Source organism: Eretmochelys imbricata, unplaced genomic scaffold, assembly GCF_965152235.1.
Source record: "Eretmochelys imbricata isolate rEreImb1 unplaced genomic scaffold, rEreImb1.hap1 Scaffold_34, whole genome shotgun sequence".
NCBI lineage: Eukaryota > Metazoa > Chordata > Testudines > Cheloniidae > Eretmochelys > Eretmochelys imbricata.
In genome coordinates this window covers 420,984-539,772 of record NW_027554346.1, presented here as the reverse complement: position 1 = coordinate 539,772, position 118,789 = coordinate 420,984, and the positions used below count along the sequence as shown (strand labels likewise).

The window sequence follows — 118,789 nt, the reverse complement described above, 5'->3', positions numbered from 1 at the left end:
CCCAACCAACACAGCGCTCCCCCTCCCTCCGAGGCAGAGGGGTTATGAGAAGCCAGCCAGCCAGCCAGCCAGAGCCCTGGGCTGCAATTCAGGCCCCCAGTCCCCACCCAGCCTTCTCCCATGGCCAGAAGAAAACCCCAGGAGCCCTTTAGCCTCAAGCTGGCTGGCAGGGCCCTGGGAAGCTGCTTCCCCAGTGACATCCACCCAGCTGCCAAGGATGCAAAATCATCCTCAATTGCCCTGATGCCTGCATGGGTCAAAGAGGTCCAGGAACCTGGGTGTAGCCAGTGGCCATGCCCCCACCCAAGAATGCTGGCTCCATGCCCCATCCCTGCAGTGCTGTCAGCTCTCATCCTGTTTGAGGGTTTCCACTGAGCCCCAGCTTCTGGAATCCTGTGATTGCAGCAGGATCTTGGCGTCCCTAAGTCAGATTCTTGCCCTTTGCAGTCAGTGAGACAAGTTGTGGGGACGCAACCCCACGAAAGCTGCAGAGGCAGCAGGCGAATAAGCAGCCTCCGGCATTTTGCATGGTGAAAAACCTGGTTTTCAAGCTGATCTCAGTTGATGAACACTTGAGGTGGGATGGCGATGGCTGCGCTGACGCGACACCCATTGAGAGGGATGCTCTGAGGCAGTCTGGCCCAGCAGCAAGCACTTACTTGCGTGGGTGTGGGGTGAGTGAGCAGGAGCTTCCCCAGTTGCTCAAACTGTTTATTTGGTTCCAAAACCAACCCAACGTACCGCTGTATTTGTACAGCACCAGGCTCCTGCCCCAGGACTGCAGCTCGAGGGTGCTCCTGTAAGACACATAAACACATACCACGAATTGGAAGCCCACATGAAAAAGCACTCTGGCTTCGTGTCAGCAATTCCTGTTTTCACTAGGGTTACTTTTTCCTGTGAAAAAAATCCATAAGGCAAAAGTCCCATTTTCCCAGCTCCTCTAGGAACTGATGCTTTGGACCAACGTGGCTTTGGGGACTGGATTCTCTGCCGTTCCTGGCATCGCTCACTCTGAACACTCAGCACCGATCATGGGGCTCCCTGCAGGAGGCCTCTGGGCTGGGCCCTTCCTGCCCTAGCAGCCCTGAATCTAGCTGAGCTGCTGGAGGGGGCCACCTGGCTGGTCTTATTTGGGGGTCTGTGGCAAGGTGCGAGGCCCCAAGGAAAGGTCGGACATGCACTAAGGCCTCTCATGAGGCCAGAGTCCCAAATGATGGGCTAACCCTGCCTGCGCCCCACCTCCAGCCCCCCACCCAGGGGCCTTCCCTCCTCCTTCACCCACCCCGTTTAATGTGGCAATCAGTTTTCCAAGGGATCCCTGATGAGGTTGGCTGGTTCTTGCCCCCACCCCCGCCGACCCCCGCACCTGGCCCTGTCTGTCTCCACAGGGCCAGGTGGCTGCTGGGAACAAGGTCACACAGAGCAGGCTCGGGCAGGGTGCTCTGGGGAGCAAAGCTGGGGCTTCCACAGCCCCCGAAACAAGTAAAGTCTCCATACCCCATTCATGTGGGGGAGGGGCAGGAGCAGGCTTCCCCACAGAACTGGACTGAGGGCCCCCCCCAGTGGATCCAGCTGGGGACCAAGGGCTTTGGCTCAGTCTCCCCAGGCAGTACGTCTTGCAGGGGAACCCCAGCAATTCAGTACCAGACCCAAGAGGCATCAGGACCCGTGAGCCCCTGTGCCAGGGCATTGCTCCAACCTGGACCTGGGAGCCGGTACTGCCCCACACTGGGTGAAGAGCGGAGCCTATGGGACAAATGCCAGCCCCTCCCATTCCAGCTGCCATCCCTTCCCTGCATCACTGCTCTCCCCTCAGCCCCCACACACCCGCCTCTCCACAGACCTCTCCGAATCACAGCCCCCACAACCAGACAACAAGGGCAGCTGCTGTCTGATCTGGGCACAGAAGCCCAATGAGGCAACCACAAGCTCTGCTGATGCCCTTCAACCACCTACTAGCCCAGTCCTGGACTCCTGCCCACCTCCCCTGATCAGCTGGTGCCCCTCACTCCCGACTCGCAGTCCCTGTCAGCCCAGCCCTGCCCCCCCAGCTCTGCCGGTGCCCCTCACTCCCAACCCACAGCCCCCTGCAAGCCCAGCCCTGCCCCCCCCAGCTCTGGCAGTGCCCCTCCTGACCCCCACTTCTGATCTCCCATCTGCAGCGATTCTGGTTTATTGGCTCTCGGCTCTGTGGTGGTGGTGGTGGGGGGGCGATGGGGGGGGACGGACACACCAGCTCCCAGGAGAGGAGGTGAAAAGCTCGGCCCAGGGGCTCTGTAGGAAATCACAGGGACCAGCACCTCCCCCTGGTGGCTCGATCAGCTCCCAGCACCCACCTCCCAGGTCAGCCTGGTCCTCCCTGGCCCCGGGGGACTCAGGTCCATTGTACCTGGAGCCAGTGCAGGGACAGAGGGGCTGCAGCTAGGAGCCAGCAGGGGCCTGCCCCCAATGTGAGCTGCGCAGCCCAGGGTGCGGGGGGGAGTTCTCCTTCACCTCCCCCATGGTAGCGCTAGGGGGCAGGCCCCACTGCGCCAGTCTGGGGCAGGGGGTATCCCATGCTGTCCCCACAGGCATCCCAGCTGTGGCGGGGGGGGTCTCCCCACTGAGCTAAGCAACCAGCCCAGCTCTGGCCAGGGGTCAGCGCCACAGATTTGCACTGACCTTGCAGCACCCGCAGCAGGCACCCCCACAGCCAGGCTGCGGTGCCAAGCGGGCGGGACAAGGCCAGGTCCCCGGCCAGGGCAGAGGGGACTGCACACCGTCAGCAGCACCATGGGCTCTGGAGGCCGTGGGGAGGGGAGGACTGAGGGGTTACCCCCTTGCCTGTACTGCCATCATCCCCAGTGTGGCCCTGGCCCCATAGCAGCTGGGGCTCAGCAGGTATCTATCCTGTAACCTCATGGTCAGCGAGCTGGGGACTCTGGCCTGGGGGAGAGGTCTTAGCCCTCTCCCTTCCCAGCGCTGGCCCCGCTCCCTGCGGCCTCTGTCCTGGGAGGCACAGGGGAGTATTTATCCCCCAGGATCCCACTCCCATGCTGGATGCAGGGGGTGTCCCTTTAGCCTCTCCATGCCCCCTGTGGCTGCAACTCCCCCAGCAGTGGGGAGGTATTTACTCTTCCATGGTCACCCCACTCCTTTGCCAGCACCGTCCCCAGAGCCGGGGGGGGGGTGCCTCACACTCCCTTGGCGCTGGGGTGGCCGTTCCTGGGGGCGAGGCCAGTGCGGGCTGTGACGTTCCAGCCCCAGGGCACAGAAGAGACGGAGACACTGCCATTGCAGTCAAGCTTTTCTTTCCCTCTTTTTCTTTAAAAGGTGAACGAGGTTCGTACAAACGCCCAAAAAATTAACAAAAAACCAACAAACGGACCCCGGCCAACTAAAAACCAGGCAGGGTGGAGTCAGGGGGCTGGGGTGGGCGGGGTGAGGGGCTGGGTCAGGGGAAGAGAGTCTAACTACTCCACAGTAGAAAAATAATTTTGAAAGGGGGTGAGGAGGGCGCGCCGTGGGGGGCGAGGGGCACTCTGTGCAGGGTGAGATCGGGAGGGGAGGAGAGAACAGATGGGGGCAGTGCACAGGCTGGGGGACATACGAGGGGACAGACATATATAGTATCTTCTCTTTAATTTACTGGGGGTCCGTAAGGTGCGGCCAGTCGAATGCGGGGTGTCAGGGCCTGGCCTGTAGCCCTAGGCTGGCTCCGGGAGGTGTATAAATATGTTGCTTTGGGGTGGGAGGAGGACAGGGCCAGAAGGGGGCTGAACCCCCTGGGGTCAGAGGGAACACTGGGGGATGCATGAGGATACATTCGGAAACTCGATACATTCAGTGACAGCGTGTGAAGCCATAGGGGGAGGGACAGGCCCTCCTGGCCTGGAGAAGACCAGCCCCTTACACCCCTTAGCACTCTAGAGGCCCTGACCTAGAGGGCTCTGTTGTAGTGTTTCAGTGCCCAGCCCCTCTGCCAGTGGGGGGTGACGTACCTTCCTGCCCCAATGGGCTCTGTACCGCTGAGGCCAACCTTGTGGGGAGGGGAGAGGCTCAATGATCACATGTAAGGTGGGGGGTTGGGAAGCTGGATTCAAGGGGGCTGGCCCCCCTCTCACGAGGTCTGGGGGTGTACAGTGGGGCTGGGGCACCCCTGCCACAGGGCCTCGGGGGAGCTCAATGGGGCTGCCCCATCCCCAACATGGCTCAGACAAAGGAGTACTGGTTGTTGATGGCCCGGGCATGCCCCGTGTCTCCCTCTGGCTCCTCAGCCTGGAGCTGCAGGAGCCTCCCTGTGGCCCCATCTTCCAGGTCCCCTGTGCTGCCCCCTTCCTCTTCCTCCTGCGGCAGGGAGGGGTTGCCGGGGACTGGGGCTTCGGGGATGAGCCAGGGGGGCTGCAGGGGCCCCCCCTCTGGAGCTGCGTGCCAGGATGGGGGTTGGGGGGGCAGGCTATGGGAGGTGCTCGGCTCTGTGGAGAGAGACAGACAGACAGACAGACAGGGTCAGGTGTTAGCTGATGCACTTGACACTGAAACCCCAGCCCCCACTCCCTGAGCAATAACAGGGTGACAGCCCCCCTTCCTCGCTCCCCCCCCCCCCCCCAACATCAGGGCCAGGGTCACAGGCTGCCATGGCCCAGTGGGCCACCGGGAGGCCAGAAGCACCAGCCTGACAGACCTGGGACCCCTCTCCCCCAGCAGCTGCTGCCCCGCCACATCTGTAACGGCCCCCGCCCGCAGGAGCTCTGGGGAATGGGGGTGAGCAGCGGCAGCTCACAGACACGCCCCCCTCCCATCCCCATGGATGGCATGATGGGCCATGGCGCACACAACAGACACTCACTCCCTCGGGGCCATGCCCCCCGGCGCGGCTCACACTTACAAACAGTCATTCGCGCCGATGGAGACGAGGCCGGGCGAGTCAGGGCTGCGCTGGGTCGGCTCACAGGCGGCGGCTCGGCTGCCCGCCCTGTCCCTGCCTGCAGGGGTTGGGGGCACGAAGGGGGGGAAGACAGAGACGCCCGTCAGATACGGGGACAGACAGACGGATGTGGGGGGGGAAAAACGGGGACAGTCGCCCGGCCTGGGGGGACAGACAAAGCACGGACGGATGGACAGACACAGGACAGGACAACTGCCAGATAGGGCTTGGACGACCCTCTCCCCCAACACATCTGCCCACTTCCCCCCACCCCCAAGACAGACCCATGCCCGCCTCCCGTCCGAACCATACACACACCGCACCTGCCTCCCTCCCCCCACAAGCCATACATGCGCCACCCCCATCCCCAGCCATATGCACGCCGCACCCACCTCCCCCACCCCCACCTGGACCCACGCACTCCCACCTCCCCCCGAGCCAGACGCATGAGCCCACCTCCCTCTGCCCCCCCACCCACGACACGTGCACCTGCCTCCCTGAGCCAGACACATGTGGTACCCATCCCCCCCGGACACACGCCGCCCCCCCACCCCCGCTGAGCCAGACCCACGCCCGCCTCCCTCCACACATTCCCCCAGCCCCAGATAGACACATGCCCTCCGCTCCAACCACAGGAGTGTTCTTCCTCACCCAGGCAGCAAGACACATGGGGAACACCCTTCCCCCGACAGACACTCTCCAGACAGCCAGATGGGAACCCCACGGCAGGGAGACGCAGCCACGCAGACAGACAGGCAGACAGACTGCTCCCCTCCCCACCAGATCCCACGGGGGAGCAGGCAGAGAGGGAGCCTCCAGCCACGCCTCCTCCAGCCAGTTATGAATGAGCCTCCGATGGAACTGCAGCTGCTGTGCCCTCCTGGGCGCCCAGCGCCACCCCCGCAGAGCCCTGGGCTGCCGCCTCCGCCTCCCCCCCGCGCAGCAGGGCCCCCCACTCTCACCATGCAGCCGCCGTGAGGCCACCACGTAGCTGACCAGGGTGACGTCACTGGAGCCGCCCGACTCCAGAGGGATGGGGTGCACTCGGAAGTGCTCCAGCATGTCAAAGATGGTCTGGAACCAGAGGTGCTGCACACGGCACTGCCCGTCCTCGTTCAGTGACAGGCGCAGGTGCTGGCGGGGGGAAGGGAGAAGCGGGTGAGACCATGGCCACAGGCTCTGCAGCCCCAGGGCTCCTGGCCCTTCTCTGGGGACGGGTCCATGGGCTGGGGCGCTCACCTTGGCCTTGCCCTGGAAGTTGAAGGTCAGCACGTACTCCCCCCGCCGGGTCTCACTCTGCCGCACCAGGAAGACACCATGGCTGCTGGGGCCGCCAGCCAGGACCAGCTGGGCGGCCTTCAGCCGGGACAAGGTGCCATGGAACCAGGGGTACTCGGAGAGGGGATGCTCTGGGTCACCTCCCCCGGGGTCCGGCTCCCCCTGGAACAGGAACGAGCCTGACACAGGAAAGGGGAGTGAAACAGCACATGGGGGGCACGCCTCTGGCACGCCCCCCCCCCCAGCCTGCTCCCCACTCGGACCCTGTCCCCAGGACGCCCCCCCCCACCTTCTCCCCACTCGGCCCCGTCCCCCTCCCCAACCTCCTCCCCACTTGGCCATCGTCCCTAGCATGTCCCCCTGACCTGCTCCCCACTCGGCCCCATCCCTGGCACGTCACCCCGACCTCCTCCCCACTTGGCCACCGTCCCTGGCACATCCCCCTGACCTGCTCCCCACTCGGCCACCGTCCCTGGCACATCCCCCTGACCTGCTCCCCACTCGGCCCCATCCCCGGTACGTCCCCCGCAACCTGTTCCCCACTTGACCCTGTCCCGTCCCCCCGACCTCCTCCCCACTTGGCCCCCGTCCCCAGCAGGGCCCCCCAGACCCATTCTCCCCTCCCCTGAACACACCCCCACCAGACCCAGTACACGCCCCCAGCATGCCCCTCCTACAGACCCGGTTATCCCCAGCCCCCCAAGCACACCCCCCACCAGAGACCTCCCCCACACCCCTTTCCCAATTACACCTTTGCTTCCCACAAAATCTCTTTTCCACTCTGGGTCCCGCTCTTGCCACACAGCACCTGGAAACACCCCCATCTCTGGCTACATGGTCCCCCTGAACTCCCCATTCCTCCTCCCCCAGTGCCACCCCCACAAACTCCTCTGCTCCGTACCTGTGGCGTCGGGAGTGTCGGGGAAGGGCGTGTGCAGCAGGCCAGGGGGGTAGGGACCCTGCAGCCGCTCAGCTGCCTCATCGATGGGGACCCGGGGGGGCAGCTCGGGAGGCAGCAGCTCCATGGAGTTGAAGTGGGAAGCAGCGATGGAGACAGAGCTGGGGGAGATGGAAGCTGAGGGGCGCTCGGACAGACCCCCATATGCACCTGGTGGGATAGATACCAGATGAAGTTACCAATCTCCACAGAGCTGGGGGCGCTGGGACAGACCCAGTTTAGGGTTGGCTCATGCTGAGGCCATCCCACGCTGTGTGGCTCATGCTCCCTCCTCAGCAGGTCCAGCTGGTCTGGTTTTCTCTGGAAGCATCCAATTTCTGAATGCAGTGGGATCCAGTGGCAGGCAGTTCCACTGGCCCAGGGCAGCACATTCCCTGGATCCACCACTCCCCATGTACCCATCTCAGTTCCCTCTTCTCTCCAACTGTTATTGTCTACCCTGTCTCCTCTCTATAGTCACTGCCATCCCTGCAAACCCTGCCCCTGAATAAGACACTTTCAGCCCATGGCTGCTTCAAGATCCCCTGGGCCCACAGCTTTGGCTGTGCTGGGGTCACTGCACTCAGCAAAACAGCTGTAAACAAGAGAAGCAGGGGATGGAAGAGGAGTCAGGAGCCAAGTGTGAGGAGGAAGAACCAGCACAGGGGAGAAGGGAGCTGGATATGGAGAGAGGGACTACGTAGCTAGCGTGGCAGGTGTAGGGGAGAAGACGGCTGAGGGAGTTGGTCTAGAGGAAGGGCTGGGGAGACCAGCTGTGGGGTGCTGGTATCCGGGGGGGAAGCAGCTACAGGGCACTGGTACCTGGGGGCAGGGCGGGAAGCAGGGTTTGGGGGCCAGCTATGGGGTGCTGGTATGGCAGGTTGTCACAAAGTGACAATTTTTTGTAATATTTTTATAAACGCTGTGTGTGCCTGAGTTTCCCTCCTGTGCTGCATTGTCGCTCAGTGGGGAGAACAGGTCGGTGTGCTCTTGCCAGGCTAGGACACAGGTATGAATGTCGCCTAGCTGTCTGGACTCTTAGGTCCCATATCAATGGAGCTCTTCAGAAGACAATGACAAATCCAATACCTAGCAACCAATGACCCAGAGACATACCGACTTCCCTGCTGTGACTCCCTGTGCCCCATGGTCACCACTTTTATATGGTTGTGATATATTTGGTACAAAGTGTGCCTTCTGAGGTGTCATTTGAAAACTCACAATCTGCTGAACATCATTGCCCTGTTGAAATGTGTGTAACAATGCTTCATGTCAAATCATGAGGTTTTACTGTATGATTGTTAGTGAAATAGGTTGTGATTCTGGGTAACCCCCATAAGCCAATTTCTCAGAGACAAAGGCAGACTGGCATGCCAGCTACGTGCTAAAAGATCATTGCCTGCTTAAGCAGAGATTCACCAGCAGGGAACTTGTAAACAGGAAATTTACAATTGTACGCCATGGAACTGCCTGCCCCCATGACCCAGCAAGGGCTTGTCCAGCACAGAAGGGCTGGGGCATCAAAGGGGGAGAAATGCCACTAGCCACCTCACCTCTCCTCTCCTCCTTACAGCTCTCTGCTCATAACATCAATGAATACCTGAGGGATACTGAACTAAGGGGAGTGGTCCCAGGCTGAAAGGAGAGAGAGCCTGTACACTGAGAATTGCCTGCAGCATCTGGCGTGGAGAGAATGATGTTTGCTTCAAATCTTATTGAGCTAAGTAAAGTTTAGGAATTAGCTAATGGTTTTATCTTTTTTTTTTTGGTACCCAATTCTGACTGTTATGCCTTTTCCCTTATCATCACTTAACCGGGTCTTTCTCCAGTTAATAAACTCGGTTTATTATTTTCTCTAAACCAGCTGGTTTGATTGAAGTGTTTAAGAAATCTCTACTTAAGATAACAAAGACTGGTGCATAAACAGGTTTCAGAGTAGCAGCTGTGTTAGTCTGTATCCGCAAAAAGAAAAGGAGTATTTGTGGCACCTTAGAGACTCGATTACAGACCTAAAAGTGGCAAGTCTTCAACAACGAAAACTTCAAAAACAGACTCCAACGAGAGACTGCTGAATTGGAATTAATTTGCAAACTGGATACAATTAACTTAGGCTTGAATAGAGACTGGGAGTGGATGGGTCATTACACAAAGTAAAACTATTTCCCCTTGTTTATTCCCCCGCCCCCATTCTTGTCAACTGCTGGAAATGGCCCACCTTGATCATCACTACAAAAGGTCCCGTCCCCGCACCCAGCTCTCCTGCTGGTAATAGCTCACCTTACCTGATCACTCTCATTACAGTCTGTATGGTAACACCCCTTGTTTCATGTTCTCTGTGTATATAAATCTCCCCACTATTCAGTATTTTCCACTGAATGCATCCGATGAAGTGAGCTGTAGCTCAAGAAGGCTTATGCTCAAATTCATTTGTTAGTCTCTAAGATGCCACAAGTCCTCCTTCTCTTTTGGTGCATAAACGTTACCCTTTGTTGGGATGTCCAACTATCTATGAGCTTGTACTGTCCAGTGGGCTACTGAGCAGTGTAAGACGCACATTTATGGGGGAGCCAGAGCTGGGACAGGGGATATGTGGGTGCCGCCCTGTATCGACTCATGGCTGGCTGGAAGAGCATTCACGTAAGCAGCTGGGATTGGTTTTCCATGCTAGTAGCTGCAGGTCAGCAGGCTGCTCCAACAGTACAGCGGTGTCCAAGGCACCCCAGGCTGGAGAGCTAAGGGGACACAGCAATCCGGTCCAGGGAATGCCAAACCCACCTCTTAGCAGGGGGCTGAGCTGCATTTCCCCAGCTGGAGAACAAAGGACTGAGGGGAGAGGGGGGAAGGGAGGCTAAGTACCCTGACTGCCTCTAGCAGACCACACCCTGGGAGCCTGACAAAGAAGATCAGAAAGATGGGGAGAGAGCCTGACCCAAGGGGTTCCCCACAGCCTGGCAGGGCTCTGGGCTGAGCAGAATGGACTGGGCTGTAACCTGCACCCCTCTGCGCGACCCTAAGGGCTCCCTGTGCCGTGCCCAGCTGACTAACACACCTGACTGTGCGCCAGTGTTGAGGGACTGTCCCTGCCATGCTGGGCGAGGGCACCGTCCCGGCAGCGTGGGCGCGTCTCTGCCAGGGTCTGGCTCAGCGGGACTCACTGGGCAGAGCTCACGGGGGAAGCAGGAGGCTGCAGCCCAGAGGTCAAGTCTAAGCAGGCGGTGAAGCCACATGGCTTATCCAGGAAGGAGAGAGACCCCAGGGGTCTGGCTCACTGAAGAAGTCCTCCGAGAGACTGTTCCAAAGCTGGGGCCATAGCACCAATCCTGTGGATCTGTGACAGAGCCAGAGAGGGCTGGGAGCATGCCATCCACCTATGGGGTGCTGGTATGGAAGGAGGCAGGGCTCAGGAGGGTACAGGGTAAACAAGTGTTGGGCGGCTGGCTACAGACCTCTGGTAAAGGGGGATGCAGGGCAGGGGGGGCCAGCTACGGGGTGCTGGTTGGTGGGGGAGATGAGGCACGGCTGGGGAGGGCATGGGGTAGAGAGGTTGGGGATTTGGTTATGGGGGAAGATGGCTTAGGGGGTGGTACGGGGAGCTGGCAGGACTGGCACATGAGGGGGGGCAGTGGCAGGGCAGGTCTCTGCTGACACTCACCCTGGGAGAGCTGCTCGCTGCTCTCACTGGGCACCATGGGCAGCTCCCGACTCGGCATGCTCTCCGAGTGGTTGAGACAGGGCAGGTCCGTGCTGTCCGCGTTCTCCCTGCAGGGACACTGGCATGATTCACAGGTAAAGGACACCCCCACCCCCACCCTGGGGGATGCTGCCTGGCTCCCCCTCCTAGGAATGGGAATCTGGACCTTGCACTGAGCGCAGTCCCGGGGCAGGGAGCCAGGGCAATGCAGGGGGCGGAGGAGTTGGCGGCACAGGGGGGTCCCACAGCAAGGCGAAGGGGAGCCGGAGCCCTGGTGCCATGAGGGGGAGATGTCAGAGCTGGGGTCGGGGCCGGACGCTGGCTCACTCACCCCAGGCTCATGCAGTCCTGGATGTCGGCCAGCCACGACCTCATCTGCAGCGAATCGACCGTCTCCAGGATGTACTCAAGAGAGTTCTCCATCTGCCAGGTACACCGGGTCAGCACCAGTGCACCAGGCACCCCTTTCCCTACCCCTCGTGGTGCTCCTCCCTCCACCCTTCCAGCATCCGAATCCCCCAGCCCCATGGCACCCCTCTTCTGCCGCTCCAGCCTCAGATGCTCCCACCCCACTCTTCCCCTCCCCCACCAGTATGGCACCCCCAAGACATCTTCCAAACTGCCCCTGTATATGCCTGTGGGGCCACCCCCAACCTCCTTACACCCCTCCCCCACAGAACATCTCCACAGCCTGGCCCCACAGCTGGGGCTTCCTGCTCAGACCCTCATCACTGGGGGATGGTCCCCTGCGACCCCACTGCGGGGGCGGGGGGGCACAGCCCTCAGACGGCTCCACCTGCTCCGCCCCAGCCCTGTGCCTAACTCACAACAGCAGCAGCAGTGCAAAGAAGGGGTGTGCGCTGATTCTCTCCCCCCCACACCTGTGAGCAATTCCCCCCCACAGCCCCTCCCAGTCCCCCGCACCCACCTTTAAGACAAAGGTGTTTTCCTTGTCAGGCATCTCCAGCGGTGTGGTGGTGCGCACGTCTGTCACAGCTGAGCAGAGGATGCTGACCCGGGCCTTGGTGGACTGAGGGCAGGTGAGAGACAGCGAGGTGAGATGGGACCCACAATCAACCCAGCCCTGGGCCAGGCCATTCGTCCCCTCCCCACACAAGGCTGCGACAGGCCAAGTGCGATGGGACGGGGGTCATTACTGATCTGTTACACTGAGGGTGCAGCCCAGGGAAGGGACTTTGCCAAGACTGCACAGCCAGATCAGGAACCCAGGAGTCCAACCTGACTCTCCTACCCCCACTCTACCCCAGTGGTTCTCAAACAGGGGTGTGTGTACCTCTGGGGATACACAGAGATCTTCCAGGGGCACATCAACTCATCTAGACATTCGCCTAGTTTTACAACAGGCTACATAAAAAGCACTAGCGAAGTCAGTACAAACTAGGGGTGTCAATTAATTGCACTTAATTCAAGCAATTAATGCAAAATAAATTAATTAAAACAATTAATTGTGATTAATCACAGTTTTAATTGCATTGTTAAAGAATAACAGATTATTATTAAACGAATATTTATTATAAATATTTTGGATATTTTTCTACCTTTTCAAATAAATTGATTTCAATTACAACACAGAACACAAAGTGTGCACTGCTCACTTTATATATTTTAGTACAAATATTTGCACTGTAAAAAACCAAAGAGTATTTTTAATTCATCTCATACAAGTACTGTAGTGCAATCTCTAACGTGAAAGTGCAACTGACAAATGTAGATTGTTACATAACTGCACTCAAAAACAAAACGAGTTCAATCCTTAAGGGGGCCATTTAGGCATCATGGGGCAAAAATTGGGGATTGGTCCTGCTTGGAGCAGGAGGTTGGACTAGATGACCTCCTGAGGTCCCTTCCAACCCTGATATTCTATGATTCAGAGCCTACAAGTCCACTCAGTCCTACTTCTTGTTCAGCCAATTGCTAAGACAAACAAGTTTGTTTACATTTACAGGAGATAATGCTGCCCTCTTCTTATTTACAGTGTCACCAGACAGCAAGAACAGGCATTCACATGGCACTTTTGTAGCTGGTATTGCAAGGTATTTACGTGCCAGATATGCTAGACGTTCGTATTCCCCTTCATGCTTTGGTCACCATTCCAGAGGACATGGTTCCATACTGACGATGCTCGTTCAAAAAATAATGCATTAATTAAATTTCACTGAACTCCTTGGGGGAGAATTGTATGTCTCCTGCTCTGTGGTTTTACCTGTGTTCTGCCATATATTTAATGTTATAGCAGTCTTGGATGATGACCCAGCACATGTTGTTCATTTTAAGAACACTTTCACGGAAGATGTGACAAAACGCAAAGAAGGTACCAATGTGAGATTTCTAAAGATAGCTGCAGCACTTGATACAAGATTTAAGAACCTGAAGTGCCTTCCAAAATCTTAGAGGGACGAGGCATGGAGCATGCTTTCGGAAGCCTTAAAAGAGCAACACTCCGATTTGGAAACTACGGAACCTGAACTATTCCCCCCCCGCCAAAAATCATCCTTCTGTTGGTGGCATCTGACTCAGATGATGAAAATGAACGTGCGTTGGTCTGCACTGCTTTGGATCGTTATCAAGGAGAACCCATCATCAGCATGGAAGCGTGCTCTTTAGAATGGTGGCCGAAGCATGAAGGGGCATACACATGTTTAGCATACATAGCATGTAAATACCTTGCAACACCAGCAACAACAGTGCCATGTGAACGCGTTCTCACTTTCACGACACTGTACATAAGAAGTGGGCAAAATTATCTCCCGTAAATGTAAACAAACTTGTTTCTCTTAGCGATTGGCTGAACAAGAAGTAGTGGACTTGTAGGTGCTAAAGTTTTACATTGCTTTATTTTTGAGTGCACTTATGTACCAAAAAACCAAAACAAAACCATTCTACATTTATAAGTCGTCCCTCTGCGATAAAGAGATTGCACAAGACTTGTATGAAGTGAATTAAAAAATACTCTCTTTTGTTTATCTTTTTTTACAGTGCAAATATTTGCAATAAAAATAATATATCAAGTGAACACTGTCCATTTTGTATTCTATGTTGTAACTGAAGTCAATGTATTTGAAAATGTAGAAAACATCCCAAGATATTTAAATGGTATTTTATTATTGTTTAGCAGTGCGATTAAAATGGCAATTAGTCATGATTAATTTTTAAACTCACGATTAATTGCAATTTTAAAAATCATTTGACAGCCCTAGTACAAACTAAAATTTCATACACCCAATTATGTGTTTATACTGCTCTATGCACTATACACTGAAATGTAAGTACAATATTTATATTCCAACTGATTTATTTTATAATTACATTGTAAAAATGAGAAAATCAGCCATTGTCCAGTACTAGTGTGCTGGGGGACACTCGTATTTTTATGTCTGATTTTGGAACCCGGTAGTTTTTACGAGAGATAAAACTTGGGGTACACAAGACAAATCAGACTCCTGAAAGGGGTACAGTAGTCTGGAAAGGTTAAGAGCCACTGCTGTACCTTGTTAAACCCCCACTCTCCTCCCAAAGCCAGGCAAGGTACCCAGAAGCCCTGACTCCAGAACACCTTTCATTCCACCTTGTCTCTCACAGCACGCACAGCTCTAGCAATGGTCCTCAATCCTGAACCGCAGCTCTCTGCCACCCCAGACCTGAGGGTCTTCCCCCTGCAGGCAATCCTTACCAGCAGCCCCCCATGAGGAATCCCATCAGGTGGGTGGCTGCCCCCAGGATGGGGCACAACTCCCACTGCCCCCTCACCTTGGGGGGGATGTAGAACTCCAGCAGGTAGCCCTCGCCCTCTCCCTTGCCTGCCTTCCGCAGCAGCAGCCGGCATTTCTGCCATCGGGCCCGGCTGCCACCCCCCCCTCCGCTGTCATCGGCCACAATATAATTGAGCAGCCCCTCCCGGCGCACACTGGACAGTTCCACTTTGGGGGCAGGCGCCTTGCTGAGCCGCAGCCTCTCAAACTTGTGTGTCCAGCGCTCGGTGGGCAAGGAGTCCGCTGCCCCACCCCCTGAGGAGTTGGAATTGGTGTTGGCCCCGCCAGCCTCCTCCTCAGTGGGGGACTCGGCTGAGCTCTTCCACTGCAGAATGCCTCGCATGCTGCCCCGCACGCTGCGGCTGACGTTGCGCAGGGAGAAACGCTTTTTGAGCTTAGGCTTTGTGCTGGCAGTCGCGGCAGAGGCGGAGACGTCCTCGGAGCTACGAGACTGGCTGCTGGACAGCCCCGAGGCCAGGCCGGGCTGCGGCTCCACTGGAGAGGCCACCGAGGAGTCGCTGCAGGTCTCTGAGAGGTCACGGGTGGAGGAGGAGGAAGCGCCCCCAGGGCAATGGTGCGCTCCAGTGAAGGGAGCGATGTCGCAGCGGGGGGGTGAGTCGCCGGCACAGGCCCGGCTCACCTCGGCCTCAAAGTGCTCCACGAAGTGCTCCGCGAAGCGGCGGGAGAAGGCAGCCTCGGCCCCCGGTGCTGCAAACTGGGGGTTCTCGCTCAGGAAGGCGCGGAAGCGCCGTGCAAAGTCCAAGGCGGCTGCCCGGGCATGGGCCTCGCAGAAATCCCGCCAGCCGGGCGAGGGCAGCGGTGCCGCCGCCTCCACCACCCCCGGTGGTGCCACGCTGCCGTTCATGCTGCTGCCGCTGTCCAGGAGACAGGAGCCCCAGGAGGGGCTGGGCGCCAGGATCCTGACCACCAGGAGGCTGCTGCTGCTGCTGCTACTGTCGTGCTCACCTGGGAGAGTGGGGGAGACAGAGAGTGAGAAGACAAGCAGGGAAGAAACCCAGGGAATGCAGCACTGTGGGATGAACCCAGAGGCCAGGGGATCAGAGCTCCAGACGGGACTTTGGGGGTGCGCCAGGAAGCGCTGGGTAAAGGGGGCACAGCTGCAGAGAGAGAGAAGAAATAGCACCAGGACACACCACATGGCCAGGAAACTGAGCAAAGATGACAGAAGATCCTCTGGGGGTGGAACTCTAGGGTGGGAAGAGGGCCCAGCACAGAGACCTTGAGATGGGGGATGGGAAGGGGCTGGGGAGAGCCCCTAGAGACACCCTGGGGAGCATAGTGCTGGGCTATGGGAGTACGTGGGAGGGCACTGCACCCAGACCACTGCACCAAGGGGACATGAACCCCAGGAGGGGAAGATGGGCTGGGGGATTCCCCTGGGAAGAAGGTGCAATGAAAGGAGAAGCCAAGGGCAAGGAGGTGCCTAGGGGAGTTGGTGAGGAGATGCCCAGGTGGCAAGAGGGAGAAGGTGGCCACAGGGTGTAATACTGGAGAGTATTGGGAGGCACAGCGCCATGGGAAGGAAAAGGGCTGTGGAGAGGGGTAGAATCATTCTGTCTCCCCCTTTCCCCTTATGCCGAGGTTTAGCCTCCCTCTCAGCACCCCTCAGTTGCCCCAAATCTCCTTCCTTCAAGCTCCTGCCCCAGCCAGGCCCTCACCCCCAAACCTCCCTCCTCTGGGCTCCTGTCCCAGCCAGGCCCCCAGCTCCAGAGTTTTTCCTGGAAATTGAAATTAGGTGAGGGCGTTCGAATTTACAGGGGAGTGAGGGCTGACGAGAGGTGAGACCATGCAGGTGAAGGTGGGTTGTATGGCACCACAGTAAAAACTGAAAATGTTTCACAACTATTTTATTTATCATGATACAAATTAAAGTTGGCTACTCAAGCCTACTATGAAGCATGACTTCTACATCCTTCTTGGTTTCGTCTTGTAACTTTGCACAACTCTGTTAATGAGCTTCTCAAATGCACTGCGTTCACTTTCGGTGGCTTCTCATGTGTCCGGTACTTCCAGTCCTTCAGGATATGTTCATGATCATGCAGAAGGCGACTCCTTTCAGAACACAAAATTCTATTCAATGAGGAAAAAGAACACTCAACTGTAGCTGTTGAGACTGGGAGTAGCAAGAGATGTATTCCTACTTTTTTCATCCCAGGAAACATAGCACAAATATTGGGTCGAACCACTAGTGATGATAAAGAAAAAGCTGAAGTCAAATTTTTGTTCGTTTATCGTATGATATTCCACTCTGTGTTCAAATTCTCTACTCTGTCATGATCACATGGCAGCCCCATTGCTGGTAGTGTCTCACTTCACTCAACGGTCGGTGTTTTATAAGACAGGCATCTGTAAAAGCTACATGGAGGTTGAGTAGAATCCAGAAGTTGCTGTTGCAGATTTGTAAGAATCAAGTCTGTGTACTTTTTCAGCTGTCTTAACAAACGTTTCTTATATTGAATCCTTAAGTGAAGAAGACAAGTGCCTTCATTAGTCAACTTCTGGACGGAAGTCTTTGCTTCTTCCAGTACATTTTCAATGGCTCTCTTTTTGATTGATCCAAGTGTAGCATCTAGTGCTGGATGAAGATTTACTACTGTTGCAACAGATGCCTGGATGGCATTGTTTAATGACCCAAGTGGTTTCAACAGTAGACTTACAAGACAGAAAATGATGATATTCTTCTGTAAACTTAGTAGCAAAAGTTGTCCACCAGCCTCACTACTTAGATCTGTCCCACCTCGGTAGATACTTTCCAAAGCCAGTAACAACGGTTGCAGTAATTTTAAGACAACAGCCAAGGATCGCTCATGAGAAAGCCAGCGGGTTTTCCCAGGTTGGACTAATTTTAACTTCAGTCCCATTGTATCGTCTATATTTTTTCCAAGACATTTAGTCCTTTTGGACTCTTGCTGAAAAAAAAAAGAGTATACTAAAGACATTAAATTGATGGCTTTTTAAAATCTTTTGAAGATTCTGCAGCTCATACTAGTGCTAGTTGGAAAAGATGGTCTCTGCAGCATGTCTAGGAGAGATTAGGGTTATACTTCTCTCTGAGCAAAGCTTGTACTCTGCTATGCCTTCCAGAGAAGTTTGCAGTTCCATCAAATGCACAAGCAGCCATCTCCTTGGGGTTCAATTTACAAGCAATTAACTCTTCTGCAATGTGGGTTGTCAGAGACACAGCTGATGTGTCCTCTATAACCTGAACATCTAAAAATGCATTTATTGGCCTACTACTGACATGAAGATAATCACAATGACTTAATACTTCATGCCCACATGCATCGGTTCATTCACCAGCCATCAATCCACATTTTCTGAATGCAGTGAGAGTTCTTCACTTTTTCAGCTGCTGAACCTTTCACTGCTCCATCACATGCGTCTAACCAGTTAGTTGAGTTTCTTGCAGAAAGATAGCAAACATTTGCTGGTCTTGTTCGGAACCAGTGTCCAACTTCAAGATTAACAACAGAAAATGAACTTAACATTGGTCTCCTGTTTGCAGGGTGTGGTATCTCTTGCTTAAATAGAAAGTATGATTGTTGCGACAGCCACATTTGTTCTCAAAACTGTGTTGTGTCTCCAGCATTCTTAAAAGCATCATTAAGTTCTTCTAAAATTGGCTTTGATAGTGACTGGCTTACAAGGCTTTCTGCACGTCGATGCATTCCAGAGGCTTGGTGTTTTGCAGCCTTTTCATGTAGATTGTCAGCACTGGCTTTGCTGATCGGTTTGGCAAACCAAGCTCCTCCACTTTCAGTATATAAATGCACGGTATGCTCACATCTTGAATAGTGCGTGCAGTTCTGGTCGCCCCATGTCAAAAAAGATATCTTGGAATTGGAAAAGGTACAGAGAAGAACTGAAATAATTAGGGGTATGGAATAGATTCCATATGAGGAGAGATTAATAAGACTGGGACTTTTCAGCTTGGAAAAGAGATGACAAAGTGGATATGATAGAGGTCTACAAAATCTTGACTGGTGTGGAGAAAGTGAACAAGAAAATGTTATTTACTCCTTCACATAACACAAGACCTAGGGGTCACCCAATTACATTAATAGGCATCAGGTTTAAAACCAAACAAACACAAGGAAGTATTTCTTCACACAACGCACAGTCAACCTTTCAAACTCTTCGCCAGAGGAAGGTCAAAACGATAATGGGGTTCAAAAAAGAACTAGATAAGTTCCTAGAGAACAAGTCAATCAATAGCTATTAGCCAGGATGGGCAGGAATGCAACACCATGCTCTGAGTGTCCCCAGTCTATGCATGCCAGAAGCTGGGAGTGGATGACAGGGGATGGATCACTGGATGATTACTTGTTCAGTTCATTCCCTCTGGGGCACCTGACATCGGTGACTGTCAGAAGACAGGATACTGGGCTAGACGGACAATTGGTCTGACCCAGTATGACTGTTCTTATGTAAAAACTAATTATAACATAACAATACAAATGTTTAGTACTGAAACTCTCCAATATAGTAATCTCTCGAGATAGCAACAATGTGAGATAATTACCCTGGCAAATAATGCACTTTAAAAATCTTGGCCTACTAGGAAACGTATATTTATATTAGTTTCCCAGTCACAAATCTAGCATTTGGGAGCAAAGTCACTAAAACGTAGTTCAACAAACAAATGTTCCTTTAATGTACCCCTCCCTTCACCACACCCCATTCATAGCTGTTGTCCTTGGTCAGTGGAGACCCAGAGTTCAGAGGTGCTTTCGTGTGAGTTCACCTCCCACCCTGCGAGGAGGTGAGAACGCACCGTGCTCGTTCCTCCAGCCACTGCCAATGGCCCTGTGCCTTCACCTTCTGCTGCCACCTGCCACTGTGACCTCTGCAAATCGGTCTCTTGAGGTTCCGCAGTTCTCAGTGGGGAACCTCACTGCTAGTGCAGGCTGGGCACGGTCTTCCACAGAAATGCTGTCCTGCAGCAAGTCTAAGCCCTTAGGCCTGATTATCAGTGACTTCAGCTCTAGTGGTCACTTAAAAGAACAAAAGACTACAGAGCCTAATCTGATCTATTCTTAAACCAGGGAGACGGACAGGTCAAATGGCACCTGTGACTCTTAGGCAGAATTGACACCACCAAGCAAAACACCTGTCCCCCACCCTTTCTCTACACTAGGATCCGGCATCCAAACCCCCTGCTTACCGACTGCAGTTCAGTTGATGGTGAGCAATGCTTAATTTGTAATGAACCAGGTGCTGGGGTTCCAACAATTAAGTGCCAGGGCTCCAGCAAGTTTTTTACATTAATCATTGATGTGGCAAGCCCAGAGGTCCTGAGGCTATGAACTGCCAAGTCTAGAGGTGCCAGGGCTCAGCCCTGGCACAAAATTAAGCACTGAGGGTAACCCCCTCAATCAGGACAGGCTAAGCACAGTTCTGCTGCCCTTTACTCCTGCAGTAACAAAATTTAATGACTCCTGCATTCAATACTTAAGTGATTTGTAACCCAACACCAGACAAACTTGATCACTTGGGCAGCACAGCTCTGTCTGCTGGATACCTAGGCAGGGTGTGTTCATGTAAATACAATTTGGGCCTGAAGTCTTTTCCTCTCACCAGCTCATCACCAGCTATCGGAGAGGAGCTCGCTCACACCTTACTTACAAATCACAATTGAAAATTATTAGGTTGGCCAACGTTGCGCCAACACTGCTGTAGCAAACCGCCGCCAGGTGAGGGAGCTGCTCTTTATCCCCACCTGTCAGGCTGTCGCCCCGCGCGCGGCTGTTCCCATTTCAACCCAAGGCGCCAGGCGGGGACGGATCGGGCCGCGCGGCGCGGAGGGAGCTGAGCGCGCGGGGGGGGGAGGGGGTGTCTCTGTCCAGCTCCAGCCGCACCAAGCCGGGGGGAGTGCGGGGCGTGGCCTAACGGGAGCCCGGGCGGGGCTGCGGGGGCGGGGCCGATTCTCACCATCCCGCCCGGCGGCTCCGGCTCCGGCTCCTCCCGGGTCTCGGCAACGGCAGCTTCCCAGTCAGTCTCCGTTACAGCGAAGAGGGGGACAGGGCCTGGTATCGTCACTTCCGCTTCCGGGAGCTCCGTCCCGTCGTCGCACGCCTAGGCTTCCGCTTCCGGGAAGTAACCGGAAACCCCATCCCACAGGGAGCGGGACCAGAGCAGCTGCTCAACAAGAGCACCATAGAGAGGAGGAGGTTAAGGGCTAGAGCGACTCATGCTGCAGGCATAAACCATAGACGGTAGTTGGACTGAGGCTAGAGCGGCGTCCGCTAGCCCCGATACCACAGCGGGGCTGAGTCCGCCTGCCTAGAATGACTCCAGCGGGGCAGTTACCATAGAGAGGAGACTCGTTCGCTAGAGCGACAACCGCGGGTGGCAAATATAGAGCGGTAGCGGGGCTACGCCAGAGCGCCTCCCATGGGCGATCTGTACCATAGAGATGAGTGGCTAGAGGGACGAGAACTGTCTACAATGTCACACGTGTACCATGAAGGCAGGGAAGTCGGGCTAGAAGGAATCTCACGAACAGCAAACACCATAGAGCGAACAGGGTGAGAGCGGCTGCTCCCCACAAACCTGAAGTCCTGCCGGACAGCGGGAATGGAACAGTGCCTGCCATAGAGCCTGGCCCACGCGGGGACAGAGCGCCGCGCGCTGCTAGCGCGTCCCCTGGAGGAGCGACTGCCCGCCGGGCCATGGGGGAGGGGCAGGGAACGGGCCTCAACCCAGCCCCGCCCCCTGCCTCACCACTGCCCGCCCCCATCCTCCTCTGTCTCTGTCCTAGCCCGGCTGCCTCACCCCCCTGCAGCTCCCACCCCGCTGTCCACTGGCACCTTAAAGACTAAGCCATTTATTTGGGCATCAGCTTTCGTGGGTATCTGAAGAAGGGGGGGTTACCCACGAAAGCTGATGCCCAAATAAATGGCTTAGTCTTTAAGGTGCCAGCGGACTCCTTGTTGTTTTTGTGGATACAGACTAACGTGGCTACCCCCTGATACTTCAGACCCAAAAGGCCCCCTACCCCCATTACAGTGCGGCTCCAAACAGATTAGTACGGGCCAGGGGAGTTCGCAGCTCAGAGCGATGGGCTCAGGCTCTCCGCAGACTCAGGGCAGTGGTGCTGTGTTAGTCAAGCTTGTGGCAGCTCCTCCCTCTCCCAGGGGTGGACTCAAGCAGCATTGGTTACCCTCAGATTGTTTTTGGAAGGTTATCGCTACAGCCATGAGGCTTAGCCACTTACTCTTTAAATGCAAGCTGAGGGTCAGGAGTATCTGAATACACCTGTGGGCCCCATACAAATGCCTCATGGGGCCTGCATGTTTGTCACACCTGTTGTCATTTTCAGCTGGAGAGGTGTGCTCAGTTGGTTTGCAGCTCCATGTTGCTAAAGCTTTGGATTGAGTTGGTTTTGGGGTGGCTGTCTTGATTTAGGTGTGCCGGAAACTGTGTCCGATTTGTGTCTGAATTGTAGCAGAAGCCATCCAGACTTGATTTAAATACTTCAAGGAATGGAGAATCCAGCCCATCCTTAAAAACTTGTGCCTTACTTCCCATATGAATGTGTCTCACTCCAGCTTCTAGGTGCTGGATGAAAGAGCCCTGTGCCATGAGAAATTGCCTCCTGATGTAGGCCCAACATGTCAGCAACAGCAGTGTGCAGGAGGTCAGATTAGGTAATCACAGTAGACCCTTCTGACCTTAAAGGCTGAGTCTATGTCACCTCTTAACCTTCTCTTCTATAAACTAAATAGTTTGTGCTTTTTCAGTGTCTTCCTGTGAGGCAGGTTTTCCAGACCATGAGTTGCTCTTGTGAACCCTTTTTCTGAACCCTTTCCAATTTATCAACATCCTTTTTGAAGTCTGGACACCCCAACTAGACAAGGTATTCAATAATGGTCTCACTGATGCTATTACTCCCCCTCCCTGCTCCTACTTGATACTTCCCTGTTTATATATCCACGCTCACATTTGCCCTGTTGGACACCACATCACACTGGAAGAGCCTGTTTGGTTCAGTGTACAGTAGGGTGGGCTGGATTATATTGTCAGTTGATAGATTATAAACCCAGAAAAACCCACTGTGATGATCTAGTCTGACCTCCTGTATCACATGGGCCATAGGACTCCTCTTGAGTTAATTCCTGTTTGAACTGGAATAGACGTTTTAGCAAAACATCCAATCTTGATTTAGAAATTGCTGTCACAGTCCTGGTAAATTGTTCCCTTGTAAAAACTTGCATCTTATTTCCAATCTGAATTTGTCTAATTTCAGTTTCCAGACACTGCATCATGTTACATGTCTGTCTGCTAGATTGAAAAGCCCTCTACTATCAAACCTCTGTTTCCTATGTAGATATATATAGATTGTCACCTCTTAATTTTCTCTTTGTTAAGGTAAACAGAGACTCAAGGAGCTCAATTGCTATCATCTTTCCAGCAGTTTTAGTGATGGCTTTCATTTCTCCAGGACTCTTTATGGCATGGAAGGCCCCAGAGCTTTGAGGTAAGGGAGATGTTTTGTGGGGTGGGGCGGGGCAGGGCGGGGCAGGGCAGCAGTACCTGTGCATTGTTTCCTTGCCCCCTCCGCTCCACTGTTTAAGGGAAGATGCCTCCCCATGCATTCTGTAAATATACATTGCCCTGAGAAAACAAATCAGGGATTTCTGCTCCAGACAGGAAATTGACTAGTGAAGCCCTGGCTCCTTCTACCACTCCGCTACATGGACCATATTCTGGACAGCAGTGACTCTCTGAATAGGACTTAGGGTTTGTGGTGGAAACCAACTGAACATGAGCTCCCAGTACAAGGCTGTGACTAAGAGAGCGAATATGATCCTTGGATATATAAGCAGAGGGATATTGAGTAAGAGCAAGAATGTGGTATTTCCTTCTGAATACAGCATTAGTGAGACCATCACTAGATTCTGTTTCCAGGACTGGTGTTCACACTTCAAATAGGATGGTGACAAATTAGAAAGGGTTTGGAAAAGAGCCACAAGGATGATCTGGAAAGCCTACCTTAAAATGAAAGACTAAAGGAGATTTATCTATTGAATATGTCCAAGAGAAGGCTAAGATTCCCATCTGTAGGCACCTATGTGGGGAGGGGATTTCTGATAGCAGAGGGCTCTTTAATCCATCAGACAAAGGCAGAATGAAATCCAATGGCTGGGAGCTGAAGGAAGAGAATTTAGGGTAGAAATAAGACACAGATTTTAAACGGGAGAGAACATCTCCCCTTGGGATGTGTTGGATTCTAGATTGCAGAGAGTCTGTAAATCATCCTGGAGCGTCTCCCCTGAAAAGCTATGCTCTAGCTCAGCCAGATGCAGGAATCACTGAGATTTTCTAGCCAGGATTATATAGGAAGCCAAACCGGATGGGCCCTTCTGACCTTAACATCTCTGAACAGTATAGTAGTCCCTGGAGATCGGAGCCATGCTGTGTGGGATGCTGTACAAACACAGAGCGAAGGGCAGGCCCTGCCCCAATTTAAGGCCCTGATCCTGCAAGGACTTACGCATCTGTGAGTAGTTCATTGACTTCAGTGCCTAAAATTAAGCATGCGTGTAAGTCTTTGCTGGATCAGGACCTCAAGATGAGACAGACAAAGGCTGGGTGGGGAAACAGAGACTAACAGAAGAAAAGAAACTTGCCCATGGCAGGTCAGCAGCAGAGCCAGGAAGAGAACCCAGGAGGCCTGGATTCCAACGTAGTGTTCTGTCCACTAGACCACGCTGCCTCATTTGAATGGAGCAAGGTCATTTTATGCCAGCTGAGGATCTAGCCTCTTGAAGCACACATGACGGTTTCTTCAGAGACCCTGTTTTGGGGGTTTATAGTATGCTCAGGTAGTCCATTCCATAAAGATCCATCATCTAAGAGTTAGTCACTGGAAGAGACCAGCTTTGGGGCCTGTTACAGGGCCATCATCTAGTCTTACCTCCTGTACATCACAGGCCAGACAATTTTTCCCAGTTCCACCTGTGTTGAGCCAAATCGCTTGTGTCTGGCTAAAGCATTTTCCAAAAAGGTCTCCAGCCTGGATCTGGAGACAACAAGAGATGCACAATCCACTACTTCCTTTGGGAGTCTGTTCCAGTGGGTAAGGCACACATTTATACCAGTGAGGGTGATTATTTCTTATTGGAATTCAACTGGCTTCCGCTTCCAGCCAGTGGTTCTTGTTCCAGCCAGTGGTTCTTGTTCTGCCTGTCTCTGCTAGAGTAAAGAGTCCTTTAGTACCTGCTATTTTGTCCCGTGAAGGTCCTGCTGCACCATAATCATGTAATCACTCAATCTTCTTTTTGGATGAGACTGAGTTCGTTAAGGCTCTCCCTCAAAGGCCCTCAAATAATTTTTTTCCCTGTCAAACTAACCCAATTACTTTCTTTCATGAGATTACAAGTTTGATATAAGTCTGTGTTGATTTAATATACTTAAACCTCTGTAAGGTATTTGACTAGGTACTGCAGGACACTTTGATTAAGAAACTAGAACAATACAAAATCAACATGGCACACATTAAATGGATTAAAAGTCTGCTTACTGATAGGCCTCAAAATATAATTGTATAGGGGGAAGGTGTGTTTCCAGTGGCCCCTGCAGGGATCGGTTCCTGGCCCTGCACTATAACATTTTTATCAATGACCTCGAAGAGAACATAAAAACATCACTTATAAAGTCTGCAGATGACGAGGACAGGTCACTGATGCAGAGCGATCTGGATTGCTTGGTCAGCTGGGCACAAGCAAACAATATGCATTTTAATATGGCCAGATATAAAGTCAGACATCTGGGAACAAAGAATATACGCTGTGCTTACGGGATGGGGGACTCTATCCTGAGAAACAGTGACCCTGAAAAGATTTAGGTGTCATGATGGACAATCATTCAGACATGAACTCCCAGTGCAATGCTGTGCCTAAAAGGGTTAATGTGATCCCTGAATGTATAAATGGGAATATCGAATCGGAGTAGACTGGTTATATTACCTTTGTATTTGGCACTGGTGCAACTGCTGCTGGAATCTTGTGTCCAGTCCTGGTGCCAACAATTCAGAAAGGATGTTGATAAATTAGCAAAGGTTCAGAGAAGAGCCACAAGAATGAGGAAAGGATTAGAAAACACGCCTTATAGTAACAGACTCCAGGAACTAAATCTAGTGAGCTTAACAAAGAGGGTGACTTGAACACAGTCTATAAGTCCTTAAGTGGGGAACAGAAATTTAATAACAGAGAGCTCTTCAATTTAGCAGAGAAGAGGCAATGACTGGAAACTGCAGTTAGCCTTGTCTATACTGCAGAGTTTTTGTTTGTTTTTGGCCAAAAGGCAGCTTTTGGTGATGAAACAGTACTGCAAGGCCACTTTTGGTAACAAAACTCTTCAGTTTTGGTGACAAAATAAAATCACCTAAACGAGAGTCATATGGCTTTTTATGCAAAAGTATCGTTGCCAAAGTGCCAGTGTAGACACCGCGCTTGATTTTTATCACTTTAATTGGCCTCCAGATGGTGTCCCACAATGCCCATCCTGACTGCTCCGGTCAGCAGTTCCAATTCCACTACCCTGCAGCCAGGTAAGCAACTGTCTGCCCCTCCTCCTTTAAAGCCCTGGGAAATTTTGAAATTCCACTTCCTGTTTGCTCGGTGTGGAGAGCTCATATCATATCTTCCCAGCTGACCATGGCGGTTCCATGCGGCAAACACTCTCCTGCTTGGACCAATGTGGATCTGCTGGATCTGCTCAGTATTTTGGGAGAGGAGGCTGTGCAGTCACAGCTGCATTCCAGCCATAGGAATTTCGATACCAAGTGGTGGATTTCTCAAAGCTTGTGCAAAAAGGGCTGTGCTTTTTTGGACATGCTGCTGTGCACAGCAAAGGTCAAGGAGCTGAGGCACGTGTATCAGAAAGCAAGGGAGGCAAACCATCACTCCAGTGCCGCTGTTTTGATAAGGAGTTGGACACTATCCTCGGCAGCGACCCCACTTCCCCCACCCAAGAGCCCCATGGATACTTCGATGGGGCTGGAGCTGGCAGAAAGTGGACCTAACCCAGAGAATGAAGTCATTGATGAAGAAGTGGAGGTAGCTGACAATGTGGAGCACACAGTAGGGTTGCCTGGTGGTGCGTCCAGTCAGGAGCTATTCTCCACTCCGGAGGTATCTAGCCAGTCTTGGCAGTCACACTGCAGTGAGCAAGAAGCAGGAGCAGAGACTCCGATAGGTGGTTTTGCTTTGTGAAATGCTGAGGTGGGTTGAGGGCATAGAAATGGCTATGTTTCTGTGTGCTGGACATTTCCCTGTGCAGCTATGCACATTGTGATTTCACAGGAATCCTCCAGAGAGATCTCAAGGAAACTTTCCTGGAGGTACTTGGCAATCCTCTGCTGAAGGTTTCTTGGCAGAGCTGCTTTGTTCCTTGCCCCATTGAAGGAAACTTTTCCGCGCCAGTTCTGCAATCACTTGTGCAGGGACAAAGCGGCACCCAGGTGAGCAGCATAGGGATCGGGGCAGAAGCCACAAGAGTGTAGTAGATGCACCCTTGCTTCCCTGCTTACCCTCAGGAGTGAGATATCTGGTACAACCACCACCTGTGGAAAAGGTTGGGAAAATTTAGAATATTGTTCCTAGTCGACTGTACCACGACCCTTTCATATTGATTTTCTCCCGATGTACAATGTCCCCCGCCCTGAGGTATACTCACGACGCTTGGGGTGTTGGCCGGTGTTCGCCAGCATTTGGTCAGTGAGAAAGCGATTGGTATGTTACTTAGGTGTATTTTACTGTACTGTTTCAATGCTGTGCTCATACTTAATCATGCTTCTGTGTATTGTTCCTTGTGTTTCTGCAGATGTGGCCTTCAGAGGCATCCCCTACACACCGGCAGAGTGCTTCCACCAGATAAGAAAGCATCCAAGATGGAGCAAGGAAGACATGTTCCAGCAGGTGCTGCAATACTCAGATGCAGAAAAGAGGGAACGCAGGCAGTGAAGGGAAATGGAAAGGTTGGACAGAAAAGAAAATGAGGCTTTCATTGGGGATGCAATGGAGAGGATGATTAAAGTTATGGAGAAGCAAACTGAGATGCTACAAAAAGAAAAGGAGTACTTGTGGCACCTTAGAGACTAACCAATTTATTTGAGCATAAGCTTTCGTGAGCTACAGCTCACTTCATCGGATGTATACTGTGGAAAGTACAGAAGATCTTTTTATACACACAAACCATGAAAAAATGGGTGTTTACCACTACAAAAGGTTTTCTCTCCCCCCACCCCACTCTCCTGCTGGTAATAGCTTATCTAAAGTGATCACTCTCCTTACAATGTGTATGATAATCAAGTTGGGCCATTTCCAGCACAAATCGAGGTTCCCCCCCCCACACACACAAACCCACTCTCCTGTTGGTTAATGGCTTATCTAAAGTGATCACTCCCCTTACAATGTGTATACGTTAGATAAGCTATTACCAACAGGAGAGTGGGTTTGTGCGGGGGGTGGGGAGAAAACCTGGATTTGTGCTGGAAATGGCCCAACTTGATTATCATACACATTGTAAGGAGAGTGATCACTTTAGATAAGCTATTACCAGCAGGAGAGTGGGGTGGGGAGAGAGAAAACCTTTTGTAGTGGTAAACACCCATTTTTTCATGGTTTGTGTGTATAAAAAGATCTTCTGTACTTTCCACAATATGCATCCGATGAAGTGAGCTGTAGCTCACAAAAGCTTATGCTCAAATAAATTGGTTAGTCTCTAAGGTGCCACAAGTACTCCTTTTCTTTTTGCGAATACAGACTAACACGGCTGTTACTCTGAAACCTGAGATGCTACAGTCCCTCATAATGCTCCAGACTGAGCAGATGCATGCCTGCCCTTCCCTTCAACACATTCAGAACTCTTTCCCATGCCCTGCCCAAACTCCACCCGCAAATTCCTTTCCGCTGTCTGGGACTTCTTGCTTTCCTGTTCACTCCATCTCCACGGACACCTTTAACAGCTCTGAAAGTCAGCCCTCCCCTGGAACCTCCTCTCCTCCCAAGCGCGTGTGTGTGCTGGCGTAGTTTTTTGTGCAATAAAAGCAAAGTTTTTTGAATGAGAAGCACTCTTTATTTGTTTCCTGGAAATTGTGACAGCAGATGGAAGCCACATGTAAACAAGCAATTTAATCGTTTGCTCACATTGAGTCCTAGGCCACAAAAATCACAAGTAGTTCCTTGCAAAACTTGATTTCATTAAGCATTGTAGTCCAGCGCATAGCAACATACATTACTGGTTCTCACCTTTAGTGTTGTCTCAAAGTCTCCCTGATTTCAATTGCTTCCCACTGTGCCCCTCTAATAGCCCGGGTATCTGGCTGCTCAAATGCAGCAGCCAGGTGGTCTGCCTCAGCAGTCCACCCATGAGCAAACTTTTCACCCTTACCTTCACAAATATTGTGCAATGTGCAACATGCAGCTATGATCATGGGAATATTATCTTAATTGAGCTCTAACCTGACATAAAGGCATTGCCAGCATGCCGTTAATCTGCCAAATACACATTCCATGATCATCCTGCCCCTACTCAGCCTATTGTTGAACCGCTCCTTACTGCTATCTAGGTTTCCAGTATAAGGCTTCATGAGCCATGGCATTAAGGGGTATGCTGGGTCTCCTAGGATCATTATGGGCATTTCAATATCCCCTACTGTAATCTGGCCTGGAAAGAAAGCCCTTGCTTGCAGCTCTCTGTACAGGCTGGTGTTCCTGAAGATACAAGCGTCATGGAACGCTGGGATGGAAAGCAATGGATGGAAAACAATGCATCGTTGGACAATGAGCCCGGACCCATGATGCGCTGCAATCCACTCTGCTTTCCCACAAGACCTAGCAGCGGAAGGTGGAGAGCTGAACTGTGGGATAGCTCCCCACAGTGCATTGCTTTGTCGAAGCTACTGCCCCGAGTGGGGACACGCTTTGCTGACAGAGGAAAAGAACATGAACATGAAACAAATTTCTTTTAGCACTTTTTGATCATTGACAAAACTTTTGGTGAAAAAACTCTGCCAGTGTAGACATGGCCTGAGATTGACTAGAAATAAGGTGTGAACTTTTAACAGGTTTCAGAGTAACAGCCATGTTAGTCTGTATTCGCAAAAAGAAAAGGAGTACTTGTGGCACCTTAGAGACTAACCAATTTATTTGAGCATAAGCTTTAGTCACTTTTGAAAATCTTGTCCACACTATGTTCGAATGTGTATGATAAATGCCTAATTAAAGAACGATACAACACATTTTCCGATGAAGTGAGCTGTAGCTCATGAAAGCTTATGCTCAAATAAATTGGTTAGTCTCTAAGGTGCCACAAGTCCTCCTGTTCTTTTTGCGAACTTTTAACAGTGAGCGTAATTAACCACAGGGACAATTTCCCAAGGGTCATGATGGATTCTACTCCTCTAGCAGTTTTTAAATCAAGGTTGGATATTTTTCTTAAAGATCTGATCTAGTTCAAACAGGCATTAATTCAAGGCAGTCCTGTGGCCTGTGATACAGAAGGTCAGATGAGATAATTGCAGGGTCTCTTCTGGCATGGCAATCTATGAACATCTCAAATGTCTCCTGGCACCCCCACCTGCCCCCTGCTGCAGCTCCACCCCCTACCCACCTCCCCCAAATCCACCCCACCCCCTGACCTCCTCCCCCAGCTCCACCCCCACCTGCCCCTCTCCACCACCTGTCCCCTGCTCCAACCCCTGACCTCCTCCCCTAGCTCCACCCCCTCTGCCCCCACCTGCCCTAGCTCCATTCCCACCGAGGGTACAGGGTGTGTATGTAACCAAGGTTACATGTACACGTCAAGAAGGGGTCAGGTTGCGCGGGTAGGAGCCGGGACTGAGTCTCCCGTCCGCCCTGTGAGGCGGTCCTGGCGGAGGGATCCCTCTGCGCCTGCGCTCTCAGCTTTACCTGCCCCCCCCCCCCAACTCCGGCGAGTTCCCTCCCAAGAAGGCACATGCGCAGCGTGGGAGGGAGGCGCACGCGCAGAGAGAGTGGTGTTTGCTCCCGCCCCCGGGCTACGTGACTCCCTACGCATGCGCAGAAGCTGAGGGCCGCCGGAAGGTTCCCTGAAACGCGTAGCGTGCCCAGAGACCCCGCCTCACCTCGCGCATGCGTACGGAGGCGGCGCCGTTCCGTCCCTTCCGCCCCGTGGTGCGGCGCTTGCGCAATGGCCGCGAATGGGCTTTTTACCCCGGCGGAAGGATCGAGAAGTGAGCGCTTTTGCAATCACGTGGTACGACTCTTCACTGCGGTGCGGATGTGCCCGGCTGGCGGGGCCGTCGGCGCAGGCGCACTGAGCTGGTTTCGCCGCCGCGCTGCCCCTTCTCCTCTCGGTCCACCCAGGCTCATTGTGCGGAGGGAGCCAGCGAGGAGACCGCTCCGGCCGCGTTCTGTCCGCCCGCCCCTCCCCCGCGGCCCGCGCGCGCCGCTCGCCAACGGCAGCTCCGACCGCCTCGCGCCCGCCCGCCCTCGCTCGCTCGCTCGCGCGCGCGCGCGCCGGGTGGCTGATTCGCTCGCGCCCGCCCCGCTGGGGTTGACCGGGGCCGCGCCGGCGCCGCCATGTTGAAGCAGCCGCAGCCGCTGCCCCCGCCGGGCGGCCCCGTGCCCCAGGCCGGGCCCCCGCCCGCCCGCAAGGCCCCGCCGCCGGGGGCCGCCCCCAGCCCCAACGGCAGCCTCAGCCCCAGCGGCGGGGCGGGGCGGGCGGCGGCGGCGGCCCCGGGCGGGGGAGGCGGCGGCGGCGGCCCCGGAGGAAGCGGCGGCGGCACCAGGTAACAGCGGGGCTCTGGAGGGAGGGGGTCACCCCTCCTCGTGCGCGGGCCGGGGGGCCGCCGGGAGGGTCCCGGGACTGCGCGCGCCCGGAGGGGGGGCCGCGCGAGCGTGGTGCTGATTGGCCGGTGCTGCAGCCAATCCCCGCCCGGCGGCGCGAGGGAGAGGGAGACCCCTCCCCAAAGCTCTGGCGGCGCGGGGTTGGGACCCAGGCGTCCGGGCTCCCCGCCTGGTGACCTGTGGGGCCCCTCCCGGGAGCGGGGGGCGCGGGCCAGGGCCCGGGGGCGCAGCAGTTCTGTAACTCTCTCTCCCTGTGGTTTGTTTCAGGGGGCAGAGCACAGGGAAGGGGCCTCCCCAGTCTCCAGTAAGTACCTGCGGCCCTGCCTAAAGGGGGGGGAGGGAGGGAAACCTCATGCTGGTCTTCCAGGGGGGCCAGGCTGTCTGTTGCACTGACTTCCTGATCAAGAGCCTCTTTTCCTCCGCAGCAGCCGGGGTGGCTGGGCAGGCCCTTCCTCTTTCTTGAGAACATGGCATGGGCTGGGGATGGCTTGCGCTGGCCTCCGCTAACGCCTCAGACAATATAGTCTCCATACTGCTCTTCCCACAGGCCTCCGCTGGACTTTCCTGGCATTTCTTGCTGTCTGCATTGTAGTGGCAATGCAAGTTTAGATGTTTCCCAAAAGCATGTGCTAGAGAAGAGAGGGACCTGACCTGCCACCCAGCACTCTGACCTTTAACTGCTTCCCTGTGGCCCAGATCATAATGAGTGTGTCTCTTAGTTTTTTGGTAGCACTAGCTTCCCTTGGATCTCAAGGGACACCAGTGTGACAGGGGTCTGCAGTGAGCCAGCCAGTTCCTTTGGGGCCTGGAGCAAGATGGAGCCAGACGGGTGTTATTCCTCACCCCCTGAGCCGGTCAGTCCAGATTGGAACTAGTGCCCTCTGGAGGGGGAAAGTCCCATATCTCCTGAGCCAATTTATTCCTACAACCCAGGGCCAGATTGGAACTCTAGAGGTGCAAGGTCCCATAATTGCCTTCTCAATCCCCAGGGGGTATCTGCTTTTAAATTGGTCCCTCCCCTTCACTCAAAGTATGCAGCTGAACACCTCCCCACTGGCTTCCCATCACTGGGAGGGCGGGGTGTTCGGCTCTGAAAAGCTCCTTTAGAAGAGATGTTCTGCTTCAGGTTCATGGTCATGATGCCCAAATCTAGTCTGCTCTCGTCCCAAGCCCAAGGATGTGTTCTCTGGTTCCCTGAAGTTGGATCCTCTGCCTTGTGTGTTGGCAGTACCAAATGCTGCAGCCAGAATCTACCCTCAGCAGAGCTGTTGGCTCGGTCCCTGTAGCGGAGCGGGGGGGCGGGCATGAGGCACAGCTGCATGGGAGTTGCAGTGCTTGTGGGAGTACAGAATCGCTAGTGGGACTGTGACATCCAGCTGTCTCTCTCTCAGATCCACCTTGGAGGAGGTTTCCCTGCAGTGCTGTCTCTTCCCTCTCACTGGGCCATGTGCTGGGGTTGCTGGGTGAGATTCTCTGGCTTGGGTTACGCAGGAGGCCAGACTGGATCATTCTGGCCTTAAGATCTGTGAATCCTTGGATTGGGCCCTCCTGGAGAAGAGGGGGCAGGCTCACTCTGGGCCTGCTGGTGCAGATGGGGTTGGCATGAGCTCAGGGCTCCAAAGTTTGGGGGTCGTTCAGGACCCAAGCCTGCGTCTCCACACAGCAGCATGTGGCTGGCCCTGGAGTCGTACCCCAAGCATGCCCTGTAACTAGCATCACAGAGGTGATCGCTGTTAGCACACCACTCATCCTGGTAACTGCCCTGGCTCCTAACACGGGCGCTGAGGGTGGTGCATACAGGGGAAGCCTAGGGGATGAAGGAGGTGTGTTCACTGCTCCTTGTTGATGGGTTCATCTCACTGTGTTAATGACAGGTGTTCGAAGGTGTCTATAACAATTCTCGAATGCTGCATTTCCTGACAGCTGTTGTGGTAAGTCCTGTCAGTTCCTGTTCCAGTGCTGAGGGGGATGCCTAGCATGGTCCATTCAGGAGCAGGCTGTTGCTAGGGTCTTGGGGGCGGGGAGGAGTTTCTGACTGGCGGGGTGGGTGGGGGGAGTCATACTGTCCCCTCTGTCAGAAACTCCCTGTTCCCAGCATTGGCCTTTGGGTTGGGAACCGGGGGGTGGGGGGGAGGGGTGTGTGTGTCATCTAGCAGGGCATGTCTGGGGAGTCTGGGGAGGGGGGATCTGGGGTATTTTCTGCTGGGGGGTGGGACTGGGCCTGTGGGAAGAGAGAGGAAAGGAGCAGCAGCTGTGTTGGTGGCAGGGGCAGGAGGGATAAGGAGCTGAAGGCCAGGCTGGCACTGCAGATTGGGTGATAATGCTGGCTGACCCATGCCTGCGTTCATCATCAGAGCGTCGAAGCGCAGCACACAGCATCCAGAAACGGGTATCTGTGCAGGAGGCCTGAATTCCCCCCACCTATGTGCCACTGTCCTCAGCGGGACTGGGGAGAGGTCACTGGCTGCTGTGTGTGTCCTGTTGTAGAAAGAGATGTTCTTGGGGGTGGTCTGGGAGTTTCACAGCCAAAGGTCTCACCCCATCCCAGTCTGCAAGCTGCCCCTGGGCTCTGGCAGCTCTTGCCCTCACAGTGGGTCACAGTGGTGGGCCCTCAGCTGAGTGGTGCTGCCTGGTTTAGGATAGTACGAGCCTCTGGAGTGCTGGGCATCCGGGAGCAGCCGTGAGTCTAGTAGGACCGTGTGTAACAGGTGCCCATGAGAGTGTGTGCTGTTTCCCAGCGTGATTCACTTCGGGCATCTTCTCTCTTTTCAACCGGGGGGTGAGCAGGGAGACGCTGGGAGCTGCAGTGGGAGTGGGGATGGTGTGAAGGAGAGACAGGTTGTGCTCTAGTGGAGGGGACCTTGGACCCTGTGATATGTGCTTCCCCAGCCAGTGCTAAACTCTGGCTCTGTCCCCAGGGCTCCACGTGTGATGTGAAGGTGAAAAATGGCAGCACCTTTGAGGGGATTTTTAAAACCCTCAGCTCTAAGGTAAGCATCTGGGGGGGTAGTGAAATGCTGGGGTCCTCATGGCTGGCCAGTTCTCTGGGAAGCAGGAGGCTGACTCTTGAGACAGGACACACAGTGTCAGAGTTCCGTGGTGAACATCTGGGGTTGCCCCTGGGCAGTGGCAGGGCTGACTCTTAGGACATGGCGCAGAGCATCTAAGCTCAGTGATTAACATGTTAGTCCTGGTGGAATTCTGCGCCAAAAAAAAATTAAAAATTCTGTGCACAATATTTTAAAATTCTGCATATTTTATTTGTCAAAATAACACAATATAATTAAAATACCTTTCCTGTCAACAATACAGACAACAGCAAAAAAGATTCCCCCAGGAGTAAAGAGTTAAAGAAACCTCTACAACAACCCATTTCCAGATTGGAGGGCTGGAGGGAGCTGTGTCATGCCCCCAGAGCCCAGACACCCACACCCCCTTCCCCCCAGAGCTGAGCCACGGGGCACTGCCTGGCCCAAACACCAGCATCCCCCCAGAGCCCAGGGGGCGCCCCGCAGCCCAGACACCCCTCATGCCAGAGCCCAGCCCGTGGGATACCCCCTAGGCACCCCTCCCCTCCTCCGAGCCCAGCTATGGGGTAACCCCCAGCCCAGACAGCAGTCCCTCCAGAGCCTTTAGTCCCCCACAACTTCTTTACTGTCTCACCGGGGCACATGGTGTGGTGCAGCCGTGCCCTTCCTCACACATTGCCAGAGCTGGCTGGGTCGTCCCAGGCACTCTCCAGTCCCTGCAAGAATGGGGATCAAAAAGTGTGCAGCCTCCAGCCCAGCCAGGCTGGGTGCTCCAGTCACTGCAATCTGGGCACTGCAGAGCCCAGTGGCCCGAAATTCTGTGTGGAAAACAGGAAATTCTGTATTCTGCAGTGAAGCAGAATTCCCCCAGGAGTAACCGTGGGATCCTCCATGACAGTGGGAGGCTGGCTCCTGGGACAGGGCACAGAGCATCTGAGCTCTGTGGTGAACATGTGGGGTCCCCCATGGCAGGGGAAGGCCGGTTCTTGGGGCAGGGGTGCCGTGTGCAGTAATGGTGGCTGTTTGCAGTTTGAGCTCGCTGTGGATGCGGTGCACAGGAAGACCCCGGATCAGCTGGTGGGACCTAAGCGGGAGGACATCGTGGACACCATGGTCTTCAAGCCCACGGATGTCATGCTGGTGCATTTCCGCAATGTTGATTTCAATTACGCCACCAAAGGTAATGCTGGCCCTCTGGATGGGGCCTGTCCCTGCTTGGGGCTGGGGGGTCACCCAGAGGGGGTGGCAGACCTTATGGCCCATTGTCTGCTCCTAGACAAGTTCACGGACTCTGCCATCGCCATGAACTCCAAGGTGAATGGGGAGCACAAAGAGAAGGTGCTGCAGCGCTGGGAAGGAGGGGACAGCAACAGTGATGACTATGACCTGGAGTCTGACATGGTAAGAACCTCGCTCCTCCTTGCATTCAGGGCCTGGGGTGTGGTGGGCAGGGGTTAGGTTGGGGAGAGGGCTCTGGGGTACCCAGATCCCTTCTGCTGCTTGGCGTTCAGCGCTGGGGGCTCTGCAGAGCCTGTATCTAACACTTGACCTTGTTGCAGTCTAATGGCTGGGATCCCAATGAGATGTTTAAGTTTAATGAAGAGAACTATGGAGTGAAGACAACGTACGACAGCAGTTTGTCCTCCTACACGTGAGTGTGGGCCTGGGCTCTGTGTGGGAGGCAGCTGTTGCTCATGGGGAAGAACGTGTGATTCTTGGGTCAGTGCCTTCGTATCAAGCTACAAAGGCCAAAGGGGCTGCCCCTTTCGAGAAGAACTGCAGTACCACACAGGGCTCTGTTGAAAGAACAAGGGTGTTGCTCTCAGCAGTGAGGGAATAGTCAAGCTCAGGCTGGCTTTCATTTAAAGTCACACCTCCGTTGGAAGGAGTTTGTTCACTCTTGTTCTGTGCAAAAAAAATAATCCTTTTCCAGCGTGTTTTCTTTGGGGATTTGTCTAGTCCGCCTTTCTGTTTTCCTGGGCCAATGGTTCTCAACCTATTTACCGCTGTGGGCTGTATATGCAGTTGTATGTATGTTGTGGGCCGCATCCACACAATATATATACTACCTATATGGACCTGAGGATGTGAAATGGGCCGTATTGTATACCGATTGGGCCACATGTGGCCTGCAGGCCAGGGTTTGAGAAGCACTGCCCTGGGGAGTCGGACACTCTTTCCTTTGTCCTTGTGGGCCTTTCATATAGCAGAAGGGAGAGAGAGAGATTAGAATAGGAACAGGTGGTTTTAAACCCACAAAAATGGATAGGGGCAGGGAGGTGTGTGTGGTGGGAGGGGGTGGCTCAGGTTGGAGGACCTTGGATAGGAGCGTAGGGCAGGCTGGGTGCAAACATAGAAGTTGGAACTACCTCCAACTCCTTTTCTTTAATTGTCTTCATCTGGAGGTGGTGTCCCTCTCATGTAGATTTTTTTGGTACAGAATTTCCTAAGAAAATGTCCAGATTAAAAACTGTTTGGTAAGAAAATGTGTCTGGATGCATCTGAACCACAAAAGTGACCAAGTGTTTGTGTGCACGTCCCTGCAGAGCCCAGCCTCGCTCCCTGTGCACCTGCATGTGGTTGGGGTGCAGCTCTCCAGCATCCCACACAGACAAGTGCTGTGTAGCTCTTGGTTCTGGAACTGCTCAGTGTGGTTCTGGGTGAAAGCAACTCCTTGCTCATGCTTGCTTTTCATTATCTAAAGCCTGTCAATCTTCAGTTCCGAATTGCCCCGGGGCTGGCTTCTGCTCCCAAGTATCTGCTTCCTCCCTTGTCCAGTGGCTGCACCACTGGTACTTATGCCCAGCCGGGAGGCTGCTTTTTCCACGTTGACAGCATGCAGGCTGATTTTCATCCTCCTTGTACTCAGATGGGCAAACCAATTCCAGAAACAGGCTTCCTCCAGTGGAGACCAGAGCAGCACTTGCCACCCAAAAGGGGGGGCTTCAGACAGCCCTGAGCCACAATGGCATCCTGCACTGCTGTTGGGAGGGTCAGCTGGCACTGAGGCCTGTCTCTGTCTGTCCCTGTCCTAGCGTTCCTCTAGAGAAAGATAACTCGGAGGAGTTCCGGCAGCGGGAAGCCCGGGCGGCCCAGTTGGCCCGGGAGATTGAGTCGAGCCCCCAGTACCGCCTGCGCATTGCCATGGAGAACGACGACGGACGGACGGAGGAGGAGAAGCACAGCTCTGTGCAGAGGCAGGTGTCCGGCAGGGACAGCCCCATCTTGGCCTCCAGGTGAGAGAGGTGTATGCACACATGTGGGGTGGGGTGGGGTGGGGAGGGTGTGGGAGCCTATGTAACACCTCTCCCGTCTGTGTCTGCAGGGAGGGCAAGTATGTCCCGCTGCCACAGCGCGTCAGAGAGGGCTCACGAGGAGGCGTCCGGTGCAGCAGCTCTCGGGGTGGGAGGCCAGGGGCGGGGTCCATGCCTCCTCGGGGCAGTGCGCACCATCCGGACAGCAACTCTAGTCCCGTCCCGGAGCAGCGAGGGATCAATGGAGGTGAGATCCGGGGACCTACCTGAGAGGCTTCCTGGCGTGGGCTCCAGCAATGCCTGAGGCTGGTCTCCAGTGCCCTCCAGCCCAGAGTTCGCACACCGCTCTCTGGGAAGGCCAGGGACTATGTCCAAGCTGCTGCACCTGCCCTGTAATGCCCTCCTATGCTTGCTTGCTTTCCAGGACCCTCCCGAATGTCTCCGAAGTCCCAGCGTCCCGTCCGGGGTGCCAAGACCATGTCTTCCCCGTCAAGCCGCCCTGTGGAGGTCTCGGCAGCTCCCCCTGCAGGTAGGGGATCTTTCTGCAGGGCCTCGCCTATGCTCTGATGGCTAGAGAGGGGTCTGCAGCTGGAACATTCGCCCCAGTCACTGTTAGCCTGGTGGGCAGGAGAAGCGGCTGAGGGTTAACCTGCAGGGCCCTTTTGGAGCCAAGGGTGGTGGTTTATAGAGTCTGAGAGCCCTAGTTTGTGTAGTTGTCCCTGTGTCTCTCGTTGTGTGTGTGTGGGGGATCAGGACCTATGTTCTCACCCCATCTCTAACCTTTCTTCCTGCAGTGGGCCGCATGTACCCTCCTCGCTCTCCCAAGTCTGCCTCAGCCACTCCAGTCTCTTCCCAGGATTCTTCGGTGGGATCCGCCGTGCCAGCAGCACCCGCATCCCCGTCGGAGGCCAGAACTGGCCTGGAGTCGAGTGTTTCCCCAAACCCCCCTTCTCCCAAAGTAGCAGCCCCCGTGCCAGCCACTGCTGTTGAGGGTAAGGCCCAGGGAGCAGCGTGGGGTTTCTGGGGACTGTTGTGGCAGCTGTGAGGAGATGGGCCTGGGGAGCTGTGCTGTGGAGCAGGGGTTGGGTGGGGGCAGGGTGGTGTAATGTGTTAAGGGATTTCATAGAATATCAGGGTTGGAAGGGACCTCAGGAGGTCATCTAGTCCAACCCCCTGCTCAAAGCAGGACCAATCCACAATTTTTGCCCCAATCCCTAAATGGCCCCCTCAAGGATTGAACTCACAACCCTGGGTTTAGCAGACCAATGCTCAAACCACTGAGCTATCCCTCATTTTCCCCTCCCAGGGAAAGAGGCTCCCACATCTGTGGCTAAAGATCCTGGCAGAACCTTGGAAGTGACCGGATCATGTGAGCTCAACAAGGCAACCAACAAAGGTATGTGAGTTTAGGAGTCAGCACTGACAGGGCCGGGCCCCCAGCCACCCTGTGAAGCCTCTGAACCTGGTGTGTACCCCTGAGGGAGACTGTTCCAAGCTTCCGCTTCCCAAGCGAAGGGACCTGGGGAAGGGATGCAGGGGCCTGCATCCTCCTGTTGGGGGTGTCTTCTGTGATCTGTCTCTCCCATGGAAGCATAATCCATCTGTGTTGGCAGAGCTTCAGTGATGCTGCAGGGTTGGGGTGGGGAGTGGGGGGTTGCCCTGTGCCTGGGGGCACCCTGAGGCTGCAGCAGCCCCTCAGCTCACTCTGTGCTGTTCTCCACAGCAGGGCTGCAGAATGAGCAGAAGCGGACCCAGCTGGAGGAGCTGCGCAAGTTTGGGGCCCAGTTCAAGGTAAGGCCTGGTGACCGCAGGGAGGACGGGGGGAGTTGGCGTGTCTGGGCTGGGCTTACCACCAGTATCTGGCTCCCCCACAGCTCCAGCCGAGCAGTTCCCCAGAGGCCAGCCTGGAGTCCTTCAGTGCCAGGCCCAAGGAGCCTCTGGAGGGCAAGGAGAAGGCCCTTGAGCCAGGCATCTGCGAGGGGCCCGAGCAGGCACCCGCCGTGAGCATGGTGCCAAAGCCCAGTGGGACCAGCCTGGAGCTGCTGCCGGAGAGTGGCAAAGAGGAGAAGGGGCTGTGTGAGGTGGCCGAGCAGCAGGTGGCCAGCCCCCCGGGCAAGGGCGAGCCCGAGGACAAAGAAGAGGGACCTGTGTCCGAGTGAGTCTGCAGTGGAGGGCCTGGGGGGCTCTCACTGGGGAGCGGGTAGGGGCAGGTTGGATGGGGACGCTGAGCTTTCCAGGGTTTTTAACCCTGATTTGTCCTGCATTGGTTTCAGGCAAGTGAAGAAGTCGACTCTGAATCCCAATGCCAAGGAGTTCAACCCCTCGAAAACACTGCTCTCCGTGGTGAGTGGTCTGGGCTGGGGGGAGTGGGAGCCCCATTGGCTCTAGCGGCTGCTGGTCCTCCCCATCACTGGTGGGGATCTGGCTGGGCCCCATGCTCAGCTGCTCTGTCTGCTTCCAGAACAAGTCAACGAGCACCCCCACGTCACCGGGCCCTCGCGCCCATTCCACTCCCTCCATCCCAGTGATCACAGCCGGCCAGACGGGCATGTACAGCCCCCAGTATATTTCCTACATACCTCAGATCCACATGAGCCCTGCTGTCCAGGTGAGCCCCACCCCACCGCTGTACTGGGGGGAGGAGTTGGGGAAGCTGCAGGGGTGTGGGGGGAGCAGGGCCTGTCCAGAGGGGTGCGGGGTTGGGGGGGAGCTGCAGGGATGGGGGGATGAGGGAGCAGGGTCTGTTGGGGTGGGGGCTGCAGGGATGGGGGAGCAGGGCCTGTCCAGAGCGGGGGCAACTGGGAAGGGTGTGGGGGATGGTGTGGGAGCAGGGCCTATCCAGAGTATGGGGGCGGGCTGCTGAGGGTGGGTAAATGTGTTTGGGGCTAGGGGTCCCTGTCCTCTGGGGGGAGCTCTCCTTGTTCTCAAATAATCACCCTACTGCTGCTCTCTCGTTGCAGGCGCCCCAGATGTACCCCTACCCTGTCTCCAGCTCTGTGCCTGGCCAGCAGGGCAAGTACCGAGGGGCCAAAGGTGAGCCTGGCGTTTCCCAGTGTGGCATAGCAAGTCTGGCACCAGCTGCGCTGATGGGAGGGGAGCTGGCTAAAGCATGGGCAGAGCTCCCCTCCCTGGTGGCTGGGCCAAAGGGCAAGATTGGGCTGGGTGGGGCTAGCCTGGGGCCCCTCCCAGGGCAGCAGATGCTGATCCACTGGAGTGATGATGGGATGTCTGGGGAGAGGTGGCAGCAGGGACCGTCGTGTGGGGCTGGAGGGGAGGGTCCCTCATCATGGGGTTGAGGCAGCCATATGGTCTAGGGGCTTCTGGGGTCCGTTTTGAGCAGCTGGCTCCTTTTCCCACAGGTTCCCTCCCACCCCAGCGCTCGGACCAGCATCAGCCAACATCCACCCCCCCCATTATGCAGGCGGCAGCGGCAGCAGGGCCCCCCCTGGTAGCAGCTACGCCCTACTCCTCCTACATTTCCTATAACCCCCAGCAGTTCACGGGGCAACCCACCATGATGCAGCCTATGGCGCACTACCCTTCTCAGGTAAGGGCCTCGGGGAGGGGAGGGAGGAGCATGGGCAGAGCATGGGGGTGAGCTGAGAAGGGCCCTTCTGTCCCATTGCAGCCTCGGTGGGGCCATCTCCGGGCAGAGGGGTGAGTGTGTGGGGATGGTCTGTCTAACAGCCATGGGGGCCGGCCCTTCCAGCCTTTGGGGACAGAGGGGTATGGTGAGGGGTGAGCATGCAGGGATGGTCCCTCTAACAGCCGTGAGGTATGGTTCTTCCCTTGCAGCCTGTATTCGCCCCCATGCTGCAGAGCAATCCCCGCATGATGACATCTGGCAGCCACCCCCAGGCCATTGTGTCGTCCTCCACGCCCCAGTACCCTCCCTCGGAGCAGCCCACGCCCCAGACGCTCTATGGTGAGTCTGTGGGCTGGGGCCGGGGAGCCCCGGGGGCTGGGACCAGTTCTGCTGCTCTGGGTCTGACTGGGTGTCTCTCTCCAGCTACAGTTCATCAGTCTTATCCCCACCATGCAACACAGCTGCACCCCCACCAGCCTCAGCCAGCCACCACCCCGACAGGGAACCAACAGCAGGCCCAGCATGCTGCCCCCAGCCCCGTGCAGGTGAGGGGGGACCTCCCCCAGGGCTGAGGGGGAGGGTAGTGGGGGGGGAGGGTTTGACCCCCTGACCCTGCTCACTACATTCCTGTGTCCTGGCGCAGCACCAGGCTGGGCAGCCGCCCCACCTGGCCGGTGCCCAGCAGCAGCAGAATCTGTACCACACAGCCACGCTGACGGCCACGCCACCCTCCATCACGCCAGGGCCCAGCGCCCAGTCCCCCCAGAGCAGCTTCCCCCAGCCGGCTGTCTACGCCATCCACGCCCACCAGCAGCTGCAACACAGCTACACCAACATGGCCCATGTCACCCAGGTAGGTGGTAGGGCAGCAGGGCTGCGGGCACTGCGTGGGCCCCACCCGCCCACGCTCATCCCCCTGCTCTCCCCTCCCGCAGGCCCATGTCCAGACTGGAATAACAGCAGCACCGCCCCCGCACCCCGGGGCGCCTCATCCCCCCCAGGTCATGCTGCTCCACCCCTCGCAGACCCATGGGGGGCCCCCCCAAGGCGGCGTGCCACAGAGCGGGGTGCCCACCCTCTCAGCCTCCACACCATCTCCATACACCTATATAGGACACCATCAAGGTCAGTGCTGGGGGTGGGGGGATGTCTCAGGCTCAGGACTGGTGGGTGTGTGTGATGGGCCAGGCTGGTACCAGAGTAACCCCCCACCCTCCATGCCGGCAGGGTGTCGAGGGGCTACCCTTCCTTCCCTGAGCTGGGGGGGCGGGCCTGTGGCAGCTCTGAGAGATGGAGGGTCCAACAAGTGGAACAGGCCTGCAGTGCTCATTGCCCCCAGGAGATGGGTGTGATGAAGGGCATAGATGTAGCAGTATGAGGGGAGAGGATAGGGCCTGTTTGGCTGCAGGAGGAAGGAGAGGTGTTGTGGGCTTGTTTTTCCCATCTCCCTAATCCTGGGGCAGGGCCCATGAGGGGGGCTCGGGGTGGGGTGGAATAGGCCACCTGGGTGGGTAGGTGGGCAGGCAGGTGGGCTGCTGCCCTGTCTCCCTGCTGGGGGTCCTGTCCTGCTTTGCTCACTAACAATCTCTGCTCTCTTTCTAGTTCAGTCTCACCCATCCCAGCAGCTCCCATTCCACCCCCCTGGAAATTGAAGCCTCGATTCCTGACTGTGAACTGAACTCCCAGCGCCGGCCCCTGCCCGGGATCCGGTTTGCTCCTTCTGCCCCCTTGTATGTGCCCCGGCCTGGCAGCTGGGCCCTGAGGTGGAGCCCCCAGCCTGCCCCTTACGGTGCCACAGCTGGGGGCGGGGCTTTACCAAGCACCTTTTTTGTTGGTTTGCAGAGCGCACAGCGGCAAGAGCCACCTGCCCCTGGCTTCTGGAGCCGCCACGGTTTTATTTTCTATTATTTATAACTCCAATCGGGCTGTTAAACAGAGCGTTGGGCTCCCCTCCCCTAGTAATGCGAACACAGGAGCAGACCAGACTGATGACCACCGACTTTTTATTACATAAAAATATTTAAAAAGTGGGAAAAAAAATAAAATAAAATTTTAAACTAACTCCATTGTGGGTGTTGGGGTGAGTCTCTGGGGGCTTGGGGGGGGGGGAAAGAATAGCCTGGGGGGGGTTGGAGTCCTGGCTTCTGTTCTCTTCTCTCTGTCCCTTCATTTCTGCTGTGCAGGGTGGGCCCTAGCCTGAGCCTGGCTGTGAGGCGGCTATGCCCTCACTGCTGACGATCCCTGTAAAGGAGTGGCTAAAAGTAGCGTGGGGCAGCCAGAAAGAAGCCTGTGAAGGGGGAAGTGAGATCTGCAGCTTCCACCCTGCTGCTGCCCCTCAGCTGGAGCAGGGGGTTGATGGCAGGACTCCCCCTGTTAGTGGCATCCAGCTGCTCCTGGAAGGGGTGAAGGAGCCTGGGGCTCTGCACCAACTAGGGCCCTACTATCCATACTGGGGGGAGGCTTTTCCCTCCCATCCCATCTCTGCCCTGACTTCAGCCAGGGTAGTTTGTCCCTATTTGCCCTTGTTCCACCATTCTCCTTCAGCTTCATCAGCCCCCAGCTGTGCTCCCTGGGAGCTAATCCACCCCCTTCTCCCACTGCTTTGCTTGGCAAGCACCCAAAGCTGGGTGCTGCCCCTCTGCTAGTCCACTGGGCCCTGGACAAGAGCAGGGCCCTCTAAGGAATCAGTGTTGCCTGGTCCCTGCAGGGCTAGTATCACTATCAGAGCCGAACCCATTGGGGGGATGTGAGCCTCTAGCACCAGCTCTCCCATGCCAGAAGTCCCCTCCAGCCCACCGCCCCCCCCCCCAAGAAGCAGGAAGAACCCAGCTGTGATTCGCACCTTTATTAACAAAAGAAACCAAACAGCAGGAAGCTGCCTAAGCCCTGCTAGCCCCCTGCTGGAGGGGCTCTGGGCGGGGGAGCAGTTTGATTTCTGTTGCCCCACAGCAGCAGCTTGCACCCAGCTCTGGGTGACTGCGATGCTGCCGTGATAAACAGGTTCTTGGGGCATCCCCACACAGAGCAGGACACCAGACAGAACTAGCCCCTCCCCCACTGTTTGCAGACACAGCCCTGGGGGCAGAGCTGGGTCAGCCCAGCCTTTAAGCTCCCCACTTGTCATCGTCTGGCCCCCTTTCCAGCGTCTTGGTGACCACGCCGGTGCCAATAGTGCGGTTGCCATCACGCAGCGTGAAGCGCTGACCTTCCTCCAGCACCATGGGCTGCCGCAGGGTGAGGGTCAGGGCTGTGTCCTCGCCGGGCATCACCATCTCCTGCCATGGGGGAAGAATGGGGGCAGGTCAGAGCGGCATAGGTTGGCTACTGGCCACCACTGACCAGGATGGGGAGGAAGTTTGGGGAAAAGGAGGGCTGTGGCTGGGGGCAGGATAGGGGGGCTCTGTACCTTTCCAGGGGGCAAGATGGTCCGACAGGCCATGTCCCAGGTAAGGGAGAACATGACAGGCATGTAGTTAGAGACAAAAGGCTTGTGCCGCCCACCCTCCTCCTTGCTGAGGATGTACACCTGGGGGACAGAGGGAGAGACTGTTACCACCCAGCAGCCCTCCTTCTCCCGCCCCAGCCAGCCCACTGCTGCAACTGCCCCAGCACAGGCCCCACCTGGGCCTCGATCTTCTGATGGGGCTTGATGGAGCCCGGTTTGCACATCACCATGCCACGCCGCATGTCCTCCCGCTTCAGCCCCCGCACCAGCGCGCCAAGGTTGTCCCCAGCCTCGGCCCGCTCCAGGTTCTGGTGGAACATCTCAATGCCTGTGGGGAAGTGATGGGGTGAGCCTGGGTTCCCCAGCCTGGGCAGTGGGGTCCTCCCAGCACTGGGAGGAGAGAGATGAGGGGTTCTGTTAGCTGCACCCCCTACCTGTCACCACGGAGCGCAGGTTCCGGTTGTGCCCCACAAATTCACACTCCTCCCCCTTCCTGATGATGCCACGCTCCAGTGTCCCCGTCACCACGGTCCCACGCCCTGCAAGGCAGAGGGTTCAGTGCCATGGCACCCAGGGGAGTGGGGGTGGTCCCTGGAAAGGCACGGGGCGGGGGGGACAGCAGGCATTACCTGGGATGGAGTAGATTGACTCGATGGGCAGCAAGAACGGCTTGTCCAGCTCCCTCATGGGCAGCGGGATGTGCATGTCGACTGCGTCCAGCAGCTTCAGAATGGAGTTCAGTCCCAGCTCGGGGCTGCGGTGCTGGGGAAAGGGAGGGCATTATCATGGGCAGCAGGCAGGTGAGGCACTGCTGAGAGGGTGGGGGAGAGAAGGGGGCACTCACCTCCAGGGCACAGAGGGCAGAGCCCACAATGACGGGCGTCTTCTCTCCATCGTAGCCAAACTCGGAGAGCAGCTCCCGGATCTCCAGCTCCACCAGCTCCAGCATCTCCTGGTCCTCCACCGCATCCGCCTTGTTGATGTACACCACAATGTGCCGCACCCCGATCTGAGGGGGCCACAGGGTGAGGGACAACCCAGCCAACCCCAGCCCGGTCCTTGGGGAGGGGATCCCCTGGCTCACAGCCCACACCCAGGACTTCTGGCAAACCCCTGTGACACTCTGTACCCCACAACAGCACCCTGTCAGCCCCATATTCACCACTGGGATAGGATTATGACTTGATTGGTACAAAGTCTGCCTTGTGAGGTACAGAAGAACATAAGAATGGCCCTATTGGGTCAGACCAAAGGTCTGTCTAGCCCAGCATCCTGTCTAATGACAGTGGTCCAATGCCAGGTGCTCCAGAGGAAATGAACAGAACAGGGAATCATCAAGTGATTCATCCCCAGTCGCTCATTCCCAGCTTCTGGCAAACAGAGGCTAGGAACACCATTCCTGCCCATCCTGGCTAATAGTCATTGATGGACCTATCCTCCATGAATTTATCTAGTTCTTTTTTGAACCCAGTTATGGTCTTGGCCTTCACAACATCCTCTAGCAAGGAGTTTCACAGGTTAACTGTGCGTTCTGTGAAGAAATACTTCCTTTTGTTTGTTTTAAACCTGCTGCCTATTAATTTCATTGGGTGACCCCCTAGTTCTTGTGTTATGAGAAGTAGTAAACACCACTTCCTTATCTACTTTCTCTACACCAGTCATGATTTTATAGACCTCAATCATATCTCCCCTTAGTCATCTCTTTTCCAAGCTGAAAAGTCCCAGTCTTATTAATCTCTCCTCATACAGCAACCGTTCCACAGCCCTAATCATTGCTGTTGCCTTTTGTGAACCTCTTCCATTCCAATATATCTTTTTTGAGTTGGGGCAACCACATCTGCACACAGTATTCAAGACGTGGGCGAACCAGGGATTTATATAGAGGCAACATGATATTTTCTGTCTTATCTCTTCCTTTCTTAACGATACCCAACATTCTGTTGGCTTTTTTGACTGCTGCTGCACATTGAGTGGATGTTTTCAGAGAACTCTCCACGATGACTCCAAGATCTTTCTTGAGTGGTTAGGATTATGTTTTTCAATGTGCATTACTTTGCATTTATCAACATTAAATTTCATCTGCCATTTTGTTACCCAGTCACCCAGTTTTGAAAGATCCTTTTGTAGCTCTTTGCAGTCTCCCAAAGTCTTAACTATCTTTAGTAATTTTGTATCATCTGCAAATTTTGCCACCTAATTGTTTACCCCTTTTTCCAGATCGTTTATGAATATGTTGAATAGGACTGGGCCCAGTACAGATCCCTGGGGGACCTCACTATTTACCTCTCTCCATTCTGAAAACTGACCATTTATTCCTACCCTTTGTTTCCTATCTTTTAACCAACCAGTTACCAATCCATGAGAGGATCTTCCCTTTTATCCCATGACAACTTACTTTTGCGTAAGAGCAGTGACTCTCAAACTTTTGCACTGGTGACCCCTTTCACATAGCAAGCCTCTGAGTGTGACCCCCCCTTATAAATTGAAAACACTTGTTTATATATTTAACACCATTATAAATGCTGGAGGCAAAGCAGGGTTTGGGGTGGAGGTTGACAGCTCATGACCCCCCATGTAATAACCTCATGACCCCGAGGGGTCCCGACCCGCAGTTTGAGAACCCCTGCGTAAGAGCCCTTGGTGAGGGACCTTGTCAAAGGCTTTCTGAAGATCTAAGTACACTATATCCACTGGATTCCCCTTGTCCACATGCTTGTTGACCCCCTCAAAGAATTCTAGTAGATTGGTGAGGCATAATTTCCATTTACTAAAACCATGTTGACTCTTCCTACCACAAATTATGTTCATCTATACGTTTGACAATATTGTTCTTTAGTATAGTTTCAACCAGTTTTCCCAGTACTAAAGTCAGGCTTACCGGCCTGTAATTGCCGGGATCACCTCTGGAGCCTTTTTAAAAATTGGAGTCACAGTAGCTATCCTCCAGTCATCTGGTACAGAAGCGGATTTAAATGATGGATTACAGACTACAGTTAGTAGTTCTGCAATTTCACATTTGAGTTCCTTCAGAACTCTTGGATGATACCATCTGGTCCTGGTGACTTACTGCTGTTTAATTTATCCATTTGTTCCAAAACCTCCTCTAATGATACCTCAATCTGGGACAGTTCCTCAGATCTGTCATCTAAAAAGAATGGCTCAGGTTTGGGAATCTCCCTCACATCCTCAACCTTGAAGACTGATGCAAAGAATTCATTTAGTTTTTCCACAATGGCCTTATCGTCCTTAAGTGCTCCTTTAGCACCTCGATTGTCCAGTGGTCCCACTGGTTGTTTAGCAGGCTTACTGCTTCTGATGTACTTAAGAACATTTTTGCTATTACTTTTTGAGTCTTTGGTTAGCTGTTCTTCAAATTCTTTTTTGGCCTTCCTAATTGTATTTTTATACTTTCTTTCCCAGTGTTCCTTTCTATTCTCCTCACTAGGATTTAACTTCCACTTTTTAAACAATGCCTTTTTGCCTCTCACTGCTTCTTTTACTTTGTTGTTTAGCCACAATGGCTCTTTTTTGGTTCGCTTACAATGTTTTTTAATTTGGGGGCTACATTTAAGCTGAGCCTCTATTACGGTGTCTTTAAAAAGTTTCCACGCAGCTTGCAGGGGTTTCACTTTTTGCGCTGTACCTTTTAATTTTTGTTCAACTAACTTCCTCATTTTTGTGTTGTCCCCCTTTCTGAAATTAAATGCTACAGTGTTGGGCTGCTGTGGTGTTTTTCCTGCCACAGGGATATTAAATTTATTATGGTCACTATTACCAAGCGGTCCAGCTATAGTCACCTCTTGGACCAGATCCTGTGCTCCACTTAGGTCTAAATCAAGAATTGCCTCTCCTCTAGTGAGTTCCAGGACCAGCTGCTCCAAGAAGCAGTCATTTAAGGTGTCAAGAAACTTTTATTCCTCCATCCCATTCTGAGGTGATATGTACCCAGTCAATATGGGGATAGTTGAAATCCCCTATTATTATTATTATTATTATTGAGTTTTTAATTTTAATAGCCTCTCTAATCTCCCTGATCATTTCCCAGTTGCTATCACCATCCTGGTCAGGGGGTCGGTAGTATCTCCCTACCGCTATATTCTTGTTATTAGAGCATGGAATTACTATCCATAGAGATTCTATGGTACAATTTAATTCATTTACAATTTTTACTTCATTTGATTCCATGCTTTCTTTCACATATCGTGCCATTCCCCCACCAGCATGACCTGTTCTGTCCTTCTGATACATTTTGTACTCTGGTATTACTGAGTCCCATTGATTATCCTCATTCCACCAAGTTTCTGTGATGCCTATTATATCAATATCCTCATTTAACACGAGGCACTCTAGTTCACCCATTTTATTATTTAGACTTCTAGCATTGGTATATAAGCACTTAAAAAACTCGTCTCTTTTTAGCTGTCTGCCATTACATGATGTAATTGAATGGGACTCTTATTTGATTGTTTCTGATCAGACCCTGCCTGTATTTTATCATTTCCCATCCTCTCATCCTCACTAGGACATAGAGAATCTCTATTAATAGATCCTCCCCTAAGGGATGTCTCTGTCCAAACCATGTGCTCCTCCACACCTGATGGCTTTCCCCCAGCCCCTAATTTAAAAATTGCTCTATGACCTTTTTAATGTTAAGTGCCAGCAATCTGGTTCCATTTTGGTTAGGTGGAGCCCATCCTTCCTGTATAGACTCCCCCTCTCCCAAAAGCTTCCCCAGTTCCTAATAAATCTAAACTCCTCCTCCCTACACTATTGTCTCATCCACGCATTGAGACCCTGCAGTTCTGCCTGTCTAATCGGCCCTGCAGGTGGAACTGGGAGGTATCATGTTAAAAGTCTTGAGCTGTTGAACATGTTGGATTGTAGGTGCTGTCATTGGATGGGAAGTTATGAAGTTCTGCTATGTATGTGTTTGTGAAATATGTTGTTGTGAGGTTGGGAGACAACCACAACCAGCTTTTCAGGTACAACAACAGAAGGGCCAGACAACGCTGATGGCCCATTAAGGGGAATCCACACTCCCAGGGCCTGTCCCAGGAGTGTGTACAATGGAGACGTCTCAGAGCGAGCAGGTACACAATAGAGGCTGCTTGACTCAATCATAGCAAAGGCTCTTTCCCACAAGCTGGAAGAAGCTATAAAAGGGGGAAGTGACATCATCACTGGTCCTCACCCACCACAACTCAACACCTGGAAACCCGGCTGGAAGACACGGAACTGGGAAGGGGGTCCCAGGCTGGAAAGGAGAACCCCAGCCTGCGTATTCAGAAACTCTACCATCTCCCAGGGTGAGATACGGCCTGATTCAAATCCTGCCTAGTTAATAGAACTCAGACTGCAAATGTGTTTTATTTCTTAGGTAACCAACTTTGAGCTGCATGCCTATTACTTATAATCACTTACAATCCATCTGTCTGTCGCTAACAAATCTGTTTGGTATTTTACCTACAACAGCGCATTTTGCTTGAAGTGCTTGGGGAATCTGCTCAGGGTGCAAGGGTTGGCGCACATGCACTTTCCTTTGTAGAAGGGGCAGACTGGGTAATAAACTTACACCAGCCAGGCTTCTGACCAGGGCAGGACAGTCCAGGTCTGGGATCCTCGGCTGCGGAGCTGGGGGAAATTGGCTGGAGTCTCTCTAGTGTTGGTTCATGAGTAGCTAGGAGAAGCATTCATTTAACTCAGCTGGCGGTGTCCCTGCCTGTGGATGGCTGTGTGCGTGCAGGACCTGGAGGGGTTTGCAGCTTGTCCCAGCATCACAGTGAGGGAGTGACCCCAGGCTGGTAAGCCAGAGGGCTCAGTAGTACCCCAGTTCCAGGTTGCACCTGGGGAACCCATCACCCCCCCTCACCTGTTTGGCCAGCAGCAAGTGCTCTCGGGTTTGCGGCATCTGCCCATCTGTTGCCGCCACGACAAGGATGCAGCCGTCTAGGGGAGCGGTGCCAGTGATCATGTTCTGGAAGACAGGGACGGCAGTGCTCAGGTGCCGGGACCAGGGGATGGGGGCAGGGGAGCCCATGGAGCCAGCACAGTATGGGGAGGGAACAGAACTGGGGGGCGGGAATGTGTTATTGATGCACCGAGCTTGGTGATGAAGTTGTCAGGGTGACACACACAGACCCAATCCCCAGAACAGCTGCTCGCCGCCCAGGCCCCTTGCTGCTCCCCCGCCTGTCTACCCCTGCCCTTTGCCGCTCCCCACCTGCCCACTGTTCCTCGGGGGCGAGAGAAGGAAGCGGGGGAGAGGGGGGAGAATCTTGGGGCCGGGAGGAGAAAGCAGGGTGCATGTGAGAACAGAGGAGAACAGAGGGAGGGATTGGGTGGAGGGAGGGGGCAGAGGGCTGTGTATTTGGGGACAGAGGGCTGTCTCGGGGGCCAGGAGGAGGAAGCAGGGGGTGAGTGGGGGTGTCTTGGGGGCCAGACGAAGGAACTGAGGGGGTGTGTGAGGACAGACGAAGGGATTGCAGGGGGGAATCTGTCTTTGGGAACAGAAGGATGGTGAATGTGGGGACAGGGGGGTGGACAAAGGGAGGGGCACAGAGGTGGACAAAGGTGAGTATGTTTGGGGACAGAAGGAGGGACAGGCTAGAGGGGGTGAGTTTTGGGGGTACGGAGGTGCAGAGAGACAGGCACAGGGCTGTGGGGTTAGGGATAGAGGCAGGAACAGGAGGGTGTGGGCAGGGACAGTGGGGCAATTGGGGGTGGGCACGTGAGGACAGAGGAAGAGATTGAGGGGGCACATTCGGGGACTAGGAGGCAAGGGGGGGCTTGGCCCTTTAAGACAGCAGAATTCTGGGAAATGTGGTACTACTGGGCAGCCACAACGACTCACCCACAGGCTGAAAGGGGCAGGTCCGCCCCCATCCCCCTCACCTTGACGTAGTCAGCGTGGCCAGGGCAGTCGGTGTGGGCGTAGTGCCGGTTGGCTGTGGCGTACTCCACATGGGAGGCGTTGATGGTGATACCACGAGCCTTCTCCTCCGGCGCGTTGTCAATCTCCTCGTACTTCTTGAACCTGGCACCTCCAGCCTCAGCTAGGACTGGGGGGGGGAGGGGAGGGGGGGTGCAGAAAAAGGGGGTGAGTAACCAGCTGGGGAGGAGAGGCAGGCTGGAAGCCAGGACTCCTGGGTTCAATTCCTAGCTCTGCCAGTGACCTTCTCTATGACCTTGGGCCAGTCCTTTCTCCACTTGGCTCCTGTTTCCACTCTCACCCCTTTAGCCAGGGAGCTCTTGGGGACAGGAGTTGTTCCCTTTGGGTCTCTGCAGCACCCAGCACAATGCATCGGCACGCCTGGGCAGTGGTTGCGGGCAGCACCTCGTCTCAGCAGGGGCCTCTGGCGGCTACCGTGACCCAACCAATGGGGCCAGGGGCACAGGAAACCCCAGGACGCACAACCCCTTGCTCCAGGCCCCCCAACTCACTCTTGGTGATGGCAGCTGTCAGTGTGGTCTTGCCGTGGTCCACGTGCCCGATAGTGCCCACGTTGACATGGGGCTTGTCCCGCACGTAGGTTTTCTTGGCCTCAACAGCGAAGCTGCGCACCAGGATGGGGCAGAGGCGGGAGACTGGGCTGGGCAGGGACACCTAGGGGCACAGGGAGCCTTGGCACGAGTATACCCCCCATGGCTCTCCCCACAGCTCCCCACATCCCCAACCCCATCCCCCCACCACAGCTCCCCACATCCCCATCCCCAACCCCACCCACCACAGCTCCCCACATCCCTCCACCGACCACACCCGGGCTCCACCCCCCACATCCCCATCCCCCCCGCCCCAGCTCCCCATCCATCCACGACATGCAGCATAGCTTCCATGGCCACCCCCAACCTCACCAGCCAACCAGGGTTCTCCAAGCCCGCCCCCACCCTCCAACACAGCTAGGCTCCCCACAACCCATTTTGCCAATCACACCCCATCACAGCCCCCAAACCCCCATCCTATGGCCCCCTACCCATGTCCCCCTCACCTCCCTACCCTAACTCCACAACTCCAACCCATCCCAACATAGCTGCCCCAACTCCCTCCTCACCCCCAGTTTCCCTCTTCCATGGCCAAGCCCCCAAACACCCCAGTGCACTGGGGTAGTGTGTGTGTGTACGTCTGTATGGTCATGGCAGTTTCCCCCACAGTCCATCCCAGCCAGGTGGCTTCTTACCGTCCCCAAGACGCCCAGCAGATGGTGGGAGAGGCAGCCCCGGAGGCCTGTAAGAGGGACAGGGAAAAGCTGTGATCACCCTGTCGTGCTCTTCAGTCACCGCCCTGCACACCCATCTCCTGTCAGCTTGGAGGCCCCACCCCACCCTGGTCATCAGGAGCCCCTGGTGCTTCTCGATTGGTGCCTGGATCGGAAGCTCTTTGGGGCAGGGACTGTCTCTATTGTGTTTGTGCAGCACCTTGCACACCAAGTGGTGGGGCCCTTGGCTGGACTCCTGGGTTCACTCCCCAGCTCCGGCACTGAACAAGCCCCATCTCCTTTCCATATTTCACTTTCCCTCTCCGACTCTACCTAGACTGCACATTCCTCAGCATGCCGGGGCCCATTCTCCACTGGGATCTAGCACCGCCAGCACGGACAGCTAGTCATTATCCTCACAATACAAAACCACCTCGAGAAAGTGGAGAGTTGGACTGAAATCAACAAGCCGTAAAGACAAGACAAGCACTTAAGTTAAAATCCAATGCATGGCTACAAATCAGGGACTCATTGGCTGGCAGTCACAGGAGCGAAAAGGCAGATCTCAGTCTGGGATGTATTAACAGGTGCGTTGTATGTAAGACACAGGAGGTAGTTGTTGCCCTTGGCAATGGTGAGGCCTCAGCTGGAGTGCTGGGTGCAATTCAAGGTGCCAGAGTTTAGGGGAGATGGGGACAAACTGGAGAGTCAACAGAAGAGCAACAAAACTGATCAAAGGTTTAGAAAACCTGACCTGTGAGGAAAGGTTAAGAATCTGGGCCTGTTTAGTCTAGAGAAGAGAAGACGGAGGAGGAACTCTTTAGCTTGGTTATGGGCTGTTATAGAGGGTAAGAACATAAGAGCGGCCCTACTGGGTCAGACCAGAGATCCACCTAGCCCAGTATCTTGTCTTCTGACAGTGGCCAATGCCAGGTGCCCCAGAAGGAATGAATAGAACAGGGAATCACCTAGTGACCCATCCCCTGTCACCCATTCCCAGCTTCTAGCAAAGAGAGACTAGGGACACCATCCCTGCCCAACCTGGTTAATAGCCATTGATGGACCTATCCTCCATGAACTTATCTAGTTCTTTTATGAATCATGTTATAGTCTTGGCCTTCACAACATCCTCTGGTGAGGAGTTCCACAGGTTGACTGTGTGTTGTATGAAAAAATACTTCCTTTTGTCTGTTTTTAACCTGCTGCCTATTAATTTCATTTGGTGACCCCTAGTTCTCGTGTTATGAGAAGGAGTAAATAACACTTCCTTATCTACTTTCTCTACACCAGTCATGATTTATAAACCTCTATCATATCTCTCCTTAGTCGTCTCTTTTCCAAGCTGAAAAGTCCCAGTCTTATTAATCTCTCCTCATACAGCAACCGTTCCATAGCCCTAATCATTTTTTGTTGCCCATTTCTGTACCTTTTCCAATTCCAATATATCTTTTTTGAGATGGGGTGACCACATCTGCAGGCAGTATTCAAGATGTGAGCGTATCACGGATTAGAGACAATATGATATTTTCTGTCTTATCTCTCCCTTTACGATGCCCAATATTCTGTTCGCTTTTTTGACTGCTCCTGCACATTGAGGGGATGTTTTCAAAGAACTCTCCACAGTGACTCCAATATCTCTCTTACAAGTGGTAATAGCTCATTTAGGACCCCATCGTTTTATATTATAGTTGAGATTACATTTTTCAATGTGCATTACTTTGCATTTATCAACACTGAATTTCATCTGCCATTTTGTTGCTCAGTCACCCAGTTTTGAGAGATCCGTTTGTTGCTCTTTGCAGTCTGCCTGGGACTTACCTATCTTGAGTAGTTTTGTATCATCTGCAAATTTTGCCACCCCAATGTTTACCCCTTTTTCCAGATCATTTATGAATATGCTGAATAGGACTGGTTCCAGTACAGATCCCTGGGGAACACCACTATTTACCTCTCTCCATTCTGAAAACTGACCATTTATTCCTACCCTTTGTTTCCTATCTTTTAACCAGTTACCAATTCATGAGAGGACCTTCCCCCTTAACCCATGACAGCTTACTTTGCTTAAGAGATTTTGGTGAGGAGCCTTGTCAAAAGCTTTCTGAAAATCAAAGTACACTATAGCCACCGGATCCCCCTTGTCCACATGCTTCTTGACCCCCTCAAAGAATTCTAGTAGATTGGTGAGACATAATTTCTCTTTACAAAAAACTCTGTTGACTCTTCCCCAACATATGTTCATCTACGTGTCTGACAATTTTGTTCTTTACTATAGTTTCAACCAGTTTGTCCAGTACTGAAGTCAGGCTTATCGGTCTGTAATTGCTGGGATCACCTCTGGAGCCCTTTTTAAAAATTGACACCACATTAGCTATGCTCCAGTCATTTGGTACAGAAGCCGATTTAAATGATGGGTTACAGACTACAGTTAGTAGTTCTGCAATTTCACATTTGAATTCCTTCAGAACTCTTGGGTGAAAACGAAATAGTAATAGATGGTATATCAGTTTGTTCCAAAACCTTCTCCAATGACACCACAATCTGGGACAGTTCCTCAGATCTGTCATCTAAAAAGAATGGCTCAGGTTTGGGAATCTCCCTCACATCCTCAACCTTGAAGACTGATGCAAAGAATTCATTTAGTTTTTCCACAATGGCCTTATCGTCCTTAAGTGCTCCTTTAGCACCTCGATTGTCCAGTGGTCCCACTGGTTGTTTAGCAGGCTTCCTGCTTCTGATGTACTTAAGAACATTTTTGCTATTACTTTTTGAGTCTTTGGTTAGCTGTTCTTCAAATTCTTTTTTGGCCTTCCTAATTGTATTTTTATACTTTCTTTCCCAGTGCTCCTTTCTATTCTCCTCACTAGGATTTAACTTCTACTTTTTAAATGATGCCTTTTTGCCTCTCACTGCTTCTTTTACTTTATTGTTTAGCCACAGTGGCTTTTTTTTGGTTCTCTATGTTTTTTAATTTGGGGTGTACATTTAAGTTGAGCCTCTTTTTTTAAGGACACCATAAGTTTCCATGCAGCTTGCAGGCATTTCACTTTTGACACCGTACCTTTTAATTTCTGTTTAACTAACTTCCTCATTTTTGTGTGGTTCCCCTTTTCTGAAATTAAATTATATAGTGTTGGGCTGCTGTGGTGTTTTCCCTGCCACAGGGATGTTAAATTTAATTATATTATGGTCACTATTACCAAGTGGTCCAGCTATCTTCAGCTCTTGGACCAGATCCTGTGCTCAATTTAGGACTAAATCAAGAACAGCTTCTCCTCTTATGAGTTCCAGGACTAGCTGCTCTAAGAATCACATTTAAGGTGCCAAGAAGCTTTATCTCTGCATCCCTTCCTGAGGTGATAAGTACCAAGTCAATATGGAGATAATAATAATGGGGAATTTCAACTGAGTTTTTTATTTTAATAGCTTCTCTAATCTCACTGAGCATTTCACAGTCACTAACACCATCGTGGTCAGATGGTTGGTGATATATCCCTACTGCTATATATCCTTATTCTTAGATCATGGAATTACTATCCATAAAGATTCTGTGGTACAGTTTGGTTCATTTAAGATTTTTACTTTATTTGATTCTACGCTTTCTTTCATGGGGAACAACGATCTGTGTTCACTGAAGGGGTAGTGATCAATCTCTCCATGTCTAGTTCGCAGCTGGTGTCAAGTGGAGTGCCTCAGGGGTCGGTCCTGGGGCCGGTTTTGTTCAATATCTTCATAAATGATCTGGAGGATGGTGTGGATTGCACTCTCAGCAAATTTGTGCATGATACTAAACTGGGAGGAGTTGTAGATACGCTGGACGGCAGGGATAGGATACAGAGGGACCTAGACAAATTGGAGGATTGGGCCAAAAGAAATCTGATGAGGTTCAATAAGGATAAGTGCAGGATCCTGCACTTAGGACGGAAGAACCCAATGCACAGCTACAGACTAGGGACCGAATGGCTAGGCAGCAGTTCTGCAGAAAAGGACCTAGGGGTGACAGTGGACGAGAAGCTGGATATGAGTCAGCAGTGTGCCCTTGTTGCCAAGAAGGCCAATGGCATTTTGGGATGTATAAGTAGGGGCATAGCGAGCAGATCGAGGGACGTGATCGTCCCCCTCTATTCGACATTGGTGAGGCCTCATCTGGAGTACTGTGTCCAGTTTTGGGCCCCACACTACAAGAAGGATGTGGATAAATTGGAGAGAGTCCAGCGAAGGGCAACAAAAATGATTAGGGGTCTGGAACACGTGACTTATGAGGAGAGGCTGAGGGAACTGGGATTGTTTAGTCTGCAGAAGAGAAGAATGAGGTGGGATTTGATAGCTGCTTTCAACTACCTTAGAGGTGGTTCCAGAGAGGATGGATCTAGACTATTCTCAGTGGTAGAAGAGGACAGGACAAGGAGTAATGGTCTCAAGTTGCAGTGGGGGAGGTTTAGGTTGGATATTAGGAAAAACTTTTTCACTAGGAGGGTGGTGAAACACTGGAATGCGTTGCCTAGGGAGGTGGTGGAATCTCCTTCCTTAGAAGTTTTTAAGGTCAGGCTTGACAAAGCCCTGGCTGGGATGATTTAATTGGGGATTGGTCCTGCTTTTGAGCAGGGGGTTGGACTAGATGACCTCCTGAGGTCCCTTCCAACCCTGATATTCTATGATTCTATGAAGGCAGGACAAGAAGTAACAGGCTCAATCTTGGCAAAGGAGATTTAAGTAAGATAGTAGGAAAAACTTTCTAACTAGGAAGCTAGTTCAGCTCTGGAACAGGTTATCTAGGAATGCTGTGGGGTCCCTGTCTCTGGAGGTTTTGAGAACAGACTGGACAAACCCCAGCTGGGGCTGGACTAGGGTTACTTGGCCCTGCCTCGATGCTGGTGCTGGACTAGACGACCTCTCGAGGTCCCTTCCAGCCCAGTGTCTGGTGGTACTTGTGGCGGACTGGCCACAGCTCCAGTGGGGGCAGGGACTGCGCCCTTCCATGGGGTGGAGCAGGGGGCACCCTTTTAGATCAGTGGTCGCTGGCACTGCTGGTCCAAACTCTCAGGGCTTGCAGTGCTGGGGTGAAGGCAGGGCCTGGGTTATGACGGATCTCGGTGAATGGGGCAAGAGGCAGACCAGATGGATTCAGACTCTTGGCTGTCCAGGCCAGAAGCACCCATTCTGTGACCATCCAATCTGACTTCCCACCTAGTCCTGGTGGAGAATCTCAACCAGTGTCTCCTGCTGACTGCGCGGAGGCAGCCCACCCCCAGAGCTGCAGCCCCCAGCCCCCAGCCCCAAACTCAGTCACTCTCCCGCCAAAGCCCTCATCACCCTACTGCACTCCATCCTGCAATGCCTTGCCCCCTCTCTTTCAGACTCCATGCCATGCTCCTCAGAATTTCCTTCAATAGGTGTCATCGCCCCTTAACCCTGACCACTTTGTTCCCCTCTCTCCCCTTCCCACACCCACCACTTCCTCCAACGCCCCCCAGACTACTCTGCTCCCCACCCCCACCAACCCAGACCCCATCCCTCTCCTTTCAGAATCCCTGCTCCCCTGCCACCACCACCCTGCCACCACCAAAATTCCTCCCCCCACATCACCCCATAACCCTCTTTTGTCCCACAACCTGACTCCAGCCACCCTCCAAATCCCTTCTCCCTCCTCTCACCACCAACCCCCAAACCCAGATCCCTCCTCCTCCCCATAACCCCGTAACTCCCCTCCACAGCGTAAGCTGCGTGCTGCACCACCTGCTCTCCACACAATCCCTTCTGGCCTGATCCAGAGTCATCCCTTTTCTCTCAGGATCCCAGCTCCCCCCTTAGCCCCCCTTCCACCATGATTGAGCCCTCAAACACCCCACCACTGCCACCTGCTCTCCCGAACTCACCTCCGGCCCCCAGAGCCTCCCTGCCCCCACCAACCTCTCCCTTGACCCCTGCTCCTCCCCATAATCTCCATCCACCACATAACCTGCCCCTACATTCCACCCCCAGATCCTTCTCTCCCCTCTCAGGATCCTTTCTCCCTGCAAAAATCCCCTGCCCTTCCCAGATCATCCAATTACCCAATGGTAATTAACAACTAGGACAATTTATCAAGGGTTCTGGTGGATTCAAACAGATCAGCTCTAAGATTATTGTGGGGCAGATCCCTGGCCTGTGTCCAGGAGTCAGACTAAATTATCATACTGGCCTTTCCACCCCTAAACACTGTGAAAACCAGACCTCCCCGCACCCTCAGAGACCCCCGACCTCCCCCCATATCCTTCCTGCTCCCTACCTCCTGTAACCTCCCCCTCAGAGACCCCTAACCTCTCGCCCACGTCCTTCCTGCCCCCACCCCCCAGAGACCCCCGACCTGCCCCCACGTCCTTCCTGCCCCCCATCTCCTGTAACCTCCCCCCAGAGACCCCCAACCTCCCGCCCATGTCCTTCCCGCCCCCTAACCTGCCCCACCTGCCAGAGACCCCCCGACCTGCCCCCACGTCCTTCCTGCCCCCTACCTCCTATAATCTCCCCTTAGAAACGCCCAACCTCCCGCCCACGTCCTTCCTGCCCCCTAAGCTGCCCCCACATCCTTCCTGCCCCCCACCTCCTGTAACCTCCCCCCAGAAACCCCCAACCTCCCACCCACGTCCTTCCTGCCCCCTATCTTGCCCCCACCCGCCAGAGACCCCCCGACCTGCCCCCACGTCCTTCCTGCCCCCACCTCCTGTAACCTCTCCTTAGAGACCCCCAACCTCCCACCCACAGCCTTCCTGCGCCGTAACCTGCCCCTATGTCCTTCCTGCCTCCCACCTCCTGTAACATCCCCTTAGAGACCCTCAACCTCCTGCCCACGTCCTTCCTGCCCCCACCCCCCAGAGACCCTCGACCTGCCCCCCATGTCCTTCCTGCCCTCCACCTCCTGTAACCTCCCCCCAGAGACCCTCGACCTCCCACCCACATCCTTCCTGCCCCCTAACCCGGCCCCACCCCCCAGAGACCCCCGACCTGCCCCCACATCTTTCCTGCCCCCCAGCTCCTGTAACCTCTCCTTAGAGACCCCCAACCTCCCACCCACATCCTTCCTGCGCCGTAACCTGCCCCCACCCACCAGAGACCCCCCCGACCTGCCCCCACGTCCTTCCTGCACCCCACCTCCTGTAATCTCCCCTTAGAGACCCCCAACCTCCCACCCACGTCCTTCCTACCCCCTAACCTGCCCCCATGTCCTTCCTGCCCCCCACCTCCTGTGACCTCCCCCCAGAGACCCCCAACCTCCCGCCCATGTCCTTCCTGCCCCCACCCCCCAGAGACCCTCGACCTGCCCCCCACGTCCTTCCTGCTCTCCACCTCCTGTAACCTCCCCCCAGAGACCCTCGACCTCCCACCCACATCCTTCCTGCCCCCCCACCTCCTGTAACCTCCCCTTAGAGACCCCCAACCTCCCGCTCACGTCCTTCCTGTCCATTAACCTGCCCCTACCAGCCAGAGACCCCCCGACCTGCCCCCATGTTCTTCCTGCCCCCCACCTCCTGTAACCTCCCCTTAGAAACCCCCAACCTGCCGCCCGCGTCCTTCCTGCGCCCTAACCTGCCCCCACCCACCAGAGACCCCCCCCGACCTGCCCCCACATCCTTCCTGCCCCCTACCTCTTGTAATCTCCCCTTAGAGACCCCCAACCTCCCGCCCACGTCCTTCCTGCCCCCAACCTGCCCTCACGTCCTTCCTGCCGCCAACCTCCTGTAACCTCTCCCCAGAGACCCCCAACTTCCCGCCCACGTCCTTCCTGCCCCCTAACCTGCCCCCACCCGCCAGAGACCCCCCGTCCTGACCCCACGTCCTTCGTACTCCCCAGTCACTGACCGGCGGCCCTGCTCCATCCCCCGCGGGCAAACATCGCGTGCGCCGCCATCTTTCTACAGGACCGGAAGTGACTCAAATGCGGCGGGCGCCAGAGCCAATGAATGAACCGGGAGACAGCCGCTTCCGGCAAAGTGTCGCGGGCACACCGGAAATGTGGCGCGGCCGCTCTAGCACCTCGTAAGAACTCTATGCTGTGCCGGGAGCCGCTCTCTCTACCGCCAGGGGGAGACAGTATTGCGCAGGAGGCGCTTCTCTAGCCCCGGCTGAGGGAGACTCTATGGCGCTACTGAAGCCGCTCTATCCTCCGCCAGGCGTCACCGCGTCGGCACGGGAGCGGGGACTCTATGGCGCTCGCGGCGGCGCGCTGCCCACTGACTGTCTGTGGGTGCCTGGCTAGCCATTGGAGACTCGACGATTGCCAGGGGCCATGACCCCCCAGCGAGGCTCGGGCAGAGCCGCTCTATCTCCCTGCGGGGACTCTATGGCCAAGGAGGACTCTGCCCCTCCAGAGTGGAGGATGATTCAAAGGGACCAACTCTACCCCTGCCCCCGGGTTAGACTCTATGGCCCTGGAGGACTGTGGGGGCTGCTCAACTGGGGGCGTCGCAGGTACTGCCAGACCCTGGGCCTGAACCCACCGCGTTTCGCTCTGCCCCTGGGGCGGGTTCGCGCCTCCCTCCCTCTGCCCTGGGCTGGCTCCAGGGCACCCGCCGGCTAATAGAGTCACAGACACTACGGTCACAAGGGACCGTTCTGATCATCCAGTCCGGCCTCCGGCACAACGCAGACCACCGAATCTCACCCACCCACGCCTGCGAAAAACCCCTCTCCTACGTCTGAGCCACTGACGTCCTCAAATCGCGCTTTAAAGACTTCAAGGAGCAGAGAATCCTCCAGCAAGTGACCCGTGCCCCATGCTGCAGAGGAAGGCGAAAAACCTCCAGGGCCTCTTCCAATCTGCCCTGTGGGAAAATTCCTTCCCGACCCCAAATATGTCAGTCAGCTGAACCCTGAGCACGTGGGCAAGATTCACCAGCCAGATACTACAGAAAATTCTTTCCTGGGTAACTCAGGTCCCACCCCATCTAATATCCCATCACAGGCCAGAGGGGTGGCCGCTTGTCGTGCACTCTGACCCCCCCTTCCCTTTCCCCAGGCCTCCTTTCTAGGCCGTCATTTCCCATTCTGTATGTGTGCACCTGATTGGTCCTTCCCAAATGGAGAACTTTGCATTTGTCCTTATTGAATTTCATCCTATTTACTTCAGACCATTTCTCCAGTTTGTCCAGAATTGGAGCTTCCCCACATCCAGGCTGCACTGGATAGAGGTAGGGGTGGGGGGCGAGGGGCGTCACCTGATGCAGCCCCCTCCCCACCACCCCCACTAGCCCCTAGGGGGGAGCAGGGCCACTACAACCAGCGAGATTGAGACTGGGGCTGTCCCTGGCTGAGCTCCCCAGGCAGGGAGCTGGGACACTCATGGAGCTGGCTTGTCCAGGCAGTAGGAACCAGACACAACATGAAGTGGAGCAGCACTGAGCGGGCGCTGGCCAGCCCCAGCTTCCCCTGCTCAGGACACTAGTGTGTTTCTTGAAGCCCTGGCTGCAGGAGGCGCTCAGCTCTCATTTAATACCCAGTACCTGGTTCCAGCTGTAGCAGCAGGGGAGAAAAGCTGAGGCAAAGAAAAAGAACCAGCGTCATTTTACAGGGTGGGACTAGTGATTTTAGCACAGGTTAGGCTGGCAAATGCGCAGGTGGGGGCATGGGGTTCCAGGCCCTACATCTTCGCCTGCGCTGCCTCGGTCAGTCTCATGCCATTGTCCCACTGAGGCCTCCCATTGCCCCAGGCAGCTGACTTGGAGAAAGTGGACCACTTTAACGTTAAAGCAGACAGATGGATGCAGGTCGCTCAGAGAGTATGGTCACGAAGTCACCTTTATTAACCCTGCCCCCTGTGGGCCCTCCACACAAAGGCAGGCTGGTGGATTGTTAGTGGCAGGGGAGCCAGTGGGCCCTGCTTGGCCCTGCCCCTTCCCACCCATTGTGGGAGGAGGAAGCTGGGGGAAGGGGGGAAATGGAGGATGGACACTGAGCTGGAGCTGGCCTCCCCCAGCTCCAGTCCTCAGTGTTAGTAACTGTCAGTAACATGCTGTCTCCTGTGGTGTGAGCCAGAGCTGGGGGCCACACCATGACTCCCTGCCCCATAGGCCTTGCTCTTGTGGGGGGTGAACAGCAGCTGCATTTTTGGTTAGTGTGCAGGTGGGGGGCACCATCCCTGAGCTGGGGCGGGGAGGGGGGCAGAGAGAGGCTGGGACCCGTCTCCCCAGGCTGATGGCCCTAATCCCCCACAGGTGGTTGGGGAAGGGGGTTAGTAGAGGATGGCCACTCAGAGCCTGGCCTGGGGCATGGGCAGTGTCCAAGGCCCCCCTAGTGGGGAAGGGAAGGGGTTGGAGTCTGTGCCTGCCCAGGGGAAGGGTGGGTGGCATCCATGCCCCCCCACCCAGGGGAGGGCCTCTTGCTGTCCCAGCGTCTCAGGGCTCCTTGAGCTCCGTTACATCCTTCAGCCGTGTCCCGTCCACAATGCTGCGCACCTGCTCCAGCGAGGGGGCCTGGCGGATCCGTTCCAGCTGCACCTGAGGGATGAGAGGAGAGTGAGAGAGATAGCTCGAGATCCTGGGCCACGGAGACACCCCCCTTCACCCCCGACAGGGCGCAGCTCCCCCATGACAGACAGCACCTGCTCCAAGACACCCCCCAGCCGGTACCTGCAGAGTCTGCGAGAGGCGGACAAAGTCTCTCTGCACCTGCTCACTGGTGTCCAGCTCCGCCTGCAACCGCTGCAGCTTCCCCTGCTGCTCGGACAGTGCTGCCTCCAGCCTGGCCTGGGGGAGAGACTGTCACAGCTCAGGGACCAGCCCTCCCACCTCTCCCCATTCCTCTGCAACACCCCCCGCACACATCCCGGCCTTGGGGAGAGACTGTCACAGCTCAGGGACCAGCCCCCTCCCCTGACTCCTCTGCACCCCCACTCCAGCCCAGCCTGGGAAAGAGAGACCATGAGGGCCTTGGGACCAGCTACAGTTGGTTGGTCCCTGCCTTACATGCCCCACTGGGGTGGTTGCAGAGCACTCAGGGGAGGTGTAGGGTGGAAGGAGCAACGTGGGAAATGTAACGCTTTTCTGAACCAGGTGTGGGGCTCAGTTTACACACACGCCCCTTTGTCCTGGGGGCGGAAGGATCCATCCCCCCAGGTGCACTGGCGGCGGGATTAAGGTGTCATTCGATGCCCCTTCGATCTCACACCGGCAGCCAACCTGCTGTAAGCGGGGTCCCTGGCCCATTGGGGCGGGGCAGGGCAGGCGGCTAGATGTGGTGCTGGTTGTGAGCCAGGACCAGCTAGCTCCTGGCCTGGGGAAGCGCTGCGGAGCAGGGGGCTGGAAGGCAGGGCAGGGGCTACGTGTGCATCAAGAACCGAACAGGAAGGTCCCAGGCCTGGCCGGGAGGGGGACACGTGGGAGCCAGCCGCTGGGGCTCTCAGCGAGCGGGCGCAGAGCCAGAGGATAAGCTGGCTCCCAGGCAAGATGCCCAGACCTGTCCTGGTAGGTACGTATGGCGTAGTGAGTCCAGGACAGATGAGGGGCGCCCCCCACGGCACTGCCTAACAGCCAGTGCCCCAAACCCCCAGAGACCCGTGTGGGGGCACCAAGGGTGTCTGAACAGGCAGCCTGCCCCAGTGGGGGTGAGGGGTGCTGTGCAGGGGAGGGGCTGGCTCGGCTCACTCACCTTTTCCTGCTCCCAGGCCTGGCGCTGCTGGTCACGCTGGGTCAGGTCCCCCTGAAGCCGCTGCATGTCCTGCTCCAGCCCCTGTGCCCGCTGCTCTGCCTTCAGGGGGGAAGGGGAAACCAGCGTGACCCCACCATCCCCTCTGCCCCCAGTGCCCTGCCTGGGCAGCGGTTGGGGGGGGAAATCAGTGTCCTGCCCCCCACGGCATGTCCTGCTTGTGTGGGACGAGTTCAGCATAGACCTCCCCGCCAGACACACACCTTTAGGGGGCACAGAACAGGCCCCTCCCCATTCCCAAGGACCCTCCCCCCATATCACCAGCCCCCTCACCTGTCCCAGCTGCTGCTGTAGCCTCTCCATCTCTGACCGGAGGCTGCACAGGGAGGCTGGGGAGACACAGATGGGGCAGGGGGTCACCATGAGGGGTGGGGGTGAGCGACCGACACACCCACCCCCCTCCCCTAGTCCCCACTTACCCTCCATGACCTCTGCAGGTGGGAGCGATGGAGCCGCGGGAGGGGGCCGGGGGGGAGAAGAGAGACAGTGTTACAGTGAGGGGGGGTGCTTTACCTGCCATGACACCCCCAGCCCGACCCCTTTCCCCTCCCCCACCATTGTCCCCATGCCCCCAGCCACCCCCTTACGGCTCTCTTCGCGCTGGGCCCCCAGCTGGGCCTCCAGAACCCCCTGCAGCCGGGCCCGGGCGGCCTCCTCCTCGTCCAGTTGCTCACGCAGCGTGACGATCTCAATGCGCAGCCGCTCGCTATGGTGCTCACTGGCTCGGCGCAGGGTCCCAGCCTCCTCCTGCAGCCGGCGCACCAGTGCCTGCAGTTCCTGGGGAGAGATGGGGGGGGAGAGCTGTACCCCAAAGCCAGCACCTACAGCTCCTGGGGGCGATGGGGGAGAGCCGTACGTCGGTACCCCCAATGCCAGCACCTACAGCTCCGGGGGGGAGGGGGGGTGAGATCCATACCTCGATATCCCCCCCGCATCTACAGCTCCTGGGGGGCTGGCTGGGGGTGAGACCCACACCTCAATATCCCCACCCTGCACCTACAGCACCTGGGGGACTGGGGGTGAGACCCACACCTCGATATCCCCACCCTCCACCAACGCCTACAGGTCCTGGTAGGGACTGGAGGTTTGCATGGGAGTGCACCCCCTGCCCCACCCCACACACACCCCTGGGGAGGGTCAGGGAGATGGCCTACAGACCCCCAACCCCCTGGATGTCTGGTCTCAGCCCCTGCGGTACCTGCACGGAGCTCGGCAGTGGTGGCTCCTCAGCAGGGGTCGGGGTGGGCCGGGAGCCCCGCAGCCCCTCGTTCTCCTCGTTCAGCCGCTGCACCTCGTAGCTGAGTCGCTTGTGAGATGATGCCAGGTCAGCCTGGAGGAGGGGGTGGGGTGAGCAGAGGGATTGGATCCCCCTCACCAGTGACCCCCACCATGGATCCCAGCCCCCCAGCCACCCACCCTCCATTCCCCGCACCCACCCTCTGCACCTAGTCTTCCCCGCCCTGCCGGGCACCCCCCTGCTCACAATCTGCTCCTGGGTCCGGTGCTGGGTCTGGGACACGGTCGCCTGCAGGTTCTGCAGCAGCTGCTCCGAGTTCTGGATCTGATCCAGCAGCACCAGCACCTGGGAGAGACTCAGCCATCAGCACGAAGCAACCTGGCCACAGGGAGAGGGGCTGCATGTCAGCCCTCAGGGCACTGGCAGAGCTGGGGGAAGGGCTGGGCTAGCAGGGGGCTGCGGGTTGGAAATAAGGGGCACTGACAGAGGGGGGGAGCCCAGGGCCAGGCTAGCAGGGGGCTGCAGGGCACCGGCAGAGATGCGGGCAGAAGGAGAAGCCCAGGGCCGGGCTAGCAGGGGGCTGCGGGACACCGGCAGCACTGGGGGCAGAAGGGGGAGCCCAGCGCCGGGCTAGCAGGAGGCTGCGGGGCACCGGCAGAGCTGGAGGGGCAGCGGGGAGAGCCCAGGCTGGGCTAGCAAGGGCTGCGGGGCACCAGCAGAGCTGGAGGAGGGGGAGCCCAGGGCCGGGCTAGCAGGGGGCTGCGGGGCACAGGCAGAGCTGGAGGGGCAGCGGGGAGAGCCCAGGCCGGGCTAGCAGGGGGCTGCGGGGCACCAGCAGAGCTGGAGGAGGGGGAGCTCAGGGCCGGGCTAGCAGGGGGCTGCGGGGCACCGGCAGCGCTGGGGGAGGGGGAGCCCAGGGCCGGGCTAGCAGGGGGCTGCAGGGCACCGGCAGAGCTGGAGGGGCAGCGGGGAGAGCCCAGGCCGGGCTAGCAGGGGGCTGCGGGGCACCAGCAGAGCTGGAGGAGGGGGAGCCCAGGGCCGGGCTAGCAGGGGGCTGCGGGGCACCGGCAGAGCTGGAGGGGCAGCGGGGAGAGCCCAGGCCGGGCTAGCAGGGGGCTGCGGGGCACCAGCAGAGCTGGAGGAGGGGGAGCTCAGAGCCGGGCTAGCAGGGGGCTGCGGGGCACCGGCAGCGCTGGGGGAGGGGGAGCCCAGGGCCGGGCTAGCAGGGGGCTGCAGGGCACCGGCAGAGCTGGAGGGGCAGCAGGGGAAGCCCAGGGCCGGGCTAGCAGGGGGCTGCGGGGCACCGGCAGCACTGGGGGAGGGGGAGCTGCCCATGGTACCTGCTTGGCACAATCCTCGCTGCTCCGTGTTAACGCCTCCTGCAGTCGCAGCTTCTCCTGCATCACCGCCTCCAGCTGCTCGCTCAGCTGCTGCCAGGACTCCTGGTGCTGCCTGGCCTGCGAGGAGCCGAGGTCACAGGTCACCCTATCCCAGCCACATCCCCCGCACCCCAGCTCTAGCAACCCTGCACAGCATCCTCCCATCCCCCCCAGGATCTCCGCTCCCCACGTCCCCAGCTGCCCTCCTCCCTGTTCCCCACACATCTGTCACCCTCCCAGCCCACTCCCACCTCCCGGCCCCCCACCCTGCCCACAGCTTCCCCCTCCAGTCTCACCTCCTGCTGCAGGTGCGTCCACTCCCCATCAGGCACCAGCTGGAAGCCAGGGGGCGGCAGGTAGATGCTCTCAGGCACCAGGGTGCCGGTGGACAGCAGGGAGGCCGTGTCCTCATGCTCTTGGTTGGGCCGGCGCCGGGGCCGGGGGGAGCCAGCGCTGGAGCTGGCGATGGAGACAATGGAGATGCTGTCGCAGCCGCGGGCGAAGGCCATGCCACCTCCCAGCTCCTCTTCACCCTCCGGTCCGGAGCCTTCATCCCCCTCTCCCCCAGGGTGGGCAGGGGGCACCCGGCTGGGATCCTCCGCATCAGACAGCAGGGACTCCGATGAGCAGCAGAGTGAGCCCTGGGGGGGAAGGAGTCACAGGGCAGAGCGAGCCCCCCCCACACAGTCAGAACGGCCCAAGTCCATCCACATTGGGCACCCCTTCCCTCCCCCCAAACACATTCCTGCATGGCCTGGCTCTCCGCCCCCCAGCACCCACTACCCCACTCCCCCCACACAGTTCCCCCCCTCCGGGTCTCACCTCAGGCCCCCGCAGCCCCTGGATCAGCCCCTCGGCCCGGGAGAGTTTGCTCTTGAGCTGGGCGATCTCCTCCTCCATGGGCAGGACAATGCTGCGCAGCTGCTCCGAGTCCTCCTGCGCCTGAGTGGGGAGAGACTGAGCCAGGGACCCCCAGCATCCCCTGCTCCCCAACATCCCCTGCCCCACAGCACCCGCACCACAGCCCCTGCTCCCCAACCACAGCCCCTGCCCCCAGCACGCCCTGCCCCCCAAACACAGCCCCCGCCCCACAGCACCCGCACCACAGCCCCTGCCCCCCAACCACAGCCCCTGCCCCCAGCATGCCCTGCCCCCCAAACACAGCCCCCGCCCCCAGCACCCGCACCACAACCCCTGCCCCCCAACCACAGCCCCTGCCCCCAGCACCCCCGGCCCCACAGCACCCGCACCACGGCCCCTGCCCCCAGCATGCCCTGCCCCCAGCATGCCCTGCCCCCAGCATGCCCTGCCCCCAGCACCCGCACCACAGCCCCTGCCCCCAACATCCCCTGCCCCCCAACCACAGCCCCTGCCCCCCAACATCCCCTGCCACCAGCACCCCTGGCCCCACAGCACCCGCACCACAGCCCCTGCCCCCCAACCACAGCCCCTGCCCCCAGCATGCCCTGCCCCCCAAACACAGCCCCCGCCCCCAGCACCCGCACCACAACCCCTGCCCCCCAACCACAGCCCCTGCCCCCAGCACCCCCGGCCCCACAGCACCCGCACCACGGCCCCTGCCCCCAGCATGCCCTGCCCCCAGCATGCCCTGCCCCCAGCATGCCCTGCCCCCAGCACCCGCACCACAGCCCCTGCCCCCAACATCCCCTGCCCCCCAACATCCCCTGCCACCAGCACCCCTGGCCCCACAGCACCCGCACCACAGCCCCTGCTCCCCAACCACAGCCCCTGCCCCACAGCCCCTGCCCCCCAACATCCCCCGCCCCCCAACCACAGCCCCCGCCCCCAGCACCTGCACCACAGCCCCTGCCCCCAACATCCCCTGCCCCCCAACATCCCCTGCCGCCAGCACCCCCAGCCCCACAGCACCCGCACCACAGCCCCTGCTCCCCAACCACAGCCCCTGCCCCCAGCATGCCCTGCCCCCAGCACCCACACCACAGCCCCTGCCCCCCAACCACATCCCCTGCCCCCCAACATCCCCTGCCACCAGCACCCCCGGCCCCACAGCACCCGCACCACAGCCCCTGCTCCCCAACCACAGCCCCTGCCCCCAGCATCCCCTGCCCCCAGCACCCGCACCACAGCCCCGTCCCCCAACATCCCCTGCCCCCAACCACAGCCCCTGCCCCCCAACATCCCCTGCCACCAGCACCCCCGGCCCCTCAGCACCCGCACCACAGCCCCGTCCCCCGACATCCCCCGCCCCATAGCACCCAATCACCCCCTCTGCATCCCCCAATGCCCAGCACCCCCCGCCCTTCACCCACAGGCACTCGTAGTCCTGAGGCATAAGAACATAGGAACGACCCGACTAGGTCAGACTAAAGGTCCATCTAGACCAGTCTCCTGTCTGTCGACAGTGGCCAGTGCCAGGTGCCCCAGAGGGGATGAACAGAGCAGGGCAATTATCGAGTGTCCATCCCCTGTTGTTCAGTCCCAGCTCCTGGCAGTCAGAGGTTTAGGAGTATCTGGAGCAGGGGGCTGCATCCCTGCCCATCCTGGCTAATAGCCATTGATGGACCGACCCTCCAGGAACTGAGTTACAGTGGAACCACAGAGTTACGAACACCGGAGTTATGAACTAACCACACCCCTCCTTTGGGGCTGGAAGTACACCATCAGGCAGCAGAGACCAAAACAAGCAAATCCAGGACAGTGGTGTGTTAAATGTACACTACTAAACATATAGGGAAAGTTTAAACAAAGATCTGACCAGGTAAGGAAACTTTCTGTGTTTCTTTCATTTAAATTAAGCTGGTTAAAGCAGCGCTTTTCCTCTGCACAGTAAAGCACCAAAACTGTGTTCAGTCAAGCTTCAGCTGTAAACTTTTGAAAGAACCACCACAACATCTGGTTCAGAGTGACGACCAACGTCCATTTCCAAGGGCTTCATAACTCTGAGGTTCTGCTATAACCCTTTTTTGAACCCAGTTATACTTTTTGGCCTTCATGATATCCCCCTGGCAAGGAGGTCCCCAGGCTGACTGCGCTGTGTGAAGAAATTCCTTCTGTTTGACCTGAACCTGCTGCCGACTAATGGTATTTGGTGACCCCTGGTTCTTGTGTCATGTGCCCCCTCAGTCATCTCTTCCAAGCTGAACAGCCCCAGTCTTTGTCATCTCTCCTCAAGCAGAAGCTGTTCCAACCCCTCATCACTGACGTTGCCCTTCTCTGTACTTCTTCCATTTCTAATGGACCTGTTTTGAGATGGGGCAACCACATCTGCAGGCAGTATTCGAGATGTGGGCGTACCATGGTCTTATAGAGAGGAGATATGATATTTTCCGTCTTCTTATCTAACCTTTTCCTACTGGTGCCCAGCATTCTGTTTGCTTTTGTGGCGGCCGCTGCCCATGGAGTGGATGATTTCAGAGACCTAGCCACAGTGATGCCAAGATCTCTTTCCTGAGTGATAACAGCTAATTACCACTCACAAAAAAGATCTCGGGCAGGGACATGTGCCAAGGACCCCCCAGACCTCCAACTACAGCCCCAACCCCTGAACCCACAGGGCCCTCCACCTACCCGCTCTGCGTTCCCCACGCACCCCCACCCATCAGTGCCCCCCACCCTGCACCCACTCAGAGTCTTGCTTAGTCTGGGGAGCAGGGCAAGAGCCAGGGACCCCACAACCCAAGCACCCCATATCTACCTTCTCCAGCCCCCAGCGTCCCCCACCCTTCTCCCACAGCCACTCAGACTCCTCCTGAGCCAGGGACCCACCCACCCCTCACCCTTAGCACCACCTCAGAGTTCTCCTGGGCCGGAAGATCAACCTGGGGTCCCCAACACCCCTCAAGGGCCCAGCCCCTCTCCTCACCCCCAGGGGCCCATCCTCCCCTGCCTCACCTTCTCCATCTGCCGCTCCAGCGAGTCCAGGGGGTTTCCCTGTGCCCGCTGTTGCTGCAGGCAGCTCAGCTCCCGGCCCCGCCATGAGCCGCCACCATGCTGCTCCTGCTGCAGGGCCACCAGGCGCGCCTCATAGCTGCTGATGGTGTCTGGGGAAGCAGCAGAGGGCACAGTGAGGCGACAGGAAGCACCAGGTCCCACCCAGCAAACGCTCCGGACCTCTGGGAGCAGAGGCCCATCCCCAGGCTGGGGCACAGACACTCACAGACAGGGGCAGTGTGGAGGGGTGTCTGGCTTCTCTGGACATTGGCAGCTTGCATCCAGCTCATCTGACATACATCCCCAGTGACGGGCACTGAGGAAGTGGGGCACACAGGACGGGGCGTGGGGCAGTATCCTGGGATGTAAGGGGGCTTGGCATGGGGGTCTGTATCGGGCTGGTGGCAGGTGGGGGACGGAGGTGGGGGGATGGGCAAGTGGTCAGATTGGGCACAGCGGTAGGAGTATGGAGGGCGTGTGGAATGGCGGTAGGCATGTGGGGTGCAGACGGGAGCCGTGGTAGGCATATGGAGGCAGTAGGAATACGGGGGTGTGTATACAGCGGCCGATGGCAGCAGGAGTATGGGGCAGCAGAAGGGGTAGTGGGCATATGAGGATGGTGGTAGAAGTTTGAAGGGCATGGGGGGGGGAGGCTTACGGGGGTGCGTATGGGGCAGTACCAGGTGGCTGGGGGCCGAGGCAGGCATATGAGGGTACGTATGGGGCTGTGGCAGGGAGCCATGGCAGCAGGCGTAAAAGGGGTGCGTATGGGGCTGTGGCGGGCGCACGGGGGTGCATATGGGGCAGTACCAGGTGGCTGGGGGCCATGGTAGATGTACGGAGACGGGGGGCATGTGAAGACAGCTGTAAGAGTATGGCGGGGTGTGGGGAGTGGCAGTAGGCATGGCAGGGGGTTGTATGGAGGCAGTGGGGTAGCATGGGGGGCTGCATGGGGCGGTGTGTATGGGGGCTATGGGGAAGTGGGGTAGCGTGGGGGGTGTATGGGGGCAGTGGGGAAGCACAGGGGGCAGCGGGGGGTGTATGGGGCAGTGGGGAAGCACGGGGGGGCAGTGGGGAAGCATGGGGGGCTGAGCGGGGCGATGTGTATGGGGGCTATGGGGAAGCATGGGAGGCAGCGGGGGGAAGCACGGGGGGGCTGCGTGGGGCGGTGTGTATGGGGGGCTATGGGGAAGTGGGGTAGCGTGGGGGGTGTATGGGGGCAGTGGGGGAAGCACGGGGGGGCCGTGGGGAAGCACGGGGGGGCTGAGCGGGGCGATGTCTATGGGGGCTATGGGGAAGTGGGGTAGCATGGGGGGTGTATGGGGGCAGTGGGGAAGCACAGGGGGGCCGTGGGGAAGCACGGGGGGCTGCGTGGGGCGGTGTGTATGGGGGCTATGGGGAAGTGGGGCAGTGTGGGGGGGTGTATGGGGGCAGTGGGGAAGCACAGGGGGCAGCGGGGGATGTATGGGGCAGTGGGGAAGCACGGAGGGGCAGTGGGGGGGTGTATGGGGGCTATGGGGAAGCACGGGAGGCAGCGGGGAAGCACGGGGGGGCTGCGTGGGGCGGTGTGTATGGGGGCTATGGGGAAGCACGGGAGGCAGCGGGGGGGAAGCACGGGGGGGCTGCCTGGGGCGGTGTGTATGGGGGCTATGGGGAAGCACGGGAGGCAGCGGGGGGGGGGTCTCACCTTTGAGGATGGCCTGCAGCGAGGCCACCTCCTCCTGGCACTGGCGGCGGACGGTGGCCACGGCCTCCTGCTTGGTGCCCTCGCTCACGGTGGCCACGGCTCGCAGCGTCTCGACCTCGGCCAGCGCGGCCGCCAGCTCCCCCCGCAGCGCCTGGATCCTTCCCCCGGGGTCGGGGCCCAGCTCCGCGCCCACCACTGCCCCCGGCAGACCGGGCTCCTGCAGGGCTGCGGGCCCCCCCCGCAGCCCATCCGCCCCACACGGCTCTGGGGGCAGAGATGGGGGGGTCACAGACCAGCCTGCCGGGGTCACCCCCTAACCCCCCACCCGGGACACCAGAGCCCCTCCCTCAGGGGTCACTCCCTCCCCGCACCCTGAGCCCCTCCCCCGGGGTCACTCCCCCCCCCCCGCACCCCACGCCCCTCCCCAGGGGCACTCCCCCACCAGAGCCCCTCCCCCCGGGGGCACCCCCCCACCAGAGCCCCTCCCCCCGGGGGCACTCCCCTCACCTCTGCACCCTGAGCCCCTCCCCCCGGGGTCACCCCCCCTCCGCACCCTGAGCCCCTCCACCCGGGGGTCACTCCCCCCCCCCCGCACCCTGGCCCCTCCACCCGGGGGTCACTCCCCCACCAGAGCCCCTCCCCCCCGCACCCTGAGCCCCTCCCCCCGGGGGTCACTCCCCCCCCGTACCCTGCGCCCCTCCCCCCGGGGGTCACTCCCCCCCGTACCCTGAGCCCCTCCCCCCGGGGGTCACTCCCCCCCGTACCCTGAGCCCCTCCCCCCGGGGGTCACTCCCCCCCGTACCCTGAGCCCCTCCCCCCGGGGTCACCCCCCCACCAGAGCCCCTCTCCCCGGGGGTCACTCCCCCCCCCCCCCGCACCCTGAGCCCCTCCCCCCCGGGGTCACCCCCCCCTCCGCACCCTGAGCCCCTCCCCCCGGAGGTCACTCCCCCCCCCCCGCACCCTGAGCCCCTCCACCCGGGGGTCACTCCCCCCCGTACCCTGAGACCCTCCCCCCGGGGTCACCCCCCCACCAGAGCCCCTCTCCCCGGGGGTCACTCCCCCCCCCCGCACCCTGAGCCCCTCCCCCCGGGGGCACCCCCCGCCTCGCACCCTCCATGCTCGGCTCGCGGCTCCCCCCCGCCGCAGGCTCCGCACTTCCGCGTTCGGGGCCAGCGGGGGGCGGGGCCAGCCGGGTGGTTCCGGAAACAGCCGAGCGGATCCGGAGGGAGCCGAAAGCCCGAGCCCGGCCGAGGGGTCTCGGGAGGCAGCGGAGAGGCCCGAAGGGGCGGGGCGGGGTCTGTCTGCGGGGCCGCCAGCCCAGGCCTACTGGCAACCCCGCCCCCCGCAACCGCATCGCCCCTGGCAACCGGTCCTGGCAACAGCCTCGCCCTGGCAACCACCCCCGGCAACCGCAGGCCCCTGGCAACCAGCACTTGCAACGGCCTCTCCCTGGCAACCCCCTCTCCATGGCACCCCCCCCGCGACCGCATCCCCCCAGCAACCACCCCTGGCTATCGCCTCTCCTTGGCAACCACCCCAGCAACCACCTCTCCCTAGCTACCACCCTGGCAACCGCATCTCCCCTGGCAACCACCCTGGCAACTGCCTCTCTCTCACAACCACCATTCCTCTCTGCAACCAGACCTGACAACTGCCTCTCCCTAGCTACCAACCCCAGCAACCACATACCCCTTTTCTTTTTGTAAATCTCTCTGGTAACCACCCCGGCACCTGCCCTTGGCAACTGCATCCCCCTGGCAACTGTGTACAGAGTCACTGGATCAGTGCTCTGGAACTGCTTCGAATGAAGCCAGTCAGGAGTCACCAAGGCGAGAAGCCCACATGGCTTCTGCTTCCTGGGTCTGACCTCAGAGCATTCAGCATCCTCTTCCACACAGTGCGCTTCCCGCAGGGAGTCTGCCCAGGCCGGGCCCCTGGGGAAGCCAGAGAGCCCTGCACTCCAACTCTGCAGCCAATCGGGACACTGAGCCAGCGTGTGACACAGACGGGTTATTAGTCGACAGGAACACAGCATAGGACAGAGCTTGTTAGCACAGACATCAGGAACATTCAGTAAAGTCCATTGTAGTGGGAGGGGAGCCCAGAGCCAGGGTCCTGACCCTCCCCCTGAGGCCCAAGCCAGCAGAGACTGACTGACTTCCAGCTGCCTGGCCTCTGACACCCCCATTGCCCCTCCTCTGGTCTTTGGTCTCGCTTCCCGGGCAAAGTGTGACCTGGTTGCATCCCCCTCCTGGGTCTCAGGTTATGAAGGGCACTGTCCATCACCTATGTTCAGGCAGCTGGAGCCACCTCACCTGCCCCCAAGGGTCTCAGCAAAAGTCACACACCCTTATTCTCACCACCTAGGCACTGGTGCAGTACACAGAGAAACTGAGGCACACACAGTATTCATGCAAAACAGTGAGACTCACATAGGCTCACATATAACATAATAAGGAGGAAAAAACCCACTTTGTCACAACCGCTCTTTGGTGATGAGCTCCTCTTTCTACTCACTGCCAGCAACCACATCCTCTTGGCAACCGCCCCCCACCCCCCCTGCAATCACCCCCAGCAACCAAGTTCCTCTGACAACCACTGCCTTAGGGACCCTGGCAACCACCTCCCCCGTCCGTCCCCCCCACACACACACACTAGCATCTCTCCCCCTCCTCTGTGGGGTTGGGCCTGAAAATCACAGATCAGGCCTAGGAATCACAGGCTGTTTTTAAAAAGAAAAGGAGTACTTGTGGCACCTTAGAGACTAACCAATTTATTTGAGCATAAGCTTTCGTGAGCTACAGCTCACTTCATCCAATAGTTAGTCTCTAAGGTACCACAAGTACTCCTTTTCTTTTTGCGAATACAGACTAAGACGGCTGTTACTCTAAAGGCTGTTCTTACTCCCTGCACCACACACACACACGAATGAACAATGTGGATTCGCTGCCTCCCTGAACCTTCAGCGGCATCATTTCCAGCCCCCCCCCCCCACCTGCACACACACACACCCGCCTGTCTATGCCAGTGAGAGCTGGGATTCCCCTGCCAATCCCTGACTCTAGGAGCTGAGGATTTAGGGATAACTTGGGACATGGTGAGACCATCAGGCCTGACCCCCAGGCAGAAAGCAGCCCCCTCCCTGTCCCATCCCCCCATGCTCCTAGTGCACCTGCAAGGGTGTTTACACCACCCATAGTCCCCCCAGGGGACATACCAGGAAATGTGGAGGCCGGGGTAGAGAGAGACACTCGCAGACACAGGGCCTGCACTGGGCAGACAGGGAGCATGGCGGGGATGCAGGGTGGGGAAGGACACAGGTGGGGGTTCCATGGGGTGAAGGGGACACACTAGGGAAGATGGGGTGGAGCTACCCCACGAGAAGGGACACAGGATGTGGGGCAGCAAGATAGGGTGGGTGGTCACAAGTTGGGGGATGTGTGTGGGGGGGGAGATGGGGTCAGGGGATGTGGTCTGCCCCCATCTCCTTTCCCCTTCAGTCCATGCCTTGTCACAGGCAGGAAATCCCAGGGGCGTTCAGGCCTCGTCCCTCCAAGCAGAGAACTCACCCCCAATCTATGGGGTGCACCCCCTCTTGGCACCCTTCTGCTGTGGAGCCCCATGACCCTTCTCCACCAGCTGCAGGGCCCCTGGCTGACCCCCTGGGACCCTCTGCTGAGAATGTCATGGTCCAGGGCCCCACCGCCACAACCACAAGGCCCTGCTGGAAATAGAAGCCCTAGCTCTGGGCCCGCCCACACCCCCGGGGCCCTCCACCTCGCCAGGCGCCGCGGGGCCATTGCACTGGGCACAGGGGATGGCGCCTGAGCTGCACGGCCTCCTGCTGCTGATGCTGCTGGTCTGGGTGGTAGCGGCCAGGATCGGGGGCCCCCCCCGAGGCAGGGGGAAATGGCCAGACGGGTCATCACCACAGGTGGGAGGTTCTGGGGGAAGCAGTGGCCCAGGGAGACCCTGGGGGGAGGCCAGGGTGCATGTGGGGAAGGTTGGGCCCTGGGGACTGGCAGGAGGCTAAAGGGGGAGCAGGGGAGTGCCTGGGCCAGGGCTGGGCCCGGGTGATGTCTCAGGGCTGGGGGAGCCAGGGGGCGTGTGGGAGAGGGCCGGCGAGCTGTGACAGGTGGAGGATGGGCCAGGCAGTGGCTGGACCGGGCTGGGATCGGAGGTCGTGGTGCGGAGGCTGCTCTGCGGGATCAGGCCACGGCAGGGGCTGGGGAAAGGCGGGGGGCTGTGACTGAGGGGGGAGGCTGGGAGGTCATGGCTGGGGAGGAGGCTGGTTCCCCATTTATGTGTCTCTTCTTCCACCCCTCCCCCCAGAGTTGAAGGCTGCAGTCCTGCCCTGTGGGGGGTCCGGGGCTGTGTATGGGGACCCCCCCCACTCAGTTGTCACTCTCCTGGCTGTGGAGGGGCCCGTGGGGGCCAGGAGCTGCTGAGCCTGAACGCAAGCCTGGGGGAGCCGCCCCCCCCGCACCAGGATGGGCATCGGGGTCTGGGGGTCACTGGTGCTGCCCAATGTCTCCACCTCAGACGCAGGCGTCTACAGCTGCGAGTGGGACGGGGACAGCGGGGGAAACGTGCTGCTCAATGTGCCAGGGAGCCCGTGAGTCCGGGAGGATCAAAGGGCTGATGTGGGGGGCAGGGCCGTGGGGCAAGGTCTGGATGGAGGAGATGACTGGGGGGAAGGTGGTGGTTTGGAGGGCGGGATGGGGAGTTGGGGGGCAGGCAGCAGTGGAGGGCAGGCACTGAAGGGGGTGGGGCTGGCCTGGCCCAGGGGGCTAAGCAATGGCAGGCAGTGGGGTGGGAGGCAGAGTGCAGATGTGGGTGGCTGGTCAGGAGGGTGATAGTGTTTTGGGGAATGTTAGGGGGCTGATCCAGTGAGGGGAGGGGGGCAGATCCAGGGGGCAGTGTCAGGGACTCAAAGTTCTCAGCTCTGTACGGGCCCTGGGAGGAACCCCCCTTCGGTGTGACAGCCCCCCATGAAGGTTGCACTCTCTCCCGGGGATAGGCCCTCTGCCCCCCGCTGCCTCCTGAACTGCATCTCTGGAGCTTTAAGCACATCTGTCTCTGCCCTGGGCCCCTTGGGGAGTCCACTCGCTCGGGACCCCCCGGGGCCCCACCCCCAGAGGGAGCGATGCCCCCTGATCTCTAGCCTGCAGTGACTCAGCCAGTGTAACACAGGAGGTTTATTGAGCGTCCAAACCCAGCACAGGAAACTCTCCGGCCCTCAGGCCTGGCCTCCCTCAGCACTGTACATCTAGGTCTCTGCTCCATCCAGGTGGGGCTCTGACTGCTCGCCCTCTCCAGTACAGCTGCCCCTCCTTCCAGCTGAGCACCCCAAGATCATCTCCCCCCTTGGCCCCTCCTCGACCTTTGTCTTCGGTCCCAGGTGTCACGGAGTGTGAGGGAGTCCGGGGCCTGCACCCCTCTTCCTGGGATTCACCGTAACTCTCAGCCAGCCAGTAAAACAGAAGGTTTATTGGACAATAGCAAACACAGTCTAAAACAGCTTGTGGGTACACCCAGGACCCCTCAGTCAAGTCCTTCTGGGGGGCAGGGAGCTCAGACCCCAGCCCTGGGGTTCCCTGCATTCGACCACCCAGCCCCCAGACTGAAACTCCGTCCAGCCCCTCTTCCTCTGGGCTTTGTCCATTTCCGGTCCAGTAGGGCACCAGATTCCTTTGTTCTCCCACCCTTTAGCTCTCACCTTGCAGGGGGGAAGGGCCCAGGCCATCAGCTGCCAGGAAAGATGGTGTGTCGGCCATTCTCCTGTGTCCAGACCCCTGCACACACCTGCCCTCTAGGGCTCTGCAACGATCATATGCCCTTATCCCCTAGATACTTAAGAACTGCCTAGGGGAAACTGAGGCACCCCCACAATATTCAGAGGAAACATTAAGAACAGCCCCACTTCAGCACACCAGGTAAACAGGTTGCTGGGTTCCCCTCTCTTCCGTCCTTTGTTCCCTTCTGGCTGGAACCAGTTGGTAAGGTCACTGGGGTCCTCTCTTCGCAGCCCATTGTCCTCCCATGGCCAGAACCAGCTGCCTTCCAAGGTGGGCTGAGCATCTTGGTCACCAGTCCGCTAGGGTCCCACATCTCCAGGCCTCCCCCCATCTCCAGGCTATTGTCCGGGGTCCTGGCAGGAAGGTAAGGTCACACTTGGTCCCCTGCAACAACAAACCCCATCCCACCGCCATGTGCCATAGGACCCAGCACACTGTCGCACCAGCCCCACTGCTTCCCTTGGGCCCTGGCTAGATTCTCCCTGCCAATATCCATGAGCTTCGTGAGCCTTCTGCAGAATTTTCCTTTCGTCTTCCCCTCTCCAGTTGTCCCTCATCAAGCCCTGGGAACCCCTCACTATCTTTCCAGACACCAACTCGAAAGGGTGGACCCCTGTGCATTTCTTGGGTTGTAAAAGTTGTGCAGCAGCCTTCGCCCAGTGTGCTGGCCCCCCTGATCTCTTAGAGAGAGGTACCTCGCAGCCAGGTACAACCACCGGAGATACTGCTGGTGGGACCACCAGCTGCCTCCTGATCCCCCAAAGTTTTGTTTTCCCTCTGGAAGCCCTTTCCCGGTACCGGGGTCCCTTCTCTCACATGAATCTTTCTCTGCGATCCTCCCCCAGGATCTTGCAACACCGTTGCTCTCAGCTTCTTCTGGGCAGGACCCTTCTGCTGCTAGGTCTGGAATTCAGCTGGTGGGGTTGGGGCCCAGCCCCCGTTACTGTGTCTGTTTTCCACACCAGGGGACAAAGCCCTTGGTCTCAGCCCTGTTAAGCCCTGTCCCTGGTAACTCACACCCCTGTTGGAGGTGTTACCTCCCCTGATAGGTAGTTTGCTGGTGTCAGACCAGGTCTCCGACCCATCCCCCCCATCTCACCGCCTCTGGAAGTGGATTGGGCACCCCAACCTCTTTGGGGCCCCCCATTTTAGATGTACCCTTGTTACAGGCACCTTAACCTGGAGGGTCCAACGACCCCCCTCAGGGTTAGGTTTGCACTGGGCACTACCTCATCCGGGCCCACCACATCGGCTGTTCCTGCATCACCTCAGCGCCTGGACCCCACGCCCCCAGACCTCCCTCCCATCTACTTTGATGGGGACGAGGGTGGCGACTGCCCACTGAGCTGTGCCCTGTGCTTCACTGCGGACTGAGCCCTCTCCTGGCCCCTGTCTGGAGGAGCGAGATCCGGCTCTCTCGCTTTACTCTTCTGGGGTTACGGACACCAGGTCCAGATCCTGTCTCAGAGGGACACAGTCACTTCCCAAGAGTACATCAAAGCTGATGTGCTGAAGGACCCCAGCTACCAGTCCCCCCGACCCCCTCCAAGCCTTCCTGTGTCTGCACGGGATCTGAACTATCGGCAGGTGAATGGCTTCAGCTGGGGAGCCTTCCCCCCAAATTACACAGCCCCTTGGCTGCCAGTGGGGGTTGCCCCACACCGACAAGAGTCTCTTGGTCCCCAGAATCTCTCCATCCCATGAATGCTCCCCATTGACCCCCACCTTCTGCTCCCACTGGGGGAGCCAAGATGTCTTCTTGTGCACCCCTGGGCTCAGGTATCTGCTGGGCTCGGAGTAGAAGCCCGTCTGCCTCCTCCCCTCCCCTGCCCAGAAGCTGGCTGGTTGGGATAGACACAGCTGACTCTCTGAGCCTGCATTACAGGCTGGTCCTCCCTTTACCACGTTAGCCCTTCGCAGGTCTCTTGGGCCAAGACTTTCTTTATCTTGGGTATTGCACCACCTGGTGTCTTTTTGCAGCACAATAATTACAGCTCAGGTCTCTTGGACCCATGGAGGGAGTCTGCCTTCTTCAGCATTAGTGGGCAGCCCTGCATTGGAGTGGACAAGCTTGGGGTGGAGTCCCACCTCTGAGAGGTCTCTGTGTGACTCCCCTTCCGAGTCACCAATGTGGGTTCCTTCCCCCCTCTGCTGCCCACATACACTTATCTGCTAGAGTACCTGCACTTCTCAGGTCTTTGGGCTTTGAGGACAGACGTCATACAGCTGCTCCAATCCCACCCGATTATACCCATCCTCTGCAGGGGTGGCCCTGCACCCTTTTCCCCTTTGCAGAGATATTCCCCCAGCAAGGTGGTGACCTCCTTGTATGAGACACCTGGAGTTTCTCGTACACCCTTGAATCTTTTCCTATCTGCCTCAGTGGTCCACTCAAACTTAAGCAGCAAAGCCTGTTTGAACTGTTCATAGTCCCCAGTCCCTACACCAGCCATTTGACTGAACGCTTCTATCGCCTTGAGGCCAGCAAGGGGGTGTAACGGGGTCAGCACACACCTCTTGCGAGCGCCCCCTCTGGTTGGGCATGCCTGCGGTTGTTTAGTTCTGGTGACCCCTTTCGGTGGTTCTCAGATGGTTTTTTCAGCGACTCAGCTCTCTGGCCGAGTCACACACTGTCTGCATGTGAATCAGAACAGACCCCTGCCGGTGTATAGGTCCCAGTGGACTGTATCCCAGTGGACTGTATCTAGTGCCACTCTGGTGATGACTCTGTAGCCCTCCCTGGGCTTTGGATTTTAAGTAGTCCAGCGCTGGTATGGGGCCACATCCCCAGGGCTTCTTCCCTGGAGATACTATCTTCCTGCAGCCCTCCCCAGGCTCAGTTCTTACTCAGTTCCCGCAGCCAGCCAGGAGCTTCTTCATTGCTCCCCTGGTCCCTGCTAGCAAACTGTTTTCAGCTCAGTCCTAGCCTCCAGCCAGGAGCCTCTCACTCCCCCCAGGTCCCTGCCAGCAGACTGTCTTTGGTCCTGCTGCTTGTCCAGCCAGGCACACAGTCCTTCTTCTCCAGCGCCACCCAGCAACTAATGACTGCACTGTTCTGCAGCTCCTTTTATAGGGCCCTCCTGGCCCCGGATTGGCCGTTCCAGCAGCCCCTCTGATTAATTGCGTCCTCACTGCGCTAAGCCTCTTGGAGGACCTCTCCACTGCGCCTTTCGTGGGATGGGTGAGGCAGAATCCTGAGGCCTCCAGCAGGGAGCTGTTGGGCCTTGTCCACCCCATCGCAGGGGGTTAGACAGCCGTGCCCACCCGCCTGGTCAGCCGGATTCAAATCACAAACGTCCTCACCGGCAGTGAGGGAGGAACCGATATCCCCCGCCCCCCCATTACACCGGGTCACACTTTGGAATCTAGGCTTCCTTACCCCCTGGCAGGTCCTCTTGGGCCGCCTCTCCTCCAACTCATGTTTTCACTGCTCCGAGCTGTCAGCTATAGCCTCTGCTCCTCCGGCTCCAGCTCCTGCCTCTCAGCTCCAGTTTCCATCTCTTCACATCCACTGGGGGGAACCCAGGTTGGGAAGCCCCCCTCCTGGCTGGGGAACTGGGTCTGGCCCCCCTGCTGCTACTCCGACTGCCCCCTGCTACTCCCAGGCTCTCCGGGCATCCCGAAAGCCCGCTGGAACTGGAACTTGCTCCTCGAACCGCTCACTCTCTCCCAGCCAGGCAATCAGCTGCTTCTGGGTGAGCCTCCCCACGCTCAGCCCTCTCTCCCTGCACAGCCATGCCAGGTCCCTCGTACAGAGCTGGTTCTAGACCCTTTCCTTGCTGGTTCCTTCAACTCCCTAGTTTTATCACTGGCAGCCACTCACTGCAAAGCACCTGCGCTCACAGCCAATTGTCTGTAGGGTGTATCCGCCAACCATCCTCTGCTACCACGTTGTCACGGACTCACAGGTCGTGCCTACTCTTGGCCCCGTGCAGTCCCTGGGGAGAACCCCCTTCAGTGAGACAGCCCTCTTTGGGGGTCCACTCTCTCTCGGGGGTTAAGCCCCTCCGCCTCCTGGAACCACACCTCTCTGAGCCTTAGCATGCCTGTCTCTGCCGTGGGCCCTTCAGGGAGTCCCCTCGCTCTGGACCCCCAGGACCCACATGCCGAGAGGGAGCGATGCCCCCTGATCTGCAGCCTCCAGTGACTCTCAGCCAGCGTAACACAGGAGGGTTTATTGAGCATCTGAACCCAGCACAGGCAGGTCTCAGGGCCCTCGGGCCTGGCCAGTCTCAGCACCTTATGTCTAGGTCTGTCCTGCATCTAGGTGGGCTCTGGTTGTTCTCTCTCTCCTGAGTCCAGCAGCCCCCTCCTTCCAGCCGAGCGTCCTATATCCACTCCCCTCTCGGCCCCTCCTCTGTCCTTTGTGTTCGGTCTCAGGTAAACAGGTCACTGGGGCCCTCTCTCCTCCGTCCTCTGTTCCCCTCTGGCTGGAACTGGTTGTTCAGGTCACCAGGGTCCTCTCTCCTCAGCCCATTGTCCTCCCACTGGCCAGAACTGGCTGACTGCCAAGCTGGGGTGGGCCTCCTAGTCACCAGGTCATTGGTTGCTAGGGTCCCCCATCTCTAGGCTGCTGTCTGGGGTCCCAACTGCTAGGCAAGATCACACCTGGTCCTCTGTAACAACAAACCCTCTCCCACCACCTCATTAAATCACACAGGGAAACTGAGGCACACACTGTTCATGCAAAACACTAAGAAACCCCCCCACTTCATCACAAGCAGGCAGTGGGGGTCCTGGGAGCTGATCCAGGGGGGAAGGTGGTGGGGGGAGAGGGGCTGATCCGGGGTTGAGGCGGTGTGGGGAGGGTGACTGACCCGTGGGAAAGGCAGCAGGGGGCTGACTTTGGAGACAGCGGGAGGCCTGGGGGCTCACCCAGGGGGGCAGGTGGTGCGGGGAGGAGGCCTGATCTGGTGGACAGGTGTTTGGAGGTGATCAAGGGGGAAGGCAGTGGGGGGCTGATTTGGGGGCAGGCAGTGGGGGTAGGAGGGCTGATTTGGGGGGCAGGTGGCAGGAGACCTGGGAGCTGATCCAGAGAGCAGAGACTGGGGTGGACAGGGGGCTGGGCTGTGGTCTGAGCCTGCTCTCATCCCTGCCAGGGGAGCTCTACATCTCTGGGACTCAGGGGGGGCAGGTCGTGCTCCCCTGCGCTGCGGGAAATGCCCGCGAGACCCCCGCTGTGGACTGGTTCAGGGATACAGACAACAGGACCCACCAGTTTGACCGCGCTGGCCCACGGCACTGGCCCAACGGCAACACCCTGCGCATCAAGGGGCTGGAATCAGGGGACGCCGGGCGGTACTGGTGCCGGGCCAGGAACCAGAGCTGGACCGTGCACCTGCACCTGGGAGGTGAGGGACCCTGCTGTGCCCCCTGCTAGAGTTACCAGCTTTCTGATTGCAGAAAACTGAACACCCTTGCCCCGCCCCCTGCCCCTTCTCTGAGACTCACTCCTTCCCCCCTCCCTCGGTCGCTCGCTCTCCCCCATCCTCGCTCACTAGCTCATTTTCACTGGGCTGGGGCAGGGGGTTGGGGTGCGGGAGGGGGTGAGAGCTCCAGCTGGGGCTGGGGATGAGGGGTTTGGGCTGCAGGAGGGGGCTTCGGTCTGGGGCTGAGGGGTTCAGAGTGCGGGAGGGGGTGCGGGGTGTGGGCTCTGGGAGGGAGTTTGGGTGCGGGAGGGGGCTCAGGGCTGGGGCAGGGGGTTAGAGCACGGGACGGGGGTCAGGGTGCAGGCTCGGGGTGGTGCTGACATCAGCATGTTCCTCTGGCTCCTAGGTGTAGGGGACAGGGGGCCTGCGTGCTGCCCGCACCCACAGGCACCGCCCCCACAGCTCCCATTGGCCGCAGTTCCTGGCCAATGGGAGCTGCAGAGCCGGCGTTTGGGGTGGAGGCAGGGCGCGGAGCCCCCTTGGCTACCCCTTCACCTAGGAGCCGAGGGACATGTTACCGCTTCCCGGGAGCTGCGTGAAGCCGGGCACGGGGCCTGCCAGCCCCACACCAACCGGACTGTTAATGGCCAGATCAGTGGTGCTGACCGGAGCTGCCGGGGTCCCTTTTTGTCCAGTCGAAAACTGGATGCCTGGCAACCCTAGTTCCTGCTGATACCCCGGCACCCCGATTGTCTCCTGCCCTCTGCTCCTGCCTCCCTGCCCTACAACTCCCCAGATCTTTCCCGTCCCACCCCTGACTGTCCCTGTCCCCCACAGGGGAGCTGACATTCTCGGTGCTGGCTGGGGACACGGCCCGGCTTCCCTGCAATGGCTCCATGCCAGACGCCTGGGTCCAAGGCTCCTTGGCCTGGAAGCGGCTGGGCCCGGGGGTCTCGTGGAAGCAGCTGGTGGAGCTGGCGGCTCGGCGCTACGGAGCCTACATGTTTCAGCTCTCCCTGGGCACTGGCCCAGCCCTGGTGCTGCCGGCCGTGATGCTCGACCAGGCCGGGACCTACCGCTGTGTCCGGGGCAACCACAGCCACGCCGTGGAGCTGGAGGTCACGGCCCACACAGGTAGGGGGCAGAGTGATGTGGGGGGTCATGGGCCACACAGGTAGGAGGCAGAGTGATGTGGGGGTCATGGGCCACACAGGTAGGGGGCAGAGTGACCATGGGGAGTAGGGTGGGTTATGGGGCAGGAGGGTGATGATGGCTCTGCCCAAGGGGTGGGGGAACTAGTGGGGGTGGGTACAGGGGGGCAGTAGCAGGGGGTGTCACGGAGTCCCTGGGCGATGCTCTGGAACTGCTCCCCATGAAGCCAGGCAGGACTCTGGGGAAGTCTCCTTTCTGTGAGCAGCCTGTCTGCAGGACACACAGCTCACCCAGCTTCCACCTTCCTGGGTCTGACCTCGGAGCATTCAGCATCCTCTGCCCCTCCGTGCGCTTCCCCCAGCGAGTCCACCCAGGCGGGGTCCTGGGGAAGCCAGAGGGTCCTGCCCCCCAACTTCGCAGTCAGACGGGACTCTCAGCCAGCCAGTAAAACAGAGGTTTATTAGACGACAGGAACATGGTCTAAAACAGAGCTTGTAGGTGCAGAGAACAGGACCCCTCAGCCGGGTCCATTTTGGGGGGCAGTGAGCCAGACAATCACGTCTGCCCTTCACTCCATGTCCCAGCCAGCCCCCAACTGAAACTCCCTCCAGCCCCTCCTCCTCTGGGCTTTGTCCCTTTCCTGGGCCAGGTGGTTACCTGATTCCTTTGTTCTCCAACCCTTTAGCTCTCACCTTGCAGGGGGGAAGGGCCCAGGCCATCAGTGGCCAGGAAACAGAGTGTCGGCCATTCTCTGTGTCCAGACCCCTGCACACACCTGCCCTCTAGGGCTCTGCAACGATCATACACCCTTACCCCACCACCTAGATACTTAAGAACTGCCTAGGGGAAACTGAGGCACCCCCACACTATTCAGAGGAAACATTAAGAACAGTCCCACTTCGTCACAGGGGGACATGGGGGGCACATGCAGGGGGGGTGAGGCCAGGCCCGTCACAATGTCTCTGTCCAGGAGGGTGGCAGCCCTGGATCGTGGGGGCTGCGGGACTTGGATACGTTGCTGTTGGCCTGGCCTCCCTGTTTGGATACTACCAGATCCGCCGAGGTGAGTTGGGATCCGGGACGCCCCCAGTCCCTGCCCCACATCTCAGGCCCCCCTTGTAGCCCTGCCCCCCAGCCCGCCAATCGGCCCCAGGCTTTGCTTTGTGCTGTGGGGTGGGTGGGTGCAACTGGGCTCAGTCCTCAGGGCTCCGGTGAGAGGGGTCCGCACTGTGGGGGGCACGTCCCCCCCAAAACGGCACCTTCAGTCCTGGGGTGATGACCCTGGCCATAGGGAGCAGAGGTCAGGGGGGTGGGGGGAGAGCGGAACAGGTGCTGAGTGGGGGTGGGAAGTGCTGGGTGGGGGAAGGGGTGCTGGGTGCTGGAGGGGGGCTGGCTGGGTGCGGGAGGGTGCTACGTGGGGTGTGGAGGTTTTGGCGAGTGGCTGGTCGGGGGGAGGGGTGCTGAGTGAGGTGGCTGGGTGGGGGAGGGGCACTGGGTGCTGGGAGCATTGGGGGAGGTCTGGGGGCCAGGGGGGCTGGCTCCCCTGTGCCCCCCTTACAGCCCTGTGCTGTCTGGTTCCAGCCCTGCAGACCAGGAGGAGGAAGAAATGCCTGATGGATCCTGCCAGGAGGTGACCTGGGCTGGGGGAGAACCTGCTACCCCAGGATGGGAAGGGAGGGTCTGTGCCCCGGGCAGGATGAGGGTGTCTCTGGGATCCAGAAGAGGGGTCTGTGTGGGCTGTGGGAAGGGGGCTGCTGGAAGCAGGAGGGTCCCTGGGTGTGGGGGATGCCCTGGGGTGTCTGGCAGACGGGCGCAGGATGTCTCTGACCCACGCGGTGCCTATGGGGTGTCTCTGGGAGGGGCGGGGGGGACGGGGTTTCTGCCTGGCGGTGGCGGGGGTGCGTGTGTGGAGTTTGTGATTCTGATTTCCCGGTCATGATTCCTCCATTTCCAGGTTTTTCAAGGTGACTGGGAACGGGGCTCACACGCCTTATGGGAATGTCCTGCCCCTTGCAGACACTGCTGGTGAGTGCCCCCTGCCCCCCAACACCTTCTACCCAGAACCCCCAGCCCCTGCCCCCCAACAGCTACTGCCCCCCAACACCTTCTACCCAGCACCCCCAGCCCCTGCCCCCCACAGGAACGTCCTGCCCCCTGTAGGCACCGCCAGAGTGTCCCCTCCCCCCAACTCACCTACTGCTTCCCTTCTCCCCAGCACCCCCTACCCTACTCCCCCTATGAGAATGTCCTGCTCCCTGCAGATACGCCCAGTGAGTGGCCCCTGCCTCTGCTGGGTCCCCCAACATTCCCACTACTCCTTTTGCCCCCCAACACACACCCTGCCTCCCACAAAAACAGTCAGCCCCTACAAACACAGCTGGTGAATGCCCCCCACACCCCATTTCCCCTCTGCTCCTCCACCCTCTACAGGAACACCCTGCCCCGCAGGTGAGTGCCCCCCCCCATATTTTCAAAGCGATCAAGCCCCAAAGCGGCTATTGGATCAGCCTGACCCCCTGCGTATGACAGCCCATTGTAAACCCGCCCCCCCCCCCCATATGTACCAGTTGCACTGAAGTGGTTTAGTCCCAAGGCGGCTGAGCTGTTGTGGCCCCAGGCAGGGAATGTGGGAGCCTGGGGTGCCCCCAATGCCTGCAGCACCCCACGGGTCCCCCTCTGTCCCAGCCAGTCTGACCTGGGGAAAGAATCCTTCCTGACTCTGCAAAGGGCCACAAGCTTGGCTCTGCACATGAGAGCCAGCTCCACCGGCCAAGTGTGTCGGGAGGGTTCTCTGACCCACCTCAGAGCCTGCCCGCCCAGTGTCCCCTCCCCAGTGGGGCTATCCCTGGTGCTTCAGAGGAAGGGGAAAATAAAACTGAGAATCCAGCCAGCCAAAGGGGGGCAAGTTCCTTCCTGACCCTGCAGGTGACAGGCCACAGCCCTGAAGCATGCGACTGGATCATAGGCATTGTCTTAATGCAGAGCCCCCCTCGCTTTGTGTACCCTCCCTCCAGTCACCCAGGGGGCTGCGTCCCCACAGCCAGCCTAGGGAGGGGCGTACTGGTGCCTCTTTCCAGCTCCAGGGCTTGTGGGGCTTGACCCCCAGGGATGGCCAGTTGCCACATCTGGCTGCATTGACCCCCTTGTCCCCGTTCCCACCCAGGCCAGCTGGTGTGACTCCCCCTACCCATGCCGCCCTTCCCTCACTGTGCATCTTCTGGGGCCCTGCTCTGACCCTGCCCCCTGTTCCCAGGTGTGGGGCAGACGGATGCAGTGCCCTATGAGATCGTGGCACTGGGTGCAAGAGGGCAGGGGAGGCCACTGCCTGCAGAGGGGCCCATCAGTGCTGCCGTGTCAGAGGGTGAGTGACACCCCCCCCGAGGTGACCCCAACCCAGCCCCCTCCATGGCTTTCCAAGCACCGCAGGAGTAGGGTGCAGAAAGGGGGCCGGGGCACAGACTGGGAGGATGGGAGTGATGGGGGGCACATATTGGGGTGGGATGCGTGACGGGATCCCCGGGGTGCAGCCTGGGACCATGGGACCGCTGTGCCCCCGAACTCTCTCCAGTCTGGGCTGTCTCTCACAATGCCTTGCTAGTGACCAGCAGCAAACCCCTCCAGGCTGTGATCACTCAGCACAACCGCATGTGGAGTCCCAACGCCCAGCTGGATTGCGTGAAAGCTCCCAGGGCCACTCGTGACTCACGCAGAGAAAGGCCACAGCCAAGTCCCCCCAGCTCCCAGCACTGTACCTCAGGAATATGCCGTCTTGCACTGCTCAGGATGAGCAATGCAGATTTATTAATTGGTTCACCACTTCAGCAATGGAAAGCGGATCTACACCAGCCTTTGCAAACCTGAGCAATTTGCCACACGCTTCATACAAACTCCCTGGTGAAGATAAACAGTAAAACAAACGTATTGACTATAAAAGACAGATTTTAGGTGATATTATGTGAAAGATAAAAAGCCAGAGTTAGTTACCAAAAGAAATAAAATATCAGCACGCAGTCTAAACTCTCAAACCTATTAGACGGGGCAACATCTAGATTAAGCAGTTTTTCTCACCCCACTGGATATTGCGGTTCCTAGTATACAGATTTCACCCTTGAAATCTGGGCCAGTCCCCTCAGTTGGAGTCTTCAGAGTGTCCTTGTTGGTTGCAGCGTAGGTGGGGGAAGGAGGAAGGCCCAGCATGGGGCCCCTGTGTCTGTTTTATACCCTCAGTCCATGTGCTTGGGAAACACAAGTCCAGGCATGTCTGGGGGCATTGCTGAGTCTCCAGGCCAGGTTGAGCAATCCCCCTGGTGTGGCCTCATGTAGGCGAGTCACTGCATCCTAGCTCCGTGGCTGGACAATGGCTGTTGGTGGTTGTTTGATACCCCACCAGGGCGCTGGTTACCTTCCTTGCTGTTACCTCAGGGGGAGCTAATATCTGGCTGATTCCCCAACTTACAGCATGTTTCAGTGACAACCGTACCACACAATCTCATAACTGCATTAATGATACACATCTATGGATAGAGAAATGACTTTCAGCAGATCATAACCTTTCCCCTGATCTGGGAACAGGGGGCAGGGTCAGAGCAGGGCCCCAGAAGATGCACAGTGAGGGAAGGGCGGCATGAGTAGGGGGAGTCACACCAGCTGGCCTGGGTGGGAACGGGGACAAGGGGGTCAATGCAGCCAGATGTGGCAACTGATACCTTACCAGGCCTGCCTTCTATGTAGGATCACGATTATATAAAAATGAGGAGTATGGGGGTTACAGGATGCTCCCCCAAGGTATAGAATGTCACAGGGTGTGAGAGGGATACAGCCAGATGAGGGATGGGGTGAGGGGTACAGAGGGGGCAGGGGCACACAGTGGGAGAAAGGGGGGGGTGATGGGAGCCCAGCCACAAGCAGGAAGATGGGGGAGGGGTATCCTTGCCTCCCCAGGGGGCCCTATGGAGCAAGAGATGGCAGCTCAGCACAGGGAGGGGCCAGAGTAAAGGGACTGGGGGCCGCAAGACCCACATTGACACCCCTTCTCCCCCCAGACGAGGAGGAGTACGAGCACCCGGACAGTGAGGAAGAACCAGCAGCCGAGGGTGAGTGGGGGGCAGAGAAGGCGGGGAGCTGGAGTTAGAGAGGGGGTTGGGGCATGACAGGACAGTGATGGGGTGGGGAGGGGCTCTGGGAGGGGACAGGATGGGGGGCATGGGGAGGGGGTGATGGAAGGGGCTGGGCTGCCAGGCAACTGGTTTGGGGTCACCTGCTCTGCTTTTCTCTCCCGGCTCCAGATGGTGATGGCTATGAAAACACCAACGGGGACATGAAACTGTGCATGGGGGACAAGGGGTCCAGTGGTAACAGCCCCCGCAAAACCACCCCCGGCCCCCTCACCCTCACCCTACACCACCCACTGCCCTGGGGTGAGACGGGACTGACTCCCCGGAGCCAGCCAGTCCCTGCCCGGGGGCCAGATGGGAGCCGGCGCCCCTAAAGGGGAATGACCCGTGTCCCATGCCCTGTGCTGGGGCTGGATGGGAGCTGGCGCCCCCTAGAGGGGAATGACCCTGTGTCCCATGCCCCGCGCCCCTGTGATGGGGCTGGATGGGAGCCAGCGCCCCCTAGAGAGGAAAGGCCCCATATCCCATGCCCCGCCCCCCCGCCCTGGGGCTGGATGGGAGCCAGCGCCCCCTAGAAGAGAAAGGCCCTGGGTCCCATTCCCCGCTTCCTCAGCCTTTCTGGCCCTAGTCTACACTGGGGGCTGCGGTCTCCAAAGGGGGCGAAGCCCAGGGCCTGTTTAGGGACATCCGCTCCCCTGACGCCCTCCCGTCCTTCCCCCAGACGGTGCCTGCTACGAGAACAGTCTGGAGCAGAACAGAGCAGGAGGCAACTGGGCTTCAGGTAACGGGGGCACTTGGATGGGGGGTAGGGCTGAGAGCAGGGTCCTGGCTGGGGAAAGGGGGGGTGGGCAGATCTGAGAGTGGGGTCCTGGGTGGGGAATGAGGGGGCAGGGCTGAGAGCGGGGTCCTGGCTGGGGAATGGGGGGGGCAGAGCTGAGAGCGGGGTCATGGGTGGGGAAAGGGGTGGGGGCAGGGAGGTGGGGCTGTGGTGAGGCAGGGAGCAGGGCTGAGTGTGGAGTTTCTGGGGGTCTCCCCTGGGCTGACAGAGCACCCTGCCCTGCACCCCCAGCCCCACAGCTTCCCCCCCCGTATCTCTCATTTATTGCCCCCCCCCCCGTCCCCAGATGCTTCCCACTACACGAATGCTCGCCAGGGCCCCGGGGCCGAAGACCAGGTCTCTGAAGGTAACAGTGTGGGGTGCTGGCGGGGGGCTACCGGGAGGCACACCCCCACTCCCAGGCATGCCCCAGGGCGGGAGGGGCCCCTCACCCTGGGGATTGGGAGTGGGCGGGGATCTGCACACCCAGGGCAATGGTTTCCCAGGGTCCAGAGTATCACCCTGGTAACAACACCCCTGGCAACCTGTTCATCACCCTGGTAACGGCTCCCCTGGTGACACTGGCCGATGGCCTTAGGTAACAGGATCCCTGGTAACTCCAGGCCATCCAGAGGCTTGCCCCCGGTAGGGTGTCCCAGCCCCAGAAGCCCATCAGAGGGCAGCAGGCACGGGCTGCTGCTGACAGGGACCTGCCCCCTGTGTTGGCAGGCAGCGAGTGTTACGAGAACACGGAGGAGGACAGCGCCCCGCTGAGCCCTGGAGCTGCACGGCTCGTAACAGGTGATGGGCTCAGGGAGTGTGGGGTCCTGGGGTGGGGGGGCTCAGGGTCAGTCCTCCCCTGCCAGGGTCTGCGTGTGTGGGGGGTCCTGGGGTGCCTATAGGGGGCACTGTGAGTATGTGAATACCATGGAGCCTGCAGGGTGTGCTGTGGGGGGGGGCAGATCCTGGGGTGCCTATAGGGGGTGCTGTGTGGGGGTGTGTGAATCCCAGGGTGCCTGTAAGGGGCACTGTCTGTGTTTGGCGGGGGATCCTGGGGTGCCCGTAGGGGGCGCTGTGTATGTGTGTGTGTATGAATCCCAGGGTGCCTGTAGGGGGCGCTGTGTGTGTGGGGGGGGGGTGAATTCCGGGGGTGCCTTAGGGGGCGCTGTGTTGTGTGGGGGGTGAATTCCAGGGGTGCCTATATGGGGTGCTTTGTGTGTGAATCCCAGAGTGCCTATAGGGGGCACTGTGTGGGGGGGGTATATTCTGGGGTGCCTGTAGGGGGCACTGTGTTTGTGTGTGGGGACCCCGGGGTGCCTGTAAGGGGCGCTGGGTGTGTGTGTGGACCCCAGGGTGCCTGTACGGGGCACTGTGTGTGTGTGGGGACCCCAGAGTGCCTGTAGGGGGTGCTGTGGGGGGGGAATCCGGGGTGCCTGTAGGGGGCTCTGTGTGGGGGAGGGAACCCAAGGTGCCTGTAGGGGGTGCTGTGGGGGGGGGGAACCTGGGATACCTGTAGGGGGCGCTGGGTGTGTGGGGGGGAACCCAAGGTGCCTGTAGGGGGCACTGTGTGTGTGGGGGGGAACCCAGGGTGCCTGTAGGGGGTGCTGTGGGGTGGGAACCCAGGGTGCCTGTAGGGGGTGCTGTGGGGGGGGGAACCCAGGGTGCCTGTAGGGGGCGCTGTGTGTGGGGGAGGGAACCCAAGGTGCCTGTAGGGGGTGCTGTGGGGGGGGGAACCTGGGATGCCTGTAGGGGGCACTGTGTGTGGGGTGGGAACGCAGGGTGCCTGTAGGGGGCGCTGTGTGTGTGTGGGGGAACCCAGGGTGCCTGTAGGGGGTGCTGTGGGGGGGATCCTGGGGTGCCTGTAGGGGGCGCTGGGGGTGTGTGTGGACCCCAGGGTGCCTGTAGGGGGCACTGTGTGTGTGGGGGGGAACCCAGGGTGCCTGTAGGGGGTGCTGTGGGGGGGAACCCAGGGTGCCTGTAGGGGGCGCTGTGTGTGTGTGGGGGGAACCCAGGGTGCCTGTAGGGGGCGCTGTGTGTGTGTGGGGGGAACCCAGGGTGCCTGTAGGGGGCGCTGTGTGTGTGGGGGGGAACCCAGGGTGCCTGTAGGGGGTGCTGTGGGGGGGAACCCAGGGTGCCTGTAGGGGGCACTGTGTGTGTGGGGGGGAACCCAGGGTGCCTGTAGGGGGTGCTGTGGGGGGGAACCCAGGGTGCCTGTAGGGGGCACTGTGTGTGTGGGGGGGAACCCAGGGTGCCTGTAGGGGGTGCTGTGGGGGGGAACCCAGGGTGCCTGTAGGGGGCACTGTGTGTGTGGGGGGGAACCCAGGGTGCCTGTAGGGGGTGCTGTGGGGGGGGGAACCCAGGGTGCCTGTAGGGGGCACTGTGTGTGTGGGGTGGGAACGCAGGGTGCCTGTAGGGGGTGCTGTGGGGGGGGAACCCAGGGTGCCTGTAGGGGGCACTGTGTGTGTGGGGTGGGAACGCAGGGTGCCTGTAGGGGGTGCTGTGGGGGGGGAACCCAGGGTGCCTGTAGGGGGTGCTGTGGGGGGGAACCCAGGGTGCCTGTAGGGGGCACTGTGTGTGTGGGGGGGAACCCAGGGTGCCTGTAGGGGGTGCTGTGGGGGGGATCCTGGGGTGCCTGTAGGGGGTGCTGTGGGGGGGATCCTGGGGTGCCTGTAGGGGGTGCTGTGGGGGGGGAACCCAGGGTGCCTGTAGGGGGTGCTGTGGGGGGGAACCCAGGGTGCCTGTAGGGGGCACTGTGTGTGTGGGGGGGAACCCAGGGTGCCTGTAGGGGGTGCTGTGGGGGGGATCCTGGGGTGCCTGTAGGGGGTGCTGTGGGGGGGATCCTGGGGTGCCTGTAGGGGGTGCTGTGGGGGGGGAACCCAGGGTGCCTGTAGGGGGTGCTGTGGGGGGGAACCCAGGGTGCCTGTAGGGGGTGCTGTGGGGGGGGAACCCAGGGTGCCTGTAGGGGGCACTGTGTGTGTGGGGGGGAACCCAGGGTGCCTGTAGGGGGTGCTGTGGGGGGGATCCTGGGGTGCCTGTAGGGGGCGCTGGGGGTGTGTGTGGACCCCAGGGTGCCTGTAGGGGGCGCTGGGTGGCCTCACCCAGTGGCTGGTCTCTCCCCCCAGACCTGCGGATGTTGTTGCTGCTGGGTGCGTGTGAGGAGCCGGAGCGGGATCGGCAGGATGGACACAGCGAGGACTCTGCTGGTGAGAGCTGGGAGCTGGGAGCTCCCCTGGGAGGGCGAGAGGGCCCCCCGACCTTTCCCTGATGCCCCCTTGTTCCCCACAGGCTCCCAGGCCTATGAGGAGATGGCCGGGGCTCTGTATGCAGCCCCTGCCTGGCATCTCCGCCTACGGGACCGCAGTCAGGAGGAAGGTGAGCTCCAGGAATGGGGCTGGGACCCCAATATCCCACTCTGGGTCCCCCCATATCCCAGCACCCTGAGCCCCCTCCATGGGATCACCTCCATATCTCAGCACCCCAAGCCCCCTTTCCTGGGGTCACCCCATATCCCAGCCCCCTGAGTCCCCCTCCCTGGGGTCACCCCATATCTTAGCACCCCAAGCCCCCTCCCTGGGGTCACCCCCATATCCTAGTGCCCTGAGCCCCCCTCCCAGGGGTCACCACTATAGTCAGCGCCCTGAGCCCCCTCCCTGGGGTCACTCCTATATCCCAGCCCCCTGAGTCCCTCTCCCTGGAGTCACCCCATATCCTAGTGCCCTGACCCCCATCCCAGGGGTCATCCTCCTGAGCCTCCCTCCCTGGGTCGCTCCCATACCCCCATCCTGACACCCCTGGGGTCATCCCATCTCCCAGCCCCCCTCCCTGGGGTGACCCCAATATCCCAGCATGCAGGGACCATCCCTGGCCTTGGGGCCCCCACACCAGGCCCTCTCCCTGAAACACCCAAGATGTTTCTGCCCCCACCATGCCAGCTGCCCCTCCCCAGGCCCAGAGGTGCAAGGGGAGGCTCCCCAGGAGAAGGGCTGGGAGGGGCTCAGCCCTCTACCTCCTCCACCGGAGATGAGGTGTGTATGGGGGGTGGAGTGGGGGCAACAGCCCCCCCAGGCCCTGGCTCTGACCCCGGCTCCCGTCCGCAGACGCCGATTCCTATGAGAACATGGAGGGGGGGCCGGGCTGTGTCCTGCCCCCCCGGGAGGGGAGCGTGGAGCTGCGTGGAGACGGTGAGTGATGGATGGGTGGTGGTGAGACTGGGCACGGGGGGTCCCCGGGGTGGGACCTGGGGGTAGAGGTCAGTGGCGGGGGCGCCCGTGGGCTCTCACCTGTTTTGCTGTCATTGCAGCTGCTGGGCTGAGGGCCCCAGGGCCCGTCGGAGCTGAACCCGCCAGGCGGGCGGTGCCCCGGAGCCTCACTCGGGACTAGGACACGCCATCCCCGGGCCAAGACAGGCAGCGAGAGTATCTGAGCCCGTGAGGACAGGGCTCTCAGGGAGGGCCGCACGCCCCCATGGCTCCGATCCCCATCCCGGCCCCACGTCCTGGGCCCCACTGCTGGGGACGGCCCCAAAGCTGCGGAGGGCCCGTGGGCTCCAGACGCTGTTCCCATGGCTCTGCAATGGCCAGCTGCTAACACCGTGCCCCCAGGTGCCTCTGGCCTGCCCCACCCTGGGCTCGGCTGCCCCACAAGGACAGCTCCATCCAGCTGGGCTGGATCGCAGTCCCTCGGCGTCTGACATGTGCATGTCCAGGCTGGGGACAGGGCCCCCCCAGTGCCTGTACCCCCCCCGATGACATGCTGGGGACAGGGCCCCCCCCAGTGCCGGTACCCCCCCGATGACATGCTGGGGACAGGGCCCCTCAGTGTCTGTACCCCCCCGATGACATGCTGGGGAAAGGGCCCCCCCCAGTGCCGGTACCCCCCCCAATGACATGCTGGGGACAGGGCCCCTCAGTGTCTGTACCCCCCCCGATGACATGCTGGGGACAGGGCCCCTCAGTGTCTGTACCCCCCCCGATGACATGCTGGGGAAAGGGCCCCCCCAGTGTCTGTACCCCCCCCGATGACATGCTGGGGAAAGGGCCCCCCCAGTGTCTGTACCCCCCCCGATGACATGCTGGGGACAGGGCCCCTCAGTGCCTGTACCCCCCCCCGATGACATGCTGGGGAAAGGGCCCCCCCAGTGCCTGCCCCCCCCCCGATGACATGCTGGGGACAGGGTCGGCACCAGTACACACCCTCCCTAGCAGCAATCTCTCCTCCACACATCTCCACTGCCCCTTGGCCTGAAGTGTCCGAAGAGCAGGGGCCACGGCAGGCAACCCCCACCCACCCCAGTGTGCCTCCATCCAAAATAAATAATATTGTCCTTGGCCTGCGTTTGTGTCACTGGGGTCACAGTCAGAAGTGGAAAGGACATGGGATTGGGGGTGGGGCTGGGAGCCAGGACTCCTGAGTTCCATCCCTGGCTCGGGGAGGGGGGGTCTAGTGGTTAGAGTGGGCGGCTGGGAGCCAGGACTCCTGGGGCCTGAGAACAATGGAAAATCTTGTCCCTCCCGCCCCACTGAGAATAATGGAAGCTGAGTTCTTTGACCAGTGGCCTTGTATGGCCCCCCCCTCAAAGAGAGGGGGTCTCTGTGGGACACTGGCTCCAGGTGGGTGTGGGGGGGACCCTGCTGTGTGTGAGGGCTGGCATCATGCTGGCTTTGAGCCACCCCGGGCCCAGGGGTGGCTCTGTGTCTCCGCTCTCCCCGTGGCCTCTGGGCCAGGCTGTGAGCGTGCTGGGCAGCCCCGATCCCGGACTGGTTTCACTTCCAGCTCTCACTCGCTGACAGTGAGAAACCCACTCCTCGGGGGGGGGTGGGAAATGACGCGTTCTGCGCTCTGCCTGAGGGGCCCGTCCCGCACCAGACGCCGCGGAACGAGGCTCTCGGTCGGGTTGGCTCAGAGCCGCAACTCCCGGGGGCTCGGCCCGGGGGAGGCAACAGGATTTGGCGTCGTCCTGGTGAGCTGACTGGAGCCCCCACGTGCGAAAGCCTGGGGTGCTGTAAGGGGCTGATGGAGAATCTGCGCCGGCTCTAGGTGAGCGACTGTTGGCTCATTCCCCTCCTGGCCAAACACTCTGCCCTGCTCTGCTGGCCGCCGAGGGCTCTGCTCTCAGGAATCCCCTCCCCGGGCCGGTGCCCCCCTCCGCTTCGTGTGGCTGATCGGAGCGGCTCCAACTCCACCAGGCTCTGTCAGGCCGCCCTTTGCTGCCCCCAGGTCACGGCTGTCGCCCTTTGCCAACCCCTTCCCGGCGTGTCCCCGTCTGTGAGCTGCAGAGCCCAGCCCGGGACGCAGCGCCCAGAGATGGTCGCACCAGGCTCTCCCCAGCTGGGGACTTGGCTCTGTAGGGCAGCTGCAGGACATCTCTGTTCCCTGGTGCCCTTGGCACAGTGGGCAGGCCCTGCACCCAGGGTGGGCACCACAGGCTGGTCTCTCTGAGGCCTGTCCAAGGCTACAGCTCTCGCTGCTGGAACCAACCAGGTGTGAGCACAAAATCTGCCGGGGCCTCTCCCTGCCCTGCGAGAGCCTGGAGCCCTCAGAGACCCGGTGGCGGCCGCCCCAGGGATTCGCCGTCCCAGGGTTTGTTACCAGCCCAGGATGTGTCGCAAGCTGCCCATCTGGCTGGTCCTCCAACGTTGCCTCCTGCTGCAAGGGTCAGGTACCATGAGGGGGCTGATTTCAGAGGATCCTGAGGGGGAGGTGGGTGGTGTGGGGAGAGCAGGCCAGGGATGGGGAGTGGGGGAGGTTCCTGGGGAGAGGGGCAGCCTGGGGAACATGCCACATGAGAAAGGGAGGGGTGCTCCTGGCAGCAGGGGGAGGGATGGGAGGTTGGGGAGAGACCCTGGCAGCAGAGTTGGGGGAACTGGGGAAGGGCAGGGTCAGGGAAGGTCTCCAGCAGCAGGGAGCCTGGGAAGGGGGGAGGGTTCCCAGCAGTGGGGGTCCAGAGATTGCGGGAGGGTCGCAGCCTCTCCTGCTCCGCTCTATGTCTCTCTCCTCCCAGCCAAGAGGTTTGGGTGTACCAGCCACCAGAGCTGAGGGCCTCACCGGGGGGCTCCATGCTCCTGAACTGCACCTTCTCCGCCACCCCAAAGGCCTCCAAGCTGGCGGTGACCTGGGTGCGGAGAGCACCCGGCGGCAGTGGGGAGGTGCAGATCTACCCCCCGTCCAGCCAGGTGACTGAGCTGCACGGCCGCATTGCCCTGGACTCGGGTCGCTTTCGGCACCAGCGGGACGCGTCCCTGCGCCTGGCCAACCTCACCCGGCACGACGCCGGGCTCTACCGCTGCTTCATCTGGACCTCGGCCACCAGCAGCCACGCCGGCAACGGGACCGAACTCAGCATCCTGGGGGAGGGGCCAGGTACCCCCCCATCCATGTGACCTCTGGGGGACAGGGGAGCCGGGACATGGAGGGAAGGGGGAAGGGCAGGGAGAGCAGGGGGAGGATGGAGGGAAGGAGAAAGGGGAGAGGGAGCATGGAGGAAAGGAGGGGGAGGAACGAAGGAGGGGAATGGATGATGGGGGACCTCTAGCAGCCCATTGTTGCCCCCTCTGCGGGAACCCACACATGCTCCCTTCTGTTCCCTCTCCAGGATCCGGGGTGCGGCACTGGGCAGCCTGTGGCCCCCTGGGTGTCGTGGCGGCCATCCTGCTGATCCTGCATGCCAGGGTGTGCCGGGAGTGACAGAGCCTGCGGCATGGAGGGACGTGAGGTCTGGGTCCCAGGGACAGGATGTGGCTGGGGACCCGTGCTCACGGTGAACCCTTGGGCTGGCAGGGAAGGACGGAGCCCCCTGACCCCTTTGATGGCTGGTCGGCCGCAGGGCACCATCCCCTCCGCTCTGGGGCCCTCTTGTCCTCAGGGTCCCTTGCCTTGTCCCCGTGCAGAGTTGGCTGGGGGACAGAGAGCAGCGGCCGTGGAGGGAACCCCCAGACAGTCCGCCGGCAGCCTGTGCCCTGGAAAGGAGAGGGGGCGCCCGAAGCTCCCAGCTCTGCGGCTATGAGATGAAGGGCCCGGGACGTGCGGAGGCTCTTTGGGAGCCCAGGGGGCCCAGCAGCTCTCGCTCCCCCAGACGGGCACCACCTGAGCCATATTGAGCAGACAGTGCACAGGATCCACGGGGCGATGCCAGCCCCGGCGCAGCGATCCAGCCCCGCCGCATGGTGCAGGGCCTGCAGCCAGCAGCTCTTGCCCCCACAAACCCCAGCCCCAGAGTGCAGCCTGGCCGCCCCACGTGGTCTGCAGCCTGCGGCTGAGCCTCTCTCTGCCGGGGGAACTGAAACAGCAGCCGCCTCTGTAGGAATCGCTGCTCCGACCAGGCCCAGCTCAGGGCTGAAGTCGCTGCTGAGGGTGGCTGCAGAGGGCTGCTCTGCCCCTGCAGCCGGGGGACACGGCACGCCACAGCCGCAGCTCCCGCACTAGGGGGCGGACGGGGACTCTTTGTACCCTGGGCAGGGCTGGATTTCCAGTGAGGCCCAGGAGGCACGGGCCTAGGGGCGCGGGCGAACGTTGCCACGTCTGTGCTTTGCTAGCCCAGCTGGGCCATATTCCGCCCTCCGTTGCTGGGGGGTGTGACGAAGTGGGACTGTTCTTAATGTTTCCTCTGAATAGTGTGGGGTGCCTCAGTTTCCCCTAGGCAGTTCTTAAGTCTCTAGGGGGTGGGGTAAGGGTGTATGATCGTTGCAGAGCCCTAGAGGGCAGGTGTGTGCAGGAGTCTGGACACTGAGAATGGCCGACACCCTGATTCCTGGCCACTGATGGCCTGGGCCCTTCCCCCCTGCAAGGTGAGAGCTAAAGGGTTGGAGAACAAAGGAATCCGGTGACCTCCTGGCCCGGGAAAGGAACAAAGCCCAGAGGAGGGGGGCCTGGAGGGAGTTTCAGTTGGGGGCTGGCTGGGACAAGGAGTGGGCAAACGTGGTTGTCTGGCTCACTGCCCCCCAAAATGGACCCAGCTGAGGGGTCCTGTTCTCTGCACCTGCAAGCTCTGTTTTAGACCATGTTCCTGTCATCTAATAAACCTCTGTTTTACTGGCTGGCTGAGAGTCATGTCTGACTGCGAAGTTGGGGTGCAGGACCCTCTGGCTTCCCCAGGAGCCCTGTCTGAGTGGACTCGCTGGGGGAAGCGCATGGAGGGCCAGAGGAGGCTGAATGCTCCAAGGTCAGACCCAGGAAGGTGGAAGCCGGGTGAGCTGTGTGTCCTGGAGACAGGCTGCTCACAGAAAGGAGACTGCCCCAGAGTCCTGACTGGCTTCATGGGGAGCAGTTCCAGAGCATCGCCCAGGGACTCCGTGACAACTGGTGTTAGCAGTGGGATGTACTGCACCCCATGGATTGGGCTTCCTGCAGTAAGTGACTGGGGAGCAGTAAAACGAAGGGGGATTGATGGGGACCAGGCGTGCTGAAGATTCAGAGAGAGACGGTTTCAGGGGGCGGTTAACTCCTGGAAGTGTGTGACCAGAGAGAAGGACTTTTGCAGTAACAGGGTCCCCCGGGGGATTGCAGCGAGCGGTCCCAGGGGAGGAGGAGTCTGCAGCTCGACCCTGGCAAAGAGGTGGTGACCTCGAGAAAGGCTGGCACACTAGGGGTTCTCCCTGGAAACCGTGGGGAGCTGAGAGCACACAGGCCTGTGAGTCCACAACAACTTGGGAAGGGTGGAGTGATGGCCTGTCACCGTCTCCTTAAGAAGGACATTGTAACCCGGTGCAGAAAGAGAGGGTTGAGCATTGGAAAGTTCACCAAAGCAGAGTTAATCCTGCAGCTGGAGGAGGATGATCGCTCTAAGGAGCAGATTCCTGACCCCAGATGGGGCTATAGCAGGATCTGGGAGCAGCTGGAGTGGGAGCCAGGCATCGCCAAGACTCCTGTCCCCGACCAGACGGGGGTCACGATCGGGTTCCCCGTGGGGGGATCGGAGATGGATGGGTTGGAGCTGAGTTCGAGAGAGCAAGAGGACTGTGGGAGACTGCGAGAGCCCGAGAAAGAGCTGCAGAAGCAGCAGCAGCATGAACTGGCGGGGGGGGGGGGGGGAGCGGAGAGGCCTAGAGGACCCCCCAGGGGTGAGTGGGGATAGACCCCGGGGGGGCCAGTTCCGCAGGAACCTCGAGACTAAATTGCTGCCCCTGGTTAAGGAGGGGGGGATGTGGATGCCACCTCACTGCCTTTGAGCAGGCTGGAGATTTGAACCAGGGGGACCCTGCGGAAAAGCCCCGGTGTCTAGCTCCCTTGCTGGGTCCCTAGGCCGTAGACTCCATCAGCCAGATGGGTGGGGAGGTGGACAGGCTCCCACTCCTGATCCCAACCTATATGTCTGTGTGGAGTTTCCTTGGGCCAGGCCCCTCGGACCCACAGTGGGAGCGGAAGGGGATGGTCAATGGGGAGACATTCCTGGGGTGACGAGATCCTGGGACAGAGAGAACTGGTGTCAGGCCCTGGGTGGTGCAGCCTCAGATGCTGAGGGGCTGGGTGAGCTGGGTGAGGGTCCCAGGAATGAAGCCCCTCGCCCTGCCTATGGCCCAGATCCCTGTGCAGACCCAGGAGGGGTGGGGCTGCTGGTTTTTGGGGTTCTCCGGGATATCGGCTGCGAGACCCTGTTGGGGGGTGACTGTCTCTTTGGGACAGGATCCAGGCCCTGCTCCTGTAACTGCCAAGAGTTTGAATTTGAATCTAGGGAACCAATCGGGGGAGAGGGAAATGGTCAGTGAAAATGCAGATGATCTGGCTGGCAGGGGGGAGGAACTGCTAGGCTCAGGATACCTGCCTGCCTGTAACCGGACCCCTGGGGCTGGGTGGGACAGAGAGATGCTCCCTGCCCCCTTGCACACTGGAGAAGGGGCTCACGCTGGCTCTGATGCTGTGAGGAAAGCAGGGAGCTTGCTGCCTACCCCCACTGGGACAGCAAGGGCAGTGCTAGGCAAGGGGGGAGATAACAGGCAGGGCAGGGGATCTGTGGGGAGCGGCAAGGTGCTTGGTAAGGAAAGTCTGGATGAGCCTAGGCAGCCTTGTGAGCTGATGGCTGTGTCCAGTCAGCAGGGTGGGAAGGCGAGGAGAGTGGAAGATGAGTGTCCCTGGACCTTACCTGTTAGCTGGGTGGAGAATTGTGAGAGTGAAGGAAACGTGCCTGTGTCTGTCAGGGGTATTGACTTGCCTGTGGAGGGAGCTACCCCGGTCTCCAAGCAGTTGTCTGTGACCAGCCTTGTGTGCTGGGACCAGGGGAATGAGATCCCAAGCTGTGTGTCTGGGAAAGGAGAAAGTGTGTCCGGCTCTTCTTTGTCTGTGGAGCAGACAGAAGGGGCCTTTCAGCCTGTGATGGTTGAGGGTCGTGCAGTTGTCTCAGAGCTGGTTCTGGATTCAGCTAAAGCCCAGGAAGGGAAGGGTCCTAAGTTTGTGTCTGCTCGGGAAAATGGCCCTGTAACTAGGTCACATCCAGTTAGTGTCTATGTAAAATCCCAGAGCCCAGACAATTCGGGTGCTTGTATTTTGCCTGTTGCTAGTGTGTTGTTGGAAAGGGTGGAGCAACTCTGTCTAATCAGGGTGAGATCCTAGCCAGGGCACAAGGAGAGCATGAAGGTGATGTGATTGTGTTACCTACGGAGGGTGTGGAAACCTGTAGCAAGAAGGAAAAGATTCCTGAACTTGTGTGTGGCAAAGGGAAGGAGAATGCTTCTGACCTTTTATCTAGGAAGTCTGTCAGTTTGCCTGAAAGGGGATTGTGTAGGAATCCGCTGGATGGGCCAGAGGTAATTCTGGATGTAAGGGAGACGCAGAAAGAGTCTGTTGTTGCTCAGGAAAGTGTTCCTCTAGAGCAAGCCCTAGGTGAAGAGGGTAAGAGCAGAATTTCTGTGAGGGGTGAATTGTTGCATAGAAAAGCCCTCGGGAAAGGAATCCTCAGGGAGTCTTTGCAAGCAGTTTATTGCAACTGAAGGGTGTGAAAGGGATTTAATCAAGAAAGTTTCAGCTCCTAACAGCCAGAAATTTTCTTGTTCTGAATAGGAGGACTTGTGGCACTTTAGAGACTAACCAATTTATTTGAGCATAAGCTTTCGTGAGCTACAGCTCACTTCATCGGATGCATGCAAAGCTGTTAAGAAAGTTAAACAGTCTTGTAACCAAGTGGCTATGTTTGGCCAGCTTGTTGGGGAGAAGACCCAATCCCAGTTTGACCCCCTGGGGTTTTGGGGTGGGCAAAGGGCACGGGCCACATAAACCTTCCCACATGCAGCCTGCGAGTGCTATTGACCACCCCCGACCTAAGGGAGGGCGTGAAACTGGAAGGGCCTGGTGTAACTGCTACCAAGGAATGGGAGAGATGCTGGCGCATCCCTGGGAACGTTGATGGCTTCGAATTTCCCCAGGTCACTGGGTAAACTGACCCTGCTCAGTTCGATCTCGAAGGGGGAGAGATGTGACGAAGTGGGACTGTTCTTAATGTTTCCTCTGAATAGTGTGGGGGTGCCTCAGTTTCCCCTAGGCAGTTCTTAAGTATCTAGGGGGTGGGATAAGGGTGTATGATCATTGCAGAGCCCTAGAAGGCAGGTGTGTGCAGGGATCTGGACACAGAGAATGGCCGACACCCTGTTTCCTGGCAACTGATGGCCTGGGCTCTTCCCCCTCAGCTGCAAGGTGAGAGCTAAAGGGTTGGAGAACAAAGGAATCTGGTGACCTCCTGGCTCTGGAAAGGGACAAAGCCCAGAGGAGGGGGGGCTGGAGGGAGTTTCAGTTGGGGGCTGTCTGGGACATGGAGTGAAGTACAGACGTGGTTGTCTGGCTCACTGCCCCCCAAAACGAAGCCAGCTGAGGGGTCCTGTTCTCTGCACCTACAAGCTCTGTTTTAGACCATGTTCCTGTCGTCTAATAAACCTTCTGTTTTACTGGCTGGCTGAGAGTCATGTCTGACTGCGAAGTTGGGGGGCAGGACCCTCTGGCTTCCCCAGGACTCCGCCTGGGCGGACTCTCTGTGGGAAGCGCACAGAGGGGCAGAGGATGCTGAATGCTCCGAGGTCAGACCCAGGAAGGGGGAAGCCAGGTGAGCTGTGTGTCCTGCAGACAGGCTGCTCATAGAAAGGAGACTTCCCCAGAGTCCTGCCTGGCTTCGCTGGAAACAGTTCCAGAGCATCGCCCGGGGACTCTGTGACAAGCCCCCACCCAGTAATTCAGGAAAACCAAACCCCACCCCTGGGTGCCTCTATGAGGGAATATTTCCCCACTCGCAAGCACTGAGAGTGTCTAACAAACCCTCATTACAAGGGAGAGGGAACTCACCATTCATTTGGTAAAACACCACAACAAGGAGTCCAAAGCCTGCAAACCCTATGCAAACACCCACCCCACAGACCCCCTTGGAGAGACGCAGCAGGGAGCTGCAGGTGACAGGTCAGTTTCTAAGGCCCCTTTTCCAACTAGCTCAGCTCCCAATTTCGGCACCAAAGTAAGTGGCGAGATTTCCAAGGGACCTCAGCATATTGGTGCCAAGCACTGGGGAATGTGGCCCTGTGCCAGAAGCGATGGAAGCTCCCTAAAAGTGTGGGGGCCATGGGGACCCAAATTGTGACCTTACCCCCCTGCACCGTCCCTTTCCCCCGAGTCCCTGCCCTCACTTCCACGCTTGCCCTGAGGTCCTACCACCGCGCTGCCTCTTCCTCCCCAAGGCCTCACCCCCACACTCGCTCATCTCCACCCCTTCCCCCCCATCGCTCACCCTTACAGTGGACATAGCTTTCCCACCTTTAAAAGTGATGAGGCCATGGCCCTCTGGCCCCCTCCTCTTCTGGTGCCCCTGCCCTGGGCTTCTTTGGGGCGATACTCTGGAACTGCTCCCTATGAAGCCAGTCAAGACTCTGGGGAAGTCTCCTTTCTGTGAGCAGCCTGTCTGCACGCCACACAGCTCACACAGCTTCCCCCTTCCTGGGTCTGACCCCAGAGCATTCAGCCTCCTCTGCCCCTCCGTGCGCTTCCCACAGCGAGTCCGCCCAGGCGGGTCCTGGGGAAGCCAAAGGGTCCTGCCCCCCAACTCCGCAGTCAGACATGACTCTCAGCCAGCCAGTAAAATAGGAGGTTTATTAGATGACAGGAACATGGTCTAAAACACAGCTTGTACGGGCAGAGAACGGGACCCCTCAGCTGGGTCCATTTTGGGGGGCTGTGAGCCAGACAGCCACGTCTGCACTTCACTCCACTCCCCGGCCAGCCCCAAACTGAAACTCCCTCCAGCCCCTCCTCCTCTGGGCATTGTCCCTTTCCCTGTGCCAGGAGGTCACCTGATTCCTTTGTTCTCCAACCCTTTAGCTCTCACCTTGCAGGGGGGAAGGGCCCAGGCCATCAGTGGCCAGGAGACAGAGTGTCGGCCATTTATGTATCCTGGCCCTTTGCTCTGCAACAATTACACCCCCTTATCCCACCCCCTAGAGACTTAAGAAATGCCATGGGGAAACTGAGGCACCTCCACAATATTCAGAGGAAACATTAAGAACAGTCCCACTTTGTCACACCATCTGATGCCACATCTGTGCTGGCTCATTTGTGTGTGCAGGGAAGTGGGTTTGTGTAATGTCTGCAGGCAGAGGGGTTGTGACCTCAACACACTGACTGACCACCACCGGCAGGGCCGTTGTGGCCTCCACGCATTCCTGACCCCTCTCCTGGGTAACCCCAGAACCCCTGAGGTAGTGTGTATTGCAGAAGTCGTTCAGAGGAGCTCTCGCTGGGTGAGGGGAGGGCCTGGCAGAGGCTGCTGGGGACACGGGGCCTGGGGCCAGGTCAGACCAGATGGTGAAGGGGGGGCGTGTGTCAGATCTCCAGGTGCCGTAACTATGATATGCAGTTTCCACATGTTCTAGACCCACAGGCTCCAGTTCTGTACGAGATCTCCCGGCCGCAGGTCCTGGCTCCGACGGAGCATGTTACACTGAGCTGCCAAATCTCCGGGTTCTACCCCAAGGAGCCGAGGCTGACCTTGAACCAACAGGGAAGGGGAGAGCCAGTGTTCAGTTGCTCAGAGAACCTGGATACCCACAAGATTGTCACCCCAGACCCCACAGCCGCGCCAGACGGGAAATCCTACAGCGTGACGTCCCAGCTCCGCTTCACCCCCTCGGTGCCCGAGGATGACGGGGCAGAGTACCTGTGTTCCGTGGAGCATCAAACCCTACCGGAGCCTGAAGGAAAATCCACTGGGCCGCTGGAGCTCCGAGGTACGAGCGAGTGGGACCGGGCAGAGCCGCGCTGACGCTGGGGTTGTTGTGGCTGAGGAGGTCTCTGCTCTCAGGCACCTGGGGTGTTCAGCGTCGCTTTGGGCTGAGCCTTCTCCTGCCGGTTCCCAGCACGTGGGGCGGGTCCTGGAACGTTTGGGGACTTGCCCGTGGGCTGCTCGCAGGTTCCCCCCGTGCTGGGGAAAGAGGGTTCTCAGGTCTGGAGAGAATTGATGGGCGGGTGCAGCAGCCCCTCTGTTTAAAACGGGGTTCAGTTTTCCACTTGAGGCAGGGACTCACCCTGATTGTTTCGCAGGAGGAGAACAGTGTGTCCTCCCCAAACTCACGGCCCAGGGTCTGAGGGCAGAGGAGGAATTTTCTAGGGAATTTCAACTAAATCTGGGATCTGGTTTGGGAATGGGACCTTTGAGAAGGTTTTACCTAAAGCATCCGACCTTTGTTGACACTGTTTGCTAATAACAGCTGGGTCTGTCTCCTTCCCATGGTTGCCATGATTAAACCCCACTGACAACCAGTGGCAAAGGGACAGGCGAAGACATTAAGTTGTAATTAAGTGTTACGAATTACACCTTGTAGGACACGCACACAACTGCTGCGAATTATACCTGGTAGGACACGCACACCAGTGCTGCGAATTATACCTGATAGGACACGCACACCAATGTTGCGAATTATACTTGATAGGTCACGCACAGTTCGAATCTAGGCTGAGACACAGAAACAAAGTCCACAACTGCAGAGTTCCCAAAAGACACTAAGCTTATTACGCTGGAGCGTGGTGCCCCCCTGCTAGCCAGGAGGGGACCCTGAATGCAGATTATACAAAGGTTATATACCTTTTAGCAAAGGATGTTGCCCTCGTGCATCGGAAACCTTAGCCAATAAACAAACCCTTGTCTTATCTACCACCTATCCCTGCTTGGTGCATTCCTCGTGCTACACCAGTATGTTAATTACACAGCATGGTCCTAAAGCCATGCATCAGTAACTTTTATTATCAGGATGGGAGGCCTCACATCAAGGCCAAGAGACAGGGAGTTAGAGACTGACAAAAACCAGATACTGGGAGTCACGGCAGGCTGGAGACAAGGAGGAGGATTTTCACAGGGATTCAATATCTAAGGATTACTCCTCCTGGTGTATGATGTGCTGGCATTTAAACAATGGTGGGCCCCAAACCAAAATGGAGTCACATGTGCTAACTTTTCCTTAACATAAGCAAAGCGATTAATGGTGTACCCAGCCCTTGCTCTTATGCTCACAACTGGCCCTTGCCCAGGGGAGCTGCTGCTCCCCACACCGTGCCGTGGGGCTGACGCTACCTCCTGGGGTTGAAGCTACTCAAACCCTCAGCAGGGATGGTCCCTTTTCCACTCCCGAGGCCGCCCTCAGTAAAGATGGCTGCTGTCTCCTGTTGCTGACTCTACCGGCTGCCCTCAGGAAAGGTGGCCGACCACATGAAAATGAGGCTGCCCGTCCCAAAGATGGCCACCATCTCCCATGGTTTCCATACACCAGTAGCCAGGCTGCCCTCACAGGAGAGCCCCTTCCCCACCCCCCACGCTCCTTGGCTGGGAAACGGGGCAGGAAATTGTGAGGCGACATCTGTGCCGTGAGCCCCAACGAGACCACAAGCTCCATCGCAGGAGTGAAGGCGCCCGGCCAGGGTTATTGCCCACGAAGCACGGTCCTAGTGCCCGGCTCAGCGGTTACAGGGGCACGAACACACGTGTGCCCGTCGCTACGGACTAGCTCAGGGAATGGCGGGACTTTCCATTCCCCACTCAGCTGGCCAAGGACACCCCCTCTGAGACCCCTCTGTATACACCGATACAAACACGATACGCGTCGCCCCTCGGACCGAGTTAGTTCCCGCCCGTCACCTTGTACACGTTGGTTCGGTCAAACCATCTCTATCCCTCACCCCGTCAGCCTGACCTTACCTTTAGGAGGGGTCAGTGTGTTCTCGTTACCTTTGGGGGGCTGCTGGTGAGCGGGAGGGCGGGGGCGAGGGGAGGAGCTGATGGGGGGCTGCTGGTGAGCGAGGGGGGTGGGGGGCAGGGGAGGAGCTGATGGGGGGCTGCTGGTGAGTGAGGGGGGTGGGGGGAAGGGAAGGAGCTGATGGGGGTGTCACGGAGTCCCTGGGCAATGCTCTAGAACTGCTCCCCATGAAGCCAGGCAGGACACACAGCTCACCCGGCTTCCACCTTCCTGGGTCTGACCTCGGAGCATTCAGCCTCCTCTGCCCCTCCGGGCGCTTCCCCCAGCGAGTCCGCCCAGGCAGGGTCCTGGGGAAGCCAGAGGGTCCTGCCCCCCAACTCCGCAGTCAGACGTGACTCTCAGCCAGCCAGTAAAACAGAAGGTTTATTAGATGACAGGAACATGGTCTAACACAGAGCTTGTAGGTGCAGAGAACAGGACCCCTCAGCTGGGTCCATTTTGCGGGGGCAGTGAGCCAGACAACCACATCTGCACTTCACTCCACGTCCCCAGCCAGCCCCAAACTGACTCCCCCCAGCCCCTCCTCCTCTGGGCTTTGTCCCTTTCCCGGGCCAGGAGGGCCCCCGGATTCCTTTGTTCTCCAACCCTTCAGCTCTCACCTTGCAGGGGGGAAGGGCCCAGGCCATCAGTGGCCAGGAAACAGGGTGTCGGCCATTCTCTGTGTCCAGACCCCTGCACACACCTGCCCTCTAGGGCTCTGCAATGATCATACACCCTTACCCCACCCCCTAGAGACTTAAGAACTGCCTAGGGGAAACTGAGGCACCTCCACACTATTCAGAGGAAACATTAAGAACAGTCCCACTTCGTCACAGGGGGCTGCTGATGGGTGCTCAACATCCACCATTTTTTTCCGTGAGGGCTGCAGCCCCAGAGCCCCCTCGGAGTTGGCGCCTATGTGCCCAGCACATGGCCTGGCAGCCTGAGAGCTCTCTGCCCCGAAGCGTAACACAGGCCTTGCTGACTCATGAGGTGTAGTCCCCGGCTCCGGTCTGTCCCTACCCACCCCTTCCCCATCGGGGTCTGACTCAGTTCTCTGGGGAGACACGTTCCAGGTCTCCCCCTTACCAGCCCCTGCTCTCACTGACGCTCCTGCTGTCTCCCTGCAGCCCAGCCACAGGTGTCCGAGATCCAGGTGTTACCGCACTGGGAGCCCCGGGAGGAGGTGCCGTTTGCTGTCCAGATGCAGAACTTTTACCCCAGGGAGATTCACCGGATCCAGTGGACCTGGGACGGGGCAGGGAGCGGGAGAGACGAGACCCCAGAAGTCAGCCAGAACCCGGATCTCACATTCAGCGCTACCAGCGTCTGGAGAATCCCCAGCCGGGGACTGAACCGTCCGGAGCTCAGAGTCCGAGTGACGGTTCAGCAAAGCCCCCGAGAGCCCCCGATCGAGAGAGAGATCAGAGCCGGGGACACAGGTGAGGGGGGCCCCTTGGGGTCAGACGGGGAATGAGCAGGAATCGCTGCCCCCACAGGGTCCCTGAGGCATGAATGAGGTTTGGGAGCTAATATTCCTCGTCCCCCTTTCCGGCTGGAGATGCCGATGGGTCGGGGTGTAACAGAGTCACACCCAGGGGTGATTTTATGGGGTAACAGCCCCATGGAGGGGTCAGATCTCTCCCGCCTGAAGGGAGGGGGAAGCAGCCCTCACCAGGCCCCATCTCCCCCTTGCGGGGCCTGTAACTGTCTCTGGATGTTTCATTCCCCAGGTCTCCTGCGGCCCCCGGAGGTGTCGGAAATCTCCCAACCCGAGTCAGTGACGGCGGAGGAGGAAATCACCCTGAGCTGCCGCATGGCGGGGCATTTCCCTGGGGTGCTGTGTGTGACCTGGCTCAGGAGGAACAGGGGGGCTGGGGCGGCTGTTCATATACTGAACTCGGCCGAGTACGGAATCGAGCCCGGAGCTCCCCACACACAGGACGGGAAAAGCTTCCAGCAGGAGACGAGACTCCGCTTCACCCCCTCGGTGCAGAGAGACCAGGGGGCAGAGTACGTCTGCCGGGTGGGACACGTCATCCTACGGACCCCAGTGGAGAGACGCAGCAGGGAGCTGCAGGTCACAGGTCTGATCTTTCGTCTTGAAAAGCCTGAAACTCCTACAGGATGTTAGGAATTTCCCAACTGGAGCAGGCCAGGGCCCCTCTAGCGCAGCACCTCCCCCTTGACAGCGGCCAGGGCAGCTGCCCCAGAGGACAGGACAAACCCCTGCCGTCGGGGGCTACAGCCTAACGCAGGTGGTTACCCCAGCTGGTGAGGACTCAACATGGTGTGTTGCACACACGCACCCCTTGTGAGAGCGCTTCCTGGCTGCACCTTTCCTGGCTGTTGTGTGGGTGACCCACTTCCCTGGGCCCCGTGTGCTTTAAGCCTCCAGAGTCTGACCAGAGTCCAGCCACAGCCCAGGGCTTGGGCTCTCTATGCCTACTTGTGGGGTGCAGATCCTCTGCCTTGCACCCCCCCCGAGAGCTCTGACCCTGTGCTCTCGCTGCCTAGCCCCGGGATCAGTGATGCCCCCCCAAACCCCACTTCCTCCCCCTGTATCTCAAACACACCGTCGCCAGAACTCCCGCTGGGTGGGCGCTCTGGGGTTACAGTTTCCCTCTTAAGCAGCATAACAGGGCGGCTTGCCTTGGGCTGGGGGGAAGCTCTCCAGGCAGGGAGCCTGGCAGAGACCCTGGCCAAGAAGCAGGGCAGAGTCTGACAGACACACCCTTGGGGAGGAGGGGGCTGGGCCCAGCTGAGAGGGGTATAAAGACTGTAGGAGTTTGTGCTTTGTTTTTCAAATACTTTGGGCTGCTGGGGGAGAGACTGACCTGGGGTTGGGGCTGAGGGGCCTGGAAGACTAAATAAATGGGATCCCTTGTGGGGTTTGTTTGAACTTCTATTTGAACTGGGTGAGTTCTTAAAGGGGCCCCGAACAGGGGGAAACTGAGGCAGGAGATGCAGCGTGACTCCTGGCCACGCGGGGACACCCAGGAGACAGCTGTCCCCACTCCAAGGGACAAGCGATAGTGAAAGCCAGGGCACACAGATCTGCACACTCCATATTTAGCAGCGTGAGAAACACAGATCTAGACCAAAGCAATAAACCGTACATGTGTTTCCCTGCCTCAGTTTCCTCACCACTCTGGAGCATTCCTTGGGCTGGAGTCAGAGTCCTCTGGGGGCACGTGGGATGGTTTTTCTTCTGAATCCTGGAGTCTTCTCTAGCCCCACAAGCCGTCTCTGGCCCTAGCTGGTCTATGCCCCTGGTTCCTTTGTTTTCCTGCTGGTGATTTCCCACTCTCTCCACTTCCCCAGCCCCCTGAAGAGAGGTAGGATGAAAGTGGCTCTTCTAGGCTTGAGCATACCTTAGGGAAGGGCTGGAAGGACTGACGCAGACCAGAGCCCTTGGGGAGGTGGGGAGGAGGGGTGATGCCTGGTAAGTTGATTAGCCCGCGTGTAGATACTTTGGTTGTTTTAATGTGTTTTCTCTCGAATGCTTTTACCTCCAGAATAAAGGGGCCAGCGTAGAAGGGGTGGGTGGTACCTGGCCTGCACCGGTTACCGTCTCTGAGGAGAAAAGCAAAGCAGAGCCGCTGGTGGCCAGGCGGTTCGACTCTCCTGGGGAGCTCACGGCGTAGGCAGGGTGCTGGGCAGCCTGGAAATACGCCGGTCAGGAGGGAGAGCCATGCAGATCCCCACCCAAGAGAGGTGACGGCTGAGAGCGGGTGCTGTTGCTGGACCACGATGGGGGACACAGGTGAACTGGGACATACATGGTGGCTGGGCAGCCCACCTGGAGAAAAGTATAAACTCAGGGACACTGGCATCACCACGGCACCTCTCCTCCCCCGCCCGCTCACTGAAGGCAACAGGGTCGTTTGAAAGACAAAGAATCATTTGAACTGGGGGGGTCCTAACGGGAAAAGCTTTCCAGTTAGCACCGGCTGCTGTCGGTTTTTGGGGAAGAGAAACCTTATTGCTCCAAATTTGACTCAGCTGGATAAAGTTTAAAGAAATTAGACTGTGGTTTTATCTTTTATTTCTTTTTGTAACCAACTCTGAACCTCTATGCTTATACCACTTACAAGCCCTTAACATCTCTCTTTCTGCAGTTAATATTGTTATTTTAATGTTTTATCTCAGCCAGTGTGGTTTCGACTGAAGTTTGGGGAATTACTCTGGTTACAAACGCTGGTGCGTATTCGTACCCTTTGATGGTATGATGAACTAATTAACGAGCTTACGCTGATCCAGGGGGGTCTGGAGCTGTGCAAGAGGCACATTCCTGGGGGGCCAGGCTGGGGCTGGGAGATGTGCGGGTGTCTCCCTCTACACCGTGCAGGAGGGGCCGGCAGAGCCTGTGTGTAACTTTGCGGGTTGTATGGACATAGGCTAATGGCTGGGGGAGAGCCAGGGCTGGAGGGACTGCTGGTCACTGGCAGAGTCATGGGAGAGGTGCCCTGGGCTAGAGAGTTAAGGGGGTACAGCAATTGCCAAGTCCAGGTTGTACCCCAGGCCATATCACACCCCCTCTACCTCCATTTCCCCCTCTCAGTCCCACTTTAACCCCCTCCCCTCAGCCCTCACCCCAAAATACTTTCACCCCCCTTCTCATACAAGCCCACAGTCCTGTCTCCCCCGTGGCCCATCCCCTGCAAACCACCCACGCTGTCCCCCTGGCCTGGCCTGGCCTGTTGTCCCCCAACGATCAACTCAGTTCCCATTTTTCCTCTGCCCCCACAACTCCCCCACCCCGAGCCCCGAACTGTCCGTGGACCCCGCGTGGGGCCTGGGCTGTAACATCCGCTCTGGCCTCACGCATCCTGCAGAGCTCTTCAGCTTCCCGCGCTCGGGGCCACCCCCGGCACTGAGCCCAGCGCTGTCCCCACGACAGGGGTGGCCCTGCTTCTCCGGGCAGGATCCCCCTGAGGTCCTGGGGCGGGGCCTGGCTCCCATGGGCAGTGCGGGGTGACTGGCAACATGCTGGGAAGGGGCGTCTGTGAGGGGCCAGCTCTGGGGGACCCTCACCAGCTGGGGCAGCATGTGGAGCGGGGCTAGGGGGGACGCAGGCCTGTCCCTGGGAAGCAGGTCTGCTCTCCGTGGGGTGCATTGACCGGCCTTACACCGTGTTTCAACCCTGCAGCATCCGCACCCTGGCTCAGGGCCTCTCATCCCCCCTGGGGCGCTGGGCATGGGCTGGGCACACAGGGTAACTGGGCAGAGGCTTGTGGGGCTGGGGCCTGATCTAACTCTTCATCCCAGGCAGGGCTGGGGGCAGCCTGTGGCCCTGCCAGGCCCAGGGTGACCCCGCAGGCTCCGGTTCTGCCAAGGAACTGACCCAGCACAGCCAGAGCCCCGCCAGCCAGCACCACGGGCAGCCTCCAGCGCCCGGCTCGGGGCCAGGCCCTATGGCTGCGCTGCCAACGGCTGGCCTGGGCCCACGCACCCACCACAGCTCAGACCACGCCGCCTTCTGCCACAGACACGGCCCGGCCAGCAGGCTCCAGCCAGGGCCAGGTCCTCCAGCCCTGACCGCACCACAACTGAGACGGCCCCTCCTGCCACGGGCCCAGCGCCTCGGCCGCCCCGCCGGCCCCGGGCCAGTGCCCCAGCTACGGACACCCCAGCAGGTGCTGCCCTGCGACGGGTGATGCAGATGATGCTGAGCTGCTGGAAACGGGACGGGGCAGGCAGTTCAGAGGAGAGGCCAGAGCCAGCGCTGGACCAGCCGGCCAGCCAAGGGAGGCCATGTGGCCACCGCTAGCTTGCTGGGGCAGATGGGGAGAGCCGCGTGTGACTGGAGAGAGGGAGCCATCACTCACACACCCTGATCTCCCTATGTCTGACGCAGGTCCCTGCCCCAGACTGGAGCTGGCCACTGTAACTGAGGCTCCCTGGACTTGCTGGTCTGGGGCCTGCTCGCTCAGGGGCTGGGCAGGGGGAGGCCAGGGCTCTGGGCCGCCCCTCCTGGCAGCTGGCCCCATCACACTGCCCCAGTCTGGCCCCGGGGCTCGTGCTCAGGTGAATAAATCAGGCGCTCAGCGAGTCCCCGTGTCCTGTCAGTCGGTGTTCCCTGGGCTGGGTGTGATGCACCCGCCCGTCCCGCAGGCAATGGGAGCCGCGGCTGAGCTGCAGGGTCAGGAGAAGTTCTTCATCTGGCCTTTGAGGAGACTCTGGTCTCTGCCACAGGGGCCCTGCTCCGTCTGGGCTTAGCGGTGCTGAGGGACCGGAGCTGGTCTCTGCCCCAGGGGATCCATACAACACCCTCCCAGCAGGAGATGGGCAAGGACGGCTTCCTGACACATCAGCTTGTCCAGGCAGAGAGGGATAGAGGGGAGCTGGGACCCACCTCCCAGGGTCTCTGGAGAAATCCCTTGTGCCTAGAAGAAAGGTGACAAATGAGAGGGGGATTTTCAATCCGTCTGATCAAAAGGCCACTGAGGCTCTCGGCCCATATGCAGCCAGGCTGCCCCAGGCTGCGAACTCCCCACAGACCGTCTGGCATTAGGCAGCACCCCAGCTGCACCGCGACAAGCAAAGGAAGACGGGGCTTGCTGCAATGCCAACGCTCAGCCATTCAGCTGTCACACCGACAGCAGTGCTGTCTGCCACAGGAGTGTGGTTAGATGTTTGGCTGCGTGTGTGTGTTCTCCCTGTGTAGTGCCCCAGCTCTGCGCAGACAGTCAGCACAGCAGACCTTGAGCGAACCGCCCAATGACCACAAGATCCGTTAAGGGACGAAGGTGCCAGGCCAGGTTCATTGTCGACAAAGCACAGTAATAGCACTTGGCAGACTCTACGAGGATACTAAGACGTATGCCCGTGACAATGGACGCAGCTCAGTGAATGGCAGGACTTTCCATTCCCCCCTTCAGCTGGACAAAGATACTCTCTCTGGGGTACATCTTTATACCCTGATACAAACAAGTTAGTACTGCCCCTGACATAGTTAGTTACTGCCCCCTGACATGGCTAGTTATCACCCATCTCCTTGTACATGTTGGTTCGATCAAAACATCTTTATTACGTACTGTCATCCTGACCTTATCTTTTAGAAGGGGTCACTGTGTTCCTGTTATCCTTGGAGAATGTGTCTGTACCATTCTTTATATGGGGATGTTCTGGTACCCCTTGGTACTGGGACGTGCTGGTAACACACTTCTGGAAAGTCTTTGCGTGAGAACTCTGTGCCGAGCACTTCTCAGGAATGTTTCTGCAATATCAGCCCCGACGTTTGCTCACAGCCTCACTTTCGCCAACTTTGCTTTATGTCGGCAAAGCTTGGCCACTACTTTAGCTCAGGCCTCCTGCCAGGCCTCTGATACAAAGGCTTATATCTCAGGCTCTCTTCCTACCACAAGGAGCTCTGCAAAACTGCATAGGGGAAATCCCCCAAAGTGCCGGACAAAAGCGCCCGGCCGACGTCCTGCAAGGGCTGCCTCGGTGCCGCGATTTCCATCGGCTCTGAACAGGCTGCCCCGGGGGCAGATCCCCTCGCAGAGCGATTGTCGCAGGCTTGCTGAAGACTCGGGCAGTGTCACAGACGAGGTATGTTCCGGCTGCGTGTTAAGGTTTCCTACAGCCCTAGGAGCTCGCGGCATTTGTGCTGATGACAGCTCAGACCCTGCAGCCCAGAGGCCAGGCGTGGTTGCGATAGCAAATCTCCCAGCCACAGACCCTACAGGGCCCTTGAATACTCACTGCAATGTTATTTCAGGGCACGGTGTTGCTGTCCACGAACTGCACACAGCAGCCCAGACCAAGAGCCTCGTCCGCACGCCACTGCCCGCCTCGCAGCCAAGCAGAAGCAGCCGCTAATTCAGGCCCCTGGCCGGGGAGGAACTGAAATAGCCGGTCAGAGGCAGCTCTGGGCTGCTCCCAGCTCTGTGGCTGCTTTCAGCTCCCAGCAGAGACAGGCCCAGCCAGACGCTCACCCTGCACCGCCTGTTACACCTCCGAGGTATGATGTGAAACTGACACGGCCCCCCCTGGGCTCCCCCCGCCTCCCCCCGGGCGATGAACGGCTCAGTGCAGCCATGGCCCTGCGGATCGTACTGCTCCTATGGCTGGGGAGCGCCGGTGAGTACAGAGCCCCCGGCTGCCCCACGCCTTGGGGGCTGGCCGCTCAGAGCCTGGGGGGAGGGATAGCTCAGTGGTTTGAGCATTGGCCTGCTAAACCCAGGGTTGTGAGTTCAATCCTTGAGGGGGCCATTTAGGGATCTGGGGCAAAAATTGGGGATTGGTCCTGCTTTGAGCAGGGGGTTGGACTAGATGACCTCCTGAGGTCCCTTCCAACCCTGATATTCTATGACTCTATGACTCTATGACACGTCTCTGGCCCCAGCACCGGGCCAACCCGCACGGCAGCCAGGACCTGAGTCTACAAGCTGGGACCCACCTGGCTCCCTGGGCGACCGCGGGGCAGGGGGATGAAATGACGTCCCCCCATCCGCACCTGCTTGCCCTGTGCGGCCGGGGCTGAACCAGTGACTGGGGGTAGCCCTGACCCGTGGGGGGTGGCTGGGACCCAGGAAGGGGCTGGGGTTTGATGGGAGGGGCTGACTCTGGCAGCAGAGACCGCCCAGGGGAACTGCAGGTGCTGCCCGAACCCAGAGAGCCGCACGGGTCTGGGCTGGTGGGAACACGAGAAGCAGCCATTCGGGGGGGGGGAGGGGGCATGGAGCAGTGGGGCAGGGCCAGGAACAGGGGGATGGGGGTGAGTAGAGGAGGCAGTGAGTGGGGGGCCTGGGAACAGGGGGCAGGGGAGGCAGTGAGGGGGTAGCGAGAGGGGGCAGTAAGTGGGGGTCGGGGAACAGGGGATTGTGGGGGCCATGGGGGGCAGTAAGGGGGTAGCGAGAAATGAATGGGGGGCAGAGAATAGGGGATTGTGAGGGCAGGGGAGGCAGTGTGTGGGGAGCAGGGAGGCAGTGGGGGGCCTGGGGCAGTGTTTGGGGAGCAGGGGGACAGTGGGGGGAAGGGAGGCAGTCAGGGGGCCCGCAGTCGAGGGTTTCTCAGCCTAAGCTGTGCTCTGATCTGCCCTTCTTTGGGGGCTTTTCAGGCTCCCCAATGACAACCAGTTCCCGCGCCCCGAATGCGGCGTCTCCGAGCATCAAGGCTCCCACAGAGACCAACAGGAGCCTGGAGCTGCCCCCTGGGGGCATCAGGGCAGGTAGGGGCGGTGTGTGATGTTTCTGTGTAGTACGAGCCCCTCCCCTCCAGCCCCTCTCCTCCTGCCCCTACACTAGGGCAGCCCAGGGCTGGGCAGCCACAGACCAGCCCATGGTCTCGCTCCAGAGCCGCAGGCTGGTGCCTGGATCCGCATTGAGTTTTAGATGGGGTGTAACTGGGGGGTCCCAATTTGACAGGGCTCAGTGTGGGGCTGTTGTAGCCTCTCCCCCCCCGGCACCGCCTCCCGACACCCCGTAGCTGTTTCCCCCTCCTGCCCACAGGCCTAGAGGGGAACTGACATAACCCTCTCCGGGGCATGAACCGACCAGCTATGGGGGGGGCACCGGGTTGCAGGGACATGGGCTCTTTCCCTCTAGGGGGCACCAGCTCTGATCCAGCCCCATGGTGGGGACTGGTGGGGCGGGGGTGGGTTTGGGGTTGGGGGGGAAATGGGATATGAGAACTCTCCCCATCCCCTCTAGGTAAGGTTGCCAGGCGTCCGGTTTTCCACTCGGCAGCACAGAGGGGCTGGCAGGCTCCCTACCTGGCTCCGTGCGGTTCCCGGAAGCAGCCAGCATGGTCCTCCAGCTCCCAGGTGCAGGCCGCAGGGGCTCCCATGGGGGCCCACACACTGCCCCGCCCCAAGCACCGGCTCCGCAGTTCCCATTAGTCAGGAACTGCGGCCAATGGGAGCTGCAGGGGTGGCACCTGTGGGCTGGGGCAGCACATGGAGCCTCCTGGCTGCATCTCTGCCTAGGAGCCGGTGGGACGTGACAATGCTTGCCAGGAACTGCCTCAGGTCAGCGCTGCCTGAAGCCCAAACCCCAAACCCCTGCCCCAGCCCAGAGCTCCCTCCAACACCCCAACCCCCTACCCCAGGCCAGAGACGCCTCCGGCACCCCATTCCCCTGCCCCAGCCCGGCGCCCCCTCCCACACCCTGACCCCCTGGGACCCATCCCCTAGCCTGGAGCTCCCTCCCACATCCCAACCCCCTGCCCCAGCCCAGTGAAAGTGAATGAGGGTGGGGGAGAGCGAGCGACGGAGGAAATGGGATGAAGTGAGCGGGGGTGCGGGCCTCAGAGAAGGGGTGGGGCGGGGCCTCGGTGAAGGGGTGGGTCAGGGGCAGGGCCTCAGAGAAGGGGCGGGGCAGGGGCATTCAGTTTTCTGTGATTAGAAAAATGGCAATCCTACCCCTGGGGGGTACCAGCTCTGATCCAGCCCCAGGGCACGGACTGGCTGGCTCGGGAAGGGGAGAGGGTGGGGGTGGCAATAGCACATGGGGCCTTTCCATTCTTGGGGAAGCCAGCTCCCACCCAGCTCCAGGGCAGGGGGCTGGTGGGCTG

The 118,789-nt window shown here is 58.3% G+C and overlaps 5 protein-coding genes and 1 long non-coding RNA gene across 12 annotated transcripts; 3 read left to right on the top strand and 3 right to left on the bottom strand.

The window, feature by feature from the left end:
• Nucleotides 1-4,303: 4,303 nt before the first annotated feature.
• Nucleotides 4,304-20,700, bottom strand: SH2B1 (SH2B adaptor protein 1). Its single transcript, XM_077806883.1, has 10 exons — nt 20,538-20,700; nt 14,584-15,551; nt 11,744-11,845; nt 11,147-11,238; nt 10,777-10,883; nt 7,089-7,295; nt 6,149-6,366; nt 5,872-6,043; nt 4,871-4,967; nt 4,304-4,457 (listed from the first exon to the last, which is right to left on the bottom strand). Exons 2-10 carry the CDS (start codon nt 15,448-15,450, stop codon nt 4,439-4,441), a joined length of 1,881 nt encoding a protein of 626 aa, XP_077663009.1. The 5' UTR covers nt 15,451-15,551; nt 20,538-20,700; the 3' UTR covers nt 4,304-4,438.
• A 173-nt stretch (nt 20,701-20,873) lies between these two features.
• Nucleotides 20,874-27,718, top strand: LOC144258691 (uncharacterized). Of its 2 annotated transcripts, XR_013344710.1 has the most exons (5): nt 20,874-21,133; nt 22,349-22,464; nt 22,977-23,085; nt 26,093-26,160; nt 27,435-27,718. It is a non-coding gene; the product is annotated as an uncharacterized LOC144258691 (long non-coding RNA). The 2 variants fall into 2 exon arrangements; XR_013344711.1 differs by lacking the exon at nt 22,349-22,464.
• A 3,456-nt stretch (nt 27,719-31,174) lies between these two features.
• ATXN2L (ataxin 2 like) lies at nt 31,175-43,371 on the top strand. 4 transcript variants are annotated; one of them, XM_077806895.1, is made up of 23 exons: nt 31,175-31,383; nt 31,709-31,745; nt 33,316-33,372; nt 34,360-34,431; nt 35,500-35,650; nt 35,747-35,871; nt 36,030-36,121; nt 37,506-37,706; nt 37,796-37,971; nt 38,149-38,253; nt 38,519-38,716; nt 39,031-39,120; nt 39,448-39,515; nt 39,599-39,879; nt 39,998-40,067; nt 40,186-40,332; nt 40,685-40,757; nt 41,084-41,271; nt 41,520-41,649; nt 41,734-41,855; nt 41,954-42,163; nt 42,246-42,435; nt 42,918-43,371. In XM_077806895.1, the coding sequence occupies exons 1-23, from the start codon at nt 31,175-31,177 to the stop codon at nt 42,986-42,988; spliced, it is 3,063 nt and encodes a 1,020-aa protein (XP_077663021.1). In that variant the 3' UTR covers nt 42,989-43,371. The 4 variants fall into 4 exon arrangements, with proteins under 4 accessions (XP_077663021.1, XP_077663023.1, XP_077663022.1 ...); XM_077806897.1 differs by lacking the exons at nt 31,175-31,383; nt 31,709-31,745 and adding an exon at nt 32,828-32,904 and having other exon boundaries at nt 39,451-39,515; XM_077806896.1 differs by lacking the exons at nt 31,175-31,383; nt 31,709-31,745 and adding an exon at nt 32,829-32,904.
• Nucleotides 43,372-44,140: 769 nt separating this feature from the next.
• TUFM (Tu translation elongation factor, mitochondrial) lies at nt 44,141-60,842 on the bottom strand. The gene is made up of 11 exons (XM_077806899.1): nt 60,781-60,842; nt 52,930-52,976; nt 52,196-52,358; nt 51,647-51,813; nt 50,625-50,729; nt 45,600-45,764; nt 45,385-45,517; nt 45,190-45,294; nt 44,932-45,083; nt 44,717-44,836; nt 44,141-44,585 (listed from the first exon to the last, which is right to left on the bottom strand). Exons 1-11 carry the CDS (start codon nt 60,827-60,829, stop codon nt 44,415-44,417), a joined length of 1,377 nt encoding a protein of 458 aa, XP_077663025.1. The 5' UTR covers nt 60,830-60,842; the 3' UTR covers nt 44,141-44,414.
• Nucleotides 60,843-62,697: 1,855 nt separating this feature from the next.
• On the bottom strand, nt 62,698-74,018 carry RABEP2 (rabaptin, RAB GTPase binding effector protein 2). Of its 3 annotated transcripts, none has more exons than XM_077806891.1 (14): nt 73,946-74,018; nt 72,836-73,099; nt 71,110-71,258; nt 68,059-68,178; nt 67,533-67,877; nt 67,198-67,314; nt 66,104-66,202; nt 65,819-65,950; nt 65,208-65,397; nt 65,040-65,051; nt 64,894-64,949; nt 64,564-64,662; nt 63,546-63,662; nt 62,698-63,413 (listed from the first exon to the last, which is right to left on the bottom strand). In XM_077806891.1, exons 1-14 carry the CDS (start codon nt 73,950-73,952, stop codon nt 63,312-63,314), a joined length of 1,809 nt encoding a protein of 602 aa, XP_077663017.1. In that variant the 5' UTR covers nt 73,953-74,018; the 3' UTR covers nt 62,698-63,311. The 3 variants fall into 3 exon arrangements, with proteins under 3 accessions (XP_077663017.1, XP_077663018.1, XP_077663019.1); XM_077806892.1 differs by having other exon boundaries at nt 68,059-68,172; XM_077806893.1 differs by lacking the exon at nt 63,546-63,662.
• Nucleotides 74,019-76,652: 2,634 nt separating this feature from the next.
• On the top strand, nt 76,653-95,913 carry CD19 (CD19 molecule). Its single transcript, XM_077806879.1, is given in 21 exon segments — nt 76,653-76,724; nt 76,727-76,769; nt 77,168-77,220; nt 77,222-77,266; nt 77,268-77,306; nt 77,308-77,454; nt 83,738-83,984; nt 84,840-85,136; nt 86,125-86,217; nt 86,736-86,784; nt 87,109-87,179; nt 88,408-88,515; nt 90,197-90,247; nt 90,440-90,505; nt 90,990-91,049; nt 91,393-91,452; nt 91,815-91,886; nt 94,208-94,299; nt 94,301-94,457; nt 95,183-95,266; nt 95,386-95,913. Coding segments are annotated over 21 exon segments (1,986 nt in total). The 3' UTR covers nt 95,466-95,913.
• The last annotated feature ends 22,876 nt before the right edge of the window (nt 95,914-118,789 follow it).

Coding starts and splice junctions, on each gene's coding strand:
- SH2B1 (XM_077806883.1), bottom strand. CDS start 15,450: ATGAACGGCAGCGTGGCACCACCGGGGGTGGTGGAGGCGGCGGCACCG. Junction 11,846..14,583: donor AGTTCTACATCCCCCCCAAG/GTGAGGGGGCAG, acceptor ACCTGCCCTCAG/TCCACCAAGGCCCGGGTCAG. Junction 11,239..11,743: donor AAAACACCTTTGTCTTAAAG/GTGGGTGCGGGG, acceptor TGTACCTGGCAG/ATGGAGAACTCTCTTGAGTA.
- ATXN2L (XM_077806895.1), top strand. CDS start 31,175: ATGTTGAAGCAGCCGCAGCCGCTGCCCCCGCCGGGCGGCCCCGTGCCC. Junction 40,758..41,083: donor CAAGTACCGAGGGGCCAAAG/GTGAGCCTGGCG, acceptor CTTTTCCCACAG/GTTCCCTCCCACCCCAGCGC. Junction 41,272..41,519: donor TGGCGCACTACCCTTCTCAG/GTAAGGGCCTCG, acceptor CTTCCCTTGCAG/CCTGTATTCGCCCCCATGCT.
- TUFM (XM_077806899.1), bottom strand. CDS start 60,829: ATGGCGGCGCACGCGATGTTTGCCCGCGGGGGATGGAGCAGGGCCGCC. Junction 52,359..52,929: donor TGCTGGGCGTCTTGGGGACG/GTAAGAAGCCAC, acceptor CTGTGCCCCTAG/GTGTCCCTGCCCAGCCCAGT. Junction 44,586..44,716: donor CCATCTTGCCCCCTGGAAAG/GTACAGAGCCCC, acceptor CCCCCATGGCAG/GAGATGGTGATGCCCGGCGA.
- RABEP2 (XM_077806891.1), bottom strand. Junction 65,398..65,818: donor CACTGCCGAGCTCCGTGCAG/GTACCGCAGGGG, acceptor ATCTCTCCCCAG/GAACTGCAGGCACTGGTGCG. Junction 63,414..63,545: donor GCCTCTCGCAGACTCTGCAG/GTACCGGCTGGG, acceptor CTCATCCCTCAG/GTGCAGCTGGAACGGATCCG.